Genomic DNA, 144,179 nt, shown 5'->3' on the forward strand with positions numbered 1-144,179 from the left:
TAATAAAGATTGCCTGAAGTATCAGAAAGCAAAGCCAGCCACATTAGTTAGCTGCAGAAGCTAGGCAGTGGTGGTACACACCTTTAATCCCAGGACTCAGGAAAGAGGAAGATGGATCTCTCTGAGTTCAAGGCCATCCTGGCCTACACAAGAGTGAAGAGTAACAGAGCTCACACCTTTGATCACAGCACTTGGGAGGTGGACACAGGAGGATATGGCTGGCAGAGGAAGAAATATAAAGAGAAGGAGACAGGAGCTCAGGGCTTTTGCCTCTGAGGATTGGTGGAGACGGGATTGCCATTTCTGCTGGGCAGAGGTAACATCTACTGGTTTGGCTGCTTTGCTTCTCTGATCTTCAGCTTGAAGCTTGAACCCCAATATCTGCCTCTGGGTCTTTTGTTTTTTTTTTCTTTATTTTTTGTATATTTGAATTACAAACAAGATTGAATTACATGACAATCCCAGTTCCCTTCTCCCTCCCTTCCTCCCCTACCACCGCCCAACTAAAATCCTACCTATCACATATCCTTGCTTCTAATCTATACCTGACTCAACCTTTCTGCTCCCTCATGACCTCTGCATCCTTCCTTTTCTTCCTTCTCATTCTCATAGCTTCCTCCCCCCTCTTCCCGTGTTCTCAATTTGCTCAGGGGATGGTGACCCTTTCCCCTTCTCCAGGGGACAACGTTTGTCTCTTTTAGGATCCTCCTTGTTTACTAGTTTCTCTGGCAGTGTGGATTGTAGGCTGGTAATCCCTTACTCTATGTCTAAAATACACATATGAATGAGTACATATCATGTTGGTCTTTTTGTGATTGGGTTACCTTGCTCAGAATGGTTTCTTAGAGTTCCATCCATTTTCCTGCAAATTTCAAGATTCCGTTGTTTTTTTCTACTGAGTAGTACTCCATTGTGTAAATGTACCACATTTTCTCCATCCATTCTTCTACTGAGGGGCATCTAGGCTGCTTCCAGTTTCGGCTATTACAAATAGTGCTGCTATGAACATCATTGAACTGATGTCTTTGTTGTATGAATGTGCTTCTTTTGGGTATATGCCTAGGAGTGGAATTACTGAATCTTGTGGTACTGATTCCCATTTTCTTGAGGAGTTGCCATACTGATTTCCAAAGTGGCTGTATTGAGTTTGCACTCCCACCAGCAGTGAAGAAGTGTTCCTCTTTCTCCACATCCTCTCCAGCATAAACTGTCATTGATGTTTTTGATTTTAGCCATTCTGACAGGAGTAAGATGGTATCTCAGAGTTGTTTTGATTTGCATTTCCCTGATGGCTAAGGATGTTGAACACTTTCTTATGTGTCTTTCAGCCATTTTAGATTCCTCTATTGAGAATTGTCTATTTAGTTCTGTACCCCATTTTTAATTGGGTTGTTTGGTGTTTGGGGGACTAGCTTCTTGAGTTCTTTGTATATTTTGGAGATCAGCCCTCTGTCAGATGTGGGGTTGGTGAATATCTTTTCCCAGTCTGTGGGCTGTCGTTTTGTCTTGCTGACTCTGTCCTTTGCCTTACAGAAGCTTCTCAGTTTCAGGAGGTCCCATTTATTAGTTGTTGATTTCAGTGTCTGTGCTACTGGTGTAATGTTCAGGAAGCTGTCTCCTGTACCATTAATTCAAGGATACTTCCCACTTTCTCTTCTAAGAGGTTCAGTGTGGCTGGATTTATGTTGAGGTCATTCATCCATTTGGACTTAAGTTTTGTGTACGGTGATAGATATGGATCTATCTGCAGTCCCCTACATGCCAGCATCCAGTTATGCCAGCACCATTTGTTGAAGATGCTTTCTTTATTCCATTGTATATCTTTAGGTTCTTTGTCAAAAATCAGGTGTTCGTAAGTATTTGGGTTAATGTCGGGGTTTTCAATTTGATTCCATTGGTCGACCTGTCTATTTTTGTGCCAATACCAAGCTGTTTTCAGGACTATAGCTCCTATAATAGAGCTTGAAGTCAGGGATGGTGATGCCTCCAGAAGTTCCTCTATTGTACAGGGTTGTTTTGGCTATCCTGGGTCTTTTGTTTCTCCATATAAAGTTGAAAATTGTTCTTTCAAGGTCAGTGAAGAATTGTGTTGGGATTTTGATGGGGATTGCATTGAATCTGTAGATTCCTTTTGGCAAGCTTGCCATTTTTACTATGTTGATCCTGCCTATCCACGAGCATGGGAGATCTTTCCATTTTCTGGTATCTTCTTTAATTTCTTTCTTTAAAGACTCAAAATTCTTATGGTACAGGTTTTTCACTTTTTTGGTTAGTGTTACCCCAAAGAATTTTATGTTGTTTGTGGCTATTGTAAATGGTGATGTTTCTCTGATTTCTTTCTCCACCAATGTGGAGTATATAGTAGGGCTATATTCGTATATAGTAGGGCTACAGATTTTTTTGAGTTTATCTTGTATCCTGCCACTTTGCTGAAGGTGATGATCAGCTGTAGGAGTTCCCTGGTAGAGTTTTTCAGGTCACGTATGTAGACTATCATATCATCTGCAAATAGTGAGAGTTTGACTTCATCCTTTTTGATTTGTATTCCCTTGATCTCCTTTTGTTGTCTTATTGCTCTAGATAGAACTTCAAGGACAATATTGAAGAGGTATGGAGAGAGTGGACAGCCTTGTCTTGTTCCTGATTTTAGAGGAATTGCATTGAGTTTCTCTCCATTTAATTTGATGTTGGCTGTCGGCTTGCTATATATTGCTTTTTTTATGTTGAGGTATGTTCCTGTTATCCCTGATTTCTCCAGGACCTTTATCATGAAGGGGTATTGGATTTTGCCTTTATCATGAAGGCTTATTCGGCATCTAGTGAGATGATCATGTAGTTTTTTTTCCTCAGTCTGTTTATATGGTGGATTACATTGATGGATTTTCTTATGTTGAATCATCCTTGCATCCCTGGGATGAAGCCTACTTGATTGGGATGGATGATTTCTCTGATGTGTCTTGGATTGATTTACCAGTATTTTATTGAGAATTTTTGCATCAATGTTTATGAGGGATATTGGTCTATAGTTCTCTTTCTTAGTTGTGTATTTGTGTGGCTTGGGTATCAAGGTTATTGAAGCCTCGTAAAAAGAGTTTGGTAATGACCCTTCTGCTTCTATTGTGTGGAATACTTTGAGAAGAATTGGTATTAGCTGTACTTTGAATTTCTGGTAGAATTCTACACTGAAGCCATCTGGCTCTTGGGTTTTTTTTGGTTGGGAGACTTCTAATGACTGCTTCAATTTCATTAGGGGTCTTAGGTCTATTTAAGTTGCTTATATGTTCTTGATTTAATTTTGGTAAGTGAAAACTGTCCAGAAAATTGCCCATTTCCTTTAGATTTTCGAATTTTGAGGAATATAGGTTTTCAAAGTATGACCTGATGATTCTCTGGATTTTCTTTGTATCTGTTATTATGTCCCCCTTTTCATTACTGATTTTACTAATTTGCATGTTCACTCTTTGTTGTTTGGTAAGTTTGGATAAAGGTTTGTCTATCTTGTTGATTTTCTCAAAGAACCAACTCTTTGTTACATTGATTCTTTGTATTGTTCTCCTGGTTTCCATTTATTGATTTCAGCCCTCAATTTGATTATTTCCTGGCATCTGCTCCTCCAGGGTGTATTGGCTTCTTTGTTTTCTAAAGCTTTCAGTTGTGCTGTTAATTCTCTAGTGTGATTATTCTGTTTCTTCATGTGGGCATTTAGCACTATGAACTTTCCTCTTAGCACTACTTTCAAAGTATCCCATAGGTTTGGAAATGTTGTGTCTGCATTCTCATTGAATTCTAGGAAATCTTTTATTTCTTTTTTTATTTCTTCCTGGACCCATGAATTGTGCAATTGGGTGTTACTTAATTTCCATGAGCTTGTAGGTTTTCTGTAGTTTGTGTTGTTGTCGAATTCTAATTTTAAAGCATGGTGGTCTGATAAGACAGGGGGTTATTTCAATTTTTTTGTACCTGTTGAGGTTTGCTATGTTGCCAAGTATGTGGTCGATTTTAGAGAAGGTTCCATGTGGCGCTGAGAAGAAGGTAAATTGTTTTGTTTTTGGATGGAATGTTCTATAGATATCTGTTAAGTCCAATTGTGCCATAACTTCTATTAGTTCTTTTGTTTCTTTGTTAAATTTCTGTCTGGTGTTCTTGTCCAGTGGTGAGAGTGGGATGTTGAAATCTCCCACTATAAGCGTGTGTGGTTTTATATGTGACTTGAGTTTTAGTAATGTTTCTTTTACAAACATGGATGCCTTTGTATTTGGGGCATAAATGTTCAGAATTGAGACTTCATCCTGATGGATTTCTCCTGTGATGAGTAGGAAGTGACCTTCTTCATCTATTTTGACTGATTTTAGTTTAACACCCAATTTATTGGATATTAGGATTGCTACCCCCGCTTGTTTCTTGGGTCCATTTGATTGGAGGATCTTTCCCCAACCTTTAATTCTTAGGTACCGTCTGTCTTTGAGGTTGAGGTGTATTTCTTGTATGCAGCAGAAGGAAGGATTCTGTCTTCTTATCCATTCTGCTGATCTGTGTCTTTTTATAGGGGAGTTAAGACCATTAATGTTGATGGATATTAATGACCATTGATTATGGTTCATTCTTGTTTGTTTTTGATTTGGTGATGGTGGCGAGATTATGTGTGGGATTCTATCCCTTTTTCCTTTTGGTTGTTGGTAAAGTGGGATTATCTATTGCCTATATTTTTCTGGTTGTAGTTAACTTCCTTGGGTTGCAGTTTTCCTTCCAGTACTTTCTGTAGGGCTGGATTGTTGGATATGTATTGTTTGAATCTGGTTTTGTCATGGAATATCTTGTTTTCTCCATCTGTAATGATTGAAAGCTTTGCTGGGTATAGTAGTCTGTGCTGGCATCCATGGTCTCTTAGTGTAGGTAGAATATCTATTCAGGACCTTCTGGCTTTCAGAGTTTCCATGGAAAAATCAGGTTCGATTCTGATAGGTTTGCTTTTATAGGTTACTTGACCTTTTTCCTTTGCTGCTCTTAATATTTTCTCTTTGTTGTGTATGCTTGGTGTTCTGATTATTATGTGGTGAGGTGACCTTTTTTTTTGGTCCAGTCTATTTGGTGTTTTGTAGGCTTCTTGTATTTTCATTGGCATGTCTTTCTTTAGGTTCAGAAAGTTTTCTTCTATGATTTTGTTGAATATGTTTTCTGTGCCTTTGAGTTGGATTTCTTCACCTTCTTCTATACCTATTATTCTTAGGTTTGGTCTTTTCACAGTATCCCATATTTTCTGAATATTTTGTGTTAGGGATTTGTTAGACATAAGATTTTCTTTGGTTGATGAATCTATTTCCACTAGTGTGTCTTCAACTCCTGAGATTCTCTCTTCCATCTCTTGTATTCTGTTGGTTATGCTTGCGTCTGTAGTTCCTTATCATTTACCCAGCTTTTCTATTTCCAGCATTCCCTCAGATTGTGCTTTCTTTATTGTCTTTATTTCAGTTTTTAGGTCTTGAACTGTTTCCTGAGAGTTTTGCTGATATCTTGTATTTTTTGGTTTGTTTTTTTCTTCCATTTCTTTAAGGGATTTTCTCATGTCCTCTTTGAGGTCCTCTATCATTTTCATGAAGATGCTTTTAAGGTCATTCTGTTCTGGTTCATCTGCATTGTGATGTTCAGGTCTTGCTGGTGTATGGTTCCTAGTCTCCGGTGGTGTCATATTGGGTTTTCTGTTGTTGAATGTGCTTTTACCTTGTCCTCTTCTCATCCTTTCTTCTGGTGGGTGTAGCAGGAGTTTCTTGTCTCCTGGTGGGTGTGGGACCAAGGGTTTCTTCTGGTAGATGCAAACAGATCCAATACTCTGATGTCTGTCCTCTTCTTGTGGATCGAGGTGTCACTGTTACCTGGGTGTCGGCAGTGTTTGGGCTTGCCGGGTCCACCGGGCCTGCAGTTGGAGGCAGAACTGTCACCGGGCCTTGGTGTGTTGGATCCCGTAGCCGAACTCGGGCCAGTACACAGGTCGCTGGTGTCAGATGGCTCTGAGCAGTGATGAACGGGAACCAGAAACAGCTCCCTGCCTACCTGGCCTGGCAGATGGAGGCAGGACTGCCTCTGGGTGCTTGGTGTTTCAGATCCCGCTGATGAATTCGGTCCAGCGCACAAGTCGCTGGTGTCAGATGACTCTGAGCAGTGATGAACTGTCTTTTGTTTTTTCATGCTACAAGCTCCAGGGGACCTGACACCCTTTTCTAGGCTTCAGGGACATTTGTAGTCACATGTACATACCTACGGAAACTCAAATATATACATAACTAAAATGACAATCTACAAAACAAATAAACTCAATGTATCAACAAAGAACTCACAACACAAAACATAAAACTTTTAAAAGAGTTCTTTTCTATTTAATTATGTACGTGAATGTGTGGGTATGGGCACATAAATGCGGGTTCCCTTAGAGACTAGAATGGGCTAGAATGCTGAGCCTCCTGGGTGGGTGCTGGGAATCAAACCTGGGTCCTCTGCAAGGGCATCATAAGCTCCCAGAGGCTGATCCGTCTCTCCATCCTCAAAACATACCCACTTTGCAGATATATAACGAGCAAGCATGTTTGAAATGAAAACAGTCTTAAAAAAGAATACATATGAATAGATCGCCAAGCAGCCTCAAAATACACACAATAGGCTCAGTGAACTGTTACTTAGGGATGTCCATGCTGTAAACAAAGCTGAACATCACTCTGTGCCTCTGGAGTGACTGAAATAAGCGATAACAGTGTCAAATAGTTGTGAGGGAAGCTCCTCATACTTGCTGACAAGACACTAAATGGCTGCACCCACTTTCTGGTCTTGGCACTGTCTACAGCACTGAACATTTCATACCCAATGACTCAGAAATCCCTCACTGATGGTGATGCTCACATCTTCACAAGGCCGGAATGCCCCCAGGAGCAGGACATTTGGGCCAGCTTACAGATTTCAGCAGCAGTAGGCGTGATGCACGGATGGCGGTATGTTTTCACAGTGAAGTGACATACAAGAAGGGATGATCGGACAAACTACTGGAACACACAAGGAAATAAGTCCACTTCAAAGACATCATTTCAGCTTTGAGAGAAAAGAAATGAGAGAAAATAAGGTCATACTGTTGGTTCCTTTATAGGGGGTTTTAAATGCCTGATTGTTCCTTGCAACAAGTTGTGCTAGAACAACTGGGTACTGGAAGCCACAAATTTGAAGACAATATTTGAAAAGAGTAAGCATGATAAAGTACTTTTACCCAAAATACACAAGGAACCTTCAACTCGATAATAAGGGGAAAAACATTAAACTAAATTAAGGGTTTAACCAAACACTTCATGTAATAAGATCTGTGGAGAGAAAATAAGTACATGAACAGAGGCTGCTAATATTAGTCACTGGAAAAGCAAGTAAAAGCAGGAACAACATCCCAACCTATGGAAAAGCCTAAAATTAAAAATACCAACTATACAAATGATGTGACAGACTTTGAAGATCCCCATGGAAGGCCTCAATGATTCCTGGGGAGCAGAAAGGGGATGGAATGGGGGTCAGAGGATGGGAGGGAGAGGGAACTGGGATTGACATGGAAAACAAGGCTGTTTCTAATTTAAATTTAAGAAAAGAGAGGAAAGAAAGAAAAAAATACCAACTATAACAAGGGATTTAAAAAAAACTGGAGAATGTTAGGAATGATATTACAAATATTTTTAAAAGTGTGACAACTTAGGAAGGGTCTGTGTTAATATCCATGGCACCTGTTGCCATTGAAGACCAAATGGTTGCCTGGGGCCTAGACTACCACCTGGGGCCATGTTCATGTCCAAGGGCCACCCTGCAGCCGGGGTGATTGGCGATGCTGATCTGAGTGGCCGGCATTGCCACCCAGGTCCATAGTGACATCAGGAGCCAAGCTGCTGCTCTTGGCCATGTCTAGTCCTGTTGCAGCCATGTGTTGAATCATGTGTTGAACCATGTGTTTAAGTACAAGGTTCATACAGGCCCACCTACACACACACTAGAGAGTTGACCCCTGCTGACCCTGGGATAGCGTGAAGAAACTAGCACTACAGAACCATAGCCATAGGATATCCATGACTTGGGGCAACAACAGGATATCCAGGAGGAGTTTTAGTGAGGGTACAGTATTGATAGTGTACCAGAAGAGGTATTGAATCTGACCAACAACACTCTACACAATGAGCGTTTGCAAGGAAAGCTGTTGGGACAAAAGAATACACTGCATGACACACCAAAGCTCTCGGTGCCACCAAGAAGAATGAAGAGGCGATGGAGAGACAGGAAAGACAGAGGAGCCAAGTGGGGCTTTGTTTGCTTGCTTGATTTTTTTGGGGGGGGAATTTTTTTATGTCCTTTAAGTTAACATTTTGTATTCTTTCTTATTTTTATTTTATTCTTACCATTTCTTTTTAAGTTTTCCTTTAGGGGGAAATGCTACAAGGGTAAAGGGCAGATACCAGGGCACTGGGAAATGGGTGGCATTTTGGGTACATGATGTGAAATTCCCAAAGAATCAATTAAAAAAATGTTTAAAAAAAGTTTGGCAATTTCATTTAAAAAATAATAAACATAGTATGTAATCAAGGCTTCATTCTCCTAGACATTCACCCACAAGAACTAACAACATACAACATGCTCACTGCAGGCTGATTTGTAAGAGCCCCAAAGTGAAGCAACTCAAATATCACCAATGTGTCTATTAAATCCGTGTATTTATTACAATGTCAGATAGCCATACTATGAATCTTACTCAAGAGAAGCAATAGAAGGAACGAAGTATTAAAATACAGTGGATCATGGATGGGTAAGAAAATGACTGTGTGGAATAAAAGAAGTGAGAAAATGAAAGTTGTATTTCTATAATTCAATCGCACATTAATCTGGACAGTGCGGTTGAGCCTTACCTGAAATTGAGGATAAGAATGTGGAAAAGAAAAAGAGGCATAGCATGATGGGTTTCTTATCTTAACATGGTGATGCTTTTTCACAGCTGTGTGCCTGTCAAAACTTAGAAAATTGTTATTTTTGAAGTATACCATCTATCCTGGAGTAATGGTTCTCTAAAAACTGTCATTAGGGATAAAAATTAATCTATAGTGTAACAATTCTTCAAAAGGACATGAAGGATGCTTATCTATCATTTCACAAAGGTTCACACACAGGTCTACTATATTAGTCCTGACAGAAATGCCCTAGACAAGACAGAGAGAGCTCTTACCTCAAGCTTCTGGTATTGTTTGGGTCAGTAGGGAGAAGAGGAGATGCAAGAGAGACCATGGATAGAACGAAGTACAGGAGGATCTGAGAATGAATCATGAGAAAGAATGTCTAGCCAGGAGCCCATGGATTTATTTAAGAAGATATTGGAATAATGTGGAAGAAACCAACAACACACAATGGGGGATTACAAACTACTATGGTCAAAGAGGACAAGAAGCAGGAACATTCAACACAGTCTCAGAAGAAACTCACTCATTTTGGAAACACACAGTACAGGATTTTGACGTGTGAACCCCACAAATAAGGAAATTGTTGAAGGAATCACTATATTGTAACGACTGACCAAAAGTATAGACATTTCATTCCACTCGATGTGACTTTCCAGCACAAAATGAAGAGAAGTAGCCTTGCGTCTTTGAACCTTGTTTTCAGTGTGCTGATCTGTGCTAGGGGTACCCATACAGGCACCGAGCCAAGGAACATAAACAAAAAAAAAAAGAGATAATAGGGTCTAGACACAGACACATTGAGGAGGACAAAGAGGTACTAAGAAGAAAGCCAATATTTGAAAATCAAAAAGCACAAAGCAAGTGGATACTGTGGTTTACAGCAACCAACCTGCAAATGAAGAGAATGCACGAAGGGCCTCTAGTGCTGGAACGTTGGGTGGCCATGGAGAGAACCTCCTAAGTGAGCAGTGTCATGGCATCCAGGTGGCCTGCCCACTGAAGCCCCTCAGACCCTGCATCCACAGATCCAGATGCAGGCACAGGTGCAGGGAAGGCATTGGCTGCCAAGGGGGGTGGTGGTGAAGAATCATGGAAAACTGTTACACTATTGCATACATTTCCTTCTTGGACACCTTCCAATCTAAACCAGCAGCCTGCCAGTGATGAGCGAAGTGACGGGATATTACTTAAGGCGGCAAAGCTACTAAGGTTAAAGAATCATCACCATGCTAAATTGAAGAGGATCTGTGGTGGCCTGCTCCAGGGGTAGAGATCCATGTGTAAATATCACCAGGCTGTAACTCAACTTAGCCCAACATTTCAAAGAACTGTGATTAAGTACCAATATTATACACACATATTTGCATACATTATACATATTCACATATATGTTTATCAAGTATGCTGGTAAGTCTACTACTTCCCTTACTATAAAATGAAGACCTAAAAAAGAAAAACATGAAGCTGCGGTGGATAAAATGGGATGGAAAATAAAAAAAGTTATAGTTGAGATAGCAAAGTTGACAAAACACTCTCTGGTACCTTAATAAAAGTGAACCTACTCCTTGGGTAATCCTTCCCCTTGACCCTGAGCAGACCATGTGACTCATTTGTGACCCATGGGTTATGGTGGCAATAGATGTCTAGTAGGGCTAGGTCATAGGAAGTCTTGTAGCTTTGTTATGTTTCTCTTAAAACTCACTCCTTTGACAGGAGAGCTTCCCTGGGAACCCAGCCTGCACATGAGAGCCCCAGGTCAAGAGCTGTCCGCTGCCCAACAGCAAACAGCCAGTGTGGACTGCCAGCCCGTGAATGAGCCAGCATAGACATTCCAGTCTAGTCTCTCTTCCACACAGCATCAACAGTCAGAATCAGGTACAGCAGCAGAACTGGCCAGCTGAGCCCAGTCAACCTAGAGACTTGGGAGCAATAACTAAATGACTGCTGTATAAGCCAGTGAGATTCTCCATTGGTTTTGTAAGAATAAACAAAATACTTTCTTAATCCCTCACAGTGATAATGTGCCAGTTAGACATTACTATGTGGCAAATCACCCCAAATTCAGCCATTTAAGACAATATTTCATCAAACATTTTTTAAAGGGCTAGATAGCAAGTATTTCAATCTTTGTGAACCATGAAGTTTCCTTCTCAGCTACTCAACTCTTCTGGTTCTGTAGAATGAGAGTAGTCATGGATTGCACAAAGACAAATGGCCATGGCTGTGTGCCAATAAAACTTTATTTATAAAAAAATAAAACTGGCAGGTGGTTCATGGGCCATGATTGTCAACCTCTCTTTTGAAAGTATAACTGGGTACTATTGGTCACTCTCCTGTAGGTCAGATGGATCGCTCTGTGCATGCAGGCAGGTTTAGCTGATCTCAGCTTGGCTCTTTCATGCACCTGCCATCCGCTGGCAGGTTAACAAGGGGCTGGCTGGCCTCCGTGGCCTCCCTTACATCTGCTGTCTTTCTGGCTGCCAGCTGGAGTGATAGGGGTGGCTGGGCCACACGTCTCTCGTCATCCATCAGGCCAGCCCAGGGTTTTTCACTGAATGATGGCACAGATCCAAAAGAAGAAGCAAAACTATGGAGACCTTTGAGGCCTCCATCAGAATTGGCACATTCTCACTCCGTTCCATTCTGTTGGCTAAAGTAAGCCACAAGATCAGTTCATATTTAGGGTATGAAGGAACTATGCTTATCCCTTTGATGAGAGAGTGACAGTCACCACTCAAAAAGGGTGGGGGCCTGGGAAAAAGAAATAGGGTCATGTGGAAATTATTAGACCATGAATACAAGTCTTTGCACTAGGATTCCAAATGGAAATTCTTCTTTGTTTGTTTGTTTATCTATTTATTTAGGCACTGAGGATCAAACTTAAGGCCCATGGCTAGACAATTGCTTTATCACTGAACTCTACCCCTAACTCTGTCTTTGTTTTGTAAATGAAGAAAATGCAATTATGGAAAGGGCTGGTGAACCCAAGTTATTACTATCAGCTAGGACAGCTTTGAGAAATGGAAAGCATCTCATGAACTGTGGAGCTATGGGTGGCAGTTTTCCCTGGTCATCTTCATAGTCCATGTGGAACCATCAGGGACTCCTCCACACCCAACACCATCAGGTATCCTTCCAATGCTCAGCTCCATGAAGGTACAGCTGGCGTGAGAAACACTAATCATATACTTGGGTCACCAAAACAACATCTTCTAACCAGAATCCTCTCATTAATACACTCTAAGGATCTTAATTCTTAACTTAACATATCTTAAAGCTAAAACATCTCCAGACATCTGAAGCCCTTGGTCACGTGCCATGTAAATATGGTGTGGCCTGGTGATAATGGGTCCAGGGAGAACAGCTCTGACCCAAACCCTGGAGCCAAAGATTTGCCGTAAACACTTAGAGGGAGGTGGCTACAGGCTACAAATTACTCACCAGCTGCCACAGTTACAGGCAACATCCCACTCATTGGTTCTGAGTCCAGAGGTACTTATGAGGATGCCTGGGCCAAAACTTTCCTATTCACAGTTGCTACGGTGCTGGAAAACTGGTTGAAACATCTTCCCACCCTGATTTAACAGCTTCTCACAATGCTACAGCCCTGTATTCATTTCATTCTCCTATTTGCAGCTTAATAGCTTACAGAAATAAGGGTTTCCACTCTACATTTCCCGATGGATAGGACCGACTTGGCCAGAGCATATGTTACAGGAAGCTCATCACTGGAAGACTTGACTCCAGCCTGTCCTGGAATTTGCTCTCTACCCAACTTGGCTGCCCTTCATTCAGCTTACAAGTTTTCCTAATGTTTTGCTTATTTTCCATGTTTGTTGTTTTTTAAAGCAACTCTAAGATGCCTTTGTGACTGATTCAGAAAGCTGTGCCCTACTGCTTCTACTCTTACACAGCTCAAAACCTTCAGGAGGCAACTCTATATCCAGTGCAAGGCACCAATGCTGCTCCCAGATGTACCTGAGGTCAACTCTCCCGCCCTGTCAATAAACAGGGTCAGGTGGCTCTAACACACATAACCACCTGAAATGAGGCTTCCCATTCATTTCTGTGCCTACAAGTCTTCATATGTCAACAATGAGACGTTTTCCTTCTGTTCCCACCACCCACCTACATATTGCAGTCCACCTCCCTCCCATCCCAGCAGCCCCTTGCTCCACCTGAGGTAAACCCCTTATCTCCACAGTCCCGTGCCTCACTCATGCGGCACCTTGTAACAAATGTCTACCACCACCTTTGTATTCTATAACCTTGGGTTTCTCTGGCCAAAGATGGCTTCATTTATGAAATTTCGCCTTTTACTCCCTTTTAAGAAATAAAATTACTATCTACCATGTTTCAGCATTATCTATACCTGTTGTATCATGTCCCCTTTTCTCTACAGGAACCCAAGTTTCTCCCCAACATAAAGCATACCTTTAGCATATTCTGTCATTACTCTTTCATTTTCTAGGGCAAGGTCTATGAAGGACCTCTGTAATCCCTAATGTTTTCTGCTGACATAGCAGCAGCTGTACCAATCATGGGAATAAGAGTCTGGGGAGAAAGTAGAGCCTACATGCCTGTAACCGTGTGGGAGGTGTAAAAGCAAAATTGTTAATAACCTCCCCAGGGTTTCAGCTCTTGTCCTGATGCTGGTGTGATTTCACTGTGGTGAAATATTTCAGTTCAGGCTTCAAAGCATAAAATAAATAGCAAGGAGGTTTAAGTCATCTCATCAGAGTCTAGTTTTGTCACTGAGATCTGCAGGCTTCTTCCTGGATAGGAGAGCACGGTAGGAGACATGCCCAAGTGAGGAGGTCTTACCACATGGTGTTGGAACATTTTAAAATGCAGTCTTGTCCCAAATGACAACCACAATAGATGTTGCTTCACACCTCATTTCTCCTTTGTAAGATAAGCCTCTTTCTTTGTGACCAAGTCACCACCGTCTTTAGCAGATAAGCCTACTTAAGTGGGCCGGATTCCCAAGCATTTCTATCAGTTTCTGGAACTTTTATGTGTGCAGAGGAGAGGGGAAGGAGATATTTAGACTTTTATGTGTGCAGAGGAGAGGGGAAGAGGGTATTTAGAGGCCCCATCATGTGTTCAAAGCAGACGACCTGTGACGAAGGCCATCGTTTCATTGATCAAGAGTATCAAAACAGATCTTCCACAGCATCTGTGCGCATACACGGACACATCTTCGTGTGTTTCTCTAAGATTTTTTTGGTTCTTCAAACAGCAGCTATAATCAAGTTCATGCATCTGTTGCTCACACTCATTAATGAGCTTCTAACAGCCACAGAGGCTTCCAGTGAGACTGCTATAGGTTGGAATTAAGTGTCCCCAAAGGCCTTGGTCTCCAGCAGGAGACTCTTTGGATCTGGTCAAAATGTAAAGAGATGAAGCCTGGGGAGCCCAGGAGATGCCCCTGTAGCTTAAAGAGCTTGCCACACAGTATGGACCTGAGTTCGTATCTCTGGTATCCATGTAAAACCAGGCACAGTGATGTGTAAACCCAGCATGAGGAATATGAAGACAGCAAAATACCCTGGAAATCACAATCTAGCAAAATCAGGGAGCTTTTTTAATAACACACCTTGTCTAAAAAAATGATGGAGAGTGACAGAGGGAAATATCCAGTGTTGAGTTCTGGCCTACAAACACATGTGTACACACACACACACACACACACACACACACACACACACACACACACACACACACACACACACAAACACACTACACATGCTCACATACATACAATCACAAAATCAAATATACACATACACAAGAGGTCAAACCCACAGGGAGGTCTTTAGGTCATTGGGTCTGTGATTCTAAAAGAAACGGTGGGACCCTTACCCCTTCTCTCACCTCTTGTGCTTTGTGAGATGAGGTAGGTAGACTTGCTCTGCCATGCCTTCCTCCCACAATGCTGTGCCTCATTCACCCAGGAAGTGACTGACCTACACTCCTGAAACTGGAATCCTTCTAGGTTGATCCCTGGGTTATCTGTAATGATGGAAAACTGATAGCCACAATGACCTAATCTTGGCCAGTCACTGTGACACACACCTTAAAACGACCATAGCTGGACTCTCCTAGAGTGTCCCTTCTCTGGGAAAGCTTCACCCTCTATCTTGTTGGGCAAGAAAGACCTCTGTTGTTGACTCTGTCATAACGCTAAAGTCTAATTCACAAAAGTTCTGTTCATTGTACCTCTGAAGCACACAAGAGTCAGAATGCATTTCCTGTCCCACTGCCATGCCCCTATTTCAAACTGAAATCATCCTAACCCCAAGCTATTGAAAGAGGCACCTCACGCATCCTCCTGGGTTTCTTCTGCCTCCTCATGCTCACCCTCTACTCTCAAGGGTCTGTCTGTTTTCATTTTAAGAGGGTAGCTTGTCCTTTTTATTGTTTCAGTTGAGCAGCTCTTTATGCTCTGGATATAAATGTCCTTTTCAAAGCGTACCACGTTCTGAATATGCCTTCTCAGTAAAAATATTGCTGCCATTTATGACTGAAGAACTGGCTTCTCAGAGAGGCTGTGTTCTCTGTTCAGGGTCACCCAATGAATGAATCACAGATCTAAGGTTTGGAACTACTTCTATCTGCTTAAGAACGTGAGCTATTCCCAGTGTGCCCTTCTGTGCCCATTTCTCCACACCGAACCATGCCCTTACATTTGCTGAAACAACTTGTAAATATGTGTGTTTACTCCTGGTGACTCTTCTGACTCTGCCATTCTTCCAAGAATTCTCCTAGTCTGAATCTCCCCCAATATCTCCTGCCCAGGTATAGACCAGTCATCTTTTTGGTAACCAATGAGAGCAATGTATATTTACAGTGTACAAAGATTTTTCTACAGCAAGTCATAGAAAAATAAATAGTTTAAAAATAATAAAGTCTTTAAAGAGACAGTAATAAAATATATAAAAGAAACCACATAAGGATGAGAAATACTTAGGGCATCTGGACCCTGTTTGGTGCTTTGTTGATTTTGAATTTTTTGAATGCTTATGACTGAATGACACCTGCTGAGAGACATGGATTATGGAAGTGACTGCTTATATACTTTAGAGATGTCTTAGATTCAGAATGGAAGTTGAGAAATATGTTGCCCTGGGGGAGAGGTTGTGCCTTTGTTTCCATAGGAAATGAAAAGTTCTTGATTCCTTCAAAGTTAATAGAGGTCATATGTGACCAGGGGAGAACTCCCGAGGATCTTAGCTATACACATGAGGGAAAAGGCAAAAAAAAAAAAAAAAAAAAGTTACTGGACAAGTGATATGTATGTGATCACTCTTCATGGGAACAGATCTGAGATCAGATCAGATGAAACATGATAAATCTTTTGGCTATTGAATCCCCATGACTTATTATTATTATATGCCATCCTTTTGTATGGCATGAATAGAGGTCTGGTTATACAGTCCACAAAGACTTTATAAAGTTACCAGATGCCTTTTACCTGCTCATACAAAACAAAAATCATCTCTAACTGACTTGTGCACACTCCACACCCCATACTTGTGTTAATGCAGATTTATATGCTACCTTTAAAAAGTTGTATGTTTTCAGAAAAAAAGGGGCCAGACACCAATGAAAACAAGTAGCCCAGGTCATCCTGCCTCTCAGAATCCTTCTACTTCAGTTTCCTCAAAATTTTGCATCCAAAGAAACTCACTAAGATAGGATTGATAACACAATATTACTCCAAATATGCCAAATACAAATTAACTGGACATTGTGAATATAATTCTTAGCTGATAATTGTTTTAGTGTGTTAGAGTTAAAAACATTTCCTCTTCAATTAGATTAAAAGGGGAAATGTTATAGAATATTTGTTTTTACTATGTAAAGATGTGTCGCTGTGGTTGGTTTGATAATGAGCTGTTGGCCAATAGCTAGGTAGGAAAGAATGGGAGGGACTTCCAGGTAAAGAGAGGAACTGCAGATGAATCTCGGAATGCAAGAGACTGACCAGCCAGATTCGGAGGAAGCAGGGAGGGCAGAACAGAAGTGAGGTAATAAGCCACCTGCCAGAATGTAGGTTTTAAAATATTGGCTAATTTAAGTTATAAGAACTAGTTAGGAACAAGCCTAAGCTAAGGCTGAGCTTTCATAATTAGTAAGTCTCTGTGTCATTATTGGAGAGCTGGTGGAACAGAGAAAGACTTGCTACAGTTCTGGAACTTTTTTTCTGGTTACTTTTGGGAAAACCTTGTGTTTAAAAAAAACATGTGAATTTTTAGTGCTCAACAAAAGAAGCCTACCAAATTGTACATATTTAATAATATTTTCGGTATAAATACTATTTCTATCAGCCAGAAGTTTTCTTCAAGTCCCCATCAGTGAAGCCCGCCTATTTTGAAGGCCAACGTCTGTTTGTCTCTTTTCTTTCTTTCTTTTCCTTCTTCCCGCTCTCTCTCCCCATCTCTCCATCCATTCTTCTTCCCTTACTTCCGCATAGTCTACCTCACTTCATTCCAGAACCTGATACTAATGGATGTGTTGCATTTTTACCTCTCCTGTGTCTTCTTTCTCTTGGCACAAGGCCCCCGAGATACATCCCATTGTCACCATTGTCAGCAGTGCCTTACCTTTTATGAATAAGTAATATATTATTTCATACAATGCTTTAAGGTAGCTATACCAAAACCCTCTGTTCAGCATGACTTAAACAGGCATTTGCGCTGTTTCTGGTGTGGGAACAAGTCCGAGGACACATTCTGAATAGCTGCTCTTTCGGATCACATGTTTCTCATTTCTTTTAGCATAAGGCTTAGGGATGGAATGCCGGGTCATATGCTCAGCCTGTGTTTACCTTTATAGAAATTTGCAAGACTCACTGATGACTTGTTGTGCCATTTTTATGGCCTCTTGTAACATATAAGAATTCTAGTTGTGAGGCTGGAGAGATAGCTCAGTGATAAGGCCTCCCACTATTCTTGCATGGGGCCTGGGGTTGGTTCACAGCACCCACACGGCAGCTCACACCTGTCTTTAACATCAATTCCAGGGGATCAGATGCCCCTTTTCAGCCTCTGTTGGCTAGTGTATGTATTAGTGAACAAAAACTCACAAACATACACATAAAAGGAGATAAATAAAATTTTTAAATGTTCTGGTTTCCCCATATTTAGTCAATTTTTAGTGGCATTGGTATTTTCAAATTTAACTATTCTAGGGGTGTAATATAGACTCTCCCTGAGTATTTACTTTGCATTTCCCAGATGATTAAGGATGCTGGGAGCCTTCTCATGCTTAGTTGCTGCTTGACTGTCTTCCCTTTATGGTTTTCACTATTTTCAGATCATGTATTCTTTAGGAGAACCATCTTTATTTCATATGTTCTGAATAGAAATCTTTTAGTATTCTGGGACTCATCTAATCTTTTTTTTGTGAGCTGATGTCAGTTTTAATTGTTAATTCCTTAGCTGTGAGATTATTGCTTCATATGTGTAGTCTATTTTCTGTTTTACTTATTTGTTGCAATTTTATGGTGGGGTGGTGTATATAATGTGTTTCTCTAAGTCAAGGTACATACGTGCCACAGCGTGTGTGTGGAGTCAGGGGGTCATTTTTACTTCCCACCATCTGTCCTTCCACCCTATGTAACAATAAGTCTTTCTGCCAAAGCCTGAGCCCTGCTGCCATGTGGGCGCTTTCTGCCAGGCCCCCCAAGTTCTGCTCGCCACCACATTAAGGTCCCAAATAACACAGAGAGACTTATATTAGGTACAAATGCTGCTTTGCCAATGACTAGGATTTCTCATCTGCTAGCTCAGTCTTAATTATCAACTATTATCATAAGACTTATCTTAATTATCAACTATAATCATAAGACTTATCAGGCCTTTCGTCCTGTCTTCCTGGTGGTTACATGGTGGCGACTCCACAGTGAGGAGGAGGAAGAGCAAGAGAAAAAGGGAATGACTTCCTTCTTGTCCTTGCTTATATATGAGTCTGCCTGCTATGTCACTTCCTGCCTGGATCTCTACTACATTTCACAGAATCCTTGATTCCTAGTCCCGCCTAACTTGCTTCTTCATTGGCCAACAGTACTTTATTCAACAACCAATAAGATAAACATATACACTGAGGGACCTCTCTATCAACCCTAAGTTCCATGGCTCAAACTCTGATCATCAGGCTTACATAACAAGCACTTTTGCTTTCTGAGCTACCTCACTGGCTCCCTGTGTCTCACCTATGAAATCTTGGCTCATGACAAGGTTCTGGAAATAGTCCCCTATCTTTCTTCCAGGATCTTTAAATTTTTCTATCTTCAACTGTAACTCCCTTGGGTACCTGGGTTACTTCTGTGATACCAGGGCATATAAATGAAAGCCAGTTTTCATGCAGTTCTAAGTTCAGCAATGGTGTTAAAATGATTTTTCCTGCTTCCTTCACTTAGGTACCTTTGTCAAAAGGAAATCTGTTCCATCCATGGACTTTTCATTCTGCTTTACAAATATGCTTCAGGTATAAAGTGACACACTACCCAAATGGTTTAGCTTTACAGTAATGCTTTTAATCAAGTAATGCAATTACCCCACATCTATTTTTTGAGTTTTCTGGAAGGAACCTTTCCAGTTCCATATTTAGATTATAATAATCATTTCCACTTTTATTTAAAAGCTTGTTGGTACTGAATTGACTCTATAGTTCCATTACAGAAGAGTGAAAAGCTTAACATTTTATTGAGGGCTTCAACTAATTAGGCAATCCATCTCTCCTTGTAGATTTCTAAGCAGAAAAAGCAATGCTAGGGACATCATGTTAACTGATCTCAAACTGTGCTACAGAACCATAGTAACAAAAGAAAGCATGGTACAAGAATACAAACAGACATAGACACATATGGGGTGCAACAGAAGACCCAGAAATTCTACCACACTGTAAAACAAAGGGTCAAAAGCAAACATTGGAAAACAATAGAGCATCTTCAAATATAGTACTTAAAAAAGTTATATATCCTCATGCAAAAGAATGAGATTTAATCCTTATCTCCCATCCTGTACAAAAAAGCAATTCAAAATGTACCCAAGACCTTAATGTAAATTTTTAAACCTTAAAACTGCTAGAAAAGAATTACTTAAAGACATAGGCTTAAATAAAGACTCTCTGTAAAACACTATGGTACCACAGAAAATGAAGTTACCCAATTTTAGCAGTTTTCCTAAATACAAGTGTAGTCTGTCAATGGACTTCTGTTTGTATGTTTATTTTCTTATTTTGGTCATTTTCATTGCTATTTAGTAAGGTATAAATGTGTAATTAAATTTCAAAATATTTCAAGAAAATCATTTAAAATTACAATTTTCTGTTCCCATGTCACTTTAATTATGTATCACATGATTCAATAGCTTATATTTTTACACTTTTTACAATGTTAAGATTTCTAACTTCCATGTGCCATTTCCTTTTTGACCTATGTTTTGTTTACCCATGCAGCAATTGATTTCCAATTACTTTGGACTTTAATTGATACTTAATAGTAATGTCTAGTTTGTGATAGCTCAAATGTTTAAATCTGTTAAAATACATTGGCAATTGTTTTTATAACTCAGAATAAAATATATACTATTGAACAGTCTTTGTGCTATAGAAATGAATATAAATCTATTCTTGTTGAATTAACTATTATGTAAATGCCAATTAAGGTAATGTGGTTGACAATGCTTTTGGGTTTTTCTTACTGGTGTGTGTGTGTGCATTCATGCATACATGTGTGCATGGATGTGTGTGTGCTTGAGTGCTTACATGTGTGTGTATAAGCATGTGTGTGTGCATGAGTGCTTACGTGTGTATATAAGCATGTGTATGTGTGTTGTGAACTTATCAGTTATTGGGAGCAAAGTACTAAAATTTTCAATTATGATGTAATTTCTTCCTGTTTCTTCCTTTCATAGTCTAAGTACAGATTTCATATTGTTTGATACTATATTGTGACCATAAATACATAAGATTGTTGTGTCTTCTCAATGAATTGAAAGTTACCTTTTAGTTGTTCTAAGTCATCTTTCATGTGTTTGGAGGTCTGGTCATTGTTACGGATTTGTGTCCCTTCCACGCCTCATATGAGATAATTCACAACCACTGACCTTCACATTCAATGACTTTTGTTGCCACTTTGAATGACTGTTAAGCTGATGCAGTGGTCTCTCAATGCTGTTTTATTGTAGATGCTTAAGGAATACAGTACATTTTGATATACATGGTGACAGTTAAAATATATAACCATCATCTTGTACAGTTGCCTGTTTTGTGTGTAGTAAGAGAATCTAAAAATGGATCCCAAGGGAAACATGAAGACAATTTTACTAAAGTTGGAGAGGAAAAACAATAGGCCAGGCAAGCTGAAAAATATCCAAAGCTACTAAGAGGAAGAGGGGATGAATTAAAAAAAAATTAATGTTTTCAAATTTAGGAACTGAAATCTGAGAAACAGTGAGAAAGCCCATGTCTGGAAAAGCATGTCTTTAAATGGTATCAGAGGCTCTGATATCACAGGTCAAAGATTACAACAGGGACACACGATTAGAGATTGGAACAGAGACAGCTTAATAAGAAAAGGAAAGAAATCCAAAGAATGGGAGTGGTCTAGAGAGCTCAAGGGAGAATCAAAAGGTAATGAATCACGAGGTATATAGCCTTTATAAGACTCTGCCATGCATAGCACTGGGGCTTTTGGAGCATGCTCTGTTCCCTAAATAAAGCCCAGGTGAAGAAGAACTTCTTACATACATTAGTCTTGATGTTTCAGCCTCTAACTCCCATTCTCCTGCCACTATGGAAGTAGAAGGCTATTAGAGCAAGCATGGCCCTGTCTCCTGCAAGCTGGAACACAAGCAACAGATGCTATGTGATTAAAAAAAAAAAAAGACTCTAGATGATGGTAGGTAGTACAAGGGAAAGAAACAGTTCTGAGAGAGGAGACAGCTACTGATAAAAGTCTTCTATTGTTTCTTGCCATCTTTCTAATGACACTTGGTAGATGAAGGGGATAGTGACAAGATACTAATTGTCACCAAGAAGATGAAATGCCCTGCACACAATTCCTTGGGCCTCAAGAACTCAAAGGCAACCACTCCCCGAAACCCCACTCCCTTAACACAAAAGGAACAGAGAGACCTCAGATCACACAGGGCTAAGCCCACAAAGTGACAAGTTCTGGCTGAGCTAAAATTTAAAATATGTTACTCTCCCATTTTCAGTCAACTCTTCCTACTTTTGTTTCATGCACTGGGGATTTGAAATTGTATCCTCATGCTTATACTAACTCACTGAGCCATCTCCCTAGCAACAACAACAACAACAACAAAGATGTCTTGAGAATCAGGATGCTGGTTCAAAGACTCTTTCTTGCCTATGTCACTTTGTAGCAACAACGCCAACTCAAGCATAGATGCAACCCTGGGTTGACAGCCCAGAATATTCTGCAGGTTCATATGGTGTTTGCCATGAGTTAAAGGAAGACATGAGCAACAAGCATTTCTTCACACAAGATAGGGCACTAACAATAGACTAAACAAGTTATTTCACTCAAGACTTCCTTGGTGAGCCAATGAGTTTATTGGAGTTAACTCTAGGAACATAGGGCAGGGGTTGCTAACAAGAGCATAAATGGAAACAGCTGCATCACAATAAAACTCCACCACATTGTGGATGGCAGCCTCATGGAAGTTTCATCATGGAGTCCTGACTTCAGTTAAACTTTCACCTCTTATATTTTCTAGTGACCACAAAGACCACACGTAGCTGGGGATAGGGATGTGTGGAGTGCCTCTGCTGTCATTCCTCCATCTTCTCTAGTAATAGTTGACACCAGCTCAATACCGTAATTCTGTCCATCTGTATCTTATCCTGTTGCCATGACGATGGACCAAGCATTCTTCAGGTCTTCCCAAGTTCAATTCCATTATGGCTGCTGATCAAGTCATGCTGGGAAGAAATACCTATTCCTCAACACAAGGCCTAGACAGAGCTACAGGTCCAGGATGGGGATGGGATCTAATTTGCAACAGACAGGCACTGGGTAATGATTCCCCCTGCAAATATAAAGCCTGTAAGAGTTCAGCTTTGCTTGATAAAAGGCTAATGGAAAAGCAGAATGAAAGTATGATAAGACAAGTCCTGCTGCCCATGGAGACTGTGACTGGGTAGGCGGCATTGTGAGGTGATGAAGTAAATTAAAAGAGCTGAGGGACAAAATGCAGTTAATACAAGAATGACAGTCAAGGGAAAAGGAATGTCCCCCACAATCCCCTTTAACATTACTATTGAACACACAGGAAACAGCAAGGCTGTGGAGACCACCATATCCACTTAGATAGTAACCAACGACAGGCAAGGATGAGGGCAAGAAGGTAGGAGCACTAATTATGTGCTAGGCACTGCTGCCAGACTCCAGAAGTGAAATAAACATGACCAAGCCCTCAAAAAGGAGATGAAAGCTATTGAGCAATAATGAAGACAATTCAGAAACACAAACTCTGATATGAAGAACCCAACAATCCAAAGCACTGGGTGGCTTTGGGCATGTTAATCTCTAAGAATTATAATCTCCTTCGTTGGTTTGTTCTTGCCATGGTAATTAAATAAGACAATGTATGTGAACGTCTTAACATGCCTGTGTCTCATCATAGACTTAGTCAACACTGGGAAGAATTAGGAGAGGTCGGGAGTTGTCCAGACCGTGGCTGACCTAGAGGCCCCATCCTAAGAAACCTCCTCATTTTTGTCTGTGGAAATGCAGCTTGCACAAGTATTAAGGGATCCAGCTACAGGCTCACATTTCCTGGCAGGTACCTCATCCTTCCCTTAACCTAGTGCAACACTAGGAAATGGGTGCACGCCCAGATCTGTGGACAGCGCTGGGGATTTCAGAGCTTGTCAAAGTAACCGAGTGAACTTTAATAAGGACAACTTCTGCTCCGAGCCACCCCCCACACCCAGGCGTACAAGGACTGTTAGCACACTGTACACTCACTTCCTGAAAGTGTTCCGACTCGAAAAATTAGCTTACGGGAACAAGGTATTTAAAAGCACATTGAAAGCAAATGCTGAAGGGCCTTTAAGATCCAGTAAGGGTTTTCCAACATACCTTATTTGGTAAATGGAAAATTGTCAACACTTCTCAGTGTCTCATGGGAAACCCTTCCACTGAATATGACGCCGGTCACTTCGTGTTAAATAAATGAAATAAGCTCTATACTTCCGTAAGTGTACATTATATCTAAACACATGTGGCTTCCTTGACCTGGCTAGCTTTAGCCTCTCTTCAAATACAAATCACAGAAAGTGTAATGTGGCTACAATGTGTCAATCATAGCGCATTGCCTCTGAGGGTCCAGCCAGCTTCTAGAATCCGCACCAGAGACGTAGCACAAGTATTTCCACAAAAGAAATTTAGCATTAACAATCAAAGTAGATAACAAATTATTGTGGGGAAAATAGGCCAAAGCCTGAAGTACTAACCATTACTGAATAAATGCAGAACCTACTACAAGGTTTGACACGATGGGTACGTCTCTTGGTAGATCTCAGTATTAGTTACTCTGGTCCCTGCTGTGAGAACAGCGGTTAAATAGAGGAAGGGAAGGGTCTATTCTGGTTCACTGTTTGAGGGTGCAGTTTCCTGAGGTAAGAAAGGCATGGTAGAAGTTGACTGTAACTGTGGCAAAAGGCACATGAAGCGACTGCTCATGTTATAGCCACAGTCAGGTAGCAGAGAGTGATAGGGGTTGGTCTTCAACTGCCACCCTCCACTTTCTCTATGATTCTTTCTGGGACCCCTGCCTCTATGGGATGGTGCTTCTCCACTCCTGTGTTTACCCTCTATGCAGCAGCCCTCACAGACGAAACCAAGGGTGTGTGACCTAGGTGAGTCAAGTCTAGTCAGCTTGGCAAAAAGGAGACAACATCCATCGCAGGCCAGGCTATTCCTGTGTTAAGCAATTCTCTGTCCTTGTGCAAACTGATTGAAAACCATCAACCAAAAACAGCTTTATTTTCTTGTGGCTTCAGAGATTTCTCCCCACAGTGCCCCCATTCTGTTATCTTGAGTCTTGTAATAAGAGTGAACACCATGGCAACAGACGCATGGGATGCAGGAGACTGTTTACTTCAAGGCACCTGTGAAGAGAGGAGGTGAGGGGCTGGGACAAGGTAAGTCAGCAACCTATTCCCTTCAACCAGGCCCTCCTTACTAACAGACTAATCAGCTACGAGTGTACCCATGAATCTCTGTGAAGTTAGAGTCCTCATGCTCAAGCTCTGAACAGTGCTGCATTGAAAATCACATTTCAATACCTGTGTCTTGAGGGAACGTTTCATATCCTCAAATGACTAACACCCTGGTCACACATCCAAATGTCACAATTGCTGTGTTGTTTAGATTATGTGGATAGCTTTGCTAAACACTTGTCCTCATATGGCTGGATTCTCCAGGGAATAAAAAGCATTCCTTTGAAATCAGAAGTTTTTGGAGAAAATAGTTTTTTAAACCCAAAAGGATAGCCCCATTCAAACCTTTCTTTGTGGGAAGCTGTCCCTACAAATAGCTTCACACTGTGGCGCCTTTCTTGGGGACCAGGAACTCTGACAACCTCTTCTTTGTTATACAGATGTGGAAATTTTTTTTCCTGAAATTCCCTTTGGATTCAAAGTTCTGTACAATAACTGACTATAAAGTAAACCATTGAGTCCATGGGAAAGGATTGCATAGAGTAGGCTGTGTCCAGATATGTGCAGAGTAGTCTCTGTGTCAGGATGTGTGCAGAGTAGTCTCTGTGTTGGGATGTGTGCAGAGCAGTCTTTGTGTCTGGATGTGTGTAGAGCATGTTCGGCATCTGGATATTTGCACATGATGCTCTGTGTTGGGATGTGTGCAGACGAGACTTGGTGTTAGGATAGGCTCACTGTGTGGAGAGAAGAGGAACATGGCTTTCTTATTGCTTGGAAAGGCAAGAAACAATGTCTACCTATCCTCTCCTTTCTTCTATTTAGTGAACAATTAAAATCATTCACTGACTAATTTCCTGAGGTTGACTATTTATGGACATTTATTAATGGGTAATTTATCTGGTTAATAGAATATTCTGTAAACTGAGTACCATGTTTGGCCAATAAATGAAAGAATCAGTACAGCCAGAAAGCGCAAACTGCATGAAGTCACAGACTTCCTCTAAACTCTCCAGAAGAAAGAGCCAATTCTTTTTATTTTCTTTGACAACATAAAAGAATGAAAGAAAAAGAGAGAAGGGCACCCAAAAAACAATTGTATTAAAAATTCTTCCCTCCAACAAATCTATCTGAGGCACACAAGTTAGGTAGCTTGAAAGGCTGTTTGATTTTGTTCATATTTATATCATTAATAATAAATGTGGCTATGAAAATCAGGTGGGCTTTTCCTTTCTCAGAACTCTGGTTACTTGGGGGCTCTGCACAGAACACAAGAAGATATTTGGCTTTCCCTCTAGTTGAATGGCAGCTGAGCTTTCAGCCACGTTTTGTGAAGGGAGCATTTGCACAAAGGGATTACCAGGTCAAGCTGACACTTGGCCCTAGTTGAACAGCTCAGCACACTGCAGTGGGAGATTTGAAAATCTCCATATTTTCTTCAGAAAAGGTCCCATGGATATAAACTCCCTCAAAGCATGCTATGAGGGGCTGATTCTCAAAAGCTCTCTGGTTGTGAAGAGAATAGGATGAGTAACGGAGCCCCAAGCTTGTCTCTCTGTGTTCCATACATACGGTAAGATCTCAGAGAAACTCTGGTGTAGACAAATCGACTCCGGTTCTGAAGATCTGCTTTTATTCTTAGTCCAGCTTTTCTGTCAAACTCCACCATTGGTGGAAATGAACTGCTGCTGGCCAGGGCTGAACATAAAATTCCATTATGGAAGTGGCAAAGAGTTGGTAAGTCAAGTCTGCGAGGCCTGTGGCAGTAACTTACTTTGTCTGTGGTTTCTACTTTGTCAGACTCTGTGGAGCCATGAATCTATCTTGTCCTTAAAAAACTGAAAGAGGGGGCTTTTAAAATAAATGTAATGCTAAATTTATGTGCCCCGGGAGCCGCGTATCAAGGCCCCAGGCTGATTAGACACAGATGTGCCTAACAATGTCCATGTTATGGACCAGCTGCAGGTGTGGGAATAGATCCTTCTCCGGGACCCTCAGCAATCAGCACAGCGGTTTCCCCTGGCCCTCAGTTTGGAGTTTTCAATTAACACTACAATGGTATTGTTGTTCTCCTGTATTAGATCATATGTCATGTAAATGAACTTGAGTATACAGTTAAACCTGACAAGGTGATTTAGGCCAAGGATACATGTGTTCAGTATTATAACTTGATTGAGGTTAAATAATAATAATAAAAAAAGCCCTGACATGCTTTAACATTTTTACTATTTGGCTTATCAGTGGATTTTCACATTATGCTTTCATAAAACAAAATGTCATTTATAGTAGGGCGAGACACTTATGAAAATCGAGACACACGCCGACTCATAAATGACTGATATGATTAATCCCAGATTGGACGCTGTGATATGGGCAGCCCAGCACCTGGAAGCTCTCTCTGTTGCTTCTTTTTTTTAATTTTGTTTTTAACTTGCTTCCTTCTATTTTGCAAATTTCCTGATCTTTCATCTTCTCCCGTCACATACGGAAGCTGTATCCACATAATCGCCCCCATTGGTAAGCACAGCGGCCGTATCTGGGATCACTCTAAAATATCACTGGCTTTCAAACCATGAATCTAGGCCCTCAGTAGCTAGGACCACCTTCCACTGTCCTCGGGGTGTCGTGATGTGTGGGAGAGTAGCCGGCTTACTAAAACATCACCTGACAGCTGCCATCTCTCTGAATTAGACTCCGAGCTTATCAGGACAGGACACTTATCCATAGCGTATAAGTGCCACAGGCAGTGACTGTCCCATGAATAAAGACCAATAAAAACACGTTGTGCCTCACCCCCAGAACACTCGCAACCCTCATTAATGCTGGTGGACCGCGCAGAACTTGCCACGTTAGTTACACCTCTGTTTGTTGCCTCCATCTCTCAGAGAGCAGACCACACTGTTAAGTCAGTTCAGCAAAATGTACTCTAGGATGCTGGCGTCTAGGGAGAGCTTTATATCCGGTGAGCGTGTGCATTGCCAACACAAGGGAAGACAGGGCCTGTTTGTCCTGAGAGCATTAATGAGCTGCATTGCACGGATTAACAACCTTCACACCGACTGCGGCGATGGCTCACAGGAACTTGTGTGGATGAAGGAGAGAAATCATGGGGAAGATGAAGTCAGTCCTGAGATTTCCACCTGAGCCTCTGTAAAAACTCAGGCCCAGCAAATGGCCTGAGAGCTCTGGCAGATGGGCGTGTGGTGGTGAGTGTTTGAACATATGAAAATTTCATCGTAGCTACAAACGTCGATGCCGGGTATAATTACAACACTATGATGAACGACTAGGGAGGCCCAATGGAACCTTCTGTAAAACAACCACAAAGGGAGGCGGAGCAAACGAGCTCCTGAGCTCCCAGGAATAAGCATAGGCAGATCCGTGCCGCAATGAGGCCACAGGTTTTGTGTTTTCTGATGCCAAGGCAGCCATGCTGAGCCTCTCTGGGGCACCAACCAGACCCTGTAAGGCCAGCTGGGGGCAAGCACACAGTCAGTTCTTTTCCCAAAAGATAATGGTGCCCAAATCTGAGTTCCAGAAACAGATTCACAAGTCCATGGAATACATCAGAGGAAATGCACCACGATCGCTCTTCGTGTAAAGAAGCCCCCGGCCAAACCTGGCAAGTTAGCTTGGTCCTGAGAACTCACACCATGGAGGGAAAGAACAAAGACCCTAAGAAGATGTCTTGTAACCCTCACACAAGTGCGGTGGCAGGTACATGCACACGCGCACGCACACACACACACTTTAAAAAAATAATAATGATACTGTTTTTACAAGAGAAAAGAAAGTGCAACATTCGCAAAATCATAGAGCAAATTAAATACCTATCGGCATAGCTTCAAAACTGCCTCGTATATTCTTAATGCGGAGGAAGCGGCAAGCTACAGCGCTTAACTGTGAGAAATAAAAACATGGAGGTCACTGTCGCCACAAAGAAAATGAGTGAAAATACAGGTCCCACAAACTGAGGACATAAAACAACCACCACAAAATACGTGTCTTCTCCCTTACTTTTACAGGATGCTCTGAGCGTGTTAACATTAATTTTTAAACCTAATTTTTATTTGGATATACCCATGCAGCTCTTCCTAGGATCATATCACATGCTTATGGCCTATGGAACAGGATGTAACTTTCTCCCCCCCCCCCTACAAGGACAAAATGCAGCCCTTTTTTTTTTTGCCAAGTATGTAGCAGCATTATGAATACAATTATTCCACACTATATGACCACCCAACCCCACGTTACTGTAAGGTACTCTCCTCCAACCAAAGGTGTCTAAGAACTTGAAGAAAATGAAAAGTAATGATGATATCCATGTGAATTACCATTCTAAACTCAATCCACTTGTCATTTACCTTCCCAGTCAGTTTCTATAATCTGGTTGCTGTATGAACAGTGGAAGTGTAACAACAAAATTGCATTTGTAATTTTTGAGACAGAATCTTCCCATGTATCCCCGGCTAGCCTGCAACTTACTGTTCAGACCATGTCAGCCTCAATTCACAGAGATCCACTGGCTTCTATCTCCCAAGGGCTAGGATTAAAAGCATGTGCCACCACGCCTGATGCAATTTTTGTGTTATAAGAAATCAAAGGGCAAGTTGGCTATGACTAGTGGTACCTCCGTATTTGAACAACAGATGTCAGAAGTTGGTCCCAGGACCTTCATAGATACCCACACCTACAGATACCCAAATCTGTTATTTAACAAAATGGATATTCTTCTGTGTTCTCTGAATGGCATCTGGGTTTCATACCTAACATAGAGTCAATTCGATGTGGGTAGTTTATAGAAAATGATGCTGTTTTACACTCAGAACCCACACATTTTTGATCCACAGCCTTTTGAATCTGAAGATACACCACCTTTGGATGGAAGTTCCTGACAGCACTTGCAAGGCAAAAGGTAGAGGTGTTTGCCTCTGTTCCCCACTAAGGAACATCACGTACAGAAGACATATCCTTAGAGTCACAATTTAGTTACATTGCATACAAACCATCCCAACATTGCACCCATGAAAGAGGCTCTATCCATTCTGTGTCCCTGATACTACAACTAGGGACTAACTAGAAGTGTCACTTAATTATTGCCATGTGGATCTTTACCTAAGAAACACTCTCAATCTGTATTTAATTCTTCAGGAAGTCTTCTAAGCAGCAAATGGATCTATCCAAGTAAGGCATTATGTGTCCTGTGGAGCAGGACAGAAATGAGAACTAACTTTGTCTGTTCTCAGAGCTCAGATAAGATCTATGTCTACATGGATGAGTGACAGAAAGACTTACAGGACTTTGGGGGGGGTCCATAAGGCAGCATCTCCTCCTTGGGCTGTTTCCACAATAGCAATCTCTACCAATGCCACACCCAGTGACTACACAGCATTCCTCAGGGTTCAAGCACTCTACCTGGAGGTGGGAATCTTCCATCAGTCCAACCAATGATTCCGATGAGGAGCTCAGGCTGCCCAGTCAGTGGTTAGAAGAGGACTCTTGCCTATAACCACAAACCAAATACTGGTTTCAGAAAAAGCAAGTTATTGTTTGGGCTAATTATTACCACAAATAAAACATTGGATCCCGTGACAGAATTCAAATGCAAATATCTTTGCCTTAATTTGCATGTAAAGGCAGTTACTTTGTAATCTAAAACATCAAGATGCATAAACAAGCAAACACATTTCACTAGAGGGATTTTCAGGGGTTATTTGATCTTCTCTGGGATAGAAAGAGAAAGGTGGGGACATGTATACTTTGTATCCTACATAAAGGAGAGTCAGATCACTCCACACTAGCCACATCTTTGCCCGGACGAAAATTTTACTACATGGGTAGGGTTTAGGGCCCTGAATATTGTGTTAGTTAGGCTTCTGTTGCTATAGAAAACTCCAGGACCAAAAGCAACCTGGGGAGGAAAAGGTTGATTTTGTTTACAATTCCACATCACTGTTTATTACAGAGGAGTCAATGCTTGGAGGCAGGAGCTAATACACAGGCCATGGAGGGATGCTGCTTACGGCCTGCTCCCCACAGCTTTCTCAGCCTGCCCAGAAGTGATACCATCTGCAATGGATTGGGCCCTTCTACGTCAATCATCCATCAAAAAGAACAATAGGCTTGCCCACAGGCATTTTCTCAGTGGAAGTTCCAACTTCCCAAAAGACTTGAGCTTGTGACAATTGACAAAAAGCTAACCAATACAGACACTATGAAGAAATTTCCTGGAGAGCCTCTAAGAAACAAGAGGTTTATTATCACAATTAAACATTGATCGAGTCTCCTACTTTTTAACAAGAATGTCACATCTCACATAAATGCTTAGGAATCTTCTCAACTCTACCACCCCTTGTAGACCTTGGAAGCTGAAGGAAGAGCCACCACAGCCAAAGGGTCTGCTGCTCTTCTGCAGTGGCAAATACATGATCAGTGCCAGGTAGACCACCCACCAACTGGTGGCCCATAGATCTTTGGAGATGCAAAAACGGACCCAGGGCAAAAGAAAAATAGAGAGTGTATAGCAATTAGAAATAAGCAAATTAAAGTCAAGAAGCATTGGCTTCTTCGGGATGACACAGAACTCTCTACACCCACAGCGGGAGGGGGCAGTGGGGGTGGCTCTCTACTCTTGGATATTGGAGGTCACGGAAGTGCAACATGGTTCTCACACACTGGTGGTAAGTCAACACTGAGGATGTTAAGATGTTAACTGAAGGACTGAGAAGATGTTTCCAGTTAAGGGCACCTGCTGGGTTTACAGAGGACTGGAATTCAATTCCCAGTGCCTATATCAGGTGGCGAACAACCTGTGAACCCAGCTCCAGGGAACCGAGTTCTTCTTCTGGCCTCCACAGGTACACATACACACGCATATATGTGCACACACAAAGCATTCACTGACATCAATAAAAATTAAATTTTTTAAAATGTTGTATAAACCTCTGAGTCTCTGATACTCTCTATGTCTCTCTCTCTCTCTCCTCTCTCTCTCTCTCTCTCTCTCTCTCTCTCTCTCTCTCTCTCTCTGTGTGTGTGTGTGTGTGTGTGTGTGTGTGTGTGTGTGTGTGTGCTCCCACACAAACACGTGCACTATGTCAAAATACAAAGGATTACATGTCTGGGAGAAGATACGAGATGATGTTACTTTGGGAAATGAGATTAAACAAATGGGCTTTATGAGTAAAACGTGTTTGCTTAAGACAATGCCAGTGCTAGTTGGACTTGTAATAATTATGTTTATACATTCTAAAATCATGATTACAAGAGTTAGTTGTGGCCAACTGTGTACGTAAGACACAGTAAAATGAGACCCAACACGAGGAAGTATAACAGCTATCTTTGAGTCTCAAAACTTGCTTTAACTAGGGCACTAGGCGAATGAAATTGTTGAGCCACAAAATAAGAGAGCATGTATCTCATAAAATGAGAAAATATGCAAGATTTTCCCTTGTATTAGCTTCCATTCTCCTCTATGTGCAAGAAAAAATTTCTGATAATCATTCAGATTCAGTATTATAAGTGGTTTGGATTAAACCAAAGCCACAGTTTGCAAAAGCAATTCCCACCAGAAGTTGTCTTTAATATCCTTTGTGTTGACTTCTTCTTCTGGCCTAGTTGCCCTGTCTTCTTCTGTCTCATGCCTTTAAGCTCTTGTTTGCATCCTTTGATGCCTCTTTTCCAGGTACACACCCCTTCATAGGCAATCTGGCTCATTCAGTATCTAAATGCTAGACAGAAACACATCAATGCTGAAGCCTGTAGTTCTCACCCAAAATGCTCTCCTGAAGTCAGGAAGCAACCATGCCTGTCACATGACCCTCTCACCTCTGCCTTCCTGCTTCAAATGATCTATTAGCATGTCTAACAGCTGTGAGGTGAGCATGTGCTCAGGAGAGTTGAATTACCCTTTTCAGTCTATTCCATGAATACCATATATCCTGGTCAAAGGCCCTCAGTGTGTTATGTCATCCTTTTGCTGTGTGTGACCCTTTATATATGAGGCTGTCATTACAGCCTCAGAAAAACAAAGCCCTTCCTTTGTAACCGCCATAGTCCTGTTTCCCGATTCACTGCAACAAACACTGTAGCTTTCATCCCTTAACCTTTTTGTTCTCAGTGCCATCAGATACTGAAGCTCTGCTAACCACACCTTCCAAGGCTCCCACATTCTTTTTTCTCCATTGTTTAAATTAGAAACAAGATTGTTTTACATGTCAATCCCAGTTCCCTCTCCCTCCCCTTCTCCCCTGTCCCCCACTAACACCCTACCTATCTGCTCCCCAGGGAGAGTGAGGTCTTCCATGGGGCGTCTTCAGAGTTTGCCATATCCTTTGGGATAGGGCCTAGGCCCTCCCCCATGTGTCTAGGCTGAGGGAGTATCCCTCTATGTGAAATGGGCTCCCAAAGTCCATTCCTATGCTAGGGATAAGTACTGATCTACTACAAGAGGCCCCATAGATTTCTGAGGCCTCCACACTGACACCCACATTCATGGGGTCTGGATCAGTTCCATGCTGATTTCCCAGTCATCAGTCTGGGGGCCAAGAGCTGCCCCTTGTTCAGGTCAGCTGTTTCTGAGGGTTTCACCAGCCTGGTCTTGACCCCTTTGCTCATCACTCCTCCTTCTCTGCAACTGAACTGGATTCCAGTTCAGTTCAGTGTTTAGCTGTGGGTATCTGCTTCTACTTCCATCAGCTGCTGTATGAAGGCTCTAGGATGGCATATAAGGTATTCATCAATCTCATTATCAGGGGAGGGCATTTAAGGTAGCCTCTCCACTGTCACTTAGATGGTTAGTTGGTGTCATCCTTGTAGATCTCTGGAGATTTCCCTAGTGCCTGATTTCTCTTTAAACCTATACTGGCTCCCTCTCTGATGGTATCTCTTATCTTGCTCTCCTCTATTCTTCCCCCTACACAACCTTCCTGCTCCCTTATGTCCTCCTCACCCCTCCTCTTCTTCCCTTCTCATTTTCCTAGCTCCCTCTCCCCTTCCCCATGCTCCCAATTTGTTCAGGAGATCTTGTCCCTTTCCCCTTTGAAAGGGGACCATGTATGTCTCTCTTAGAGTCCTCCTTGTTTCCTGGCTTTTCTAGTAGTATGGATTGTAGGGCTGGTAATCCTTTGCTCTGTGTGTAAAATCCATATATGAGTGAGTACATACCATGTTTGTCTTTTGTGAGTGGGTTACCTTGCTCAGGATGGTTTCTTCTAGTTCCACCCATTTGCCTGCGAATTTCAAGATTCCATTGTTTTGTTTTGTTTGTTTTTTCTGCTGAGTAGTACTCCATTGTGTAATTGTACCACATTTTCTGTATCCACTCTTCAGTTGAGGGGCATCTAGGATGCTTCCAGGTTCTGGCTATTACAAATAATGCTTCTGTGAACATAGTTGAACAGATGTCCTTGTTGTAGGAATGTGCTTCTTTTGGGTATATGCCTAAGAGTGGAATTGCTGGATTTTGTGGTAGACTGATTCCCATTTTCCTGAGGAATAATCATACTGATTTCCAAAGTGGCTGTACTGAGTTTGCACTCCCACCAATAATAGAGGAGTGTTCCCCTTTCTCCACATCCTCTCCAGCATAAGTTATCACTGGTGTTTTTGATTTTAGCCATTCTTACAGGAGAAAGATAGTATCTCAGAGTTGTTTTGATTTGCATTTCTCTGATGACTAATGATATTGAACACTTATGTGTCTTTCAGCCATTTTAGATTCCTCTATTAAGAATTGTCTATTTAGTTCTGTACCCCACTTTTAAATTGGATTATTTGTTGTTTTTTAGTTCTTTGTAAATTTTGGAGATCAGCCCTCTGTTGGATATGGGGTTGGTGAATATCTTTTCCCAGTCTGTGGGCTGCCGTTTTGTCTTGCTGACTGTGTCCTTTGCCTTACAGAAGCTTCTCAGTTTCAGGAGGTCCCATTTATTAGTTGTTGATTTCAGTGTCTGTGCTACTGGTGTAATGTTCAGGAAGCTGTCTCCTGTACCAATTAATTCAAGGGTACTTCCCACTTTCTCTTCTAAGAGGTTCAGTGTGGCTGGATTTATGTTGAGGTCATTCATCCATTTGGACTTAAGTTTTGTGTATGGTGATAGATATGGATCTATCTGCAGTCTCCTACATGCCAGCATCCAGTTATGCCAGCACCATTTGTTGAAGATGCTTTCTTTATTCCATTGTATATCTTTAGCTTCTTTGTCAATAATCAGGTGTTCGTAAATATGTAGGTTAATGTCAGGGTTTTCAATTTGATTCCATTGGTCGACCTGTCTATTTTTGTGCCAATACCAAGCTGTTTTCAGGACTATAGCTCCTATAATAGAGCTTGAAGTCAGGGATGGTGATGCCTCCAGAAGTTCCTCTATTGTACAGGGTTGTTTTGGCTATCCTGGGTCTTTTGTTTCTCCATATAAAGTTGAGAATTGTTCTTTCAAAGTCTGTGAAGAATGGTGTCGGTATTTTGATGAGGATTGCATTGTATCGATAGATTGCTTTTGGCAAGCTTGCCATTTTTACTATATTGATCCTGCCTATCCAAGAGCATGGGAAATCTTTCCATTTTCTGGTATCTGCTTTCTTTCTTTAAAGACTCAAAGTTCTTGCTATACAGGTCTTTCACTTGTTTGGTTAGTGTTACCCCAAGATATTTTATGTTGTTTGTGGCTATTGTAAAGGGTGATGTTTCTCTGATTTCTTTCTCAGCCCTCTTATCGTCTGTATATAGTAGGGCTACTGATTCTTTTGAGTTAATCTTGTATTAACATTCTTAGGACCAGCCAGCATCCCTCCTCCCTCCGCTGGTTTTCCCCATCATTCTGTATTTCTGCCAAAGAAAACTGCTGGCTTTTCCCTTAGCCTGTGTCATGTACTCCATGCCTTCACATCTTTCATCTCCAGCTACCCCCGCCAGAAATCTGTCAGGTTCTGCAGGGTCACAAGGGGTGGTAAGATTTCTAGGCTTCACCTTCTTCCCCCACCTGGTGGCAGTGCTGTGGTGCAAGTGGGGGGCAAGAGCCAAGACAGTGCAGAGGAAGACCTCTGTGCCAAATCACAGCCACCTATTGCTTCCTCAAGCAACGCCTGGAAGCCTTGGCCACCGTGATGACTGTGAGTCAACGAGGTTCCCTGAAAGTCACGGGTGTTTCTGAGGATGATCCAGTGGAGCCGAGAGGAAGACACAAAACTGGAAAGAAAAAGCTGCCATTTCTTTCTTCTTGCCTCTGGAAGCCAAGTTAAAAGTGGGAGCCATCTGGATGATTCGGAAGACACTGTACACTCTCCCCCAGGCACGTTTCTACGCATACCTGGCTTATCCATCGCTCCCTGCTGCAGCTCTGCTCACAGAAGCTTTCCTTCCCCTTATCACACCTGCCTCTCCAAGTTCAAGACCTCACAGCAGCAATGTCCTTAATGGCTGGAAAGCAGCTCAGGATGGAAGGCTGACCGAAAAATGCCCTTCTGACTTCCCAGATGCCTAGCCACCACGACTTTGACACTAGTGTTTTAGTTTGTCCTGGGTCAGCAAGTTCTCTCAGCAAATGGGCATAGCTATTGTCTACTTCCATGGAACAGAGAGTAGTAACCACCACCACCACTCAGGGGTACAAAATGATGACCTTCAACTTAGCCCCTGAGTCAGGCTTGCTGATGGTGCCTGTATTTTTCACAAGCCTGAGCCTGAGCGTGGGCAGCTAGATGGAGTCATCTGCACTCTGCACAGATCCCACCTTCCAGAAGACCAGCTCAGCTATGTTGTCATGGCGGTAGTGCCTTTTGAGGAAGAACCCACACACCAGAGCACTTATAGCCTGAGTTCTGAAATAAAATGTCATTGACTGTCAAGATCAACAAGGGTAGAGTAGCATCAAAGGCTGGAGACAAGACTGGTCCCTCTTAAGGAGGGTTGAACACTGCAAAGAGTAGCGATGGGTAACAGATGTGTGCGTCTGCTGAGAAATGCTAGACTGAATCCACCCATGGGTCCTCACTCATATGGACCTGTGTCTGCTAAATGGAGCCTCAGTATCAAAACCCCAGGAGCAACTGGGCTGTGTACACCAGACATAAATCCATGGATCCACAACTCCGTCACAGGCAGAGAAGGCTGAGATGGGAAGTGAACATAGATGTCAAGACATGAGTTAAAGGAAGGAGCCACAAACATGAGACCAGACAGAACAAAATGATGACCCAGATGAGAGTCCTCATCTGCAATCCAAATGCTCTATCCAAACAGCTGCAATCAACGACATCAGCAGTAAAGCCTCCAATAAAAAGGGGGTGGTCTAAGAAAGGACCTCAGAGGTAGTGAGGCAGGCTGAAACTATTTGTTCATATATGAATGACTGGATCACAGTTAATTGAGAATTAGACGTACATATTGACGAACTGAGCAGGGTATGCACTGTCATGAAGTGATGGGTGCAGAAGATTCACAGGTTCGTTTGTTGGATGCCAGTCTGTAGTGGGCATTCACTCCACCCATGACCTAGCGCTATCTGGCCTAAGAGAGGCTGTGTTTCTCACCTGCCTACCTGACCTCTTAAAAAGAAGGAGGGGGGGCATGCTGTCTTGGGTGATGGAGCCCAGGTCAGGTGGCACGAATAGGGTGTCATCAGTCCCCAGTTTTCCAAGGACTCTACAAGTGGATTTACCATATCCTGTATTCGTGAGTATATTTTCCCCCTTTTCATATCTTACTAAACCTTGATTACGCCTTAAACAGATGCAGGCAGATTTCTCACTACAGCAGTCCTTGCAGCTCAGCAGCTAGAAAAGGCGTGTAGGGAGACACTCTAGCCCCGCCCCAGTTAACCCAGACAGGTGTGACGGAACACGCCCATGAGGGCACGGTGAGGGGAAATCTAAGGCTTCTTAAGGGACCGTGGACACGTGGACCCTCTCTTCTTCTGGCCCTTCTGCCGGCTCCATCCTCCTCGCTTTGGCCTGCGCTTGGCTGGTGTATCCAAATAAAGAAACCTTGCCCAATTGCCTGCTGAGTGATCACTTAACACAGGTGTCTGTGTTCTGATGCTCTAAAGACTCAACAGGTTTACTCACTGACGGATGGGATGAATGAATGCCTCCAGTAAGCGTCTGTCTTAAAGCCAGACCACTCCATCCCTGGTGCTGGTTGGAAGGCAATGGAGAAGTCTGCTCCACAAGGACAATTAATAGCATAGAGCATTTGGATGGCAAACTCATGAGACTCGAGTTTTTTATAACCACTGACTTTATCAGCCTCACCTTCAATCTCTGGGATTTCATGTAACAGTCACTTAATAGTGTTTAAGTATTAAATTTCTCCATCAAATGGCCAGGAACAATGTCAATTAATGTAAAAGAATTGTACAGTCAAACCTGTACATTCACAGGGGCTCCATGGACATGACAAAGGGTAAATACGTCTGCTCAAGGCACCCTTATGCAAAGGCCAGGAAGGCTGCATCTGTGGTCCTGAGAGGGTGACCAGCAAGCCACCCCTGATTAGCACTAGTGCAAGGTCCACACCGATCTCCTTGGCATCAGATGCAGGATGTGTGATGCTTCTTGTCTGATTTCTCTGACTTTCTGTGCAACCAGAGATAAGGAGACTTCACCCTGATGCTTTCCAGGGTTGTGGGAGTTCTGTGGGTTTGTGTTGTGTCTTTTTCAGTGACAAATAACAGAATCAAGGGACTGGCGGGATGGCTCAGTGGTTAAGGGCACTGGCTGCTCTTGCAGGAGCCCGGGATTCGGTTCCCAGCACCCACATTGGCAGCCCCTAACTGTCTGTAATTCCAGTTCCAGGGCCCCTATGCCATCTTCTGGCTTCTGCAGGCAGGGCACACATATGACACAGACAAGCAGGCAAAGGCTCCCACATGGAAATCAATAAATATTTTAAAGAAAAGCAGTCAAGGTTTTAAAAGGGTAGATTTCAAATACAATGGCAGTATTTCTAAACAGATGACCCTGGTGCTGATCCAAGCACCTGTCACTTTGTCTCCTGTTTTCTGCCACCTCCAGAATCATTCATTGTGTTGGAGCAGGCTGGTTCCCTGGCACTGTGACAAGGAGAAAGGGGAACAGCAAACAGCCTGGAGTATTAAAAACATCTCTCTTCTCTCTCTCTAGAGGACCACTAGAAGGTAAGCCAATCCCAACAGAGGTCACTGCTGTTTATCACCTGGTATGAAAATGTCTAAAGCGCTAAGCTCCCACAAGGGGATGCTCTATTCTGCAGGGACTCTCAATAGGGAACTCCAGCTGGCTCTCCCAGCCGTTTCTCTTGGGTGTCACAGACCTGCACTTGATGCTGTTTTGTTATTGATCTGTTGCTTGGTGTTTATTCTTCTACTTTAGCTTGGTACATACTTAATAAACTCTCTTGACATTGAAAGTACAGCAATCTATCACAGATATTTCTCTATACAGTACCATATGCAGCACCTTCAACAAGTCTCTAGAAGGTTTGATGTATAGAAGCATAATATTGGCTTTATAGTCATTACCTAGTATCAAAATAATAAGTTACTATGAGTTTAGGTACCCATTTTTCATTAGTTGAAGAAATCGTTAGTGTGCACTCTTTCCTGTAGCAAGAGAGGGTATGAGCCTGGGTGGTTATATCTTACAATCTCACACATAAGACATTCAGTAGCTCTTTATAACAATCTCACATTGCTAAATGACATTCTTGTAGATGTTACAAAAAAGTCTTTTTCCCATTCTCTTTGTACTTCGATATTATTCAGCAGAGATCAAAAGCTTGAGTAGACTCCACTGCTAACATGTTTTCATAAGTGAAGTTCTATCAGAATGCTTTGCCTTTTCAAGACTGGACTGAAAATCTGTTGAAAATCTCATTCTTCCCATATTTGGTTAATTGTTCCCAGCTCACAACCCAAAGCATAAAAATCACACTAAATGGTAGAAAGTTAACACGAGTATAGTTATATATCTATGTGGGTGTTTCTCAAACTTTTGATTCATGTTAGGAAATCTGAAAATTGTTTCATCAGATTTTCACAAAAAGCAAATAATTCTGCCAAAATCACAGCATTATGATATAAATACGGATATTGACAACTTGAGGGAGACTGTCCGAGCATCAATCTAATTAATGACTTCTCTTCCTGACATGGTGATCATTTACAGTTAGGTGCTCTAAGACGAGACCACTGGGAGGGTTGGACAGCAGAGAAAGCTAACAGTCAGACAATCAAACGGAGTGTGAATTTATAGAGATACCCGATCAAGCTTAACTGCACCTAGCCCCCAACATGTGAAATATTCTGAGCCACAGAGACTGGTCTAATTATAGAACTGACTTTGAACCTAACCAGACAGTGACAGAGATGGTGACAGAAAGATGAGAGAGTGCTGAGGAGTGGGAGAGAAACATATGGGCACGTTAGATCCACAGATAAGAAAATGATGGTCCATTCCTATAGTCCTAACACTTGGGAAGCTGAAGCAGAGGAACTGTGATGAGTTCAAGGCCAGCTTGCCTACATAAAGGAGTTTCAGGACTGTCTCAATAAAGATTAATTAGTTAATTAATTAATAACAAATATAGGAAGCCACAAAGCTGAACAAGCAGACATTTGCCCCCAAATTAATAGCAGAAATAGCAGTGCTGATTTCCTATTTTAACGGTGTATTAGTTAAGAATTCTCCAGAAAAAAATGGTAATAGCAGATACAGATATGACTACACAAGAAGGCATTTATTTTAAGAACTAGTTCATGGGATTATTGAGGTACTGGAGTCCCATGAGATGTTGTCTCTACACTGGAGAACTAAGGAACCCAGAGTCACAGCTCAGGGTCTAGAGGCCTGAGAACTAGGGGAGCTAGTGGGGAGGCAATACAGCCTGTGGGACCTCTGTTGTAACTTTCAGAGTCTAAAGCCTGAGAACCTGGAGTTCTCGTGCCTGGGGACAAGAGAACAACAATGCCTCAGTTCAACAGACATTAGAAGGCAAATATGCCTCACTCCTCTTGTCCTGTCAGATGTTCAAGGGACTAGATGGTGGTGGCCAGATTGGCAATAGTGGATGTTCTAGTGATTCTATTGACTCCATTGATTACAGAATTAGCCTCCTGGAAACAGTGATCGTCCACCTATCTAAATATCCTTTAACCCAGCCACGCTGACTCATAAAATGAACCACCACACCAGCCACTCCTCCATGGAGGGCCACTTGTGTTATGTATTGATGATTCAGACCACGTTGAACATGCAGAGGGCGAATAAACTGTCAGAGCAAGAAGCTTCCGCACCTGTTAGACACTGTTTAGTTCACTACGTACTTATTAGAGCCTATCTTACATCTAATGCTGTGCTCAGTGTCCCAGACTCAAAAACAAATGCATTAGAATCCTTGACTTTAGCATTTATAGCCTCCAGGGACATATCTATTTGGGTAACGAAGGTTAGCAGAATACAGACAGTATCAGGATCACAGCAATAAACAGATAAGCAGTGGCCCATGCTGTCTAGGAGGAGTGAAAGGAGGAAGGGTCTCAAGCAAGGCTTTGAAGGATGAATGCAAAGGTCAAGTGTGAAATGTAAAGGGACTTACAGACGGATGAAGCACCGCGTGTAAACACACAGCAGACACAGGAAGCAAGCAGGGTGTCCGTTTTGACTCAGATACATAAGCACTGATGCAACTAGAGTCTCAAATTCTGTGCCTCAGAGTGTGTGTGTGTGTGTGTGTGTGTGTGTGTGTGTGTGTGTGTGTGTGTAAGAAGAGTGCTTCACTTGCCTTTCAAACGGAGAACCTGAGTTCATCCCTAGAAGTTACTAAGTAAAAACACCAAACATGGTGGTGTGTGATTGCCATCCCCATGCTGGGAAGGTGGAGACAGAAGGGTCCTTATGTCTCGTCTCACTGGTTGGCCAGCCACGCCTTCATATATATGTGCACACACATGCATGCACACATACACACACACACACACACACACACACACACACACACACACACACTTAAACACACAAGCAAAAACAAAACAAAAACTGCTTTAATCAAAAAAAGATACTGATCCTGAAGCCAATGGGGTCAGATTAACATTCTGGAAGTGAAGCCCAGGGGATTCTGGGTGGAAAATGTGTGACAGTGGGAACACAGAAACTGGAAAGCCCCGCCCACCCAGAACACATCTCCATCCCATTTCAGCGCGGTGATCACCGAGACTGAGAACCCTTGCTTTCCCCGAGGCAGGGAGGCATTACAAAGCAACTCCCAACCTTAGACGCCCCACACGCCTGTCAGAGAAGGAAAATGGTTGCTTTATGTCCAACTGACGGGCCAATCAGAGGCACCATGACACACAGTATTACCAACACTAAGTCAGCCATGAGTACTCACTAAATAAATGGAAAGTTAATAATTGTAATTGCCCTTACATCCATGCCCTTGTTTCATGGTATTTACAAATCATTCTCACTAATTTATCACTTTTAATAGGAAACAGTTAACTTAAAACACTGTAAAGTAATCAAAGTGAGTTTATTTAAATCTTTTTCTATAAATCAGACTTTTATTTGGTCGTGTTGCCCTTTACCCCAATTAATACAAATCAGTGGGCTTTTACAGTAATTGGGAGTTCTGCATACTTGCCATTTTCTCTGACCCTCTGAGAGCCTGAGGTGACACTTGGAACATCGCCAAGCAAGGGTACCTTTAGTTTCTCCTCTACTCTTCCTACATACAATAGAAGTTTACATTGTCAAGTTCAAAGCATCTCTGCAAACACCCCCTCTTGTCTTTGACATCTGCATTCAAAGTCTTGCCCTTTCCTAACACACACTTTACCTAACAAATCCTTAAAGAGAAATGGAGCAAATATTTTCTAGTCCGAGTCTTTATTCATTTCAAACACCAGCCTCTCATTCATCTTGTTCAACAGACTACAAAATCCCTGCCCAAACTACTACTTCTATTCTGCCTCTCTACCACACCCAGACCACCAGCTCTTACTGCTACTGGTGCACACTGATGTGAAGGGCCACTCTCAACATCTCCCATCTCTAAGTTTACCTGCTTAAACTTTTTCCACCCATCACTGCTTTCCTACTAAGAAAGTTTTATGTCACCCCCAAATACAAAGGTATACAAGCTAAGTATTCCATCAAACATTTACTGATAATAGAGCACAAATAAATGTATTTTAAAAGTAATTAACTGGTATGCATAATATATATGATTTATTGAACATGAAGGCAAATCTGCATGCTAATGGGATGGGTGTCCTTGTTGGCCTAAATTCTATATGATTCGAAGGTATAGCAATTGGGGCTGGACAGGTGGCTGAGTGGTTGGGAACACTGGCTGTTCTTCCAGGGGACCTGGGCTTGGTTCCCAGCACCCACATGGCTGCTCACAACCACCTGTAATTTCAGTTCCAGAAGATCCATACCTTCTTCTGGTCTCCAGAGGTCCTGGATGCACATGGTTGACAAGTATATTGACCGTCAAAACACTCACAAACATAAAATAAAAATTTTTAAAAATCTTCTAAAAATTGTTAAAGGTGTGGTAATTGGGTAATGACAGGGTGAGAAGTGACCATAGAAAAATATTAGAAGTCTTTGTTTTGTCTAATCAAGCCATGTGTTTTCTGTAAGAGCAGAACACCATGTGTAAGGCAGAACACTGAGACGCAGAACATAGCATTGAGTTTGAGCTGAGGGGTCCAGGGAGTGTTCATTGGTGGTGTGTGGTGTGATGGCAGGCACAGTTTGACATGTATTATGTGTTGAGAACCAAGGCTACAGGGAGCCCCATGACGCAACATGGGTGAGTTCTGCCAGAAACACCTCAGACTCATTACATGTTTGCTTTGGAATTGAATTTTGATCATTGCTCATTCAGAAAACTTTTTACTCTTGTCACATTTCACGACCTCCACACTGAGTCATAAAACCCCACGTGGGATCACAACCCACAATTTGCAAATCCATCTTGTATTTGATGGGCTTTTTTATTCTCTTAAACGTAAATTTGCCTAGGTGATTTCTCTCGGTGGCTCGAAAACCACTCAGAGGTTTGATATTCTTTAGGAGACCAAATACAAACTCTTCCTCGTGATCCAACGAGCCTTTCATCATATGGTCCCAAATCCCTTTTCAGACATGTTCACACCTCTGCTCTTCTGCATGTATTTACCCCTCTACCTGGAATTCTCTTCAACTCACAGACATCCCCCACCTTAAACATGGTGGATGGAGGTGTCTGCAGCCAGAAGCTTGGGCTTCAGTGTGCTGCAAACTACCTGTGAGGCCAACAGAGTTACACATGCCTCCCATCTCTGACTCTCCTTGCTTCTGACCTCAATGTCTTCTGTATACAGAAAGGTATTTTAAATGCCATTGTCGTAAGGCTTACATGATGGTATTGTTGAGGTCCCCAGTCCAGTCCTTACGGTGCAGTTGCCATCTGTAAATACTGGTCTAAGCGTCATTCATCCCTAACATTTCATTCCATTCAACCAAATCTCTTTACAAAATAATTGTCACAGTCACCTCCTCACGCTCAAAGGCTGTTGCGTATAAACTTCTGCAACTCTTCCTTATGGCAGGGTGCTTCTCTCTCTAATAAAAATCCAGTGAACCAAGTGTTTAGCATTGACTCCACACTCACTTTTTAAGGACTCTTTCACATAGCCACATATTATTTCACTTAAAGCTAGGAAGCTCCACCAGGAAGGAGTGACAGGTGCCCCTGTAAGAGTGAATAGGAAACTGAAACCAAAAAAGCTAAGCACCTTGCCCAGTGTCACTCTGGAACCAGGCTTTGAAACCAGGCAACTTTCCTTGAAATGCAGTCTATGCACCACTGTAGAGCCCCACTGGGACATGTGTCCCTTGAGCATGGAAACTCTCTCTCTCATCTTCCTTTCTCTCTCCCTCTGTGGCTTGCTCTCAGCCTCTTCTCTCTCTCTCTCTCTCTCTCTCTCTCTCTCTCTCTCTCTCTCTCTCTGCACCCCCTCTCTCTCGCTTTCTTTCATCTCCACGATATTGAAACAAATATACTTCCTGAAGATAAGATGGATTTACCCACAAGCCCCCAAAGACACTCTTGGAAGTCAAGGACTGAGCACCCACTGAACCTGAAGGCATACCGAAGATGGCAGTGTAGAAGTCGCCCATCTCCACCCCACACATCCCTCTCTTGCAATCTGTGTGCTCAATGCCACTGGTCCAAGGGAAGCACTGGTAAAGGACCCTCATTGGAGTAAATGTGGCCCAGCATTCCACCTGCTCTGCAGAAAGACACCTCTGCAGATTGAGAAATCACATCAAGAGGCATAGATGACATCCTGTGTGTATTCCAGCCTTATACATGTGAAATGCCTCCCACAGTATTTTAATTGCAATCGACATGCTAGTTCTTTTGCTGGTAGGCAACTTAGCAAGTTTTTAGAAATTCTGGAGGAAGCACACATCACAGTTTATATTCAAAGACATGGCAATAAAGAAGTAACCATTTAAAAAAAAAAAGTCTTTAGTGGGAAACAGTGTACTTGTGACTTTTGCAAGTGAGTACCACTGTGAACTTGCACATAGGTGGCATTAGAAAGAAAAGCCCCAGACATGCGTTCCTGCCTAGTTCAGCCACCTGTTCGCTTATGTATCTATAAAGTAGGTAAAAGTAAATTTGCTAAGAACGGCTTTGTACAGTTTAAATCACTCTGAACCTGAGCATTTTGGATAAAATGTATATCTGTTATTAACATCGCTCTGTAAATGTCTAATTCAAGGCACAATGGCTTCGTACTGCCTGCACTCTGCCTGGGTCTGAGGTCATATCCGCAGCCTGTGCATGTGCAGAGCATTTTATGAACTATATGATGTGGGCAGGTCATTAATAAAAACTGAAAAAGCAAAAGAGGCCCATAATTAGCTCCTAAGGTAACTTTGAATGTAACATTTTCACCTCAGACGCAACACCATTAAACCAAATGACGGTGGTGTGCTCTCTAATGCAGCCTGAGCAGCATCCCACTGTAGTTAAACCTTGGCAAATGGAAAGACACTCAAACTGCCGTGTGTTGTGATTCATGGAACCAAAGGGCAGAGACGAATCAATAGAGATAGTTAGTTATTGCATTAAAAAATGATAATGAACAACTACAACAATATCACCAAGGTTACCTTGAGAAGAGCCAAGGGGGTTTAAAACCATCATTGAAAACAGGGTCAATGGGTCAGGCTTGAGTTGAAAGCTCATTAATTCTTTTTAGCAGATTTTGGAAAAACTAAAATAAAGCCAATAGGTAATCACAGAGAGAAAATTATTTCTGAAGGTATAACGTAAGGGTCTTTTAATACTACAAGCAACCAGAGATGTGATGACTCCACTAAAGACATGCTAAGTAGGGCTCAGTCCAGCAGGTATAAGGGTAAATGCTGATGCTGTAGTTGGAATCCAAGTGTTACTGTTGGAGTATAAAATGCCTTCTGTAGGCTCATGCATTTTAATGCTTGTTTCCTAGCTGACGGTGTTGTCTTAAGAAGATTGTTTACGTCAAGATTTGCAGGAAGAAGTGGGTCAGCCTTGATTGTTTATAAATCCACCCTGCTTTCTATCCACTTTCTGCTTCCTGATCTGTGGAGATGGAGACATGAGAAATTGAGGGATCGCAGGGTACCTACCATGTAGCCATCTAATCCGTGCTCCCTCTACTATGAGTGACTGTATCCCTTCAAAACGTGAGCCCTTCCTCCCTTAGGTTGCTTTTCTTGATTTTTTGCCAGAGTAAAATCAGTATATACTTTTTCAAATGTTGGGGGGAAGTGTATTAGTGCAATGACACAGTAATAAAGATGTAAGTTAGCCCTACTCTTTTCATATTTTAACTGTACTTGATAACTTATCTTTGAACAAATATAATTTGTAGAGGAAATTATCATGTTTATTTCAACCCTCCAGCAGTTCTTTGGATAATATATTAGCATAAAGAATGCAAGTTATAAATAATAACCCTCATTCATTCAGACACAACATATTGATGTAACCATAAAATGCTGCTCTACACAAGAGGAAATACCCTTCATATATTTTCAATGATAAAAGTCTAGAATCACACAGATAAATGATGTCTTTAAGATTATTTCATAAAGTCATTTCTTTCCTAGTACTCTTCCCTCAACATATTAATGAAGAAGTAACATTTTGTTTGCTTTTTGCATTGACCATTACTAGCACTTTTAATGTATTATTTCAACATTGGCCAATTTTGTACAATGGTCAAACAGCATGTAAGGAGTCAAAAGAGTTTGATAAATGTTATGGTCTAGATGGCCATTCAAGCAATGACCACAGTAGATGTGGCTTCTCATTACCACCACCAAACCAGGCTTTCCTTTGCGTCCCCACATCAACAGAGACAGTCATTTCTGAATTACTGTCTTCAGCATATGCCAATCGAGAAGGGATGTCCTTTCACTGGAGTTTCTGTTTACATAGAAGAAGCAGGCTCTTTGTTGCAGCACAAAAAAGTAAGGGCGTATTCGTGTTGCTCTAATCAGGGCAACCTGGGTACACAGTTTGTTTAAGTTATTGAATTTCTTTCCTGGGGTGAATACTTTTAGAAAATGGACTCTTCAATTCCTATTGTGGAGGTTTACAAGCTGAAATTACTTGACAGCAGTGATTCTCAATTGTTGAGAATGCCATAGTCTCCCATGACTATCCAATCCAATCAGAGCTGCAGACTCATTATCCCTTTGACTATCCAATCAGAGCTGCAGACTCATTGTCCCTTTGACTATCCAATCAGAGCTGCAGACTCATTGTCCCTTTGACTATCCAATCAGAGCTGCAGACTCATTATCCCTTTGACTATCCAATCAGAGCTGCAGACTCATTGTCCCTTTGACTATCCAATCAGAGCTGCAGACTCATTGTCCCTTTGACTATCCAATCAGAGCTGCAGACTCATACACCCAAGCATGAAAATACAAAGGTTTGAATGCTGTTCCCATGGCTGAGGACAACTCCATGGAATCATGGTGGACTCTTGACCTAGGATGAGTTGGTATAATTTGAAAACTTTCTTTTCGAAGTCAAAACCTTGAAATTTGAAATATGTGCTTCCCCCCCCCCACTTTCCTTCCTTCCACTTGATTTGCTAACATACAAACGATCACGGTGAGCGTTTTGGTCGAGCCTCAATATATGAGAGCCAGTCCTAGAGGGGTAGACTTTATGCTTTCTCTTGCATTGTAAAACTACAATCTTGTTGACATTTGGACACATGAGAAGAGGCAAAAAGTCGAATTTAACAGATTCTCCTTCACACAAGGTCTTATCAGTTTTAAATTATAACTAAGCTACTTAAATATATTAGCCTGGATAGGTAGGGAGTAATTTCCATAATGTTACCAAACTCTTGTATTGATATGGATGCTGCCACAAACAAGTGCTTCCTGAGTTTCTGACTTTCCTAAGCAAATGTTGCATATTTGTAAGTTTACATCTGTTTACAGTAAACTTGAGTATGCTTTGCTGTAACTTGCAAATCGAAGCATCTTCAAAGAAAATGCATTTAGAAAGCACCCCATGCCCACTTCAGCCTGTTGGAATATTTGATGAGTACAAGTGGTATCTACCCAATTTCTAAACCCCTTGGCCCATGTTCTAATAGTAAATCATCTCCTTTGTGGAGGCATTCATTCTAACAACCAACCAACAGCTTTCATTGAGAGCACCTGAGCCAAATGTTATACTCCAACGAATACAAAGCTAAACGGTTTACGGTAATAAAGTATTGATAAAAATTATTTTAAAGCAGTTCATTATGGTCTGGAGAGATGGCTCAGTGGTTAAGAGCACTGGCTGCTCTTCCAGAGGACTTGGGTTCAATTCCCAGAATCCACATGGTAGCTCAAAACCATCTATAACTCCAATTCCAGGGGATCCTATGCCTTTTTGGTCTTCTGTGGGTACCAGGCACACAGACATTCATACAGACAAAACATCTGCATACACAAAAATAAATTAAATAAGTAAATCGTTTAAAAATGTCTTTGTATATGTTTCATTTTATCACATATTAAAGAAACAAATTGCACACTGGTGAGACAGATGTGCTTGTGTAAACATAGTCTTTTAAAGGTAAACTAATTTGATGATTTACACACCAAGGAATGACCAGAAGAAAACATTAAGTTTTCTGTAACAAAGCACCGTTTACATAGGATCAGAAAACCTCCCCACAGTGAGATCTCTGAGGCACTGCATGAGGAGGCAGGATGCACACTGCAGAGTTTGTGAGGCAGGGTGTGTGCAGAACCAAGGATGCAGGGAAGCTTCACAATGCACCGAAGGTTAATTACATGTTTCCAGTTCATTCTGATTCACTGTCCAGTCAAGAACCGCTTACTCCTTCCAATACTTCTTATTTCATTATTCTGCACAACATAAGGTCGTTTTCTGTATGTGTACAGGGTACCTCGAGCCCACACCTCATACCTCACCCCTCTCCACTTCACAGAGCGCTCCTTCTCACCTCACACCCACTCCCCTCCCGTCTCAAACCCCTCTCTTCCCCTCACACCCTGTTTCCATCCCCACCTCACAAGCCTTCCTCCCTGCTCCCTCTACCCCTTCCCCTTGGTCCCCTTTGTTCTGCTAGATGGTTTTACTACTTTCAAGTCATCTCTGCATATATGTCTTTAGATATTCACATTAAACCTAGGACCTGTAAACGAGAGACAACATAGTATGTTGTCCTTCTGGAATTGACTCAACTTGCTTAATATTTTAGCCAGGGTGCATTGATTTTCCTGCAATTAATGTAATTTCCTTTTTCTTTACGGCTGAAAAAATTCCACTGTGTGTATACACCCCATTTTTTTATCCGTTCCTCAGGTGATGGGCCCTTAGGTTAGCTCCATAGCCCAGCTATTGTGAACAGTGCTGTGGTAAACATTGATGGACAGGTCTCTCTGTGGTTTGTTCACATGGCGGTCTCCGGGTAAATGTGTAGGTGTGATACAGTAGACCTAGGTTTAGGCTTTTCATGAGCCTCCATTCTGACTCCCCTCATGACTGGACTGGTTCACATTTCCCCCTGCAGAATACAGTGATTTACAGGACTCACAGTAAGGTACAGGACCCCATTTGGGGACATGGCCCACAGTTTAAGAAACAATGAAGCCGTGAGGCATTGAAATAGAATGTGACAAGATGATGTCAGCAGGGTGTGAGGATGCCGCAGGAGTCAAGGGAGGGCCTATACATTGCAGTCCTGCTGAGCCAGGGCTGTGTTTCCTTGGGAGAAATCCAGCAATGCTTATCTAAGTAATTCACGCGTTCATATTCTCAGTATTTCAAACCCTAATAAACCATTATGGTTGGAGGGAACAAGGCATGTGCACATTCTGACAGAGATTAGTCCCCCACAAAAAGGGGCCAATTACACTGGCCTGCTAGGTACTCGCTAAGAAGACATTTAAGAGCCCTCACAGAGTGGAGTCTGCCTATTAGCCTTTGATTCACGCAGTCAGCCTTTGGGAGGTTTTGTTTTTCTGACCAGAAAAAAAAAAAAAAAGAGGGTGAATTCATCCTGATTTGTTTTATTTTGTTTTTTGCAAATAATCCCATTGTTCTTATGTCAAAATGAAAAAAAGAAATGAATGGAAAGTTAAAGTGTTTTTGCTTTGCAGTAGCCAAATGTCAGCACTCGGAGCCATTTGTGGGGCTTTTGAACCGTACATTTAGTGTATCTGTAGGTCCAGTAAACCATCAATTTGGACTTGGGCCCTTTGTTTCACAGGCACATGAGAAACAGCCTGGATTCCAAAACTCTCACCTAGCTCCTTCCAAATCATGATCAAAATTTGTTTGCAGGCCCATTTATAATCTGCATAGGATATTTGTCTGTTGTTGTTTGGAAAAGCAAAGAAAAAAACTTCACAAATTATTGCTCAATCATTAACACAGCCAGGTACCACTTGAGCAGTTTATAGTCAATCAGCCACTCAGATCATCTCGTCAGTTACCTTGTGATTTTCCAATTTTGCAGTCACATCAGTTGGAGATGTAAGCAATTAATACATCTAAATTATCCCAAGTTGCAGGGTTGCATCGAGTCACAAGGAAGTCCTAATTCTGACTGACAGTCATAAAATTTAACTTTTCTTTCTGAGACTTGATATTTCTGCTATTTTCTTGAAATTAAGAGGGCTGCTTATCAGTTTCATCACCCCCTTAATCGGAGTACAGGAAACCTGATGAGACAGCTACAAATATACCCGGCCTTCCCTCCTGTATGGTTTCCCTTGACTGAAAAATAGAGCCAGACAACTCAAGCCAAAAAAAAAGCTGCTATGATTTGCAGCAGGAGAGTTTGAGGAAAAGATACTAAGGAAAACAGCAGAAGAAAGAAGAGAGGAGGGAGAGGGGGGAGGGGGAAAAGCAGAACAAATCAGAAATGTTAAAAGCAAATTAACAGGATATGTGGCAACTGCCTCCTTTTTACCCGATAGCTATAGGTAATATTCCCTGCTCCCCACCTGCTCTTGTTTGGTTCCCACTCTAACCTCACCCTCTAATTTTCCACTCTGGGCACTGGGAGGACACAATCCAAAGGTCAAAGTCTTGCCACGATTTCTTCCCTACCCCATCTTTTAATTACAGTTTCAAAATCCTTGAGGCCAAACCAAGTCTTTCATCTCAGTTCCCCCACCCCATTGTCCTTGTATTCTAGAACATTCCTCCAGGACATCTCAGCCCCCCATTGTCCTTGTATTCTATAACATTCCTCCAGGACATCCCCCCCCATTGTCCTTGTATTCTAGAACATTCCTCCAGGACATCCCATCCCCCCCCATTGTCCTTGTATTCTAGAACATTCCTCCAGGACATCCCACCCCCCCATTGTCCTTGTATTCTAGAACATTCCTCCAGGACATCTCAGCCCCCCCATTGTCCTTGTATTCTAGAACATTTTTGCCGCACATGCTTTGTTTTCTTCACTTGGCTGGCTGCCAACCCTTCCAACTAGGGCTTGTTTAAAATCCCTGTCTTTCTAAAGACTGTCATCACAACTCTAATCTAAATATAAATGCTATACCATAAGTCCTTTATCTCAGAAATGTCACCAATCCTCTGTTTTATTTAATTCCACCACGTTCTGTCTTGATTTATATTGAATTATCAGTGGACAAAATCCAAGCCCAGCTTGGCCTATTTCAAATGGCTACTTGTCTGCACTCACGTGGCTTCCACAGAGCTGGACTGGGTTCTAATTCCCCTAGGCTTGTCTATCAGAGTCACCCTGTGCTTTTTTACAGAAGTTAGAACTTACGTCTGAGCCAGCAGGGAGCAAGCTCCTGGAAGCTGCTCTCCCCACAACTCTGAGATGATGGACATGAACATGAAGGTTCCTATCCCCAGCCAACCCTCTAGCTATGCCTGGCTTGTTGTTTAAGTAAGTGTGGTCCAGGCTTTCTTTCTCTCCTCTATGTGACTCCTGACCAAGCAAACAGCTTTAGAAGAGAAGCAGTCCACAGTCCTGCTGGCCTTGGCTGGCTACTTCTGGTGTTCCCAAGGAAACACTGCACAGTTGTTCACCCACAGGCCAAAGACAGAAAACTTGCCCTTTAGCAATCTGTATGAACCGACTGGTCTAGTAATCTAGGACGTGTCCCATACATCTTTTGCTGAGCCTGAGTCTGTCTATGTCCTGCCTTCCCCTCCTCCTCCCTCTACCCTAACCAGCCCTGCCCTTTAAGAACTCACTTGCCTAATCAAAGATCATATATGCTTCATTGATGGGAGATGTTCTTCTGGATATATGTTTCTCTTCTTGTTTGATGAACAAAACACTGATCATCCAGTAGCCAGGCAGGGAGTATAGGTGAGACTACCAGACAAGGAGAAGGCTGGGTAGAGGAAAGAGAGAAGCTGCCAGAGGGAGATACCATGTTGCTGTTGGGAAGATAGGATGCCAGAAGTTCTCTGGTAAGATAAAACCATGTAGAAATACATAGATTAGTAGGTATGGGTTAATAATTGAGAGAGCTAGCCAGTAAGAAGACTGAGCCATCAGCCAACAGGTTATAAATAATAGACGCCTCTGTGTTCATTTGGGGCTAAAAGGCTGCAGAAACAGGTGGGAAAGGAACTCTGTCTACACTTCATCTCCACTGAGCCATTTCATGTTCTCCAAATTCTTCCAATACAACAACAATTACTTTAGTTCTCATTAAATGAGTATAAAATGAATACATAAAAATCTTACAATGTTTTATGTTTGAAATATGGATCATCTGTGGAAATACAAATTTAAACAAGAGACAGTACCATACTGGGGTGCAGTCCTTGTAGGAATAGGGGGCAGGCCAGCAAGGAGGCAGCACATGGAACTGAATGGACAGGAAATGGCATGGTATCCTTCGGCTGAGACCTCAGGCAAAGTTCTGAGTGAATCTGAAGGAAACGGGTTTCTGAGACTCCAGCCAGACCTAAAGTGTTCTGACTTTTCCTCTCCTTACTATGCTTCCCCATCTTGGTGTCCTTCTGTCTAACCAGGTGCCAAAATACCTGGAGAGAAACCAGCATCTGCACATGGCTGCATTTGGATGGGCTTAGGATGTGTAGGGACCAAAGGTCTCCACCTCTGCTTCACATCAGCTGTGCAGAGCAATGAATGAAAATGGCAGCCTTGTGTCAAAACTGTGAGATGATAATATGTCAAAGAATGAGCTTTTGTATTGACAACAGTCTGAAGAACCATGGCCACACAAAACCCAAATAAGGACCACCTCCCAGATATCAAAGTAGAGCATGAAGAACCAAGGCCACACAAAACCCAGATAAAGATCGCACTCACGATGTCAGAGCACAGCATGAAGAACCAGTGCAAAGTAAAGCTTTGAAGGAAAAAAGGAATTCAGTTTTTAAAAATCAATTATTAAATATCAATACATGCACTTAATGGGTTTCAATAAATCATCCCCCTTCCTTCGACACTAATTCCTCTTTCTATCCTCCCTACCGCTTTTCCCACCCAACTCCATGTGTCCTTTTAAAAACCCACTAGTTCTCCACCTAGTGGTGCCCTGATGTGCATGAGTGTTAGGACTATAGGTAGCCTCTCAGGGTCATATCCCTAAAGGATGTAACTCTCTTCATCCATGCCCAGATTTTTAACTGGTTTGATCTGGTTTAATGCTTGTGCATAAAGTCACAGCTACTATGAGTAGTTCATGTGTGCAATGGCCTTGTCGTGTCCAGCAAACACTGTTTCAGTGTAGGCATTCATTACCTCTGGCTCTCACAGTCTCTCTGCCCACTCTTCTACTGACAGAGAACCTTAGATGGAGATGATAGAGATAACCCATTCAGGGCTGAGCACTTCACACTCTTACTCGTTACGCACACACTGACCAGCTGATAGTACTAAAAACAGCGTGGGCCTGGCATAAGAACAGAGACAGTAATCAATGAAATAGTATCGAAGACCCACATAAAAACCCACACTGCTATAACCACCTGATTTTTGCCAGATGCCAAAAATACACACTGGAGAGAAGACAGCACCTTTTAACAAACATTCACACTGGGTACCTACATGTAACAGAATGAAACTTGACCCTTATCTCTCACTCTCTGTAAAACTCAGCTCCAAATGGATCAAGGACCTCGACAAAGATGGGAAACCTGAGGTTTTCATAGAGACAATATGGAATACACATCAACTAAGGAAGTGTGTGTGCAGCAGAAACACACCAGATACAGAGTAAATACTCAGCCTACATAGTGGGGGAACTATTTACCCCAGTTACGTATCTGGCAGGTGGTTATTGTCTGGAGCAATGGTTCTCAACCTTCCTAACGCCATGACCCTTCAATACAGCTCCTCATGTTGTGGTGACCCCCAGCCATGAAATCATCTTTGTTGCTAATTCATAACTGTAATTTTGCTACTGTTTTGAATCATAATGCAAATATCTATGTTTTCCAATGGTCTAAACAATCCTTGTGAAAAGGTCATACAGAGTCTAGAATAAAGAGGCGAGAAACTAGAGGCTATGGGCAGGGGCAAGGAGTGGAGAGTCAAATGAAGATGGAGTGAAATGGGAAAAGGAAATAATGGAAGAGCAAGGGTTAACTTGGGAGATAGCAGGGGAGAGTAGGGGAGAGAGCAGGGGAGAGTAGGGGAAAAGGAACAAACAAACACAAAACAATTAAACACCAAGAAAGTAACTCAAAATTAAAAATTGGGGTATGGAACTAAAGAAACTCCTCACAAGAAGAAATACAAATGGTTGAGAAACATTTTTAAATGTCTAGCATCCTTATCCATCGTGGAAATGCAAATTAAAAGTACTTTAAATTTTCTCTTACCCGAGTCAGAATGAGTAAGATTTAAAAAAAAAAAAATGACAGCAAAGGCAGGCACGGATGTGAGGAAAGAGGGACAGTTATTCACTGTTGGTGGGAGTGAAAACTGGTGCAGCCACTGTGTAAATCAGTGTGGAGTTTCCGCAAAAGCTGGAAATAAATCTACCATATGATCCAGCTATATCACTCCTGAGCATACTCCTAAGTACGCTATTCCTACTACAGAGATACTTGCTTATTCATAGATTAGACAGATAGATGGATGGATGGATGGATGGATGGATGGATGGATGGATGGACGGACGGATGGATAGATGGGTAGATAGATATAGATATAGATCCAAGAATAAAGCAGCTTGTTCACTATGGCTCCATTCACAATAACAAAGAAAGCGGAACAGCCTAGATGCCTACCAACTAATGAGTGAATAATGAAAACGTGGAACATGTACATACCGGAACATTAGGAAGCTGTGATAAGGAGAGAGGTTACAAAATTTGGAGGTAAACGGATGACACCTGAAAGAATCATAAGGTACCCCTACCAAAAAAAAAATAATAAAACAACATGTTCTCTTTCATAAGTGGGTGCTAGCTTTGAATCTCTTGATCCGTGTGTCTAAATGGGCATACCCACAGAGGGCGAGAAACTAGAGGCTATGGGCAGGGGCAAGGAGTGGAGAGTCAAATGAAGATGGAGTGAAATGGGAAAAGGAAATAATGGAAGAGCAAGGGTTAACTTGGGAGATAGCAGGGGAGAGTAGGGGAGAGAGCAGGGGAGAGTAGGGGAGAGAGCAGGGGAGAGTAGGGGAGAGAGCAGGGGAGAGTAGGGGAGAGAGCAGGGGAGAGAGCAGGGGAGAGTAGGGGAGAGAGCAGGGGAGAGTAGGGGAGAGAGCAGGGGAGAGTAGGGCGTATTGGGAGAGATAATCAACACTAAAGATCTTTAAGGCCATATGGAAACCTACTACTGTGGAAGCTTCCTGAAATATATACACAAACGCATATGAAAGGAATTTTAGTGGCGTTACCCTGTATCAGGAGGACAGTGACTCCCCCAGGAACCAAAGGCTATCAAATAAAGGGCCCTGTGTCAGGTACGTGTCATAGATTTTTGAGTTGTTGGCAGGTGCTTAAGTTTGCAAAGCGAAGTATTTTAGCTTCTTGCCACACTCTCACCTGCTGTCTTTCTGTTCTGTCCCTCCACCAACTTCAGCTGTAGCAGCTAGCTAGCTAGCTCCTTAATATCAGAGGATGCTGAGCAGATGGCTCCTCTTCTACTGTGGAGGATCCCTCTTGTGTGAGTACCACTTATTTCAATACACCTAAGAGAGTGTAGAAGGAAAGGAGGGACTGGGGAAGGAAACTGAAATGCCAGTTAAGGGGAGAAAGAGGAGTGGTGGGAGCAGGGGGAAGGGGGCATCCTGAGCTCCTGCACTGTGTCAGAATCATTCCCTCTCTTTTATTATGGATGGAAGAGCTTTTCAAACCATCATCATTTTCAAATAGTCTGTCCTCTGCTGTCAAGCTTCGTACTGACATCAGTAAGTCATCTGTCTTGTGATCTGGGAGTTATTCCAGATGAATCTGTAGTCGACGGATAAATCATAGGACATCTTGTTACATTTTAATTTCAGACTAACAGAAAATGTTTGGTTAGTGTAAGTAATGTTTGGGACAAACTTATATTTTTTTTCAAACTCTATTGATTGCTTATCTTTTCAGTTAGCTAGGCATGTTGTGTTTTTATTGTCCGTATCCAGAAACACTGCTCTAGCAATCTGTAGATTTGGGGCATCCCAGCTCAACATAGACATAATAAGAGAATTCCTGCTGGCCCCAGGATATTTCATTTATGTAAGTCTGGTGTCTACTGGGCCATTTATCAGTACCCTGGCTCGTATGTGATAAATATTTATTACCATGGTTCATGCCAAGGACAGTCATTGATAGCATTCAGCTTTGAAGTTAGAGGTACAACATGCCCCTGACCTGAAGGGACACTGGGACAGGAACATCATGGCTGGTGACAGTAACTCTAAACATGGAATTGGGAATCTTGGCTGATTCTGTATCTCTGGTAGAGTTCTAACAAGAACTGAGAAGAGTGTACAGAGAGCAAACCCCAAACATGCATTTGGCAAGTCACATCCCTCCAAATGCTAACCCCGTTCCCTCAGAAGCCAGTGCGGGCAGGCAGGCACATGCCAACAGGCTGCCTCCAATAAACCAGTGAGGGAGGGAATGGGGAAGCGGGTTAGCAAGAGCCCTGCACTCTGGTTTTAGAACAGGCAAGGGTGGTGAGCAGAAGACAGCTGCACAGTTACTGCAAGTTTCTACAGCCAGATAAAGAGAGTGGCCTCTTCCACTTCCCACAGTTCCAGGCAGCCCTTGATAGCATTAAGCTATCAATGGATCGGTGAGACTGAGCCCCTAAAAGGAGAAGGGGGAGACCAAAGAGCAAGGGGTGGGGAGGCAGGACTGACTGCGCTCAGCAGTGGGCAATCTGGGGTCTATGGAGGACTGTGCCCAGGGAGACCATGTTGTAGAATGTCCTCTGTGTCTTCTTAGGGTGACAGTAACAGCAGAAGTGGCCTGGGTCCAAGATGAACTCTGCCATCTTTAGGCATTATGCGAATGTCTGTCTGTCATGGGCTGAAAACCACTTTCAAGACAGCTATGCCCTTTCATCTAGAGCAGCCGCCTTGCCAGGCCTTCATAGACCAGAGATGCTCACATATTTGAGGATGAACTCAAACCTCTTCCTAGATCAGGGCTTCTGGAAACTTCTACTCCCAATACCTTTCCAGAAAAAAAAAGTATACTCTAGGCAAACAAGTAGATAAGATGGGTATAAAAATCAAACACTCATCTATAAAAGCTCACAAGTTTATTTTAAAATAATTCCTTGGCACATACAGAGCTTTGTCATTTGTGATAGATAAAAACCAAATCTGCATATTGATGCGATGGCTGTGCTTGTTTGTCTAGCAAATACAATCCAAATGTATATTAATTGGACACTTACACACTGGTTAAGGAAAATACTGAAGGCCTCTGTCTCTGTTTTCTATAACCAAACCATTATGTTTCTGTAAGAGCAGAAACTCTATATGTACAATAAACACCATAATGTATGACGTACAATAGTCTCGAGTCTGAGCTGAGGGTCTGGGGCTGAACACTACTCATGTTGTCTGCTCAAAACCAAGGCTACAGTGACGAATTCACATGATTCAGTACAGGCAATCCTGGCAAGGAACACCTTGGATTCACTGTACGTTTGGATTTCAAGTAATCGCTGGCCATTGCTCATCCAAAAACCTTTTGCTTATTGTCAAACAACACAAAAAAGTTTACCACTTCCACATTCAGTCAAACAAACCCGTTAAGAAGCTTTGTCACAGATGATTAATTCTTCAGTCTCAGCCCTGACTAAGTCCTGTTTCCTAAGACTTGCAGTATGGAGGTAAATCCCTAGCAGATACACAGCCTTAGCGGAGGCTAAGATGCGGTTGTGAGATGGCCCCGACAGACCCTCACAGCCTGCATCAGCAGCTCAGCACCCTCTTTTGAGGACCTGCTCTGCCACTTCCCTACAGTGTTATCTGCAGTCCACCAGTTAGCCTCCTTGAACCTCAGTTTCTCAACTCAAAGACAAAAGCACAACCATTAATGAAAGATACATGGGTAGCGTAGCAGATATGAAGCCCTGGGTTCGGACCCCAACTCTGCGTACACACTGGGCATGCTAGCACAAACCTGTACTACCAGCACATAGAAGGTAGAGGCAGAAAGGTCAAAAGTTCAAGGGCATCTTCAGCTACGTTGAGGGCTTGAGGACAACGTGCATGGGCTACACGAGTTCCTATCTCTAACACACACATGCAACTTGCCTTTGAGCATCCCTTAGTAAACCCTCCTCCTAAGAAACAGTGACTTCCAGTAGCTTCTAAGACAATGACCGATGCCTATAGCTTCCAGTCCAAAAAAATACTGACAAAGGCCCACCAGAAGAAGCCTCAAGGAAACCAACCTGCCAGAAGATGATTGAGTGGAAGACTTGCTTAGGACTTTATACGACGCCCCTGTGGCTGGTATGTTTGCCCTGGGCCATTGATGTCACAGGAATGACTTCACATACAGCAGGTATGACCTCATATTCTTTATGTCAATAAAGTAAAGAAAAGTAACATTCTATTCCACTTATATTTTATTAAGCTTTGGCTTTAAAAACAGTTTTAGTGCTGGGGAGGTAGCTTAGTGGGTGGTGCTCACCCAGCATGCAGGAAGCCCTGAGTTCCATCACCTAATCAGCGTAAACTGGGCATGGTGGTTCATACCTGAAATCCTAACACTCAGGAGGTGGAGGCCGGAGGATAAGAAGTTCAAAGTCATGCTCAGCTATGTAGCAAGTTTGAGACCAGCCTGGGATGAGGGTACACGAGACTGTATCTCAAAAGTGAAAAAAAAACCTTAAAAACGTCTTTAAATTATATTTTTGCAATGTTTGTTTTTCTTATTCACCCTGTTTTATCTTTTATCCTAAAGAGATACAATTAATTTTAGTAAAAATATGATATTAATATCTTATTTCTGTTTTATCTAATTACCATTTCTTTTTTTAATAGATCAAATGCTACTCTTGTAGTCCCTTGTCTTTCTTTTCCGTATGTATATATAAGTGCCTGCATGTATGGATGGATGCCTTTAGGTATGTGTGTACAGCACATGTGTGCCTGGTGCTGCAGAGGTCAGAAGAGGGCACCGGAACCCATGTGGCTGAAGTCACCGTCAGTCCTGATCTCCTGACATGAACAACGGGAACTGAATCTGGGTCCTCTGTGAGTATCTTAACCACTGATCCATCCTCAAGTCCAATAGACTACCCTTTTCTTAACTGCCCCTGAAATCCTCACTTTTGTTACTTGTCACTGTGTTGTTTATATTGTCACATGTCCTTTGCTTCTAATTCCCAGGAATCCCTATACCCAAAGGTTGATTATAGATATTTTCCATGATTTTTTCACCTGAATTTTAATAGCATAAGAAAAACTAAACAAAGCTTTCTTCTTCTTCTTCTTCTTCTTCTTCTTCTTCTTCTTCTTCTTCTTCTTCTTCTTCTTCTTCTTCTTCTTCTCCTCCTCCTCCTCCTCCTCCTCCTCCTCCTCCTCCTCCTCATTCTCTTTCTCCTCCTTCCCCTTCTCCTTCTTCCCTCCTCCCCCTTCTTCATTTCCAAGCAAATAAACAGGAGGACCTTTCTAAGCCCCCTCATTGACTTTTATTATTATTCTTTCCAGAACCTAAATTCTCCCAGGTGACAAATCTTCCCCTGAGGCCACAGAGCTGACTTCCCAGAAGGGTGACTTCTTCTCTGATGTGCTTCTCAGGGCCTCCGGGATACATCTCCACCCAGGGAGAAATCCTGCAACCAGTGAATCAATGATTCTCCCTTTCAGGACACTTAGGTCAAAACCTTTTGCCAACAGAAGCTGGCAAGCCCAGCCCTGTAAAATGTCTGCACCCAGGAGAAAAAATAAGAAGTCAATGATCTGTATCTTAAATATAAATTTATCTGGTTAACCTAAGGACCTGGCCCTGGCTTGAGGTCAAATGAAACTGTTTAAGCACAGGGCTTGCAGAGTGGAGGACAGTGGGGGACTGAGCAGACTTATGGGGATGGCCTGTGGGGTCTCCCGTTTCCTTGTCATCTGTTGACCACCAGGCTGTGGGGCAAAGGGACCAGGGGCAGCAGGCAGGGCTGAGCCATCTGTGATGACCTTCTGGGAGTCAGCTTCAGTGAGACAGGGCAGCTTTATTTCAGAGCGAGGGAAATGTGTAGGACAGGGACAGCAGCTGGGACATCAGCCAATAGATGCTCCCGTAGCATGCTTTGTTTGCGTTTAGCAGCACAGTCCCATCATACAGACAGGAGCACAACACCTAATGTCATAGGTGCAGGGGGAGAGCATTTGCAGGGAAGTGTACAAAAAGTCACACTTACATCAGGCATCCCAGCTCAGAAGCAGCTTCCAAATAAGGTCAGGCAGAGAGGCTGGGGGAAGGGAGTCTTCCATTTTGTGCTGAGCTCAGAGAGCTGTCTGGACATAGTGGACTTCCACCTTAAGCAGCAGGGTCTTCCAACAATGGCCCTCCCCAAGTTTCTCTTTGTTTTGTGGTAGTGCTTGGCCCTCATCTACTGTTAGTCACGGCCAAACCACAGCAAGCAGTCATGGACATGCCCGGCTTCAGACAACAGTCCTTGAACTTGGGGACTCAAATCTAATTATTGCATGGCAATGCCCATAGCCAAGAGTCACAGCACACAATCCTCATGACTTCTCTTTTACCTTGGATCTGAAATCACATTTTTCAACATACGATTTAAACTCTCTAATCACTATCTAGACCCAGGAAGGGTTTTCTGCTTGTTTCGTTTTTGTTTTGTTTTTAATCTTAAATCATTTTGAAGTCTTTTATGAGGCTGCCGATGACCTCATCACTATGAGCTCTGCATATGGCCCCAGGAACCCCAAGGAAGGGTGTAACACGCGTAGTAGGACTATTCAGTGTCACAACTCATGCAAAAAGTCATGACCCTTCCAACACTTCCCACTGGAAGTAGCTATGTTAGAGTGTCCAGTTGAGCTACTGCATTATTTTATATCATCCTGATTCTAGCATAACCTTAAAAATTATTATTTTGAATAATGTGGCAATTTCTTCCCTCCCTCTTCTTGTCATAAGAGATAAGAGAAATTTCACAAAACTAAAGATAACCCTTAAGAAGACACTAGGAGCAGTGGGAATGCCTCAGTAGGTAAAGCACTGGCCACACAAGTGTGAGGACCTAAATTAAGATCTCAGAATCCACATAAGGTCAGATGCCTGTTCACCCCCGGAATCCCTGAGCTCGGTGGGAAGTGAAGACAGACAAATTCAAGTACCTGGAGGGTTAGCTAGCCTGGCATGCCTGTGAAACAAGTGACACTGTCTCAGATAAGACAGAAGGCAAGGACCTGAACAGGAGGTTGTCTTCTTTCCATGGAATACGTGTGCTCACACTTAGATGAACACAGACACACAGACACAGACATACAGAGAGACAGGGAGACAGAGAAAGGAGGAGGAGGAAGAGGAAGAGGAGGAGGAGGGAGGGAAGGAAGGAAGGAAGGAAGGAAGGAAGGAAGGAAGGAAGGAAGGAAGGAAAGAAGGACAGAAAAAGAAAACATTAGGAACTTGGGGGGAAACTCCTATCAGAACACTTATTTGATAACTGACACTATAAATCCCAGATAGTGTAGGAACTGTGAACATCAGGTGCATTGATCTTATGATCTCAGCATCTGTGTAGTGAATCTGCAAACAACTGGCAAACAGGTTCTGTCCTGAAACTATTTGCTCACCTAGAATTGTGCCCCCCAAAGGCCAAGTCCTCACCCCCGGGACCTATGAATGTGTTGTTATCTGCTAGGATTTTTGCAAATTTAGTCAAATTAAAAGGAGGTCCTTAGGGTAGACCTAATCCAATGTGGCAGGTGCCCTTACAAAAAAAGAGACAGACACAGGGAACACAGTGGTGGCCGAGGTAGGGAACTGAAACAAGGCCGCTGACCCTGAGACACAAATGAAGCTGGCCCTGCTGACACCTTGAGTGGACTTCTCAGCTCCAAAGCTGAAGAACTGAACATTGCGGTTGTCAAGTCAGACCGTTTGTGGCATTTTAATAACAGCTCCCCTGAAAGATGAACCAAAAAAAAAAAAGAATTCTAGAGTGGATTATTGTTCCTCCTCAGGAAGTGACATACAAGAATAAACTTTTACAGATATTGTTGACAACATTTAAAATTATCTCAACTCCCATTCACTCTGTCCAGAGAGTTACCACGGTTAGAACCGGCTTGCCTTGCAGCTTCAATGTTTGCCCAACTGCCCCTTGTGAGGAAGTACAGTTAGTCTGCACGCCCTGTTCTAATCTGTCCTTGGTGTAACCATTTGAAATAGGCACTCATTTTTTCTTGTCTTGTAGATGAAAAGAGAGAGTGCTGGAGACCAGGTCACAAAGCCACTAAGTACAGAACTCTGATTTAAAACAGGCCTGTATGGTATTCATCTCTAGGCTCTTAACCATAATGCTTATTGATTTTACTTCACAGTTTGTCCAGCGATGTTTAACCTCTTCAAAAGTTCTTTTCTGCTCATGGAATAGCTCATTGCTTCACTCCCGGGGGTGGGGGTGGAGGGGTGCAGGAAACACCCTGTGGAGCACTTTTCTCCCACCGTGTGACTCCTTGGAGAAGCAATAGAAGAGACCGACACTCTCACTCAGACTTGCACACATTCTCTTTCGATGTCTGTCTGTCTGTCTCACGTTGCCCATATGACTTCTTTCTCTTCTCAAGCCTGCCCTGCCTATCTGCCCTTCTAGTATCATTTTGAGTGTCATTTATTCATGTGATCGCTCCTCAGTGCCATGGTCTAGTTGGCTACACTATAGCCCCACAGCTGCCTGCATTTCTCCTTTGAGGCGCACATCACAATCAAAATTGAACAATGATTTGAGTAGCAGAATAAACTCACTAATGGGTCTAAGGACCTGAGAACCTGACTCACAGAGAGACTCAGCTCACTGCGCTGAGATTGAGATCATAGATAGACCAGGCTGCATCACCTGGGCAGCTAAGAGAGATCAGCAGATGAGCGTAGGTTGCAGCCATGTGGGAGTGTGCCACCAGGCCACTGTCCATCACACTACGCATCTATAACCATGAAGGGCTCTATCGAAGGATCTCAGCTGAATCCAGATCCAACCATGCTCTTGCTTGGAGTAAAGAGTCTTCAAGGCTTTGCCAGGAGGGGAGGCTCTAGAAAAGGCACTGTTACCCTCTCTCATCCAACCGAAACCCCCCAGCTGGGGCCCCACAAGCTGACAGCTCAGCAATGAGAGATTACCATCACACTCATCTCTCTGCTGTATGTCATCCTCTGCTCATCTCCTCCTGGGTTCCACAGAGAAATAAATCTCCTTTAATTCCCCAGATGATATTTGCTCTGTAAAATGAATTGCCGCACTCCCTGAGACCGGGGAGGCATGAGATATGCCTTCCAATAATTAAGACTGGTCTTTCCCAGTTAAGGAGGGGAAAGTGTGAAAAATGAAACCCAATCAAAGTTTATTTTTTCCCAGGGATGAAATGCTAAATATGAAAGCTCATCTTCCAAGTGTTCTCGGGAAATCATGGAAACTTTGACTGTCACACACACGGATGACGGAAAGCAAATTCCTTCTCTAAGGATTAGGACTACCTGTGTAAAAACAACAACAACAAAAAAAAATGCTGACATGGGAAGACTGAACCCTGGAATATCAACAAACAAGGAGGACAAGCTCCCAGCCCACTCTTGTCTTTAATGACAGGCGTTCCTTTATACATCTCCCTGGGCAAGAGAGCAGAGATTATTGATGTGTTGATCCATAAAATAGCAGCCTTTTGTTTTGAATATCCATCCAACATCTGGCGTAGCTTTTCTTCCCAGCCATCTGAATGCCTTCTTCTTCAGAAACCACAGGCTAGTAGCCCACCAGTTGCATCCATTCCACAAATATGTTTCATTTAAACAGCAATGATTTTTTAATGCTTTAAGCTGTTAAGTTTTGCTGAGATGTTATGACACAATAACTACACCCCAAACCTCAACGTCTTATCAGCGGCAACATTTGTTTCCTACTCATGGGTCTGCCTGTTGGCTGAGGCTCCTCAGAACTCTGCAGGAATCCACTGGCCTCTGCTGGGATTGGCTGCGCTTGGATCCAAACTGCAGGTAAGGCTGCAGTCTGTTCCACCTGTCTCCACAGCCTGGGTCTGCACAATGAGCCTTCCCCCCTGGAAGAGGCAATACAAGAGGAGTGGAGAGGGAGGTACACTCCTTAAAGACACAGCTTACTTTTTCCCCATGTGTCTTTGGAGAAAGGGAGGGAGGAAGGGAGGGAGGGAGGGAGGGAGGAAAGGGATGAGCAAACAGCCAGAACCAAAACCAATGAGGTACTTAAAAACAATAGTCAAACTGATAGAGTCAAATTAGATGATGTCTACAAGAGCAGGGCTTTGCAGTTTTCTTGTAAACTAGGGGAATTTAATTTAGAGGATTTACATAAACTCACACTTCAAAATCTGCAGGTTAGAATTCTCTATGCAGAACAATAGGATACAACCCTAGGTATCTGTCTTCTATCTATCTATCTATCTATCTATCTATCTATCTATCTATCTATCATCTATTAGAAAAAGGATCTATCTGTCGTCTGTCTGTCTATCATGAATCATCTATTAGAAAAAGGGAGGGAGGGAGGGAGGATGTCCATCTCACGGAGACAGAGAGCCCCCATGATCTGACACCTCTAAGCTACTGAACCATTAAGACAGGCGTATAATGAAGCCTGAGTCTAGATGCCTGACTGCTGTGGGACAATCTCGTTGTACACTGTGAAGATGCGTCTCTGACAAGGCACCTTCTGATTGCTTTAATGAAGAATGGAACAGTCAATAGCTAGGCAGGAGAGGATAGACAGGACTTCTGGGAACAGAGAGGAACTCTGGGAGGAGGAGAGGCTAGATTCACCATGAAGGAAATGGGACACATGACACAGTACAGAGCAGAGGTAACAAGCCACATCGCAGAATGTGGATGACTATAAACAGGTTAATTTAAGCTTTAATAGCTAGTTGGGAACAAGCCCTAACCTAAGGACCAGCTTTTATAATTAATAAGAAGACTCTGTGTCATTATTTGGGAGCTGGTGCTACAAATGTCTGGCTACATCTGGTGTCCAGTGTGGAGGCCCAAGTATTTCCACATACGGCCTGAAAATGCTGGAAAAAAAACTTTTGAACATGGAGCCTGACACAGCTTCCTAGAAGCCATAGTTTCTCAGGCAGTCCCGGTGCTTGCTGCATACAGAGGCAGGGGCTCCTTTAGGAGACCCTGCTTGCAGCCAAGGACTTGAGTAGCCACCATGCTACCCAGCACTAAATAGAAATCCTGCAGCAGCAGCAGCATGGGCCAGGACAGGTAAGCACAGATCCCTGCCTATAGCCATAGACATGAGACGAAGCTTTCATGGAAGTCCAAACAGCAGCTGCAGCCTAGAACCAGTGGGGTAGCCAGCTGGACCAACACAAGGGAGGCAGAGCCAGCTGCCAGCACCACGTGAAAAGCGAGCCATGCAGCAGATGACCTGGTGGTTTAAGGTTTGACTCACATGGTCAGACAAGGCTGCAGGAGTGCATAAAGTCAGGTCAAGACCAAAAACAAACAAACAAACAAACAAATAAGCAAACGACAACAAAAAACTCTGAACAGGCACAGTATGCTTGAGAATGTGTTTAGATGTTAAAGAAAGAAAAACATGGATATAGACTGTGATATAAAAATAGTTTGAAAATAACAAAGTAAAGTCTTTAGAGTAAAATAATATAAAAAGAATAAACCACATTAGGATGGGAAGTACACAGGGTGTCTGGACCCTATATAGTGCTTTATTAACTTTAAACATTTTAAATGCTAATGAGCAAACAGACATTGGATTATGGAAAACAATTAAACCAGCCTATATATTTTAAGGATGTCTTCACTTCTGAATGGAAGTCAGGAAATACGTTGTATTGGGAGAGAGATTATACTTTTGTCTCCACAGGAATGGATTTCTTCACAATTAAAGATCAAATTTGACTGGGGGAGACCTAAAGGAAGAAACAAAAGAAAAACTACAAGACGGGTAGCTTATATGCTGATCCCTCTACTATGGGACCAGCTCTGGGACTGGATGAGACATGGTAAATCTACTTGGTTACAGAGTCCTAATGATTTATTATTACATGCCATCCTTTCATATGGATGGAGATTTATATTACAGTTTGGTTATGCAGTCCAAACAGAGCTATAAAGTTGACAGATGTCTTTTAGGTAAAAGACATAAAGCCAAGAATCATCTTCAGCTGGTGTGAGCACACCACACACTCCATACTTGTGTCAATGCAGGTATGTATGCTACCTTTAAAAGTTTGTGTGTTTTCAGAACAAAAGGACCAGACACCAAGAGAGGCATGTGTCCCAGGTGAGCCAGCCTCTCAGAATGCCTGTTACAGTTTCCCCAATAATCTTTCTCCGCAGCAATTTCAAAGAGGCTTAGCTAAAATGGTTCATCCTCACAGACTATTCCAGCCAGGACTTCAGATAAGCTCTACACTTTTCCATCACACAGAGATTGGACAACAAATGATACAGCTAGCTCTCCCAGGATTTGACCATCACCTCAATTTTCTTGGGGTCCTGTGAAGGTGTTGTTGTCCCTGGACAGAATGAAGCAGTCTAGAGAACAAAACACCCACATTCCCAAGAGGTGAGGAAGGTGGGTTTGGGTCATTCAATGGATTGTGGGTGTTTACCATGATTTAGGGGATTGGTTACAAGTTGTTATTGGTCATGGTCAGGGAAGAAACTAAGCAAAGGAGGTTAGATCCAGGGATCTCTTTCTGAAAAGAAAAAGGAGGGGAGAGATACAGCAATGATAGGATTAAAAAGGTAGATTATTGAATCTATATTCAATATTTCAAATAGGTATGGGTTTTTGAATACTAATGCAAATTTAAGGTTATTTTTATTATAACATTATAAAGTATTGTACCTATGCAACTCATCTAAAATTGTACTATAAAGTCCCAATGCATAAAAGCTACTATTATAAACTGTTTATGATAATTAAGATAACAATCAAACTTGTAGCAAGGGTTTAGATGTAGACAAAAATAAGCTTTATTTAGCCTCATGTATTTTAGAGAGATGGGTGGTTTTCAAATACTTCAGAGATATACAACATAACATTTAAGAGATTTTAATAACCCAAGACTTTTTGTGACAGTGAGACATGTCTGCTCCTGGCAGCACCAATCTGCTTCAGAGGAGACGATGGGCATTTAAGAACCTCCATATGGAGTTTGATTTCTATGTGGCAAAGCTAGCCATTTGGACAAGAAACTGCCCTTGTCTTGACTGTTGACAATACGATGTCTACATTGGACAAGCACAACACAAAATATGGCAACTGCCAAACTTTGCCAAGACAAAGTAGGACAGTCATTCAAACTTCCTGCTTCACAGAAAAGACTGTCAGAAATTCTATGCCTGTAGGCCAAAGACAGATTCCCCCAACACTATAGAGGAACTTTGGGTGACTGTCTAGGCACCCAGGTTTAGGAAGTTGCTAGCTCTGTACTTCCTTTTTACTCAGGTAATATTTTATCCTTCTTGGCAATCTTATGAAGGTTGAAGACTAGATAGTTATACCATTCCTTTGTTACCAAATTCAGAAAAGTAAAGTATAAAAGACATAAAGTTTATAAAGGCTGAGAGACATAAAAGCTCAAGTTGTTTATCTAAGAAAATATTAGGTCTAAAAAGATATTTTTAGATTAGTAATAAAGTTATGATAGTTATTTAGGTACAAAACTTTGGACTCATCAATGTAGGATAGATAATAAAATACTGTCTTCATAGTTGTCAAATACAAAGGCACTGGAAGTGGTGAAAGTAATTTTTGCCTGGTAATTGTTCTCATTGTATACAGTTTTATCATGTTAGAGTTAAAACCTCCCTTTTTATTTAGACAAAAAGGGGGAATTGTTGCGAGATAATATTTTTTGCAAACTGTGAAGAAGTATCTTTGACCAGGCACCTTCTGATTGCTTTAGGAAAGGACTGAAGGACAAATAGCTAGGCAGGTGAGGCTAGGCAGGACTTTCAGGAAGACAGAGGAACTCTGGGAGGAAGAAAGGCAAGATTTGCCCACCAAACACAGAGGACGTGGGACACACGGTACTGAGCAGAGGTAACAAGCCTCATGGCAGAACACAGGTGAATATTAAAGGGTTGATTTAAAACCCTTTTAATAGTTGGGAACACGCCTAAGCTAAGGTCAAGCTTTCATAATCACTATGAAGTCTCTGTGTCATTATTTGGGATCTGGCAGTACGAAGAAAGTCCAACTACACCTGATAATAGGGTGACCGATTGCATGAGTCCTGGTCCGTGCCCACAATACCCAGAAGCAAAATACCACAGTCTCAGAGAGGAACATAAGCACTACTTTAAGAAAAGAGAGCAAAAGAAAAAAGAAAGGACATGAACTAAGATAATAAGTTTGCTGCCCCTGTGCATTTTTGGTCTCATCAGAACCTTGGTGCATTGAGTGATGTCCACCTACATGATGGGACATTTGTCTGTATAAAACTGCTTTATCAACCACCCGAGTGTACTTATCATTCAATCAAGATGACTCATAAAGTTAGCAGGAGCTAATCATCTACCAAATTGACATGCATATTCACTTCTTGGAGCCATACTCAGTCCCCAAATTAACACACACACACACACACACACACACACACACACACACACACACACACAGTGCTGGTTGGAATGAGAAATGTTTCCTAGAGGCTCAAGCATTTGAACATTTAGTCCCCCGTTGGTGGCACTGTTTGGGGTGGTTATGGAACCTTTAGTAGACTACCCTTGTTGGAGGAAGAAGGTCGCTGTAGGATCTACACAAGTGTATAGCTTCCTTTACTTCCATTTCCTTCTCTTGGCTTCCTTTATGAGAAGCTTCCAGCTTCCTGCTCTGACTACCATGCCCTCCTCATGCTATGTACTCTCCCCTGTAACCAGAAACCAGGACCAACCTTTCCCTCTGTAAGCTTGCCTTTGATCCTGAGGTCTTAACCAGGAACAGAAAATAGCTAACATGCACATATCAAGGTCAGGAGTGAACTAAATGCATTCAACACCTCTGCATCCAAACGAGACTCTAAGTCCTTCCTCAGAGATGAAGGTAAAACTCTAGAATGGTGTTTTCTCTTTTGATCTCCTCTTCTGTCATTCTGGTAGAAAATTAACACTGCTTAGATATGGAAATATCGTCAGTGTATCTGAGTCAGTTGTAACAAAGTAAAAATAGCAATGATATTTCCTTAGTGTACTGTATCTATTAGACGCATTTTCATTAAATACTGAGGATAAAGTCCTGAGAAGTGACAGGCCTCATTCCCATAGCTGATCATGTGACCATAACCTTGACAGAGCATCCATCTCCTGCTACGACCTCTTCAGTACTCCATTTGCCTACAGAGAGTCTCTCAGCTGGTCCCACTGTCCTGGTTTCAAACGTAATAACCCCAATGAGGAAGACAAAGAAGCTTGTGTCCTGCGAGTTGAGATCTATGAATGAATAATTGTCTACACTACAGCTACTTGTAGTAGAATGGAAAGCCCACTGTGCCTCTGTGTCTGGGTTCAAATCCCAGCTCACCACTTACAACCCGTGTAATGTTGAAAAAGTCACCTATTCTCTTTGAACTTGGCATTTCTTCATCTCTCGGGATTTCACTGAACTAATTGTACATAAAAGCATCCTGTGAACTGAAACATGTTACATGGGTGTTGGCTGTCATTATGAGCAGGACTCACCCAGGGGGACTCAAATTACCTTACCGGTTAAGGAAATGACCAATTTGCATAGCCACCTGGATTTTCACTGTCAATGACTTTGACTGGGACTCAAATGCTTCCCTAGTGGGGCCATTCCATTCACTGAAGACCCAGCTGGTGCAGCCGTTTGGGATACACACTGAAATGTGCTTGGAAATGCCTGCTGGTCTTTCAGCCATTGTGTTACAAAACCAGGTAGGGGAATCCTTTTATCATTTCTGCCGCTGAATATGCTTTAAACCCCCTGACGGAGCCAAAATTGTCAGACCGAATTCCACTTGTGATGATCCAACCAGGCTAACATGTCGTCTCCTTGTTAACCACTGAGGCTTTTCGGGATGAATCCCGCAGGTCCTAAAACAGGCAAAACTTGACTTAACTTCAAGGAAAGTTTTGGATTTCAATGGACCTTTGAAGTTCCTTCAAAAGCAATGAGGACTTCAATGAGAGGTTTGCCTGTACAGAGGCCCACGGAGGCCGGCCATTTGTAGACATTCAGTTCATCTACGAGAAGTTGTCTGGTGAAAATTGGTTCAGTTAGGAGGGGGTTGAGTGAGGAATGCCAGTTCAAACTCAGTAGGATGAAAATGAGCTAGCTGGTTTTAGATAATCAAACCTCGACACTTTGTTCTTAAGTTTATAAAGGTGTGTGTTCTATTTTCATTGCCGTGAAGGCTGATCGGTGTAATAACTGTAGTAAATTAGAGCCAACACACTATTTAAAATTTAGGAAAAGCTTACCCCATAAGTTGTGTATATATATATATATATATATATATATATATATATATATATTGTGTAATTAACAAACAACTATTTTGAAGTGAAATTCAGAGTTCTACAGATGAAGGGGAATCTTCCATGTATGTCAAGTGCACTCTGTAAGTGCACTCTATGTCAAAATAAGCTAAAACAACAATTCTTCAAATAGTTCTTAATCACACAATACTTTGCAAATCAAGCTAATAGAAATTGCATATTGGGAATCTTTATCTAAAGCATTTCTAGTAGAGTGCATCATGCTACAACTAAATCATTTTTACTGTGAAAGTTATTGTTTTCTAATCTGCAGGAAGTGTCAAATGATGCCACTGGAAGTTAATTATAGTGAATGTACTTAACCAGGGCTTACTGCAGAGTAGATTCCATCATATATATATATATATATATATATATATATATATATATATATATAATCTGTCATCTTCTCTTAATTAAAAATGTAAATACATAAAGCCTCCAAGCCTCCATCTTAAAAATATTTACTTTGCACATTATAGTAGCCCAAGATTTTTTTTAATCTCGTTTATAGATAGAATACTGGTATTCTATAATAGGAATTTTGTTTCTGAATATAAGTAATTCCTACACTGATTCTGGAGCTCTGGAGTTCTTTCAACTGGAAATACAGAGCCAGGTACACACCAAAGCATGACCATTCTAACCAAGGGCAGTGCCATCATGGCAAGGCACCTCCACTATGGATTATTACACTGTTCTGAGCTAGACATTTTATGAAGACTCATCTAAAATGCAATATTTTTTCCAGAAAAACAAACAAACATTGTAATGCATCCCAATACTTCCTAGGAACCTAAGAGTTTTATGTAGTCCACAGATTAAGATCTTGGAGTAAATATAATAAATATGCTTTAAAGGTTATGTATCAATGAGGTGTCAGTGTGCAAAAGGATGGTGTATTCTAGTCATAATTAAATTTCCAACCTAATTATAATTTGAGGCTTCCTTTTAATTACTTTGCAATATTTCCTTTCCTAAGAAGATGATTCGTATACCATCTTTTATCTGTAATTTTCATTTAATTAAAAATATAAATAAATCAAGCTTTCCTGCTTGAAAATATTTACTTTGCACATTAAAAGGAGGATTTATAAAGTTGGGTTATATCTAGTTAATCATATTTACTTGGAGCCTTAGACATGATGAATAAATACATAGGAGTTGAGGTCTAAATTTCCCTAACTGTCATAAAGACAAAGGGTACATGTTGCAAGTAATTATCTTTCTTACCAATGACAATTCTTCTGTCACCCCTGGAAAAGTTCTACTAATTCTTCAAAGCCAAATGCAAATGCCATCTCCTTTGTGTGAAGCCTTGCCTAACTCCTAAGGCCAAACTTAAGAGGAGTCAAGGGGGCAGTGGCTAGCAACTTAAATCCATAGAAACATCAGGATAGACTGGATTCTCCACAACACAGGAGGCAAGGGCTTCACTACAATTCCCCCAGAGAAGAATGAATGTGGCAAGAAGGGAATATGAGGTGCCTGATGTAGGAAGAAACCCACCCCTCTCCACGACCACCACCGCCCAACTGGCACAGATGCAGCCCCATGGCAAGCTTAAGTCCTTGGGACATACAAGCTACAGAAAAGGATTCTAGGCAAACAATGAGAAGCCAGGGCAGGCTTGACATGGTAGCACAACTCCTTATCCTGTGCTCAGGACTGCATGTGAGGAGCTAGCTAAATATGTAGGTTGAAATTATATATACACACATACATACATACATAATATATGTACATATAATATGTATGTATGTATATATACATATGTATATATATTAACAGTGAAACTTTTCTGAATGCATTGCATAGTTGAAAGCTAATTCAAAACCAAGCGCTTAATGAATCCATGCTTGGGCTGGCAGCACTCACCCACGCTCCAAAGCTGACTTCGCTCTCACACTGATGCCCAGCCCCCACATGGCGCCCAGCTCACAATTAACTGACATGCAGTTCTAGGGTATCCAGTGCCCTCCGATGGCCTCCTAGGCACAAGTACGGTGTACAGGTGTGTATTCATGCAAAACACCCATACACACAAAATAAAAAGAAATCTCAAAAAACAATTTTGGAGTACCTCCCGGTGTTTTCTTCTTACAGCATGTCTGATATCAGTCCACAGAATGTAAACGAGTTAGAAAAAAAAAAAAAAAAAGCTGGAAGCCACAAAATGGCAGAGCATAGTGAAGATATGGTATGATCAAAGACAGGTGGGGCCCAGGCGGTGCGGAAGGGGAGAGAGTGTGTAGGAGCATGACATAAAATGACAGGCACACTGACATTGGTAAAGGGAGACTTTCTGCCGTCAGCAAAGTAACCAGTGGCTGGGAGTGGAGGAGACTAGCGGGAACAAGGGGTGCAAGGTATGCTAGGGAGATGGTGACACCAACTCCTGGGAACAGCCAACCAATAGTTGATGTGACTTAAGGCCCACTCCACGAGATAAGACATCATTGCTTGAGTGACCAAGAATCAGAGACTGGCTAGCCCAGGGACCTAAAATAAAACCAAATAGTACTGAAAATGGGAGGGGTGTCGTGATGAAATGGCTGCTGGAGATAGTCTGCTACACTCATGGATGAGTGCCTCACTCGGGGAGCATCTGAGAAACCTCCTCCTGCAGCAGATCGGAACAGAGACCCACCGTTAGACATTACGTGGAGTGAGAGACCTTGGAACACTCAGCCCCGAATGGGATCAAATCCATCAAATCCCTCCCCTCAGAGCTCAGGGGAACCCACAGAAGAGGAAGTGGAAAGAGTGTGCTAGCCAGAGGGGGTGGAGGGCACCGGGAGAACAGGCCCTCTAAAGAACAAGATCAAAGCTCACATGAGCTCACAGAGACTGAGGCAGTCAGCATGGGGCCTGCACTGGGCCTCTGCACTCATATAATGGCTTCCACTTTAGTGGTTAGGGGACTCCTGAGCGTGGGAACCAGTCGGTCCCCGATTCTTGAGCCTTCTCCTGCGCTCTTTTCCTTTTGTTGGTTTCTCTTGTCCAAATTCAATGTGATAGTCTTTGGTTTATTTTATTATGCTATATTTTTAAAAACTGAATGAATGAATGAAAACCTAGCCAGTAGGGTAAAGGTTAAACAACTAAGCTGTCATTTTTATCTTCAGGGTGCAGGGGAAAACCATTTTCTCCAATAGAGTAACACTGGGTTTATCAACCGTTCCAGGGAAGGCCTCATGTTCAAGAATAGTTGACCAATATAATGGACTTCACAATTTCTTGTGTGTGTGCTTTTATTTGGTTATACTCGGTGAGTTTTTCTTCTGGTTTCTTTTGCTTGGGGGAGAGGTTGTTTTAGTTTGTTTTCTTGGTTTTAGGGTGTTTTGCTACTGTATTGAGTGTTTGTTTGTTCGTTCATTTGTTTGTTTTGAGGAAAATGGTAAAGTTGGGTGGGTAGGAATGGGGAGAGGATCTGGAAGGACTTACAGAAATGGAGAGCCCTCACAGACACATCATCTACCTGTGCTCCTCACAGACTCCCAGACCAATCCAATTTGTTGTTTATAAAATAAAATTCCCACTTCGACCAGGTAGTGGTGGCGCACGCCTTTAATCCCAACACTCGGGAAGCAGAGGCAGGCGGATCTCTGAGTTTGAAGCCAGCCTGGTCTACAGAACAAGTTCCAGGACCAAGAGCACCAGCTGCTCTTGAAGAGAGACCATGTGTAGTTCCCAGCACCCACATGGTGGCTCACAACCAGCTGTAACTCCTGTTCCAGGGGCTCCAATACTTTCTTCTGACCCCTGCAGATACCAGGTACACATGTGATGTTCATACGGACTTACAGCAAAACACTCAAACAAATAAAATGTAAGTCAAAAAAATTATCCAGCTCAAGATATTTTGCTATAGAAACTAAATAAATGAAGACCCAGGTCCATATCCTAATCCCAAGAACTTGTAACCCTGATACTCTGCATCACAAAAGAAGCCTGGCAGATAGGGCCTGGGACAGATGTTTCAATGGTGAAACACTGCAAATATTAAGATCAGAGAGTTTGGATCCCCAGGGCCCAGAATAATCCCCATGGGTACAGCAAACCCCCTGCAATGGCAAGAACTGAGAGGGGAGTCAAATGATCCCTGGTGACATGGCTAGTTATCAGTAGACTAGCTAAATCAGCACGCTCCAGGCTTGTGCCTGAGACCCTGGTGGTTCTGGATGCTTATGCTGTCCTTAGTGTGTAGTCTTGCTCAGCACTACGCTGATGGTTTTTTTCTTCTCTTGTGCTTGCTCCCTCTCAGTAAGCGACAGAACAGCCCCTACAGAAGTGGGAAGACGGGATAGAAGGGGAGGAGTAGATGTTGCCAGGTAACAAAAATACAGAAAGAAAACATACCCAGAACTTTCCTAGTTAGAACAAACAAACAGCGGCCTACACCACCTCTCAGACTGTGAGAGAGAAAATGAGAGGAACTGGTAAGTTCTTACCGTGAAGGAAGATCCACTCTCTCCAGGCCCCCTCTTTGCTCCTCTAAATTAATCTGTCTAGATTATAACTCCAATCACTCTATGGTTCTCCCCGTCACAGAGGAGGTCCTGGTGTAGGGTAGAGTGGTCTGCAGGAAGCCTGGGCTGTGGCATGGCCCCGCACGTACATAGTATCTGTCCTGGGCATGCACTGAGACTGTTGACAGAAATTCAATCCAGTATCAGCCCAGTCTGGCTAAAAGAACTGGAAGGATTGTTCAGAATGACAGATCTGGGCAGAACTCAGGTGAGGCAGGCATTTGAAAAGAGAAAAAGGTCAAGGTTGTTTTTATAATAACACAGCATCTATAGTCTCTGTCGTATCAGATCAGAGCTTAGAAACAGCTTCCGGCTGGCCCGAGGGCTCTGCCCAGTGCTAAAGCAGACCATATGAATGAGGGACTCATCTCAACACAAGCCACCAGCATCCCTGAGCGACCCATTCAGGCCACCCCAAAACTGAAACTCCTTCCACATATGATACACTGAAAGTGACCCCCACCTGAAAGATTCTGCACCTGGTGGCCACTCTCTCAGAAGTGTCCCCCAACTATTGTCACACCGCAAGGCTCTTTCCTTTCTTCTTGCCTTGGGAAGGCCACTCCTTATAGCGCCCATTGCTCTTCTTGGTCTCAGTCAACACAGGGACCTGGTTGTCATCTGACACTCCAAGCACCATACTAGACCAGGAGAAGGCAAAGGTAATCAAAAGCCATATCACATGCCAATACCATGCATCCCCCATTCCAATGTACACCTTCCCTACACACGTCTGCATCCCAGACAGCCTTCCTTCCCTCAACGGGGGTGCAGGGAGCTGTCCTAGACCTCCTGCAGTCTTCATTCCATGACTTATCCATAAGATCATCTTCTCTGAGGTCTACAAAGCCTCATGAATAAATTGCTTTCATTGAGGTTTCACTATCAGAGGATGGCAGGAAGTAACTGTGTGTGCCCCGTGCCTCAACCAGAAACCACTGTAACAGTCACTTTTGTGCCCCCTGAAACACTCAGATATTCTCTATCTCTAAGGACAGCCACACAAGGGCTTAGGACAAGGTCCTGGTACGTATAACAAAACAAAATGTTGTTTGCATTTTTATTCTCAGTGTATGTGGGAGGGAAGTTACTGTGTGTGTGGGGGGGTGCATGTATGGAGGTCAGAGGATAACTCTGGGGAGTTAGCTCTCTCCTGACACAAGTCAGAAAGACTACACAAGCTCCCTGCCCACTGAGCCATCTACCACTCCAAATCATTTTGTTTGTTCGTTTGTTTATGGGAAAGACTTGGATTTTTGTTGTCATTGTTGTTGTTATAATCTGTAGACCAGCATAGTCTTCAGTCGGGGAAGAGAATATTAGCCGTCATTGGTGCAGGGCTCAGACAGCTCCCTGGAGGGTTCAAAGCAAAAACATACCCTTGCAGAAACAAAACAAAACAAAACAAAACAAAAGCGACTTTTCACCAAACAAGCAGGTATATAAAGGAAAGCACTTACAACTCCCTGGAATCATCTTAAAATAGCTTTAAGTCCTTGCCACTACAGACCAGCGTCTCCTGTCCTGTTTCAGCCTCCAAGCTTTGCAGATAGATACCCTCTGCCTATGCCCTCACCTACGCCTCGGTTTTGAAGACCTCTGATGTATACTTCCTTCTCTTGGCACCTTTCTCTGCCACATGAAGGGCCCTGGATGAGGGACGCCATGATGGAAGGGCTCAGTGCTGGTGCTCAGGAAACAGACATGGTCCAGGATGCTTCTCCTGTCTGGGTCTGATAGCATCCTCCAGGCCTCCACTAGGGACTCAGGACTTCCCTGCACTGATCTTCTCCCAGCCAGGAGCTGCTTGCTGCCTTTTCTGCAGACCATGCCAGACTTGGCTGCAGTCTGTGACTATTTTCCATTCCAGCTCGGCTGCCAAGGCATTCCACGAGCCTGTCTAGATGAGTTTCCGTCTCCGTGAAGTAGTGATTCAAATAAGGCTTCAAGGCGTCACAAGCAGCCTTGGAGAACCCACTACAGAACACTATGCAGAGCCACCATAGCTGTGTGAGTAAGAATATCCCCCATAGGTTCCAGATGTCTGAACACTGGGTCCCTAATTGGTGGCACCATTTGGGTGGAGGGAGCAATACGAAGTGAGGCCTTGTTGGAGGAAGTTCGTCTCCAGAGGTGGGCTTTGAGCGTTTAGAGAATGTGCATTTCCAGTTAGCTCTCACTTCCTGCTCTTCGTTCAAGATTCGAACTCACAACAATCCACTTGGGCTGCCTGCTGCCACATTGTCATGGTCATTAAGGACTCTAACCCTCTGGAATGGTAAGCCAACATAAACCCTTTCTTCTAAAAGTTGCCTTGGTCGTGGTGCCTTATCACAGCAACATAAAAGTAACTAGTATAGACACACATTTCCCAACAAAAAGGTAAATTTTACTCCAGGGAACAACAATAATTTCCATAAGAGCCGTTCATCTGCTAATTTAAATATTGTTTTGGACACACAAATAGCAGCCTTTCATTATATAGTCATCAAGCCATCGCTGCCACTTACCCATAGTCTATCAGGTCTCATGGTTCCCACACCCCTCACACTTAGTGAAAAGGTGTCCTGCTTCCAGGCACCTCTGTTTATAACCACTCTTTTATTAAAAACCAAGGGAAGAGCTCATTTTATATTAGAACAACTCAGAAATGCACCTTGACCTTGACAATGATGCCACATGAACCCTGTGGTCCATTAACAGATCAGCACAGGCCAAGCATCCACAAGCTGAACATGCTCCCAAGCCTGAATCCCCGAAGTCTGTTATCTAATCCTCCACGCCTAGTCCAGACTGGGATGTGCTTATCCAATAAAATGACTCAATGAAGGAGCTGCCCACTTTCCCAGAGCTGCTAAGTTCCCATTCATCCTCAGCCCTGCTTCCTGAAGCTACTTCAGTTCCTTGGATCACAAGTTCCCTGTGTTGGCTACTCTTAGGCAAGCATTTTAAATCTATGTTTAAAAACCTGTTGAGTTTTTTCTTTCTGCTTAAATCATATTGTTCTGTGTGCTTTCCCTAAGTAGATACACAGAAAGAGCTTCCAGAAAACAAACCTGGCAGAATTCAAGACATTGGAGTCTCCAAACTCCAGCAATGGAGGCTTTACAGTTACAAGAAAAAGAGCGTGGTGCCCCCGCTGACTCTAATAGCTGCTTTGAGAAGCTTGTGTGGGTACCCTTCTCCTACCCCCTTCCCCTCTTTACCCCCCACCCCTGCCTTGAAGTAGTCCTTCTTAAATTCCTGTGCTTACCACCAGCCTCGTGGAACCCTCACTCTTCTTCAGCTGTAGATTCAGTCAGGCAATCGGTAGTAATCGTTGTTGGGATATTCAGCTACTGAGTGGATTGTGAAGTCCAGCATGTTCTCAGTTAGCATCTGGATGGGTGCGTTCAGGCATGCATGTGTGCGTGGAAGGATCGGTGGGTGCGTGGCGCGCATGGCAAGATGAAGCATACGATTCAGTGTTCCTGCTACGTTTGTTTATGAGGCTGGGGAGTATCTGGAAGGCTGGAGAGTAGGGCACTACATTCCTCTCTGTTGTCTGGGAAGAATGTCCATCCACAGATGAGAAGATTCCTTCTCATGGTTTTGATTGTCAACTTTCTTTTCTTGTCCTGTGTGTGTGTGTGTGTGTGTGTGTGAGAGAGAGAGAGAGAGAGAGAGAGAGAGAGAGAGAGAGAGAGAGAGAGAGAGAGTTGCAACAAGGCTATAAGCTTTTCAGGGGATCCTGGCCATCCCTGTCAACCCTACAGAAGCTGGCCCAGGGCCACAGACTGTCAGTTCCTCAGTGCTTTGCCAGACAGCTTGCCTCTTGAAGGACATTTCAAGAGCTTCTCCGAGAATGCTCTTTCAACCCCACCCTCTCTTCCTGTCAGTTCTACTTGCGCAGCACACAGCAGGGGCTTGGGATAGCCTTGCTGCCCTCCTGAGCTTCAGGCTAAGATGAGCTTTACCATTCCATGTCAGCCTGGACTCCACCTGAATTTCTGCTGATCTCCATCCTGGCCCCTTTGTTTTGTCCTCTGTCTACCATGTCACTGTATTCCCTGAAAAGCCTTTGATGTGTGTCCTAGATGAAGGTGGAGCCACCCCTTTCTGGTCCTCAGAGTTCATCCACCCAAAGGATATGACAGCTGCCATGAGTTAAAGCAGAGTGTGTGTCCCGTGAGCTCATTTGGGAGTTCTTAAACAACAGTCGCAGAACGCGCGAAGCCAATCAGGGCAACACGGAATCTGAAAACACTGCAGAAAGTCTGTGCTGTGGGGACCGGAAGCTCCAAATAGGAATCAGCCATCCAGCTGGACAAGAAGTCCTACAAAAGGTATGAGGAGCAGCTACGGGGTAGAGCCGCCAGCGCCTGCAATAGTCATTCTTGGCTTCCACCAAGTACATTTGTATTTGTTTCCTATCTAGAAAGACCGGACAGCATATGGGTTTGAATTTTCTACTCTATACCTCCTCTTTCTGTCTCTGCCTCAGTTCTTCTGAAGCTAATTATAGTACTTACACCAGAAAGTCCCCTGAGCATCATGGGAGGTGGTATCAGTTAAGCACAGGGTGGGGGGACGCCAGTTCAGCTGAAAAGTGCTCAACGAAGAGTAGGAGCTGTTCCTATCAAGAAGAGGTTTTTTTGTTTTGTTTTGTTTTTTGTTTTTTCTGTACAAAGGATGGAGCTTGTGGACAAAGGGGTAAAACTTCAGATCCCCAGAGTTAAAATTAAGGGAGCCAGTAAAGATAGCTTTGAGACAGGAAAACTAGTGCTTGGTTATTTTTGTTACTGATATTTATGTCTTCAACAGGCATCAAATGAACTCCATATTTACACGGTATAACTTGACAAATTTTGATGCCTGCATACATCTATCACTACAACTAAGATAGCAGACAGGTGCCAACAGCCACTGAGCTCCAGTTTGTGTCACCTCCGTCCAGGTGTCCTGCACATTTGTCTCATCACCTCTTCACAATAAACCTGTCCCCTAGATTTCTCAGGTGAGGAAGAATGAATCTACTCAGAAAAGTGATGGGATGTCCTTGGGATAGGCAGGCAACTGGATCATCTCAAAGCAGGACCAGGAACAACCGGTCTGCCACAAGAACCCCAGATCTTAGGGAAGGGGGACAGGGCGGGGAAGAGAGTAGACCTTGGTGATTCTTAATTTGTTGGCTTCTGTGTGAAGACGTGTGAAGGTTACTTAGCCAGTCCTGGTGGTAGGCATCTAACCTCCCACCATTTGGGATACTAAGACTGAAGGATCATCACCTAACATTCACGTCCCAAAGGACAAAAGGGCCTCTTTGGAAGTCCTCTGGAACAAGGAGTGGCGTTGCTGGAGAAAGAGGGTGATTCCTACTCTAGCCTACATGTGAGCACAGACGCATGCCAGGGAGACATCAGCTGCAGGCCCAACAGCTCTCTCTGCTCCTCCAAATCCTTCTTTGTGTGGAAACTTGACCACTGTGACTGGGGCTGGAGAGTGAAGTCTGTGGATCCCACCAGAACATGAAGATCAGGCCTGGGGACTAACGTCCTTATCAAGACAGCTGCTTAGTCCCTTCCACAGTGTAAGTGCACAGTGAGAAGCTTTTTTCTGTCACACTCCAGCCAACACTCCATCTGCAAAAGGCTCTATCTTTGAGTTCCCCGTCCCCAAACTGTCATCAACAATTTTCTGTTGTTTCTACTGTCATTCCAACGCATTTTGTTTGAATAGACCAAAGCAACTAGTCTGAATCAAGACCTATCTGCTGGGGAGGACATGGGATGAAATACATTATTGTCTTTAAAGACACCAGTCTGTCACTTAGCAACAGACCAGCAAACAGGCAAACAAGGGTATGTCCCTGAGATAGGCTGACAGGGAAAAGGAGAAGGGCTCTGCACAGTAGCCATGACAATGTGTGAGCTCAGCCAAGGCCAGAACTACCTGAGACTACTCTGAGCCAAAGGCAGAAGCATCACAGTTCTGTTCCTCTTCAGCAGAGAGAGTCAGGGACTCCGAGGGGATCTGAATCTCCGTGTGGCTTTGGCTTGCTTTGGGGCCTACAGGGAAATCTGCTTGTAGCATTGAAGTTTCTCCAGCCTCTTTTCTGATGAGACGCAAGAAGGAAACCAGCGAATAGGCTCAGGGTCCCGGGACTGAGTCCTGTCCCTGACGTCCGTGACACTTGCGCTCATGTCCCTGCTCTTGTTGGGATGGCTCCTGTCTCTCTTCTTTGCAGCTGGTGTCAACCCAGTTATGACGATACAGTTAAACACCGCCTCAGAAAAGCCTGGTGATAGCTCCTTAGTGCCCCCACTGTCCCCAGCCACAGGTTTCCAGCCAGCTCCTCTAATGAGGGAGTGTGTGAATTGTTCTCCACCCTTTCCACATGGGAGGCAGAGGGTTTCCTTCAGCTCACCTCTACCACAGCTCACCTCTCCACAATACACCAGGACTTCTCCACAATACTACATGGATTTTTCTTAGAATGAAGGCAGCAGAGGGCTCTTCAGCAAGGAAATCTGACTTCCAGGAACTGAAGGCTCCTCTCATTTTCCAGCTTCCCCAGGCCAGAATCCCTCCTAACTTCAGGGCTTGGGGAACTTGGTAATCACATCTGACAGTTGCACAGGGTCCTCAGAGGATCTTCTGTAAGCCACGGGCCTCAGAAGCACCCAACTGACAGTTCCCCTGATGGATGAGATTGCTCAGAAAGGCGGGGCTGGACAGAGATGCCAGGGTTGAGACTGAGGCAAAGGGGCCAGGGCAAATGGGAGATTGAGTTATGTCTGACCCGGACTTGTCAATTGGGTCTACATCCCTGACTAATACACCACAAAGGAAGCCAGAGCCGTGTGCAGCAGTGCCAGTGTTTGAGACACAAAAGAAGACGCTCTTGAAGATACCAAGCATTACCAACACCCCTCAAACCTGGTCAGGCTTCTGACATGGACACATATGCTTCAAACATAACCATTGCAATGGCATGGTGAGCCGCGCCTTTAATCCCAGCACTCAGAGGCAGAGGCAGAGGCAGAGGCAGAGGCAGAGGCAGAGGCAGAGGCAGAGGCAGAGGCAGGCGGATTATGGGACTCCCACTCCAGTCAGGTCTAGGTGATGAGTTCCAGATGAGCCAGGGCTACATAGTGAGACCCTCTGGAAAGAGAAAGAGAAGAGAGAGACAGAGACAGAGACAGAGAGAGAGAGAGAGAGAGAGAGAGAGAGAGAGAGAGAGAGAGAGAGAGAGAGAGAGAATGGGAAGAAGAAGGAAGGAAAGAAGGAAGGAACAAATGAAGGAACGAATGAAGGAAGGAACAAAGGAACGAAGGAACGAACGACAGATTTTCTCCACCTCTTTGGGGCAGGAACAAGAGGATTTGTTCTAGAACATCTATACTGTTGTGTTTTTACATTTTTATTCTCTCTGCTGTACCAGAATCTCGTCCATGATAACAAGGGCTGTACCCTCCTCGTCATTCTATTCTCAGCCTTTCAAAGCACTGGCTGCCTGGATGGCTCCTAGCTTTTAAAACACATACTAAAAGGGTTCTATTTTAATACAGAAAATAAAAAATGCAGTAAAAACTAAAATAATTTTTATTGCAAGTGAGGAGGACATTGTTGTTGTTTGGTCTGGTTTGGTAAAGATATAAGCTTTTCTAAGGTTTAATTATACCTGAAAAGATTTTGTTGTTGGGGTTGAGGAAATGCTAATTTACTATATGGATTCCTCTGAGATATCCCTTAGCTACAAATTGACATTAATTATTCATGGCCCTGATAGGTCCTATATTAAGAGAAATTTTGTTCCCATTAGGATGTAATTCACTAGCTCAACACTTTCAAAACACAGAACGTGGATTATCAGAGGGAGAAATGTATCCTGGACACAGAAGCATTGGGGGAGCATAGAAAGCCTGCCCCGATGAGGGGGAAGAGGATGCAACAGGCTGGGAGGAAAGAAACAAATCGACTTCAAAAAAAAAAATCTCTAAATCAGCAGCAGCAGCACCATCGCCACAAAAAAGACCCTGGCGGAACCCGAGACCTTCATCCCCAATAATCAAAGATTCAGCCCCCTTCTTAGACATCTTTTGTGCCCACCCTTCCCGCCTGTGTTAGTTCCCTACTGAGACAAACGTGGTCACAAAAATGTCCCTCAATCTGGCTCCTCCCTAGGGAATAGACCCAGGTCAAGGACAGGGAGGGGAGTAATGACAGACCAAATTATCATCCAATTAAACAAGAACTAATAACAAGCAAAAGGGACTAGCTAACTAGCTACAGAGCCACAGAAGCATAGGTCCATCAGCAAGTTCCGCCTTGGAATATTTAATTCTTTATTTAACATGGCTGTGGTAGTGTTCTCAGCCCATGACCTGAGTTCCAATCCTGCAGATGGCAGAGAGCTGAGGACCGCTGTTCTGGGTGTGTTCATTTCATGCAGAAATGAAACTCTGAATGAATGGAGCAAAAACATCAGATCCCCCGCCCCAAGCATCTTTAACAACGACAGCAAACCAACCACCCACATACTGAAGGCTGCTAGGTCTCAAGTACGTGGAGGTGCTGAGTTTGTACATCTATTAAATGTGCCCTATCAAAGGGGAAGAAGCCAGGCACTGGCCTCCCAACTGGCTTTTCTATGATGTTAGCCAAATCTAGGTGATATTACCTTTTTAAAATAAAATGCCATTCAAACTCTGTGTAGGGTGTACATCAGAGACCCTCACATGACTTTGAGAGGAGATGAAATTCCTCAGCAGAAAGAAGACTGGATGCCATTGACAGAGGTAATCCTGCTAGAGAATGCTGCTAAGTAGCCCACCTCATGGAATGGAAAGTCAGCTGCTGGGATGGAAATTCACATCCACAGGCCTGCCTGGCAGTCTGTGTCTGCTTTCATTCGGTCTTTCGAGGGCTGGTAGAGTTGCCTATTTGCCAACGTGGTGTGTGGCCCTGTGGGTGTGGCAGTGGGAATGAGCGGATGCCCACTTCAACAGGATGGCTCAACTATGTGGGAATTGCCAATGCCACCTCATCACCCTAATTCCAGAGCCAGTCATATAGAAGGAAGAAGTGACACCCATCCAGGATACACAATGAAGCCTGACCTACCCCCAGAAAAGTTTGGAGGTGCCTAGTTTCAGGGTGCCAATCATATAGAGTCTAAGATAATTTCATTAAACAAGGTTTACATTTAAAAAAAAAATCACACCCAAGGTGGGACTGTGAAATGGTACAGCCACTTTGGAAAGCAGTTTGGCAGGCCCTCAAAATGTTAAACATAGAATTCCGGTCTGATCCAGAAATTCTACTTCTAGGTATACACCCAAGATAACATAAAAGACGGCTCCATTTAAAGCACGTGCAGGGATGTTAACTCCAAAGAACATAAGCAAGCCCCATTGTCCGTCAGCTGATGACTAGAGGCATGAGACCCAGTACTGCCTCACACGGAAAACTTATCCAGCCATTAAAAAGCAATAAAGGACTCATACACAACATAACACAGAAAAGTATCAAAGATCAGCGAGGGAAGTCTGACACAAAAGACCACGTGTTGTGCAACTTTGTCATATGACGTGTCAGATATAACTAATCCATTGAAACTAAAAGATTAGTGGCTTCCAGGGGTTGGGACAAGGCACACAGATAAGGGACTTCCAGAGAGTGTAGAATCTTTTTCTAAGACAAGACATGTTCTAAATGAATTAGGCGATGATTTCATCTCAGTGAAGACACTAAAAACACTGAATCCTGTTCTTGAAGAGAGTGAAAAATCATTGTGAGTTACACGTGCATTTACACCTTAATCCCCTCTATAAAGTGAACCAATAAAGCTGAGGTTTGTTTTAAGAGATAAGTGTGAATCCTTCTCTAAATAAGGAAGAAGAGGAGCACACAAACATGGCACATGGGGCCAGAAGGTGCTGGACAAGCACACACCATCTGCATAGCAAACATTCATACACATTCACACATACATACTCTCACACACACACACACTCACACACTCACACACTCACACACTCACATATATACACACACATACACATTCATGCACACATACATACACTCACATATACACACTCACACACATACACACACATTCATATACACATGCACACTTATACACACATACAAACACATACACATTCACACACATACACACACTCACATATACACTGATACACACACACACACATTCATGCACACACACATACACACACACATAATAGCTCTGGATCTTAATGTTTTCTCAGGAGATAAATAATTGAAGCCACATTCTAATTCCTTTGCGTTCTGTTTTGTTTTACCACATAAGATCCAAAGATTATTCTCTTTTTTTTCCATTGAAATACCCAAGGCACAGAGAGATAGAGGTTATCCAGGTTATCCAGCCACTTGGATAGAGGAAACAGAGCCTCAGTTTCCCCCAATGACAGTTCCTACTGCATGGGATGTCTGTGAGAATGGAATGGATGAGCAGAAGAAACGTACAGCTCAGTCAGCCCTCTCCTCAGAAAACACTAAGCTCCGCCAGCAGCAGTTGACCTTGGTGACAGCACCAGGAATGAAACCTGTCTGCCACCGAGCTTCTATTGTGCACTTACGAACAAATTTGTGACTCCTTGTCCTTGGGAATAGTAAATTCTGGGGCCTGTGGGTGGCTCGATAGGTGAAGGCCTTGCTGACAAAGCTGCTGGCTTGAGTTCAATCCCCAGAATCTGCAGGGTAGGAGACAACTGAGCACACACATGTACAGTGGCCGACATGAGGCGGACACACATGCAATAAACCATGAAGAAGGAGGAGACAGTAGGTGCCACTCGGGCTGACTGCAGATAGAGATTTATAAAAAACAATCTATTTCCTTTCCCAAAATCACAGCCCTAGGAAATATTGTTACCTATCAAAATCCAGTCTCGACTAAATGGGGAAATCGGTTCTTTTAAAAATCCCTCTTGGAGTGGGGGAGTTCTGGGGCTTTATTATATAAGAATCTTCATTCTGCTTTTCCTGGGTGACAGATCTTAATATCCATGGAAGAAACATGCCATGTTTTGTCCCTAGAAAGGAGAGAGGGGATTGGTCTTGTTGAAGACAGCACCCATCACCAATGCAAGCTTCACACCTCACATGCTCTCCTGTTTGTCAATAACGAGAGAGAGAGGGATATGGTGTGAGTGTGACTGACTCATGCTGTCTTCCTGAAAGGATTGCACTCTGTCCTTCCTGCCATTCCTAGGCCCTCGGGGAACAGGGCTCAGACTCTGCCCTGCCCATGCATCCACCCCATCCACCATACTCTTAAATACAACACTGCTTGTTTGCACTGTACGGCTGAGAAAATGGGCTCAGAAAACATTAGGTTCCTTCCCCCAAGGCCTTGTGTCATGGACAGTCGCAAAGCACAGACCTGAAAAAGTGCTCAAGCCCTGGATCCCTATCCTACCCCTGCAATGCGTCACAGTGTCCAGGATTGGGAGTTTAAACTCACCTAGAGTGTCTATAAAAGCGTACAAGAATATCCAATCTATAGCCCTTAGGCACACTTGCCCCAAATAACAATAAATTTGGCTTAATACAAAATCACCAACTTACTTAAAATATTGTGAGATTTTTTTTTGTAGCTGGATTACATGGTTCTTCAGCCCAAACTCTGCAAATGACAATGTCATGATGCTATGTCAAGAGGCTGGCCACCCTGTGCTACCCTCCATCAAGCTCACTCTTCACTCTAAACGTTCCGTCTACATCTCGTGCAGGTTAGCCAGCCGATTCTCTTGCAAGCTATTTTTGATGAACTAATTTGAGTTTTACACTCTCCTCACCCTCCCATCTGTGTAGCATATGTTCGTTCAGTCACTGAACATTTATTGAACAATATCATGTGAAAACACCCTTGCTAGGTATCGACAGGATAGAGGAAGAGGCAGCTGAAGTCAGGTCCCTGACTGAAAGGCATTTACAATCTGGTAAGAAAGACGAAGAACAGAGATGATAGCAGCAGAGTGGAGAGTGCTGAGCATCGAAGGAGCGTGACGCAGAAGAGCGTGGGAACGGAGCCCTTCCCTCACGTGCCCGAGACAGTCCCAGGCCCTGTCAAAAGGGTCGTCGTGTGCCAACGAGGTAGAGTGAGGCACGGAAAGTCACTGTCGCACAGGGCTGCAGGGCCAAACTCTTTTCAAACAAGGAGATTTTGTAAAAGGAAAAACAAACCTACAAACAAACACAAAAAGAGCTGGCTATCGATCTAGCCACACAGCATCCAGGCACAGCGGGTCATCTCGGTCCAAAAAAATCGATAGTGAGATCAATTCCTGATTGAGAAGTTTTTAGACTGCCACAGTATACTAAGCAACTCATTTTCTCTTATTTCATTTTTAGGGATGTCAGCTCTAAATGTCCAAGGCTAAACAGAGAAGAAACTGCCTGGGATGGGATTTGAATGGGTCTGAAGTACCCCATGACCCCCACCACCCCCGCTGACACCACTTCAGACAACCTACCACACTTGAAAGGTCTGCAAAAATGTGAAGTGATGAAGTCTTGCTTGTTGGTGGTGGTTTAAGGCTCATTAAGGGAAACTGATAAAGGACATTAAATACAATGACACCCATGAGATCACTAAGTCAAAGAAGGCCTCCTCCACCTGCTAGCATGCCTGCTGACAAGCCAGGGTTCTCTAGGTGTGAACTTTTTCTAGATCCCAGTCACTCACCATAAACAAAGGCAAGGGAAGTATGGTCATTCAATGGGACTCATTTGAACAGGGGGTGGGAACGGCGTCCATGTATTCCCGGACTTGCAAGCAAAGCACAACTAAATTTAGCAGCCAGTGATATTGATTTGATTAAAAATGGTTGAAGACTTGTAAATGTCACTGGAACTTAGCAAAATGAATATTATTAAATCCTTCTGGTGACGGGGGAAACTAACACAGGGATTTTCTGCGGTCTCTGTAATTAATTGCTCTGTCATGATTTATATTAACTTACAGTACAACTCCATTAGCTCAGACCTGTCATCTCTGCTCAAGGAACCACCAAGTAATCACTACCACATTAAAGAATAAATTAGTTTTTGGCTTGGAGCCTAGTTGTAGACTGTTTCATTCGTGTCTGCTGTAGACATATGTACCTAATAAAGTTGGGACGAATGAGTTAAAGGACATATACATCAATGTCAGTGGCTTAGATGGTGGAGACAATACGTTCAGCGCTGTTCATTAGGCCTAATGAATTTCCCTCAGCTGCACCACCTTGTGTTTATCAAATGCCTTCAGGTCAACTGCACCGTGAATGATTCCCTAAAACTAGGTAGGTCTTCGGAGAGTTTATGCTCTTAGCAGTCTGAGGCCTGTGGTTGTCATAATAGCTCCGTGTGGTTTTTGTTAACACTTCATTACCCTAAAGTCGGATAAATTATCCTCTTGCCTCTCCTGCTATGTGCAAACACAGACACAGAGTCCTAGCTACTGCTTACCATAGATTATGGGGATTTGTAAGGGTCTATCAAAGTCATCTTTCACTTTGATAGCTGGATGATGCCCTAAGCAGTGCTTGATAGAAGACTGCTTTACATTTCAAAGAAGGCTCCAGTTGCCTCCGGGGTCTGTAAGCTAAAACTTGAACCACTTCCTCTTCATTTCAGGCCAAGGAAAGCTAAATTGGCACCGGGCTGGCCAGAAGGGTAGCTGGATAGAATCTGTGGCACGGTATCTTAGGCAGCCTTGGGTGAGGAGAAAGCCTGTGGCCCCTAGGAGTTCCCCAAATCTGAGAGGCTCCAAGGACAAAGTCATTTCGGCTCAGATCTTCGGGCACTGCCCAGACATTCATAATTTGTCCTGGATCATTTCTGCAATTTGAATCATCAGCTGTCAGCAATTCCTTCACAGATGCTATGCCCGCAGTGCAAGGAGACTGCGACGCAGGGGCTTCTCCTGCTTGGCTGAATGGAGTGACAAATGCCCAGATCACAGAGGGGCTGAGGCCGTAGCCAGCTGGAAAATGCACACATTACTGAGGACAAAATATGAGGAGCCTGAGTCAGTCTGCGAAATACGAGGAATCTGCTCTTCTACATACACTAAGTGACTAGATTTTATATTTACAGCAGTCAGTACTGGAGGCTTATGAGGAAAGGCATCCATTGTCACCAAATCTGTTTCCTGCATGTTATGTGCATACCCCTGACTCCATTTAAAATAAGTCATACGTAAACAGAAAAAAATTTCTCCTTGCCATAAAACAAATTTTTAGAGAGAAAATGGTGTTATAAAAGAAAACTAAAAGGCATTGGAAGGAGAATGGTGAATATCAGAACAAAAAAAATGGTGAAGGTGGAAATACAGAAAATACAGGCTTCTGTAAAGTAGGAATTCTTTCTAGATATTTCTCATTACTGGCTTTCGCTAGATAACAGACTGAGAAGAGAAGGTGTATTGAGCTAGTGTTTCTCTGTGAACTTTCACTCATCCCTGTGCCCTCGTAAAAGCACCCTGAGTATACAGTTGTGGTTCAAAATAATGTCTGAAAAAGTCATTTCTCAGCTAAGCAGTCTCGTTTTTTTTTATGTGGAATTTTAATATGTTCTACCTTGGATGGTAACATATCAGCAACTTCATTTAAAAACATGTCCCCAAACTAGCCTTTGACAGTAGCCACCATCAGCATGGTTCACTCTATAGTAGTGAAATATTTCATCAGAACAAGAATAAAGTAAAAAACGGGAGAGTAGGGGGGTTGGGCGAGGTGCTATTGCAGCCACTCTGTCAGCCAAAATGATGAGTGTGGCTGAAGACTGCCTTTTTCTGAAGAAACTGCTCTCTTATTTTTCCATCTCTCCTGTTTTCAGTCACTCTGGGAACAAAACTCACGCTCTCACAGGGGATGCGGACCAGTGGGGACCGAGTTGAGAGTCACTAAGCAGATCACAGAGACTCTTTCCCCAGGCAGCACTTTGTGGTTCCTGCCCTTTGTTTAGGTTCCCCCGTGGGATTTAGAAATATCAAATATGGATTCTCAATCTGTTAGAAAGCAGATTCCCTTTGCACCAGAGAGCTGGGCCTACAGATCAAACACCCAGTGTTTCTAATCCTTCCTTGATGGGGAACCCGGAAGCAACTATATCGCCTGAAGAGTTACAAAAATTGGGGTGATTCAGAAAGAATGGGCAAGTCCCTCTTTTGTTTGGCTTGATGAATAAATTAAAAAAATAAAATGTTTCTCACATGTTGGCGCACGTGTGTGTGTGTGTGTGTGTGTGTGTGTGTGTGTGTGTGTGTGTGTGTGTGAGCGTGTTCGTGCATGTGTACATACAAGCATGTGTACATACAAGCACGTGTATATGCATATGCTTAACTTCAAACAAATCTTGTACCTTTCTCCCTTTCTCCCTACCCCTTTTGTGCCCTGAGTCCTTCAGTAAAGCAAATGGTTCATTTTCAGCAGCACCCACTTTTCCCATTCAGACCTGTCTCTTTAGCTCCTAGATATAAAAGACAGCTGTGTTCCCTAGTTGCTAAAGAAGAGCCTGTGTACGAAGTTAACAAAACACCGTTTGGACAATGGATTTGATCTTGACAGCAGGGAGACTGGACTTTTCTAATTCATCTCCTCCTGGCTCCAGCAAATTACAGGTCCCTGTAAAGACCAGGCGACCCTCCTTCAGTGTGCTTATTGAGCAGGCTCAGGGGTGACCATATGATTTAGTACAGCAGCTTCGTGTCTCCGCATGCTCCATGGTCCAGCAAGGACTATCTATGGAGTACAGGCTCCCTCAGATGGCGGCCTGTGGGGTCCATTAACTGTGCATAAGCTATTTATTCAACTTCGCCTTTGCGCAGACAGTGTAGGAAGCCGATAAATGGGTACCTTTCCCCAGCCAAACAAAAATGATTTTCTATTATTTTATAGGATTGGGGGTAGAGGGAACAGCATGCTTATGTTAATAAACTCATATAGCCCTGTATTTGAATACTAGGAGATGCGACCAAGCACTTTGAATATAAAGAATAGATGGGTTGCAGCTCTGGGAGAGCACCAGGTAGCGAAGATTTTCCTGTAACCTCAGATGAGGGGCAGGTTTAAGCTCAGAGTTATAGTCATGCAATCTGAACATGTATGTTGTGGGGGTTTCAACAAAGGTGTCAAGTCTAGAAAACGTGTCCTGTGAGTACTGAGCAAGATTACACTCATTTGTGCTGGCTTTTTCTAATTAAAGAACATATAGGAGAATACAAGCTGAAGAGTGTTGGGTGTCTGCTGGAGGGCACAGCTTGCTTAGCGAGACTCTTAAATTTTTATTAGCTAACTAAGTTAGGTAACTAAGTCCTTGATTCTCCTCTCTCTTCCTGTCTTCTAAGTTGACTAGAATTGCTTGTCTTTCATGGAAGACCTCTCCTGACCAAAACAAAAAAATTGTTTCTTCCTCCTGAAGATACAAGCCCTGGCTGGACGTGGCTCAACAGTTAAGTGCTCAGGCTGCTCTTGCAGAGGACTTGAGTTCTATTTCTAGTGCCCACATGAGGTGGCTCATGAACACCTGTTATTGCAGCTACAGGGCAATCCAGTGCCCTCTTCTGGCATCTACAGGTACCTGCACTCATTGTGCATATACTCACATGCAGAGACACCCATAATTAAAAGTAAATTGTGTTTAAAAACAAATGATCTCTACAATACTTTCAGACACATTGTGATGTTTTTATGCTCTTTCTACATTCACAATGATGGCATAGCACATCTCTCTCTTCTCCCTGTACCTGGAATTTCATATAAAGACCCTCTGAGTATGAAATGAAGATTAAGTGAAATGATCATTTAATGAAACTACATTTGAATATTGTAACAAACAAAATGTCTCATCTCAACTTTCAGTATCCACTACACTCACACTCCATGGGTTTCATGCCTAGGTTTGCTGGTATGATAATTATATGCTGGTGAGATGAACACTCTAAAAATGGAATCTAGTTGACATTACACACGACCCAGGTGGTGTCATGCCAGGGAAAATGTTTGATGTCTTTTAAGGTGCAAAAATAAAGTCCTATTCATGAGACATATTTATATTCTGCACAATGGAAAATTAGTGCACTTTGTCTCGAGTTAATAGTGATTTGATAGCATGAGACTCCTAAAATGTCAAACCATTCAGGAGCTGTTTCAAAATACCGATTCATGAAGGTGAGTAATAGATTTACTTACATAGTGAGAGAATAAAATTCAGAAAAGATTCTAAATTATCTATCATTAACTAATTAATCCTATAGGGAGCTTGGCATAAATCAAAAGGAAAAAGAGTAGACTTTTAATTTTTAATAGACACAATAGATATTCTCTCTCTCTTTCTCTTTCTTCTATAAATAACCTTAACTGAAAATTATAATAATTTTGTTACCTGTGTTTATTTGGATAAGACACTGAGAGGAAATGGCACAAGCTTAAAATTCATGTAAGTCAACTTCCTTCCTATGGTTGACTAGATGCCATGGTCCAGGGAATCAACTCAGGATTTCTGGTGAGATGTGAATGACAATAGAGGAACATGGCTGAGCCAACAGATTGGTGTTTTGACTCCTGAATTTTACCTTTATTGAAATGCTTTATTGAGCTCATGACTAAGAGAAGCAAAACTTCCTGAATGCATTACATATCCACGTGGTCATTAAGTCCCATGCTAAATACAGAGGTAACAGATATGCAGGGCTAAGCTTGGTCCAGAGCTTGGTGCAAATGATGGACACTACTTGACCTAAAACTAAAGTAATATTATTGGTCAAGTTATAATTTCCCAAAGACAAATGGAAGAACCCCATGGTGCTGTTTCAATAATTATAATGTAAACGGGAATTATAAATGTAGATTTAAATTTTATTCTTTGAAACCCACCCCCAGTATGCATTAGGTACACTTCCGTGTCTATCTTTGCCATTCTTTAGCTGTGGTGGTTCTGCTCTTAGACACCAACATGATTCCTGGCTGTCCATCATTTCACCTCGTGTGTGGGAGGGTTGTCTTCCTCAGCACAACTTGAAGGGCAGAAGACGTGAATTATAGGTTCTCACACTCAGAGATTCATTGTCCGAACCTGAGTTTGCCTCAGAGCTAAAAGAGCAGTGTTGAGCAGTCTAGCTCTGCCAGACCACAGAGAAAGGCCAGTTGGTTGAATTTTGGTCAAGTGTATCCTAGCTTATCACTGCCCTTCTTAACTTACCCGTTATAGATGAAATGTCATATTATATATTCAAAGCCACAATGAAAATAAAATATTCTATTCACTAAACATTTATTAAGCATCTAGGGGATAGAAGGCACCAGTGCAAGTGCTGGGCAGACAACAGAAAATGAGACAAAACTCTGTGCTGTCACCGGCCCCACCATGTGGGGTCTTTGGAACTGAACCCAGGTCCTCTGCAACAGCCATCCCTACAGCCTTGCTTGGGCTTCTGAATCCTTTGAGAAGAACTTGGGGAGGGGGGATGTCTTCCAACTGAGAGTTTGGAAATATTTCACATATAAATTCAGGATCATGTGAGTCCTTCAAGGGTTGCCATCCTCTGTGGACCTGTCTGGGGCCTCATCTTACCATGTCTGATCTCATCAGGCATGGGCCCCACCTCAGGCTGTGCCTGCTCTGTATGAATCTTTCTCCTGCTAACAGTGTGTATGGCCAGGGCTGAGAACCAGCAACTCTACAGTAAGTTCATAGCTTCTCAAAGAAGAAGCAAGAGACCCTTCCCCCTCTGTCCCATAGCAATGTTCCCATTTCCCCAGCCTGAGTCCCAGGTTGCTGGGTCTGCTGTTCAGTTTGCATTAGCAGACTCTGCCTTCCTAGGAGGTGGCCCACACAGTGGGGCTGCCAGGGGCAGCTGCCATCTCTCTGGGAAGTTGAAAGAACTGGATGGCAGACCTAGAGAAAACCAGATGACAGTGCAGCATATATACCAAAAACACAGCAGTACAAAATGGAGGTGTTTTCATCTCTGAATACCCGAAGATGTCATTTTGTAGTATTTGTTGGACAAGGGAATAACTCAAGCAACTTTATGTGCTAGTCTGTTTCTTGTGCTGCATATGTAAAAGCCTCATGCATTACCTAATACTTCCTTTTTTATATTTATTTATTTATTTATTTATTTATTTATTTATTTGTATTGAGGAGCATGTAGGACGGCGTTTCCCTGTCTTGTCCTAGAACTTGCTATGCAGACCAGGCTGGCCTCCAACACATGGAGATCCTCACGCCTCTACTTCCAGTAATATCTGCCCTCTGAAGGTTTTTTATTTTTCTTGCTGCTGATTCTTTGATGGATTTGTAGGGCTTTTTTAATGGGATTTAGTTATTTGGGTTTATGATACAGGGTCTCAACATTTCATCTCCGGCTGTCCTAAACTTACTAGTAGCCCTAGCTATCCTTAAACTCTAGGAAATCCTCCCAGCCTTGGCCTCCACACACACAAACCACCACCACTGCAGGCCACAAGAAACAAAACAGAATATGCTCAACAAAAGCCTGTGATCCAAAGATGAGGAGGAAGGTGCTCACTACAAAAATAGCCCACAAAGGTCACGGGCCATGCATGGTAGGGGACCACCGGAACTTCTCACAACCCCCAGCTCTCACACTCCCTTCCATGGCTCTATTTCTACCACTACTCAGGTGTCCCTGGTTCAAGTCCTTGCTCTAAGGGGCCGCAACCTAGAAATGCCAGTGGGTGTTCCCTGGACTCTGACCCATGTTTAAAACAGTATCATCACCTCACCTCTGAAAATTAGGATTAAGGAAAGTGTAGCAGATGGCACAGTTTCGGCCTTAATGTGGGGTTCTCCTAGAACCCAAAATACAACTAAGTTTTCCTGATCCTTACTCCAAGTTGGTTACTTTGCAATTCCTCTGACGGTGGCTTCTTTGATTCTTCCAGATTGCCCTCATCGTCCTGGGGCCCTAAGAACTCAGCGCATCAAATGGTGTGATTAAAGTTGGTTGTTAAAAGTTGAGATCAGAGATTTCTCTTCCTGCATTCTCTCCCGCTTCGGGAGCTTCTTGGCTTTACAGGAGGCTCATTAATAGACCAGCTTGCGCAGTTTGTCATCTGTTTCATTATGCAAAATATATACTTTTCAATTACTTTTCCTGTGTGAGAATCTCTTAACTCTAACCAGATATAATGATTTCTTTGGGTTTCCTCTCAACCTCTGAATATCGTAGCTTTCCTAAAATCTCAACTGGGGGTAGAATATTGGACATCCCGGTGAGAATTAATTTTAATGTAATGATCTTTATGTGCCCATTAAAACAGGAGTGAGATAGCTTGCGAAGCTGACCACCAGGCAAACCTAGTATTGACCTCAAAGGAGAGCTTTCTGATCATTTTGTTTAATCTATTTCACATAGGATGTAAAGAAGCCATCCCTAAAATAAAGCTTTGGTTTGCAACACTAATTTTATTTCAGTTCTTCGAATAAAAGAGGAAAAAGTTAGAATGGGAGTCCTCTCATCTCCTGATGGTCTGATCTAAAGTTAAATTTTTCACAGCAGAAGCAATGAGAGGTGGGCACACACGTACACACACACACACACACACACACACACACACACACACACACACACACACACGGGAGCCCTTAAACATTTGGAGAGCAACTTTACTCTCATATTTACCTTCAGCCCCAGCCCTGGGTATCAATAAGAGACATGCATGGTATCCAGGTGTGGGACTGCATGTCTGTAATCCCACTGCTCCAGAATCAGAGGCAAGAGGATCAGAAGTTCAAAGGCATCCTTGACTACATAAGGAGTTTGAGGTTAGCCTAGGGTAGAAACCTTGTCTCAAAACAAAACTAAGAGATGTTGTCTGGGCTGGGAATGTAATTCAGTCACAGAGTGCTGGCCTACTATGCAGAGGTCCCTAGGTTTGATTGATAAGAACAAGGAAGGAAGGAAGGAAGGAAGGAAGGAAGGAAGGAAGGAAGGAAGGAAGGAAAGTACCGGACCATCCGGACAGAACAGGATAGGACAGAACACAGCCAGAGAGCACTCCACATGATTGCTATGGTTTGCCTGCAAAACACAAACCTTTGTAGTTCCTGTGTTTGAGCAGTTGGTCTCCAGAAGATAACACATTTTGGGAAGAACCCTTTGGAGGTAGCGCCTTGCTGCAGGAAGTGAATCACTTGGAAAAAGGTCTTGAGCTTTGATAACCCAGCCCCAGATCCTGTCCTCCCTGTTTCTTGACCTTGGATGCAATGTGACCAGTGGCCTCAGGCTCCAGCTGCTGTGCTTTCCCCAGCATGACAGAGTGTATCTTCAAATTCTAAACCAAAATAAGCTCACCCTTCCTCTAGATGCTTCTTGGTCACAGAAGTGACAAAAAATAAGTAATAAAACTCTAGGTTTTGTCTGTTGATGCCATGATATCTACGCAGCAACAAAAACAGCTAACAACCCATTTCTCAATGTTCCTCCCTGTTGTTAGGCAATGTGAGGCTCTATGTGGCTTCATTAGGAATTTAGGTTTCTGGATCTAGTACAAATGGTGCCAGCGGTCTTGGGAACATTTAATGTAGTCCTTTTCAAGAAAATAGAAAAATCCAACCTCACAGTGCACAATTATCTGAATTGAAACTGTGTGCTGGTTAGGTGTTTTTGTCAACCCAAGCTAGTGTCATCTGAGAAGAAGGAACCACAATTGAGAAAATGTCTCCCTAAGATAGGCCTTGAGGCAAGAGTGTTGGGTATTTTCTTGATGGATTATTGGTGTAGAAGGGCCTAGCCCAGGGTGGTGTCACTCCTGAATATATAAGGGTAATCATGGGATATATAAGAAAGGAGGCAGTGTTCTTCCATGGACTCTGTTTCAGCTCCTGTATCCAGGTTCCTGGCCTGACTTCCTTCAGTGACAGACCATGACCTGAAAGTCGTAAGATGAAATAAACCCTTTCCTCCCCAAGAACCTCTTGGTCGTGTTGCTTTATCACAGCAGCAGAAATCCTAACACAAACTCTATTAAGAGAGATTCATAATCTGTGAGGTTAAGATATCTTTAATTAGATAAACTCCAGCCAAACGCTAGCCAGAGCATGCCAGGGGCAGCAAGGCAGGGAGGCCAGAGCGAAGGGGCTCCCATGAGCCTTGTCTGTCCCTTTAAACCCTATCGCTAATCATCCTGACCTCCCCTTAACCACTCCCTGACAGGTGTGGTCAGGCACACATGTAGCCAGCTTCTAGCAGGCGTGGCTTACACTGTCCCCTACAAAACTCCATTGAGAGATGAACTAAGGGGGACTCAAATAACAGAAAAGAGGCAGGGAGGGAAGGGAGACTCAACTTGGATGGATCCAGCAGTAAATGCCTGAGGAGCTTCAGGTTGGAGGGTGTGGTCCAACGATAGCCCATAAAAAGTCCAAAGAGGGTTTGGGGTATCCAGGGCAGCATGTGCTGGAAGCCCTATCTCAGAAACTTATAAAATGGAAGAATGGAAGAGTGGCATAGTGAAGAGCTATGATGACACATCCCGAGTTCAAATCCCACACCTGCTTCTTACTTACTGTGATGTTTAATCTTAGTGGTTAGCTTGAATCAAGTAAAAGGCAAGCCACTGGATACTCTTGTGGGAGACTTTCTTAATTAGATAATTAAAAGCGGGAAACCCCACCCTAAACCCAGGTAGCATCTTCTAATGGCAGCCCAGATAAAAGGGAGATGGGAGTTTTGCTATTTGCCTGCTTGCCTTTGCTCTTGCTGGCAAAGTGACATACCCTGTAACTGCTACATTCCTCTGCTGGCTTTAGACCAACGTGTTTAGGTGTCAAAAGTAAAGTGAAAACTAGCAACTGTTTAAGAATCTTCCATGCCAGATTAGGACCGCTGAGACTTCCAGACTCATGGACTGAGAGACGACTAGACTCCAGGACTGCCCCCTATAAGACCACCATTGTAAGCCAATCTAATGAATTCCCTTTTAATAGAATCATCCTATCCATTCTTTTCCTCCAGAGAATCCCAATACACACCGAATAACTGTGAAAAAAATTCATTTCTATGATATGAGTTTCTCCTTTAAAACATAAAATTATTTACTTTCCAGGGTTGGTTTACTCTTCTAGGCCGGGTATTACATCCAAGTACCCATTTCCCCTTAAACATGAAATATAGCAATCATAAACAGAACTAATGTTTGTGTTTGTTCATTTGATATTATAATTAAGCTAGAGGCATCATCTTCATTGAAAGTGGATGTGTGTTATTAAGCCGACTTCAGCCTAAGTTACAAGCCTCCTCCTCATCACTCACTCACTTGACATGAGCTACTTTTCACATATGGAAGAGTGTTTGATAAAAACATGATGAAGTGCACAATTGAAATTTTCTCCAGTAGCTTATTGTGTTTCAAATTGAAACATGCCTATTTAGTGGTCCACCTGTCACAATAGCCCAAGACATAAAGTCCCCATGGCCTTAAAGAAGTGAGGGCATCTTCAATGTCCCAGAATTGCCAGCGATGAAGCAGGCAATGTCTGGAAATGCAGATGCTGTGAGTGTCCTGTCCATCACCAGAGGCAGCTGGCACTGAGGAGAATGTTGGGACTTCATTCTGACTGACCATGACACAACAGTGCTGCCAGCCTCGAAAGTTACCTCTAGATTAACCCTGTGTTCTCCCACCAGACTCCTGATGGCACCTCTGAGCATGTTCCTTGTTTCCTTTTTGGCTGAGTGATCCAGATGACATTAGCTGGGACAAATTTGAGGAAGAAAGGGGAAACATTTTATCAAAATCATTCTACATTTTATCTGGGTAACTGGCACGGAAAGACTATGTGAAAGATGCCGGATCTAACAGAAATCAGCAGAATTTATCCAGCTGAGAGACAGAAGTTCCATTGCTGTGACCCAAATACTCCTAACTGTACAGGTGCCACGAACAATGAACAAACAAATATCTCCCAAAACCATTGATTAAAAGAGGCATCTTGCTGGGATAACTAACCATACAATTTGAAATACTCAAAGCTTTGCTGTCCGACATTTTATTTTTATATAGAGCAAAGCAAAATTTAGATGTACTCCAAAGGAAAGATGGTTGGGGTGTAGTCATGCTGTTTGACCTTGCAAAAACCCTGGCAGGAAGTTATTTTGTTGACCAACAAAGTAAACAGGAAGGTGTAATAGTTAACTACAGCTGTGTAACACCTCAAGCGTCAATAGCTGAAGACAAGTTACTCATCATTATGCAGAACCCCATGAACTAGCTAGGTGTTACTGACAAGCATCCAGGCTAGACCTGGATAACCTTTGGTGAGGTTGCTCATAGTCTGAGACAATGGGTCAGCTAAGAACTTGGCAGTCCAGGCTAGCCCAATATATTGATCAGGCAGATTCATGTCTGTCCTATGTGATTCTTCATCACCCAGCAGATTATTGCGTGTGTGTGTGTGTGTGTGTGTGTGTGTGTGTGTGTGTGTGTGTGTGTGTAGAAGAGGATGCATGGAGTCCTTTTCAAACAGATGCTTGGTGTTGGCTTAGAGACAGATCTACCACATTCTACTGCTGAAGCAAGACACAAGGCCAGATTTATAGGTGGAGAAGGCAACACTTACAAAGGTGTGCTACAAAAATGAATAAAGCCAGGGAGAGTGAAGAATCTGAAACACTTTCATAATCACAGCCTGACCTCTCCAGAGTAATTCACATTTATTCCCTATATTAAACATACTCTTTCCTTCCTATTGATAAAATACCTGCTCACTGAGTGGTCTATTAACTAACACTAAGATCAAGTTTACAGTCATTCCTCAGATTCAGTTTCTACCCATCCCGTTTTTTGTTTGTTTGGTTGGTTTTGTTTTGTTTTGCTTTGCTTTGCCTTGTTTTGTTTTTAGAAGAGGGTCTCTAACACAGCCTACAAATTGCCAAGATTGGCCCGTCAGGGAGCCTCAGAGACCTGCCTGCTCCCACCTCCTCAAAATCAATACTACAGGCAAGTGCCACCACACCCATGGCTTTTTAAAAACATGGCTTCTGGGCACTGAACTCAGGCCCTTGTGCCAGTGCAGCAAACACTTAAAAGATGGGTCACTTCTCCAGCCCCTAAGATGTTCTCTGAGATTACGTTTTAAACAGAACATCTGGCCCAGCTAGTCAGCTGGTTTAAGAACAATCCTGGGCACAGATGGAGCTGAACACTCAGAGCCTCTAAGACCGAGCCGACAGCGCATAATACTTGCCAAAGGACTAAGGAAGGAGATGGAAATGAAACACAAACCGTGGCTGGAGAGCCACAGCTCTGCTTACAGAGGCACAAGCTTCAGAGCAGGATCCATGCTTTATACACACGTGAATCTACAGTCTGTATTTCCTGGTGGAGTCACTAGGCAACACCTTGGGAGCACCTAGGGCACAAAGCTCTAAACAAACCTTGCCTCTCTGTCCTCTCATGTCACTCAAAGGCATGGCAAATGAGGAAATGATTTTACAGCAGTTGAAAGACCAGGTTGAAATCTGAGACGTGAGAAAGTGCCTAGTTTGCAAGAGTTCTTCTTGTGCCCAGGCCTCTGCCCCCAGCGGCATGAAATAAAAGTCATTTGAAGCTGTTTCTGCAAGAGTGTTTACTCCCTTCAGTTGTACAGTTTGTGGGCCCGTTGGTCCACAGTCCTAGTTTGGATGTCAACCCACACTATACCGGTTGCTAAGCAAAAAGGTAAACAGTGCCAAAATACATTGTAGGTATTTGAACAGATTAGATGATAAAGCGTCAAAATTTAACAATGAGCAATTAGAAGGCCACATTGAATATTTAATAGGCCGATGTTTTATCTCTATCTATCATCCCAGCATATGTTTGGAGAGTGGGCAACTGATTTAAATCTAGACATATGAACCAACAAGGCTGAGTCACACTGAACCAGGTCTCCTTCTTGCCTCTTGCGGCTCATTGCTCAGTCAGCCATAGTGCTCACAGAGACCCCACACAAATTTATGGTTAGTAACATTAAACATCTGGAAGCATTTATGGGAAGACAGTTTGAAGAGGCTGTCTATGGGGTAATCTCTTAACTAAATTTTTAATTATCACTAATCGTAGTTCTTCACAGAAGTAAAAGCAACAAATAGTCCAAGTGCTATCAAGCAACACAGAGGCCGCTGGGAGCTGTTATGATGCAGGGTTATGAGTCACAACTCTGATGGGGGATGTCCTTCTGTATATATGTCTCTCTTGTTGGTTGATGAATAAAACACTGATTGTCCAGTAGCCAGGCGGGAAGTATAGGCAGGGCAACCAGATGAGGAGAATTCTGGTGAGAGGATGCAGAGAGAAGCTACTAGAGACCCCATGTAGCTGTTGGGAAGATAGGATGCTGGGCCCTTCTCTGGTAAGATAAGACCACGTAGAAATACTTAGATTAATAGAAATGGGTTAATAATTAAGAGAGAGCTACCCAATAAAAATCTGGAGCCATCAACCAAATAGTTTCTAATTAATATACGTCTCAGTGTGTTTATTTGGGGCTAAAGTGGCTGGGGCACGAGGAGGGACAGAAACTTTATCTACAATATTTGTATCATTCCAGCCCATGTTGATCCTGGGCTTGCTTGGGGCTTGCCTGGTCCAAGAAACAGTCAAATAACACTCAAAGTCCCATGCACCCGAACCTTGCCCTCTAGAAATTTACAACATCCTGTGAAAAGGCCAGAGTTACCTTGCTATAGCTGTGTGGATTAGCCCGTTATCAGCAACAACAGCTGAACATCTGAGACATTAATAAATCACTTTGAAATAATCCTTCTAGACACTGTAAATATTTCTTACTCTCACTGGTTAATAAAGAAGCTGATTGGCCTATAGCGAGGCAGGGTAAAGTTAGGCAGGATAATCAAACTGAGGATGCTGGGTGAAGGGTAGAGTCGGGAAGACACCAGCCAGACATTGAGGAAGTAGAATGTGTAGAACATGAGGTAGCAAGCCATGAGCCACGTGGTAAAGCGTAGATGAGGTATATGGGCTAATTTAAGTGTAACAGTGAGTTAGCAACAAGCCTGGGCTATTGGCTGAGCATTTAGAGTGTATGTATCAAGCCTCCGAGTCAATCATTTGGGAAGCAGCTTCCCAGTATTTGGGAACAGGAAAACTCCACCTACAACAAGTGCCAGAGACCACACAGAACATCCAGCCCCAGAAGCTTCCAGATGGTTACAGTCATTTGGATGAGCCCAGTAAGTGCTACAGAAGAACTGACTGGCTAAGCCCAGCCGAAGTTATCAACCCCCTTAGTTATCAGTGCCTGTAATGGCTGTCACACATCTATGTTTAGGAACAGATAATACACACAGCATAAGTACCATGCCTGCTGTCTTTGCTCCTGTGAAATGACTTTGCTCATGGGCTGTCCGTTTCCTCTGCTTCCCAGGTTGTTTGGACCGTCCTCTGTTACGTCTGTCCTTTGCTCTCAAGTCCTCTATGAAGCAACAAGGATGTGGTCAGCTAACCGTTCACTCGGGGGACTTATCTTCTAGCCTAGCGTGCTTATGCAACTATGCATGCATTGCAGAGTTAGGGTAGAAGGGGAATGTAGGGGACACTGTAACCCCGCCTGCTAGGGGCTGGCTACAGGTGTGTCTGACCACGCCCACAGGGGAACAACTGATATTCTTAACAGGGAGTTCTAGTCTGTAACAGGGAGGGGCCTACCGTGGAGGGCATGCTGGGAAAGGAGAAGCTCGGTGAGTCCATGAATGTGTAACTATGGACAGTGTGACAGAGGGCAGGATGGGTGAAAGGTGCAAGAACCATGGCTGAAGAACCAAGGACTCAGTGCCAGCCAGGGCCAGGCCTGCGCTTCACATCTCGAGCCATCCCCTCTCCAGACTCCATCCCTTCTGTCTGTTGCCCTTCCTCTCCCTGCCCTGTTCTAAACACACAAATCCTCAGTACAGGCAGAAAACTCAGAAAAACCACGTTTGCCTTTCTTGAGCTGCCCACAGGGAAAAGCACAGTGGTCCACGGCTGCCTCCCTTGTCATGAATGTTTATACCATTAGCCACAAAATCTGGTTGAAAGAGCAACAAAAGCAAAGTGGTGGGTGACGATGGGCCACATGGCTGGATGGGCTTGCAAGAGCGGACATCTGGCTGCCCATGGCAGCAAATGTGGTCCACATGGCACAGAGCTGTGGAATAGGCGGTCCATGAAGTACGGAGACAGAAAGAGCCCTTCCTTTCTCAATCCAGGCAGTCCTTCTCATGCCTGCCGTGCTTTGTTAATGAACTCTGCCTTAGCACCTCGTTCCAGGTGGACTCACAGCCCCTTTCTGCCTCAGAAAAGGAAATTTCAGCTTCTTTGATTTAATATTGCCCTTTCTGTTGAACTGGCCATGCCTACCTAGAAGGATGCTTTCTCTAGACTGAACCGGACCTCTGGGAAGTTTGGGAACACACCCCAATAACTCAGAATGTACATTTAGATATGAAGTGTGAAATCATTTCATGTCATCAAATTTTATCAGATTTTCATATATCCAAGCAAGGAAAGCCACAATAACCCCCAACTGGTATGGGCATGTTAGATGACATCAGCACAGCAAATGAACCTTTAATTTATAAATTCGCAAGTGAGAAAAGCCAAATAGCAGCTCAAACTGAGCACCTGAGCGATCACACCTGCTTGCCTTGATGGTCACACTCTTGAGTGATCACACCTGCTTGCCTTGATGGTCACACTCTTGAGTGATCACACCTGCTTGCCTTGATGGTCACACTCTTGAGTGATCACACCTGCTTGCCTTGATGGCCACACTCTTGGGTGATCACACCTGCTTGCCTTGATGGTCACACTCTTGAGTGATCACACCTGCTTGCCGTGGTGGTCACACTCTTGAGTGATCACACCTGTTTGCCTTGGTGGTCACACTCTTGAATGATCACACCTGCTTGCCTTGGTGGTCACACTCTTGAGTGATCACACCTGTTTGCCTTGGTGGTCACACTCTTGAATGATCACACCTGCTTGCCTTGGTGGTCACACTCTTGAGTGATCACACCTGCTTGCCTTAGTGATCACACTCTTGAGTGATCACACCTGCTTGCCGTGGTGGTCACACTCTTGAGTGATCACACCTGCTTGCCTTGGTGGTCACACTCTTGAGTGATCACACCTGCTTGCCTTGGTGGTCACACTCTTGAGTGATCACACCTGCTTGCCTTGGTCACACTGAGAAATCACACCTGCTTGACTTGATAATCATACTCTAGGGAGAGCTTTTGTGGAAAAGCATGTAAATACTTTCAAGGAATTCCCTTTTTAATGCAGGAAAAAGAACTCATTTTGCTGAACGAGCTCTATGTGTAAACCTTTCATGGAACTACATACATCATCATGCTGTTTCTAAAATAATGAAATATTCACCTGTGTGCCTACAAACCAAAATGACTTTAAAATTAACTTTATGTGCTTTCTCTTCCTTAATTCTGTCATCGTTCACTTCACCTTCTCAATGCTCCATTACTATAATTAAATGTTTTTCTACCATGACTTTTTTGTACTTTATAGTTATTGCAGCAAGTTTTTATTTTTTATTTTGACAGTCTCACTGTGCATCCATGGACTAGCCTAAAACTCCTTATGTCACCAAGATGACCTCAAACTCAAGGGTTCCAACTGCGTCTGTCTTCCAGCATGCTGGGAATGAAAGTGTGTGCCACCACATTCAGGCATACACAAGCCATTTCTGAAGTATGTTCTCATTTGATGCACACGGACCTGTTAGCGGGGCCTTTTCCAGAGGAGGAGACTGTGGTCTGTGGATTTTCGTGGGTCTGCCATGTCCAATGAGGAAGTTTTGGCTAAAGCCAACCCAGGATACATTTTATTTCTTCTCTACACAGAGCTAATTCCCTACCCTTACACAGACAGGATTCCAAAACCACTTCTAGTAAGAGCTGGGCGGTGCTTGCTGGAAAGGCTAGTTTTTCACCTGCTTTTACATCATTTTAGCTTGTTCATTTGTGTTTTTTGGTCACTTTTTAAAATATCTACATTTGCTACGAATGTTTTCTCTACTTTTTAGAAAGATAAGTTATATTTGAAACGTTCAGGTATGGAAAGTTCCAAGTATGGGGATATTCAGGTAAGGAACAAATACAGAGATGTTTTAGTATGGCATACATATTGGGGCTTTCAGGCATGGGAACTTTTTCAGTGTCGTTTGTGTCCTGTCAAATTTAAAATATAAAATTACATAAAATGATGGAGCTAGACAGATTGCTCAGTGGTTAAGAGCCATACTGCTCTTTGAAAGCGGTTTCGCTCAGTTCCTAGTGCCCACATTAGCTGGCTCACAATTGCCTGTAACTCCAGCTCTAGTTATCCAGCTCCCTCTATTGGCCTCCCTGGCCATACACACACACACACACACACACACACACCACACACACACACAACACACACACATATATATATATATATATATATATATATATATATATAATTAAAAATACATCTTCTCATCTTATTTTTACTTTAGTAGTTATAGTTCTGGACCCTAGTAGGCCAGCAATTCTGTTGATTAAAAGAAATATTACCCAGCACTCAGGAGGCAGAGACGAGTGGATCTCTGTGAGTTTGAGGCTAGCCTGGTCTACAAAGCAAGTTCCAGGACAGGCTCTAAAGCTACACAGAGAAGCCCTGTCTTAAAAAACCAAACATGTATGTATGTATGTATGTATGTATGTATGTATGTATGTATTCTTTACTATTATTTACCTTTATAACAATACAAAAAGTCCCAGAATGGAAACTTAAATAAATAAACAAACAAACATTGCATGGGACTATATATTTAAATTACATCAGCATGTAAAAAATAAAATAAATGCTATAATGTTATTTTACCTTTAATTCCAAAAATATTATTCTTGCAGTAAAACCAACAGATTTTATAACCCAATCGTAAATTTAAGAAAAATGATATGGCTGTAGTAAAAGTAAGCTGCCAAAAAATAAAACAAATTTTTAAAAAAGTTTTTTAAATCCTTCCTATACTACAAAATAAAAAGAAATATTATTTATCTTTAAAAAACATTTGTGTCTGTCAATTAATTAATATGGAAGCAAAGTATGATTTTTCCAATTAAAGTTATTATGTAACTAGAGCCATTGGCTATGTTATGTCCAACATACACAGCCTTTGTTGCTTTGTTCTGTTTTATCTTATAAAGATACTTGAAATCCATATAGTGCTGAAATCAAGCTGGAGGTATCAGAGCTGCTTGTCAAATATTTTACATGAATCGACAATTTAAGACCTACATAGATTTTCAAGACCCTAAGTGGTAATGTGAACATATGTTTTGATACAAACTCAAGCTGAACTGTGCCATGTGAGGCCCCGTTAACCAACCATAACATGTGACATTCCTGCAGAACTTTATCACTTCGAAAGCACCGATTCAAGGAGCTTTTTATAATTTAAAATAAAAGCAGACTGTTAAACTTGAATTTTTTTATTGAAACATCCAAATATATTTGCTATGTCTTCAGCAGAGAAGGGGGCTTCAATGGAGACAGCAAAGGGGGAAAAAGAAGTCAGAGATCATAAAAGAGAGAAAGAAAGGACTTTTGAAAGAGAAATACGCCATGTAGGTGTGCTAAATTGTGTCGATTGAATGCATGCATACAGGGTGTGCGTGAAAGCACAGGGGAAGATGTAAGGGTCTAGAAAGAGCCAGTCCTTGCCATGTAACCTCTGGGGCAAGCTGAAATTATTTCCTAAGTAACAGACTACCAGTCTTTCTGAGTTAGTGTGCAATGGAGGCAGTAGCTACCCATGACTTTGGCTCATCAGAAAAACCAACTTTGGAACACTAGTGTAGATAACAACTCTCCAAGCGGGTGAAGGTTGGGGAGGGACAGTCATATTTCTGATGGTGGTTGGTCACAATTTTGTTGTGGGCCTGTCATCCTGACCAAGTCTTCAAATGTGAACAGATATTTTTCAGAACCTCTTTTATGAGACAAATTGAACTCTGATGTCACTGAAAAGTTTCTTGTGGTTTAATTGGCTTCCCAAGTAACACTTAAATCTCCCAACAATGCCATATGGCAATTTTACAACGCACTCCCCATAATTTGAGTAATGAGTAGGAGGTAACAAATTTACCTTGACTTTTATAATCACTTATTCAAAGAAACTATTTTTAAAATGTTTTCTCAAAATCACAAGAGGGAGCGTGGACATATGCTTCAACACAAACGTGAGCTGAACTATGGCTTGTAAGCTGGTTGACCAACGTGATCTATATGAGAAATGTATCACCTGACTCAGACACAGAACTTTTGCAACAGAGCCTGTATTACTTTTCAGTGCCTTTGATAAAACTCCATGAAGGAGTCATCTTACAAAAGAGTTTGTTTGGGTTTAGGATTCCAGGAGGAGAGTCCCTCATGGCAGGGGAGGCGTGGCAGCCAGAGCAGGAAGCTGACATCTTCAACCATGAGCATGAAGCAGAAAGAGAAAACAAAATGGGGTGAGGTCATGACCTCTCAAAGCCCACACCGTATGGCATACCTCCTCCAGCAAGGCTGCACCACCAAAGCATGCCCAAACAGGACCACCAACTGGGGACAAAGTATCCAAATGCCTGAGCCTATGGCTCATTCAAACCACCACAGACCTCTGTCCCCACTTTGAAATTTATACAATTTCAAATTGTGGTGTGATGTGCTAATATAGCTCTACAACTGCTGGCAGTTGGTTGAAACCCTGTCATTCTTATATGAAAGTAAGGTAAATATAGTTTAAGGTAAGCTAAGGATAACTATAAGTAAAAAATACATTAATTAATTAATTGATCCATACTGGGGTTTTTCCCTCTATAAGGATAACAACTTGTTTGATATCTCCATACTTGTACATTTAATTAAAATCATATTCCTAAAACTGAGAAATCACAGAGTCAAAGATTAGATTTAGATCATATGTTTCATGAGTTAATAGTAAAGAAATGAGAGTTGTTTAATCCAGGGAAAAGTTTCCGATTTAGGTAAATAAGAGCACCTCCGTTTTATAAAACCCTGGATAAATGTTAGAACTTTAGTCTTCCCACCTCTTATTCTAGTTTGATGAGTTGAACTACGCATGCCCCACAAGGAAATGCAGCAGAACACAGACAAATTACAGAAGAAGTGTAAAGGTCTAGGAAAATGGCTCAGTCATACAGTGCGTACTGTGGGAACATGAGGACTTGAGTTTGATCCCCAGAACCCATACAAAAAAATACAAGTACAGCGGTGTGTGTTTGTCTAGGGAGGCGGGGACTGTTGGGTTCATGGTCTCCCTGGCCAGCTGCGTGTTCAAGTAGGGTATCAGCCCTTAAAGTAATTACATTTCTTCTGAAATCTGTACAGCCTTTTGCCTGCCCACTGGCTGCCTTCTCATACCAAAGTGGGGGGTGATTCATAAGTCTACTCATACCAAAGGGGGGCTTCCTAAGTCTGCTCATACCAAAGGGGGCTTCCGAAGTACGCAGATATAGCTGCACTCCACTTACATATTAATGGGACATAGGGGCAAGATCTGGAGAGGGAACCGCAGAGATGTTCAAATCTTTCTATATGTAGTCTTTCTTTTAAAATAAGACACAAAGAGAATCAGTAACCTGGAAGACAACTAAAATGAGCAGAAAACCCCGCAGAGTAAACTCAAAGAATGGAAAAAACTTTAAATAGCTAACAAACACTGAAGGAGATTTAAACATGGGTCATATCTGAGAATATGAATTGCCTGTAATAGTGTTTATTAGTTTATACTGGTGAGGTTGCTCAGTAGGCAATGACACCCACTGCAAGCCTGCCCACGTGAGTGTGAGCCCCAGAACTCGGGCAGTAGACAGAGAGAACTGGGGCTACTAATTACAGCCTGTGTCTACAACAAATTTTCCTTAGTGTCCAACCTACTGAATTATCAAAAAGTCCACCCCACATTTTTTGAGGAATTTGAGTAGCCAATGAAGAAAGATAACAATTCTAAAGCTTTGTTGGATGACAACAATTAACTACACAAGAAGAAACATTGTTTAAGCCTCAAAATCTCCACTAGTGGCAAAGGAAGGTAGAAGGCAAGCGGGGGCCTCACAAATGACAAAAGAAAAAGTATCTCCAACCCCGGAATTCCATACCTAGCTAAACAATCCCACGGGAAAAGCAGAACATATAAACATCTACATAGATGCATGGGCCCCCGAAAATATACACCTCATCTTCCTGGGAATATTATCTAAAGATATATACTACAAAACTTAGAGGATAAACTCTAGACCCATTCCAGCAAAGTAGGCAAATCCTGAGGAATGCAAGACCACCAAGGTTAAAAAGAACCAGGCCAGAAAGGGAGAGAGGGTAGGCTTCAGGAAATATAAAGAATTCTAGAACAGAAAGAATGGGTATGAACCAACAAGCTAAAATGTGTACATTATTGGGACATAAGAAAAGCCTCTCTCTCACTAGTACCTTACCGCTGACCCAGGCTAGAGACACTGAACCTCATAGAAACAAGCAGATGTCAGGAAGGACCACCATTTACCTGGTTGCTACATTAGATAGACACACGGCATCCCAGTTCTTTCGCTGCTGAGACAAAACCCTGAATAAAACCACTTAGAAGAGCAGAGGGTTTATTTCACCTTACACTTTCAGGACACAAACCACCATTGAGGGAAATAAATGCAAGAACTGGAAGCAGGAACCAGGGAAGAACACTGCTTGCTGGATCTCTCTGGCTCATGCTTGGTTAGCTTCCTTATGCAGCCTAGGACCACCTGCCTAGGGAATGGAGTTGCCTACAGTGGGCTGAATCCTCCAACATCAATAACCAAGAGAATCCCCTACAGACATGTCTTCGGGTCCTCCATTGAGACTCCCTTTTCAAATGATGATAGACTGTGACAAGTTGATGATTAAAGATAGCCAGGACTAATGGGCAGACAGATGATAAATGATGACACTCGATAGATAAACGGTAGATTGACATCGTTAATTATGTATATATTTATACACGTAAGTAATCAATAACTATGTAATTGTTGGTGGTAAAATAAGGTGAACAGAAAAAAAAAAGCCTAGAAGTCTTTTCTTCTCTTTTTTTTATTTAGAAACAATCTTATTTTACAATCCCGGTTCCCTCTCCCTCCCATTCTTAATGATGCTTACACAAACAAGAAATGTAAATATGACCTGTCCTGAGGAGGTAAAGGTGTATTAAGGGCCTGTAGACTATAGTAAGTGGGGACAAAGTCATTCTCATCTTTCAGTTTGTGGGGAGTGAAAAAAAATGTTATCGAGAGGCCACAAGATGAGAAGTAAACGTTTTAACATATTTTAAATAATAAATGTAATTGATAATAGAACATAAGCACAAAACAATACAGACTGAAAATAGAACTATCAAATTATTGAGACTAAGAATCAAATGCAGTAAGCTGAACACAGCTCTTCCAGGGTCCTCAATGAGTAGGGCCATTGTCTCAATATATGCAGACATTAGTGAATGTATGTTACCCAGAGACGTGAAGATATACAACAGAAAGAAAGATTAATTCCAGAGACATGAAGATATACAACAGAAAGAAAGCTTAACTCAGACTGCCTAAAACTATCATAAACAGTCTCTCTAGGTAGGCTTCGACTCAGACATGCTCCAATTTATCCCAGCAGCTGAAGTCCACTCAACCTTCCCAATCAACCAGTTGGAACTAGAATTGACATGGGTGAGCAGAAAGTCTCTGCATAGCAGTTAAGAGCAAGGACTAAAATCCTAGCTAGGAGACCTGGATGTGGAACTCTCCATACAGTCACACTGTACCTGTGTGTGTAACACAGTTGCTGGAGTTTACTGGCTGAAATGTCTTACTTGGCCCTGCAACATCACTGTATGAAAAAAAAAAAATCACACTGCTACAGGATAACAGAAAAATCAAACAAACAACAACAACAAAAAATGTGAAAGGGTTCCCTTATCAAAGCTTGGTTTATATTTATTTTAAGGGTGTTCAAAAATCCACTCCACACGGTTCGGTTTTACAGCTCTTGAAGATGAGCTCCAAAATCACAGATATTTGAGCATTCCTATCAGCATACGAGAGCCGCCCTCACAGCTGGCACCCAGCATCCTTTCCTCTGCCTCTCTAAATCGGTGGGAAGCTCCTCAGATCTCCTTCTACGAACAGAACATTTTCTCTCCTGGCAGTGGGGAGCCACAAAGGGGAACGGGCACGATGGATGTGCCGCTGGTGTGGAAATTTCCACACAAGATAGCTAACTAACACAAGCACAAGTTCAGGCAAGAAACCTAAGAGTCTATTAATTATTGCAAGATGGATGGTTATTTTTTTTTTTTAGGAAACTGAGCTGATAGCTAAAATACAGAATGCATGTGGAAGGTTTTTTGATGTGAGGGGGGAGAAAGGAAGAGAGAGGAAAGGGAAAGGAAGCAGGACAAGAGGTGGGAATGAATGCCTTGCCGTGGACACCCCACCAGCACTCACCAGAGGAAATCAAGTTGCCGCCAGTTTGGCTGGGGTTCAGCGCCATCTGCATAGTATTTAAAAGTGTGAGCCAAACTCTGAGCTATTTCACTGGAGTTAGGAAGGAAGGGCTCCAATCTATATCTGAAACTCAACCGCTCCCACTCCTGGGCATGACTGGGAAGAGCTTACAGAGGTCAAGAAACCGCCACAGCACAAGGAGCCTTTTGCAGTCCTGTACAACCAGGAAGCCGGGGCCATGAACTTGAAAGGTCCGCTTCCTGGCTCCCGAGCGATGGGGGAATCCTTCCCGGACATGAGAGGGAAAGGTATAAGATAAAGAAAGTAATGTTCATAGACAAGCAGACAGGGAGCTTGCTGCGTAGAGGTTTTGACAATCATTAATTCATTCCTCCATGCAGGAGCCACCTGTCATATTGTCACGGTGCGTATCTAGCAAGACACTCCTAGGATGAGATTCCAGATGAGGAATTCTTGTCAAATGTGGTTTTCCCTTCAGAATCCAGTTATTTGTTCTCACCTAAGTCACTATTCAAACTTGAATCTCACTTTCTTTCAATATCCATGAAACATTTAGCAAAAGGAAAAAAAAAAAACAGAATTAAATAAGCTAACATGATATATGGGAAAACATGGTTACTAGAGAACACAGCTAAACGTTTATTGAATGTTTGTTGTTGCCAAGCTCTACTTTTCATATAACAAGTTTAATTGACCTCCTCACAAGCCCGTAAAGGGAGGTCCTGTTATGCCACTCATTTGCAGATGAGAACACTAAATCAGAAGGTACTTATTACACCCTACTGGGAGCAGACCCCAAAGCAGGAGCCAGAGCTGAGCAAATCAACCCTAGGTGTTGGGCTCTTGAGTCTTTGCACTCCTTGTATTGATTGCTGCCATCCGTGTTCATGTCAAAACCAACTTATTGCTACTTCTCACAGTTCTTCAGAGTAGCAGGGCTCAGCAGGTACCACTTGGGGAGTCACAAGCCGCTCTAGTTGGCAGCTAGAGCAAGAGTCAAACGGATAGTCCAGGCAGGATATCTAAATATCTATCTAAACTGACTTTTCTTTGAGCACTTATTAAAGATAGCTAGGGACTGATGCACATGTTCTCTCTCTCTCTCTCTCTCTCTCTCTCTCTCTCTCTCTCTCTCTCTCTCTCTCTCTCTCTCTCTCCATAGGCATTGTGAGGAGCATAGTGGCATCAGCTGCGAGTCCTGTTATTGTTGTCATCATCATCACCAACATCATCACCATCACCATCCAGTATCTCAAGCCCAGGAGTTCCTGAAGTTTTGGTTTTACTACATTCTACTGGTCAAAAAGTCACAGCATCAAGGCAGACAGACACGCGGGGAGGAGAGCACTAAGAGTTGAAAGTTGCAGAAACCTGGCTCACCAGCATGGGAGAAGACCAGACACTGGAGAAGGTTACATCAGGGTTGCTGTGAAAGAGGTTAGTTGGCAGAGAACGACGGAAGTCTTCCCTACATGCAGCACATAGAGCATACTGAAGAAAAGCCCAGGAATATACAGGTGTGAGATGGGTGGGTGCTGTGCAAATGTCCTGTGAAAAAAGTCATGAGCCTTCGAATAGCCTACTCCTACTCTCAGGTTTTCCCTTTCTTAACAAGCTGTCTCTATTCCTAAATTTTTAAATATAAACACATTTATTTATTTTGTTTTTAACTTTTATTCTTCTCCCATACATTGCATTCTGGCAGCAGTTTCCCCTCCCTCCACTCCTTAGCCCCTACCCCCACCTCTCCTTCCCCACAGATACAGTACTCCTCCCAGAGATATCCACTGAACATGACTTAACATGATACAATAAGACTGGGCACAAGTCGTCATGTCATATCAAGAATAGATGAGGCAACCCAGTAGTAGGAAAAGGACCCTAAGATCAGGTAAAAGAGTCAGAGATGCCCCCACTCCCATTGCTGGGGATCCTAGAAGAAAACCACACTACACAACAATAAGATATGTACAGACGACCTAGCTCAGACCCATACAAGAACCATGTCTGTGGCGTCAGTCCCTGTGAGCCCCTATAAGGCCTGCTTAGTTGGTTCTGTGGGCCATGTTTGTGGTATCCTTGACCCTTCTGTCTCCTACAATCCTACCTGTCCCTCCTTGGCCCTGCCTACTGTTTGGCTGTGGGTATCTGCATCTGCTCCGATCAGTTGCTGGATAATGCCCCTCTGATGACAATTGGACTAGGCACTGATCTATAAACATAGCAGGATGTCATTAGGGATCATATAAGACCTTGAAAGGAAATCCTCAACTTCATATGGAAAAAGAAAAACAAAAACCGGGACAGATAAAACAATCCTGTACAATAAAGGAATAACTGGAGGTATCACCACCCCTGATTTCAAGCTACACTACAGAGCTATAGTCATAAAAGTCGCATAGTATTGGCATAAAAACAGACCGGTTGATCAATGGAATTGAATTGAAGACACAGACATAAATCTGCACACCTATGGACACCTGGTTTTTGATAAAGAAGCCAGAAATACACAATGGAAAAAGAAACCATCTTCCACAAATGGTGCTGGTTTAACTGGATGTCAACATGTGTAGCAATGCAATCAGATCCATATCTATCACCCTGCATGAAACTCAAGTCCAAGTGGATCAAAGACCTCAACATAAAACCAAAAACACTGAACCTAAAGAAAAAATAAAAGAGAGAAAATGAGGAATAGCTTTGAACTCACTGGCACAAGAGACAGCATCCTGAACAGAACACCAATAGTACAGCCACTAAGAATGACAATCAATAAATGGGACCTCATGAAACGAAAATTTTTCTGTAAGGCAAAGGACAACATCAATAGGACAAAGTTCAGCCCAAAGAATGAGAAAAGATTTTTTTACCAACTCCACATGTGAAAGAGGGCTAATATGCAAAACATAAAAAGAACTCAAACTAGACATCAACAAGCCAAATAATTCAATTAAAAATTGGGGCACAGACCTAAACAGAGAATTATCAACAGGAATCGCAAATGGCTGAGAAACACTTAAATATTCAACATCCTTAGCCATCAGGGAAATGCAAATCAAAATTACTTTGAGATTCCATCCTACACCCATCAGAATAGCTAAGATTAAAATCACAAGTGACAGCTTATGCTGAAGAGGATATGGAGAAAGGGGAACACTTCTCCACTGCTGGTGGGAGTGCAAACTTGTACAGCCAATATAGAAATCAGTATGGTGGTTCCTTAGAAAATTGGGACTCAACCTACCTCCAGACACAGCTATACCACTCCTGGGCATTTACTCAAAGAATGCTTCATCATACCACAAAGACACTTTGCTCAACAACGTTCATTGCAGGTTTATTCGTAATAGCCAGAATCTGGAAACAACTAGATGCCCCTCAACTGAAGAATAGATGAGGAAAACGTGGTGCATTTATACAATAGGGTATTACTCAGCTGTTAAAAAGTGATGTCATGAAATTTGCAGGCAAATGATTGGAACTAGAAAAGATCATCCTGAGTGAGGTAACCCAGACCCAAACAGACAAAAATGGTTGCACTCACTATAAATCGATACTAGCTGTTAAGTAAAAGATAAACATGTTACAATCCACAGACTCAGAGAAACTAAGTAAAAAGGAGAGGTGGGCGGGGCAGGGAGCAGATCTCCTTCAAAAGAAGAAATAGAATAGATTTTTGTGGGTGGGCTGGGGGTGGGTGGGGATGGGAGAGGAGGGATCTGGTGGGGGAAATGATAGAGACAGAGAGAGTACTGGGAGAGATGACTGGTATTGGGGGACATTTGGGAGGCAAAGCAGAAACCTAGTACAGTGGAAACTACCTAGAATCTACTTGAGTGACCCTAACCAAGGTCTCCCAGTAACAAAAGATACAGAGCCTAAACCTGCTGTGTTCTGTAACCTGACAAGGCTCCTAGCAGTGGAAATAGATAATAACCCATCCACAAAACCTTCAACCTGCAATCTGTCCTGCCTGCAAGATGAGCTGGGGCAATGGAGGTGCAGAACTAGTGGGCGTGGCCAACCAATGACCGATCCAACTGGAACCTGTTGTTGTGAATTGAAGCCCACACCTCCACCCCTGACCCTGCCTGGTGCCTGGATGGCCAAGAACCAGAGGCAGGAAGGTCCAGAGACCGGGGTAGGAATAAACATTACTGGCAGAAGAGAAAGAAAGAAAGAAAGAAAGGAAGGAAGGAAGGAAGGAAGGAAAGAAAGAAAGAAAGAAAGAAAGAAAGAAAGAAAGAAAGAAAGAGATCCTGGGCCTCCTCAGCAGGTGTTCTCCAGACTCAGACCCACATCTGTAACCTTAGCAGCTAGTCATTAGACAATATCACCAACATCTTAGTCATAGTACACTGAGGCTAAGAACATGAACTAAATGGCTGGAATTCTGAGTTCAGTCTTAACAAAGCAAAGCAATGCTACTGAAAATAAGCTGGCAGGAAATTCTTTCCCAAACAGCTCTCTCTTCTGCAACAGAAACCAACAGAAGCAGAACTAAGTCTAGTCCTGAGACTCACAGCGAAGATTCTGCTGACAGGAACTCCAAAATGTCTGGAAAAACATTAAACCTCATTAAGTAAAATTTAAAAAAAAAAAAATGCCTTTTCGTAAATGACCGCACTCCTTAGAACCAAGTTCAGTCTCTCTAGAATGCAAACACTTTCCTAATTGAATTCTTGCCTTGGCTCAGTTGCTAATTAGCCTTGACCAAGTCACTTCTTAGCAACACTTTTCCCTTCCTGGAAAGAGAAACACGTTCTCTGCTCCCTAGACAATCAATGGGATGGCACACAAAGATAAGGGGAGACCTGCAATGCAGGCTCCGCCCCAAGGCTCGCTCCGAAGGCTCCGCCCATCAGCATCCGCCCCTGCAGGCTCCGCCCCGAAGGCTCCGCCCCGAAGGCTCCGCCCATCCGCATCCACCCCGAAGGCTCCTCCCAGTCAGCCTCCCCCTCAGGATCATGGGCTTAGCAGAAGATGCCTCCTCCTCTGGACTAAAAGCGCCACTCAACTCTTCTGCATGGTAGTAGCTTCCTCATCTCCTAAAACAGGGTGCAGCCTACAGATAAGGTGGACACACGCTTCATCTTCCAAGAAGAAGCCTATGTTTTAAGTACAAAATGGAATTTCTAACTACTGCGCTGTGGAACAAAACATCCAGGTCAGCTGTCTGCTCCTAAGCTACCCTGGCAGATGGTCCAGAGTTGATTGCTGAATGTAACCATTATTGCTATCACTGTGATTTGCTCCCATCTCACTGCAAACTACCCTCTCCCCATCCCTACCTCACTCCCAAAAGAATTGGTTTGAATTTTCAAAGCCAGGACTCAAGTCTGTCCCATGTCTAATGAGGAGGTAGCACTGTCACCAACAGACTTCTACTCTGAATGTCATTCTCCCTCCCAGGAACTGGGATGACATTCCATTATTCTGTAATTCTGTATTCTATATTCTATAATTCTACATCCTATAATGACTTAGCGCCTCTAAGAGAGCAAGCTCCGCCTTAGACGGGGGGGCGGGGGACGACCATCATAAGCAAAAAAATAAAACAAAAATCAATTCAGTTGAAGAGAGGGAGGAGGGATTGTCTGAGCAAGCGTGAGGGGAAGGTCATGGCGGGAAAACCACAGAGACAGCTGACGGGAGCTGGTGGGAGCTCATGGACTACTGTCTGTCTGTCAGCGGGGGAACCTGCGTGGGACCCAACTAGGCCCACTGAATGTGGATGACAGTTAAGTGGCTTGATCTGTTTGGGGGCCCCTGGCAGTGGGACCAGGACTTATCCCAGGGGCCTGAACTGGCTCTTTGGAGCCCATCCCCTATGCCAGGATAGATGCAGGGGAAGGGGTTTGATCCCACCTCAACTTGGTATGCCAGACTTGTTGACTCCCCAAGGGAGGCCTTACCCCCTGAGGAGATGATTGGATGGGGGAGGTACTGGGTGGGAGAAGGGGAGAAAGGGGGAACTGAGAGTGGTATTAAAATGAAAGAAATAATAAAAATATAATAATAAAATAAAATAAATACACACCTTCAGAGAAGGTATCTTCTTACAGGCAAACAGAAAACACCTGCACAGGTAAAGCAGGCTCTTACTGTGTTAAGTGTAGTAAAGGATCTAAAACAGTAAGATCTGAAGGGTGACATTTTCACCTGAACTCCTGGTCCCCAGCTGGTGGCAATGTTCTGGGAGTTTGGGGGAACCTTTAAGAGGTGGAGCCCTTCTGGTGAAAGTGGTGACTGTGGGTGGGACTTGAGGTTCACATTGGCCCTGCTTCCTATCTGCTCTCTGCTTCTTGACCCACCCGAATGCGAGCAAGCAGCCTTATACCCCTGCCGCCATGATCTGAGCTGTTTCCACCACCCTGCCTTCCCTACCTTGCTACCTTCAAGCTAGGAGCCAAGGCCAAGGGACCCTTCATCCTTTAAGTTGCTTCTGGCATACATGTGGCAGGTGTTTAATAACAGCAATGAGAAAAATACCTAATGTGGCAAGTCAGTGAAGAAGGGTTTTGGAGAAGGCACGCAGGAAAAGAACCATTTGACCTGAAACTAGAACAGGCGAACACTACAGGCACAGGAAGGACTGGGGATGGTGCCCTGGGCAAGGAGATCAAGAAATACAAAAGTCTAAATGATGATGACCCCCAGAGTGCAGGGTAGAGAAATAGAGTTTATATGGCAGGAGCCTAAGACACAAAGGAGAGACGCGCTGTGGCCCTTGGGGACACAGGCTCTGGAATCGCACTGACCAACCTACAGCAGTCACTTGTGCCAGGTGGCTGGCATTTCTGCCAGGAGCGCATCTGTCCAAGCAGTGTCATATTGCAGAGCTGCTCACGCACGCCTTAAACCACATGGAAACATCTGCGCCACTCTGCGCGTGGTAGACGCAATTCGAGGAAGCAGGTCACTGTGAGTGCCTCAAGCAAAGGCTGCGAGGTGAATAATGAAGGGTGGCGCTCATGAAGTCCTAGCCTAAGGGTGGACATCAAAGTTAAAACTGAAAGCATCTCTAGGAACTTTTTGTGCTTTACATCTCTCTGGGTAGTCCCCCAAATTTCACAGATTCATCTATCTAAATACAAATCGACAGGGCAGGGATTGGGACGAAGCAGGTTTATTTCTAGAAACTCAGGCCCAGCGCCTTTACCCGTGACCCCACTCACTGGTCTCCGTGCCTCTTACACATCACTATTAGTTTTCATCAAATACAAGCAGTGTTCAGGCACCGAGCTCCCTTCCCTCCTCACAGCCCTCGGCACATCTGACTTTATGCCTTTCATAGAGTAAAATACTGCTGTTCATAAAGAAAGTTCAAGCTAGCAGGTCCATGCTGGAAGGGGTTAAGCCTTCTAGATAAGCCCTGGCCTTTCTGCGCTTGTCCTGGGCAGCCCCCGCCATGCGAAGTCTGTCCCAGCTGTTCTCCTGAAATGGACAGTGTATGAAGTCCTTTGTGCAGCTCCGCAGGTATGTTAATTATAGACTACACAGATACATCTAGAACCCTTGGCAGTGGCAAGGCTGTAGTTAATGCCTTGTCTAACAATGCCTCCAATGGTGGGCATTGTGAGGGCTGTAAGGGACTGTCCTGTCATGGCTTCAGATAATCCCCGAGTCCTTTGATCACTCTGGTTACGTCTCCTACACAATTTCATTGCAAAATAGATCTTTTTTTTATTTCCTTTTATAATCATCCTTCCAAATTGATAATAGGGATGAGCCCCGGAATAAGGTGCGAGAGAATTACATTGACTGCCATGACAATAATTTCCAGTCAGTAAAATCCATTGCCATTACAGAAATGCAGCCGCTGGCCCGGCCCAAGTATAACCGAGTCCTCTGAGAAGTGAGGAATCCCAGTAGCATTTCCTAACTTTGATTTCAAATGGAAAAAAATTCTGTTTTGCCAAAGATCGCATTTTGAAAAAAAAAATAGGTGAATCCGATAATTTTTTTAAATGCCAAATGAATAAGAAACTAAAGCAATTTGAATGACCTGCCATAGAAATCAAAAGGCACTCCTGCAGAAGAACCAGCATGTGGGGCTCTCATTTGAAAAATAATAAAGGTAATTAAATCACCCCTTTTACTGAGCCCAAGGAAATCCCACCAAGATAAAACCAGTTTGCCAGCTCATTAGGTAAAGTACAGAGAGGCAGATAGAGTCAGCTTAGTCCCTTGGGGCACAGGGAACTGCCCACAAGGAAACATCAGTCAGGGGCCTGGATGTCTGTGCCACAGGAAGCATCTTCCAGCTCCATAGCCCAGCTTTTATGTAGCTAAGGAAGCGCTCCTGAGGGCCACCCTTTGACTTGAGGAGAAAGAAGCCGAGGTGACAACCTGAAACAGAGACAACAAGTCTCACTGTCAGGGTTCCCCAGGTCCAGAGCAATCACACTATGGTTTTCCGAGTTCTATCCACTTTGAATACACAATGAAGAGATACAGAAGTAGGACCCACACAGGAAGGCTACTTATTTGTGGCCACATTTTAGTGGCCCTTTGAGTTCCATCACCGGGCTAGTGGTAACTAATGAAAGCAACCTTGTTGAGTCTGAGGAGGGGCAGTCTTTAAAAACAAGGAGATGGTCACAACTACAACAGCAATACCCCCGCTTCTGAAGACATCATTCACCTTTATGGATAATCTGATTTAAATCAGGTCATGGGCACTGAATCCTACTAAGAATATGACATCGAAAACCAAATAGGAGAGCAGCCCTAGCTCCCAGGGACTCAGAGTGAGGTGGGGGTGCTCACCTCTCCATATTTGACCGGCCTAGTTAGATTATAAAACTTAAGGAAAGAAACTATGTCCCCTATTCCCTTTGTGTGCAGCAGACAAAAGCAAGTGTTACCGGTAGGAAACGGGCTTGGAGAATCTTTGTCCGTGCCGGGCCATCATGTTAAGACAAAGTTCCTTGTAAGTCAGAACTTCAGTATAGAAGAATGTAGCTTTAGGGGGCATTGTTAGTTACTAAGTGGGGAGCTGGAGGGAGGAGCCTAAGTCCGGGCCAAGTAGCAGGAGAAATGGAAATTCATAACATGCATGGCTCCCAGCTTACTAGGAAGTAGAAAACAGCATCAAACACTCTATGACGGCCCCATCGCCTATTCCATCAGCCACGGCAAGCCAGAAACAATAGATTAGTGCTCCGATGTGAAGATCTGCTAAAATCATCAGCCTGAGACATTCTGTTCTTTTTTTTATCTTTTCCTATAACAATATTTCACAGTTCAAGTTTTGTCATCGCTTGTCCTTTTTACAATCTTTTTCACGATTTTGAAACATGCAGCGTGCATTCTGCAGAAAGGGGGAACGGGATAACACCAGATTTACTCTGACCTTTTTGAGGTTCCAAATTTAGTTAGCCATTTCTATCCTCCTAGCTTTTCAGAGGCTCATGTGCTCAAACTAAAAACGGCAAGCCCCTCTCAAATTACCAGCACTTAAAAGGTTAAACTGTTTATTTTTACCCTACTAGCAGAGAGTTAAACTGCAGTGGGTTGCACCTCACTTTGACAAAGATCATAGCAAAGAATCCAGAAATTATCCATCTTTAGTTCTTTCTGTGTTCACTGCTCAGATCTGTCTGGGAGTCTCCATCGCAACTTTTGCCAGCTGCTAGAACTGCTTGGCTAGCGTAGGTAGAAAGAACCCTGTTAGTACCTTTCTTCCCTCAAGCTATCTTCTTGGCCCACTAAAGCCTCCAGTGCAGAGTTCAGACTCCCAGGAGAAAGGATGGAGATTTCAGTGGCAGCAGAGTGAGCCCTCAGGCCTCCCATCAGGAAGAAAGAAACTCTCATGTTTCTACACAGAGCAGCTCACATTTGGCTTCGTACACTGCATCTGTGGCCAGAAATACTCAGCAAAGAAAGGTCCAGGTCACCAGCCTTTGTATAAAGAGACAGGTGTAAAACAGGAACTGTGGCGGTAAAACTTCCATCTACTGTGTGTCTTGTTTTATCTTTCCCCTTCTCTCACAGGCTCTCTGAAGATTAATTTTTATCATTCCTTTTCTCAATGCCCCATTTTGGGAGCACACATACAAAACCTGAGCATCACCAGGCAGCCAGCAGCAGACTGGTTCTGTCACCTCTGTTGAAAAAAAAAGACAAAAAACTTCTTTTTGAAGACAAATGGCATCACCAGGGGGAAGTGGGCTCTCGGGGGAGGGGGGACACCAAGTACTTCCCAGCCTCATTCACTTTCTTCCCCACCCCTGGAGTACTCTCCACTTTCTGCCCAAATAGCTTATCTTTTCTTGCCCGTTCCAAAACCTGCTTTGAGAACACATAAATGGCTGGCATAGTTTCCTAGCATCAGAAAAGTGAACTGGCCACTCTCACAAAACAAAGAAAGCCTGCTGAGCCGTTGAAAATGAAAGCATCAGAAACACGGGTTTTTGTTTCTTAGAGGAGAATGCTTGGCTTGGCCTTTGGTGGCCTGGTTTAGATTTTTGTCACCTGCACCGTGAGTACAAACCTAGAAAGAACAAGAAGGTAGTGTAGTTAAAATATGGACTAGAGATGGCTCAGCAGTTAAGAACGCTCACTGCTCTTCCAGAGCGCCTGAGTTCAGTTCCCAGAACCCACATGGGACAGCTCTGACCACATGTAGCTCCAGGTCCAGGGGATCAGACCGCCTCTCTCTCTCTCTCTCTCTCTCTCTCTCTCTCTCTCTCTCTCTCTCTCTCTCATGCACGGAGTCTTAAAAAGAATGTATATGAGCGTTAGATGGAGAAAGTCAGTACTCATGAAAAGCTGATTGTCTATGAGATCCCAACACCTCCACTCTTAGGAAACCACTATGTGATAACAAGTGGAATATTATATGAACGTGTCACCCTCTCAAGCCTCTGCTGGCCTAGGTTTCATAAATGTGTTGGCATCCAAGGAATTTTCACTGCATAAAAGGTCTGTCTCCCTCTTGCCAAATATACCACACAAGATCCCGAAGACACACATGAGTCAAATCTCATGAGAAGTTAAATTCCTAATTCAATATGTGAGGTAAAAATTGTACAGTCAAAATTACTCTTGAAAATACAGCAGATTATCAGCAGACTACACATGTGTTTGTATGTACAGCATCATACAGCAGTCATTAGGCTAAATTGTGGTGCCCAGTGCTGACTTCATGGGAAAATGAGGAGAATCTATACAGTTCTTCAGCATCCAAAATCTTCTGTAAGAAGAAATAAAGCTGTCAGTCTTTTTGCTAGCTTGGTTTGCTCTAGTCCCTGATAATATTTGATCTAGAGAGTCCTAACACGTATCAACAGGTCTGTGTGTGAGACAGCATTCAACTAAGTAGCGTCATCAGTATGCGGACCTGATACGACAACTTGTGGTCTGTGACTTTATAACCCTAATAACTTTATGAAGCATACTCAAATCCCTTACATTATCTGACTCTTACCATGTAGGACTTGCATGAGCATCTCAAATGCAAATGAAGAAAGGAAGGCTTGAAATTCAAATGGATGGCTCTAGTTCACTGTAGTCAGTGAGGCAGAATTGGGAGATCAAATCAGATTCACTTATGTCTGGCTCAGTGTCTCTCTCAAGGAAGCTCACTGCTCGCAGGTGACAGAAATCCATTTCCTCAGGGCAGGCGGGTGGGAGAGCATGCCACAAAATAAAGATGGACACACATCTTCCAGAGGACAGTAAGATTTGTGAATGAACAACAAAACCACGATTTTAAAAGTGCAGAAAAATCTTAGTAATATGCTAATATTAGGAACTTCACTTACTGTTGCTAACCACACCCGAAATCCGTGTTATGCTCGCCCTTAAACTTCACAGAGTATATCAGAAGAGGGGGAATATGAAGAGGAAAACCACAGAGAGGGCTAGAGGGATAGCTTAATAGGTAAAGTGCTTGCCTGGGGAACAAGATGACCTGAGTTCAATCCCCAAAGAATAAAAACCAGGTGTAGAAAAATATGTTTGCTATCTCAGCACTAGGGAAATGGAGACTGGCAGATCACTGGGGCTCCCACCAACCAGCCTCACCCACCCTTTGAGCTCCAGGCCAGTGAGAAACCTTGTCTCAAAAAAGGAGGCTAAGCAGGATTGGTACCCAAGGTTGTCCTCTGACCTCCACATATATACACACAAATGATGTGCACGCACGCGCGCGCGCACACACACACACACACACACACACACACACACACAAACACACACACACACACGCTCACTCACACCTCACACCCATGCACTCACAGTGCATGTGCACGCACGCACAGACTCGCTCACACACATATACCACAAACATACACACAGAAACACACACACACACACACACACACACACACACACACACAGGACAGAATGAGGGAGGAGAAAAATCAAAGAATAATTTCAAAAAAGGACAAAGCCAGTGGAACTCAGCAAGGCAATTCTTTTTGAAGAAAGAGTTTGTCATACCTAAGTGGGCTACCAAGCAAATCGAGCCCAAAGCAGCCAGCAATACCAAAGCTATAGTATAGCCACATGCTGGATGCCTTGAAGCTCTTCTGCTAGATGAATTAATCCACCACTACTAAACTGTCTCCCATGGGGTCTTAGAACAGGAACAAACGATGGCAAAGCCTTTTCCAGAAGTGCCACAAGCGACCTCTAGTCCAATTCCAGAAATCTTTATTTCTGCCTATGACCACATGAACACCATCATTACTGCAACGTCCCTGCCAGCATTCTCGTCCTCTGAAATCGCAGCTCTGCTTACAGCACCCATGACAGGAGGCACTCATGACCTCACTGCAGCTGTGGTTACCCACCCAAGAACAGACCCCACACCATTGCATCATGGGTAGGTAGGAGCTCATGAGACCCCCCCCCCCCCGTGGGTCTGCAGACAGCTACTACTTTCTGAAGAAGGCACTGCCATTTTCTTCAGGGCTGTAGCCACTAGGAAGTTGCTCATGCTTTGGTAAATAACCTCCCACCCTGCCCATGCAGGCAACCCTGATCTTGGCAGGTCACACACAAGATGAAAAGCCAAAAGGAAGAGGGGACATGGTGAGAAGAGAGAAGGAGTGTTGGGAGATGACACAGGCAGTGGAAATGACTAAAACTCATTATACTCATATATGAAACTGTCAAAGAGTAAAAATCAGTACATTTGAAAACATTAAACTATGATGACAGAAGCATCTAGAGGCCAGCGAGACGGCTCAGCAGGTAAAGAGCTTGATTACAAACGTGGTGATCTGGGTTCAATCCTTGGAAACTACCTAATGGTAGAAGGAGAATCAACCCCACAAAGCCAGTCTCTGGCTTCCACGTGAACGTCACGGCAGATACAGCCACACACGCATGATACGGGAGGTCTTTCTGTATGCTGCCAATATGTGTTGCTTTTATTGGTTGATGGTTTGGGCCTATGACAGGGCAGGATATAGCTATGTGGGAAATCCAAGCAGAGACAGAAAAAGAAAGAAGGGAAAGTCAGGGAGAAACCATGTAGCTGCTGGGGGAAAACAAGATGTGAGGTAAAAGGCCATGAACTTTTTGGTAAAATATAAAGTAATATAAATGGATTAATTTAATTGTGAGAGTTAGTAATATTGCTAAGCTACTGGTCAAACAATTGAAATTAATGTTAAGCCTTAGAGTGATTATTTGGGAACTGGTGGGCTGGACAAGAAAAACCTCCAACTATATGCACACACACAAATAATATAACTAAATACCCTACTTAAAACAGTGACTATAAACCAGCACTCTCCTAAGCTGAGATGAAGTCAGAAAACTGTGCTGTGTCTTGACCTCAGCAATATTATAAAGTTCATGTAACACAGAACTCACTTGCAATTGTGCCTCAGTAACTGCACATAAATCTATCTCAAAGGAGTTCAATTAGAATAAAAAATATATAACAATACAAAAAGGTTTAAAATGATGTATAAGAACAATACGTGAGTGGGTATAACAGAATAGAGGACAAAAATAAGCATTAATAGTGTTTATAGTCTTTAAGAAGAAATATTAGAACTAAAATTTGGGTTCTGTAAAATAAAACGGTGGGCAAACCAAGATTTTTAAATCTGTTCCCAAAATATAAAGCAAAAATTGGTGGGGCTACATTGGAAAATAGGAAAACCCACCTTCATAGTAGGACATTTCAACACATCCTTCTCTCAACAACTGACAGATCAAAGAAAACATTCAGTACTTTTATATGAGCTATGAATCGTAAAATTAATAACTTTGATCTAATTGGCAGATCTTTAAAAAACATACATCTAAACTACTCTTGGTTCAAAAAGGAATTAAAAACAGAAGTGAGATGATGATCAAAAGAGTGTTTCGCTGTCAATCAGAGAAAAGAGATGGCACAGTTGATTTGGGAAGTTTGTGGGGCAGGCGGAGGTTTTTGCTTTCTGTGAGATGCAGGGTACAACAGTATGCTCCCATAATGATGGAGAAGGTCCACGGGGTGCAGGGGGAAAGACGCTGGGAGAGGCAGGAGCGTGCAATTGAAGAGGCAGAGTCCTTAGGAGGGCAAGATGAAGGAAAAGCCAGCCCACAGGAAACAGGTGTCCCTGCTGTCCCTGGTATAATGGGGAGCAAGATGGTGGTAGCAGGAACACACTCAGGCAGACTGGGAAAGGTGAGGTAAGGAGAACTGGAGTTACCCTCTGACTGTCTAAACTTTCTCAGTAAAATAATCACCTGAACAATCAGGTGTCAGGAGGAGTAGGGAGCAGATACTGGAAGTTTGTGGAGAACGGACAGCAGGCTCAGCCTTTCCCTTGAAACCGGGTAAGAATTTAACCATGGGAACAATGAGAACATTCCCAAATGACCCTAAGCCCCTACACTCCCAAACTCTATTTACTCCAAAGGTTAATGGGCGACCTGTCATCTAGGTAGTCTGTGCTTTCTCGTGCCATTGTGACTGCCGTCTTCCTTCACTTAGCAAGTGGTTTGAGGGTCTGGCTCCTACTTCCTAGCCAGCCCATAATACAGGCAGAGAAATGCATGCTCCACACCCTCTAGAATAAGCAGCTGAAGTTAACTGGTTTTAAATAACTCATTTCACTGAGCTCCCACTGTCAAGCAGCAGTGGACACACCACCAGCAACTCCTCACTGGCGGTTCTCTCTGCAAATCTCTCTCTGCGAGCTGTCTCTAGCCTACAAACCAACCAAATCACAAGGGACACTCCATCGATGTGTTCTGAGGGACCATAGATCAAATAAAAGGTAGGAACAAGAGCCAGGACTGTGCAAGAAGATAAGTGAACATCTCGTTCACTACAGTGATGGGGAAAGCGGGAAACACGCCACTGAGACCACTCAAGAAACAGCTTCTCACCCTTCCTTGCGCCCCAGTTTATGTGGGATTAGCACGCAGACTTAACACCGATTTTACCCTAAGCCTCAAGTTTATAAAGGCCATTCGAAACATCTTCACTTTTAAAAAACCTTTATTCTCCTTGGCCCCTCCACTGTGCGGTTACCCTAGAACAGAGTCACACTTACAGTAGCCAGGAAGCTCAGGCCACAAAGGTATCACTGTTTGCAGAGACAAATATGTCACCTGTAAGAACATACTGTGGCCCGTGATTGTATGCACATTCCTCCTCGGTAAAATGACAGCGATGCAAAGCAGGGTCTCTCAATAAGTGCAACAGAGTGTGAGCCACCGCTAACCCAACGTGAGGGAAGAGAAGCCCTGTCTGCCTCCTTTCACCGCTCCCTAGGGTTGCCACAACCTGGGAGCCTCTAGCATTGCCAGCTTTGGCAAGGCAGCTTCCCCTAAAGGTCCCTGAAACGCAAAGTTGAACAACTGCTAACAAGGAGCAACTGTGGCCATGAGATAGCAGTGACCACAGAGTCGCCTGGAGGAAGCTTTGAGATGCTCATTAGAAGCCAGTCATGGGTTGGAACTCCGAAGAAACTAGTCCCGCTTTTGAACCAGCAACTTCAGGGAGCACAGAAAGGTGACTTAAGGACGCTTCTTCGGAACTGATTTTAAACAATGAAAACCAAGTTTAGCGTCTCCATATGGATAGCCAAGGATTTAATTGGAAAAGTACTGGCCATTGTCTGGTGCCTTGGAGGCGTCCCCCGTTGCTGGGTGTTTTTATTATTTTTAACAACTCTCTTTGTGTAATCCTGCCCTGTGTTTACCCCACAATTCCCCCTTTGTTTCCTTGTCAACACACTGACTATAGACAGAAGATCCTATTATGTGAGCTTATTCAGCGGCTCTGAGATTGTTTGAGAAGAAGATCCCATCCCATCTCAACACAGATGTTGGCAACACGTCATGCCAAAAATAAACAGATTTCATTTCTTCACTAGAGTTCAACTTCACCAGCAAACACAAAAGCCCCTAAAAAGGAGACACGGTTATACCGACCGAGGACATCTTTTTTAGGACTTGGGGAAGCGTCACGGAAAGCCATGTCCAACTATTTACATAGACAGCCAGGTTTTTTCAAATGCCTTTCATGTCCCATCATTGGGTTCTCTCTGTGGAAACCCATCCCACAGGCAAGAACCTTGAGGCTCTTCCAATGCAGCCCTTATTTCAGGTGTGAATGGAGTGAACAACCTAGCCATTCGTAGGGCTCATGGCTTCTCAGTATTTTTGCTGACATGGTTAGGAAAGGAAAATTCTTTTCTTTCTCCTTTTTTTCTTGGACACAGAAAGCACTAGTGAGTCTACATATTCCAGGTACCTTCCTTACAGATAGATGCTCAGGGCCCAAGAATAGATGGGAGTCTTCTTGGAAAAGCATAACTAGGGCTGGCACTGCAGAGCCACACATAGCTCTTCACCCCGGGATGGGACTCTGCTTGGGGCCGGGTGAAGGTTTTAAATCCCCATCTTTGTATTTGGGGATTTCTGCCACTCAAAATAGCTCTTAGAAATATTATAGACAGGAAAGAAAAAGAAAAAAAAAAAACCTGGATTGCTGCTTTTGTCATGTTTGTTCTGGGCACCTCAGTGGAAGCTACTTGAGAGAGGAAGGATTTGATTTTGCTTAACAGGTGAGAAGATGCAGTCCACCAGGGCAGCTGACAGGACCATGAAGCAAGTGGGTCTATAACCAACACATCAGCAATCAAAAAGAGAGCGCACAAGAAGTTGAGCCAGGCTATATCCCTGCAGCCCAGCCCCCAGTAGATCCCTTCCTCCCACCACCCATCCCCAGTAGACCTCTTCCTCGAGGCACCTGCCCTAGTAGGCCACTTTGTCCAGCAACCTTCCATGAGTAGGGCCCTTCTTCCAGCCAAGTCATGCCTGTTAAAAGTCCCACGACTGAGAGTCATCTGACACAAGTGACCTGCGTGCCAGACTGAATTCAGCGGCAGGATCTGACACACCGAGGCCCAGTGACAGCTCTGCCTCCAACTGCTGGCCCGGTGGGAACTGGCATGCCCAAACACTGCAGACGCCTGGGTAACAGTGACACATCCATCCTCAAGAAGAGGACTGTTTGCATCTACCAGAAGAGAACCTTGATCCCACACCCACCAGAAGAACAAGAAACTCCTGCTACACCCACCAGAAGAAAGGATGAGAAGAGGACAAGGTAAAAGCACAAAAATCCAACAACAGAAAACCCAATATGACACCACCAAAGACTAGGAGCCATACACCAGCAAGACCTGAACATCACAATGCAGATGAAGCAGAACAGAATGACCTTAAAAGCATCTTCATGAAAATGATAGAGGACCTCAAAGAAGACATGAGAAAATCCCTTAAAGAAATGGAAGAAAAAAAACAAACCAAAAAATACAAGATATCAGCAAAACTCTCAGGAAACAGTTCAAGACCTAAAAACTGAAATAAAGACAATAAAGAAAGCACAATCTGAGGGAATGCTGGAAATAGAAAAGCTTGGCAAACGATCAGGAACCACAGATGTAAGCATAACCAACAGAATACAAGAGATGGAAGAGAGAATCTCAGGAGTTGAAGACACACTAGCAGAAATAGACTCATCAACCAAAGAAAATCTTAAGTCCAACAAATCCCTATCACAAAATATCCAGGAAATATGAAATACTGTGAAAAAAGCAAACCTAAGAATATTAGATATAGAAGAAGATGAAGAAATCCAACTGAAAGGCATGGAAAACAGATTCAACAAAATCATAGAAGAAAACTTCCCCAACCTAAAGAAAGACATGCCAATGAAAATACAAGAAGCCTACAGAACACCAAATAGATTGAACCAAAAAAAAAAAAAGGGTCTCCTCGCTACATAATAATCAAAACACCAAATATACAGAACAAAGAGAAAATATTAAGAGCAGCAAAGGAAAAAGGTCAAGTAACCTAAAGGCAAACGTATCAGAATCACACCTGAGTTTTCCATGGAAACTCTGAAAGCCAGAAGGTCCTGGATAGATATTCTACCTACACTAACAGACCATGGATGCCAGCCCAGACTACTATACCCAGCAAAGCTTTCAATCATTATAAATGAAGAAAACAAGATATTCCATGACAAAACCAGATTCAAACAATACATATCCACCAATCCAGCCCTACAGAAAGTACTGGAAGGAAAACTGCAACCAGAAAAACATAGGCAATAGATAATCCCAAATTACCAACAACCAAAAGGAAAAAGGGATAGAATCCCACACATAATCTCGCCACCATCACCAAATCAAAAACAAACAAGAATGAACAATAATCAATGGTCATTAATATCCATCAACATTAGTGGTCTTAACTCCCCTATAAAAAGACACAGATTAGCAGAATGGATAAGAAGACAGAATCCTTCCTTCTGCTGCATACAAGAAACTCACCTCAACCTCAAAGACAGACGGTACCTAAGAATTAAAGGTTGGGGAAAGATCCTCCAATCAAATGGACCCAAGAAACAAGCGGGGTAGCAATCCTAATATCCAACAAATTGGACTTTAAACTAAAATCAGTCAAAAGAGATGAAGAAGGTCATTTCCTACTCATCACAGGAGAAATCCATCAGGATGAAGTCTCAATTCTGAACATTTATGCCCCAAATACAAAGGCATGCACGTTTGTAAAAGAAACATTACTAAAACTCAAATCACACATAAAACCACACACGCTTATAGTGAGAGATTTCAACACCCCACTCTCACCACTGGACAGGAACACCAGACAGAAACTTATCAAAGAAACAAAAGAACTAATAGAAGTTATGGCGCAATTGGACTTAACAGATATCTATAGAACATTCCACCCAAATAAAAAACAATTTACCTTCTTCTCAGCGCCACATGGAACCTTCTCTAAAAATCGACCACATACTTGGCAACATAGAAAACCTCAACAGGCACAAAAAAAAAAAATTGAAATAACCCCCTGTGTTTTATCAGACCACCATGCTTTAAAATTAGAATTCAACAACAACATGAACTTCAGAAAACCTACAAACTCATGGAAATTAAGTAACACCCAATTGCACAATTCATGGGTCCAGGAAGAAATAAAAAAAGAAATTAAAGATTTCCTAGAATTCAATGAGAATGCGAACACAACATTTCCAAACCTATGGGATACTTTGAAAGCAGTGCTCAGAGGAAAGTTCATAGCGCTAAATGCCCACATGAAGAAACAGAATAATCACACTAGAGAGAATTAACAGCACAACTGAAAGCTTTAGAAAACAAAGAAGCCAATACACCCCGGAGGAGTAGACACCAGGAAATAATCAAATTGAGGACTGAAATCAATAAAATGGAAACTAGGAGAACAATACAAAGAATCAATATAACAAAAAGTTGGTTCTTCGAGAAAATAAACAAGATAGACAAACTTTTATTCAAACTTAACAAACAACAAAGAGTGAACAAGCAAATTAATAAAATCAGGAATGAAAAGGGGGACATAACAACAGACACAGAGGAAATCCAGAGAATCATCAGGTCATACTTTGAAAACCTATATTCCTCAAAATTTGAAAATCTAAAGGAAATAGACAATTTTCTGGACAGGTTTTACTTACCAAAATTAAATCAAGAACAGATAAGGAACTTAAATAGACCTATAACCTCTAATGAAATTGAAGCAGTCATTAGAAGTCTCCCAACCAAAAAAAGCCCAGGGCCAGATGGCTTCAGTGCAGAATTCTACCAGAAATTCAAAGTACAGCTAATACCAATTCTCCCCAAAGTATTCCACACAATAGAAGCAGAAGGGTCATTACCAAACTCTTTTTATGAGGCCACAATAACCTTGATACCCAAGCCACACAAAGACACAACTAAGAAAGAGAACTACAGACCAATATCACTCATGAACATTGATGCGAAAATTCTCAATAAAATACTGGTAAATCGAATCCAAGAACACATCAGAGAAATCATCCATCCCAATCAAGTAGGCTTCATCCCAGGGATGCAAGGATGGTTCAACATACAAAAATCCATCAATGAAATCCACCATATAAACAGACTGAGGAAAAAAATCACATAATTGTTACGATAAATATTTCTGCCAAAAGCCGCCTGAGTCCCATTGCAACTTGTGAGCTTTACGCCAGCTGCCCGTCCGAGTTAGGCCCAAATTAATACACAGAAACTTGTATTAGGTTTAAAGCTGCTTGGCCAATGACTAGGATTCCTCATCTGTTAGTGCAGTCTCAATTATCATAAATCTATATATTTTATAAGACTTATCTTATCGGACACCTTATTGGCATCCCTCCTTGCTGGGATCACATCTTGCCACAGGAGCAGGAGTGGAGGGGAAAAAAGGGCCCTTCCTGTTTCTCCTTTGCTTAAATATGAGTCTCCTTGCTAAGTCACTTCCTGCCTGGATCAGCACTTCTCTACTACATTTCCCAGAATCCTCTTTGACTCCTAGTCCCGTGTACTTGATGTCTTATTGGCCAAACAGTATTTTATTTAACAATCAATAAGATAAACATACACAGAAGTATTTCCCCCATCACATGATCATCTCACTAGATGCCGAAAAAGCCTTTGACAAACTCCAACACCCCTTCATGATAAAGGTCCTGGAGAAATTAGGGATAACAGGAATATACCTCAACATAATAAAAGCAATATACAGCAAGCCAACAGCCAACATCAAATTAAATGGAGAGAAACTCAATGCAATTCCTCTAAAATCAGGAACAAGACAAGGCTGTCCACTCTCTCCATACCTCTTCAATATTGTCCTTGAAGTTCTAGCTAGAGCAATAAGACAACAAAAGGAGATCAAGGGAATACAAATCGGAAAGGAAGAAGTCAAACTCTCACTATTTGCAGAGATATGATAGTCTACATAAGTGACCTGAAAAACTCTACCAGGGAACTCCTACAGCTGATAAACACCTTCAGCAAAGTGGCAGGATACAAGATTAAGTCAAAAAAATCTGTAACCCTACTATTGGTGGAGAAAGAAATCAGAGAAGCATCACCATTTACAATTGCCACAAACAACATAAAATACCTTGGAGTAACATTAACTAAAAAAGTGAAAGATCTGTACCATAAGAATTTTGACTCTCAAAAGAAGGAAACTAAAGAAGATACCCGAAAATGGAAAGATCCCCCATGCTCTTGGATAGGCAGGATCAACATAGTAAAAATGGCAAGCTTGCCAAAAGCAATCTACAGATTCAATGCAATCCCCATCAAAATCCCAACACAATTCTCCACTGACCTTGAAAGAACAATTCTCAACTTTATATGGAGAAACAAAAGACCCAGGATAGCCAAAACAACCCTGTACAATAGAGGAACTTCTGGAGGCATCACCATCCCAGACTTCAAGCTCTATTACAGAGCTATAGTCCTGAAAACAGCTTGGTATTGGCACAAAAATAGACAGATAGACCAATGGAATAGAGTTGAAAACCCTAATATTAACCCACACACATACAAACACCTGATTTTTGACAAACAATCCAAACATTTCCACTGGAACAAAGAGAACATCTTCAACAAATGCTGGCATAACTGAATGCAAACATGTAGAAGACTACAGATAGACCCAAGTCTTTTACCCAGCATAAAACTTAAGTCAAAATGGATCAAATACCTCAACATAAACCCAGCCACACTGAACCTATTAGAAGAGAAAGTGGGAAATACCCTTGAATTAATCAGTACAGGAGACCACTTCCTGAACATAACACCAGTAGGACAGACACTGAGATCAACAACTAATAAATGGGACCTCCTGAAACTGAGAAGCTTCTGTAAGGCAAAGGACACAGTCAGCAAGACAAAAACGACAGCCCACAGACTGGGAAAAGATATTTACCAACCCTACATCTGACAGAGGGCTGATCTCCAAAATATACAAAGAACTCAAGAAGCTATTCTCCAAAACACCAAACAATCCAATTAAAACATGGGGTGCAGAACTAAATAGACAGTTCTCAATAGAGGAATCTAAAATGTCTGAAAGGCACATAAGAAAGTGTTCAACATCTTTAGCCATCAGGGAAATGCAAATCAAAACAACTCTGAGATACCATCTTACTCCTGTCAGAATGGCTAAAATCAAAAATACCAATGACAGTTTATGCTGGAGAGGATGTGGAGAAAGAGGAACACTCCTCCACTGCTGGTGGGAGTGCCAACTTGTACAGCCACTTTGGAAATCAGTATGGCAACTCCTCAAGAAAATGGGAATGAGTCTACCACAAGATCCAGAAATTCCACTCCTAGGCATATACCCAAAAGAAGCACATTCATACAACAAGGACATCTGTTCAATGATGTTCATAGCAGCATTATTTGTAATAGCCAGAAACTGGAAGCTGCCTAGATGCCCCTCAACCGAAGAATGGATGGAGAAAATGTGGTACATTTACACAATAGAGTACTACTCAGCAGAAAAAAACAATGGAATCTTGAAATTTGCAGGAAAATGGATGGAACTCTAAGAAACCATTCTGAGCAAGGTAACCCAATCAGAAAAAGACAAACATGATATGTACTCACTCATATGTGGATTTTAGACATAGAGTAAGGGATTATCTTACCAGCCTACAATCCACACTGCCAGAGAAACTAGTAAACAAGGAGGCCCCTAAGAGAGACAAACGTTGTCCCCTGGAGAAGGGGAAAGGGTCACCATCCCCTGAGCAAATTGAGAACATGGGAAGAGGGGGGAGGAAGCTATGAGAATGAGAAGGGAAGAAAAGGAAGGATGCAGAGGTCATGAGGGAGCAGAAAGGTTGAGTCAGGTGTAGATTAGAAGAAAGGCTATGTGATAGGTAGGGTTTTAGTTGGGGGGTGGTAGGGGAGGAAGGGAGGGAGAAGGGAACTGGGATTGTCATGTAATTCAATCTTGTTTGTAATTCAAATATATAAAAAATTAAATAATAATAATAACAATGGTAATAAAGTATAAGGTTAATTATTATAAGTATTGTCTATGAATGACCAAATACAATGTGAAACTTTGTCTTTTCAATTTTATTATAGTCAGAGTAAAACAAATAAAGGAAATGTGTTGCTCTCAAAAAAAAAAAAAAAAATCTCACGACCTCACAAAAGAGCAGCAAAAGGCATGGACCAAATGTTCAAAATCAGAGCTTGTGGGAGACACTTCACTGCCGTATGATGGCAATAATGTGAACCCAGTCTTTTTGCACCCACAGTCTTGTTGGCATCATTTCACCTACTTGTGAGCATCCTCTCAGCCCCCTACCCCTAATTCACCACGTTCCACTTTCTCATTTCTCAAATCATAATCTGATCATCTCTATATCTTAAAGTATATTTCCCAACAGGACAATTCTCATGAGGATTTGCTTGTTGCTGCTGAAACTCCCACCCAGTCCAGGGCAAGAAATGTCAAGTCATATTCACCTCTTTTACCGTCTGCATCTTCACCCACTTCTCACCACATCAGAACTTTTGAAACTATTATATTTTCTTCTCAAATTCCCGTCCTATCTCATTCAATTGCTTGCCATTCGAAACCTAGATCCTTTCTGCAGATTCCTGGCTAACCCTCCTGTTGCCACAGATTGTCGGTCACTGTTTCACTGTGTCACATTAGCAGTGCCCTCCTCAGTCACACAGACTGCAAATATGGAAGAGGTAACCACACCTTTCCATATTCCTTGTGTTAAGATAGACATCAGGTCAGGCGTTACTACGCAGTGTCATCTCTAAATATCTACCTGAAGGGGCAAAAGGTGAGCCAATGAAAAGAAGAAATGCAAATTGGTTTTGCTATACGCTGTTATTTGTCCAAACATTAGCCTCATTACTCACTAAATTTACACCTAAGACTTAAGTGGTGCTTTCAATGAGAATGTCCCCCATAGGTTCGGGCATGTAAACACTTGGTCTGAGTTGGTGGCCCTGCTGAGGGAGGTTCTGGAGATGTGGCTGCCTTGATGTTTGAGCTGTAAAAGCTCCTAGGCTCACCCTACTTTCATTTTTCTCTCAGTGAGCATGTCTGTGGCTGAAGACACGATGTCTCAACTTCCAGCCCGGCTGCCTGAGACATGCTTTCCTTGATGAGGTGAGCTCAAATCTTCTGGAAGTATAAGGCAAAGTAAGTTGTCTTGGTCGAAGCCTTCTGTCACATTAAAGTAATGCATAAAACTTACCTGAGTGGTTATGTTAAATGCACAGAGAAACAGAGATTGACCAAAGTACAGGATTTAGAACCCCAGTGCAGCCTTTGGGGAAAACAATTTGGCTGTTTCTCAAAGACCGGAGTGTTAACTATTCTGAACTCTTGAGTTCCACTCCTTGGGGGTACACAAATAAGGTGCTCACACATTTGTACACCAATACTCATTGGGACATTAAGCAAAGCAGAATAGCCAAAAGGGAGAAACAACCCAAGTGTTTATCAGCAGATAAATGTTCAAAGAAATGTGAAGTGAAGATGGGTATCTGTGACGTTATCCGTGAATATCAGTGACAGTCTCATAAATGCCGCAATGGAGATGAACATTGTGTGTAAACTAAGTCACAGAATGACACCTGGTGACTGCTTCCACGGTCATGAAAATGGCCAGAGATGCCCAGGCCAGGTCGAGATGGAGGGAACTTCAGAGTGTGGCTTAATGACTCAAGCGTTTCTGCTTTCAGAGATGAAGAAAACCTGGAAGCAGATGGTGTCATTGTTACTCACCACTGTTAATATAATCACCACCTGTAAGCTGCATCTTTAAATGGATAAAATGGCATCATCTACGTTCTGTGCATTTTTCATGACAATATTTTATTGCAATGTAATATCTCTAGTATATTGACGAAGGTCTAACAGTTGGACTGTCTATTTTTGTCATTGAGGACACAGAGACATGTATGATCAATTTAATACTTGTAGAGATACAAAAACATTACAACCCCTACAAAGTGAAAACTAGGAATGTCTCAAAAATACTAGGTATACCTGAAGTGGTTATTTCAGTGCTATTTATTTTTTGTTTGCTTGTTTGCTTTGAGATAGGGTATCATGTAGCTCAGGGTGGCCTTGAACTAGACATAAAACTCTAGATAACCTTGAATTCCTGATCCTCTTGCCTCCACTTCCCTGTATTGGGGTTGCAGGCATGTGCCACTGTACCCAGGTGTCAGCAACTCTTGTAAGAGGGGGTGCTGGAAACTTCAAGTAGTTGACTTGGGGTCCCAGACTTTCTTCATGAGCTAGCGACTCTGTTTCCTTCTCCATAGAATACCAAAAGAAATATTTTTACAGTTTACTAAGTACTGGGGCCCAAACAACATATTGAATGCTTAATCCCTGACATTCTAGCAACCATAAGAAACATGTATGCTGAAATAGAAGATAGTGCTTTCTGTTTCATTCTTAAACAAACACAATTACTTAGTAAGTGACTATGTGTTCCTATTGGACACTGCACATTCTCACAAACCTTGAAGTCAGAAAGAATCTGTAACATGAATTCTAATGGGTCTTAATAATATAAACCCGGAGTCAGACATAGGGGAAATGCTGAGAGACCAGAGAGATGAAGCAGCAAAACCACAGCCACTTTCCCTACTCAGCTTCCCAGCCGGAAAGAGACTGAGCTCTTGTTTCCTCCTGCCACCTTATCACTTCCTCTCTCCACCCAGCCATATCACTTCCTGTCTGTCTGTACAGACCTCCAGACCACTATGGTTAAGGAGTGGCTAGCTCCGCCCTCTGATCTTCAGGCAAGCTTTATTAGAGTACAAACAAGATACCTCTACAAGGATCCTTTGGTTTTTCAGATGTCATTGCTTTCCGTTGTGTCTATACCACACACCCAGCTTGGCAAAGCTCTTACATTCTCAAGGGGAATATAACACAACCCAGTAGATATACCACTCTTGGGCATATATCCAAAGGATGCTCAAACACACCACAGGGACAGGTGCTAAACTGTGCTCACAGAAGCTTTATTTGTAATAGCCAGAACCTGGAAACAACCTAGATGTCTCTCAACTGAAGGATAGATTAAAAAAAAAAAATGTGGTAAATCTACAGAGTGGCGTATTACTCAGCTGTTAAAAATAATGATATGAACTTTGAAGGCAAATGGATGGAACTAGAAAAGATCATCCTGAGTGAGGTAACCCAGACACAGAAAGACACACATGGTATGTATTCACTTATAAGTTGACATTAGCTGTAAAGTAAAGGATAAACATGCTACAATCCACAGACACAAAGAGGCTAGGTAGTAAGAAGGGCCCAAGAGGGATACTTGGATCTCCCTGAAAGGGGGAAATAGAAGATATTCTTTGGGTAGACTGTGGGCATATTGGCATGGGAACATGAGGAATCAGGTTTGGGGTGGAAAGGGAGAACACTGAAAGAGTCAAATGGGAAGGGGGGCATTTCAAGGTTATGTAGAAACCTTGTGCAAGGGAGATAAATGCCCAGGAATCTACAAGAATGACCCCAGCTAAGACTCCTAACAATTGCAGATATGTAGCCTATACTGGCCATCTCCTGTGACCAGGCAAAACTTCCAGTGGAGGGATTAGGACAACACCACAGCCACACACATATCTGATGGGGGATGCCCTTCTGTATATATGTTTCTCTTATTGGTTGATGAATAAAACAGTTTGGCCAATAGAGGCAGGAAGATAGACAGGACTAGGAGATGAGGAGGATTCTGGGAAAGGTAGGCATAGACAGACCATGGGAGGGCGCCATGTAGACTACAAAGGAGTAACAGGTCCAGGCATTCTCTGGTAATCCAAGACCACATGGAAATACATAGATTTATAGAAATGGGTTAATAATTAAGACAGAGCTAGCCAATAAGAAGCCATAGTCATCGACCAATAGTTTAATAATAGTATCTGTGGGTTAATTTGGGGCTGAAGGGTGGCAGTACCTGGAAGGACAAGAAAACTCCCGCAACACATATCCTTTGACCTACAGTCTGTCCTGCCTATGGGATGTAAGGATAGAGCAGAGAATGTGGGAGTGGCCAGCCAATGACCCATGCCATGAGAGTGAGCTTACCGCTGACACCACTGGACTGCCAGGACCCAGAGGCTGAATTAACCAAAGACCTAGGATAGAACCAAACATGACTGAGGGGAACATGTCAATGTATTGATGCCTAACGATATTCTGCTATACTTATAGATTGGTATGCAGCCCAACAGTCATCAGAGAAGCTTCATTCAGCAACACAGGAAACAGATGCAGAGACCCACAGTCAAACATTAGGCAAAGCTCAGGAATCATGCTGGGAAGAGGAAGGAAGAGTTGTAGAAGCCAGAGGGGTCAAAAACATCACAACAAAACCCACAGAACCAACTAACCTGGGATCAAAGGGACTCATAGATACGGAACTGACAACTAGGGAGCCTGCGTGGGACTGACATAGGCCCTCTGCATATATATGACAATTGTGTAGCTTGGTCTTCTTATGGGACTCCTAACAGTGGGAACGGGGTGGTCTCTGACTCTTACTGGCTTTTGGGAACACACGTCTCATGCTGGATCACCCTGTCCAGCCTTAATACAAGGGGAGGTGCTTAGTTTTACTGCAACTTGATATGCCATGCTTTGTCAATATCCATGGGAGGCCTGCCCTTTTCTGGACAGAAATAGAGAAGGGGTGGATTGAGGGAACAGAGGGGAGGTGGGGGAGAGACTAGGAGGGGAGTAGGGAGGGGAACCTGTGGTGGGGTGTAAAATTAGTTGATTAATTAATTTTTTTAAATGAAAAAAATAAATGAGAAACTCTGAGCTGTTTACAATACTGACCAGTGGTCCAGACAGGCAGCAGCCTTCAGAGGACTGACATGGAAGCCAGACACTATGTTTTGGAGAATTGACATAGGGGACTTACACATACTTTCCATCACTATCAAACAAATTGTGAAAGGTGTCCTGAAAAAAATACAAAGCTAAATAAAGGAACTCACCTGACTGTTGACTTTGTGGCATAACCATAAAGAGTGAAGATTTCCTGAGACTTCAAAAACGCATGAGTTGAAAAAACAACACCCTGACATGTTATATATTCTACTAGTAGCCCTGTCTACACAGCACTGGGACTCAAACCATTGCTTGGGGAACCTGCAACCCTGACACTCCACCCTCAGGGCTTCATCCCAGCCTTCTCCAGGCTGAAGGAATCATCTAGAATACCCACTATAACCACCTGTTTCTCTCTTTCTCGGTTCTCAGCTGAGAGCATTCAGCATCTCAACCTTATTTACCGCTGCCTTTACTCCAAGTGTCAGCACTCCAGAAATGCCTTGGGACCCATTCCAGGGATATGGGAAGCTGCCCCATATCACACACTTCCTTGTCAGCTCTTCATTCCGCACACTTGGAAGTCCATTCCAAGACACTGTACCTTGATTTCCCTGGAAAACACTACCCGGGTCCTGCAGATTTCAGGTAGCTAAGCCTTTCCCTGCCTTGGAAGGATAGTCGTTGACAAGTGAGGTAAGCCACAGCCAGGCTTGGTTCAGAATAATGTGAGGACGAAAGGCAGACTCTAGGAGGCCAGTCATGCCATACAAAGTTATTGCCTCTATGCAGTCTTGGCATGGTCTCCAGGCCAAGAGAAGAGGGTGGAACCATCCAGAAATGAGGAGTAGCTAAGTGGGTCAGTTTTCTTGGCTCAAAGGATAAATGGAATCTGGAAGTCTGTTCACTTCAACACCCCCATTTTATTTTTAAAGTTATTGCATGGAACTTGGTTGGGACTATAAGAATAGCCCTATTTTTCTCATGCCTGTAACTACCCAGCTATTCTCCAGGCTGTCGTCAATGATGGGGCTGGGATTTGAAGTAATGTACCTGTTTGGGTGTCATACATACTGCGTAAGTAACACCTCACCCATGCTCTACGGGTAAGCCCAAGAAACTCATTCTTTCTAGTAGTAATAGTAGCAATATAATAATAAAGTATTCTCAAGAGTCTGATAGCTGGCATGGGATTGGCCTGAACTTTAATCATTCTGAGCTGTGATTTCATTAAACAGGAAAGCAAGGTAAGAGCAAGCTGGAGCGAGAGCTATCCAGGAGGTGGGCAGGTCACCGCATGCAGAGAGCCTTCACAGAGGTCTGGGCCACTGGGCCTGACCCTTCTTAGGAGCCCAGTGTTTCACTAATGGCAGCTGAAAACACACATGTACTTTCTCAAAAGAAGAGAAAGGCTCCTTCATCACCCAGCCTGCCCCACGCGACACTCTCCACCTGTTTCGCCCAGTGTGACCACGTGATTCATGTCTCTCTTCTTTCTGAGCCTCTCTCTCTATCCTGCACAAGTGCCGCTGTCATGTTTAATAGATGCTCTTGGAAATGTGAAGTGATTCACAGCCATGGTGCTTAGTGTGAGATGACAGTGTGACACTGTGGCTTGTAAAGGGTCCTCGGGAATCAATACACTCGTGAGCTAACTGGAGGCCTCAAACGGAAGAGAATGACAGTCGGCGAAATGTCTCCATCTCAGAGCATGTGGCTTCCTGATGAGGTCAGACTGTCTTCTGAGGCATCTTTACCTGCAGTGTAGTACACTTGAAACTAGTTTTAAAGATGCATTTGTAGGCTTAAAATTTTACCTTTGGAAAAAAAATGGGGCTTGCAGGTAAGCCAGCATGAAAAGTAAAAGAGATGAAAAATTCTGTATTTACTCTTCTTGGGGGAATTCCTGGCCTGAAAAGGAATATGGAAAGACAGTTAACTTCTTTCTAAAGCATCAACATAAAGTGGTAACAGCCTCCAGAAGTCTGTGTGTGGCCTGTTTGATGTGGTTTGGGCCTGAGGAGAAGCTAAAGGCTAAATGTATTTTAAGTTGGCTAAAACTAATATAAACATACCCCAAGGCTGTTACTCCATTAGCTGATAGTGTGCACAATATTAAAAACATTGTAAAAACAACGGACCATTTGCAGGGCTGTGCATTTGAGAGTAGTTTACACAACACCCAGTTTCTAAATACTGACTCAAATAATAAAAAGTCGCTGTTATTTCATGAAGAAAGCCACATTTACACAAACAAGCAAACAAGTAAGATCTTTCTTTTAAGTATCTCTTACAGGGTAACATAATTGTATTTAGCCCATCAAACACGCATAGGAATTTTTAGTGCAATCGTTGATCTTTATAAAATATATCCTACTTTTCCCCATAGAATCTGAGGGGGCAGGCCCACTACTCACTATGAAAAGACAGCCAAGCTTCTAGGTTTTATTCCCTCCATGTCTCAAACTAGTTTGGGTTTGAGAGAATTTTACACTATGAGTTTTAGCATGGTCCTTTAAAAAAGCAGATGCTGGCCAATATGTGAGTAAATTTAATTATGAAAGCTGGTCCTGTGAGCTTCCAGGCTGCAACCCACCATACACAGAAGATTCCTTTGATATCTCTGAGTCAACAAAGACAAGAGAAGTCACTCACGACAACCTATTCCTTTGTGTGGGTTTCCTGCGTCCAGGAATAAATACCCTACATGCGTGTGCTCCTGTACATGGCGAAAGATTTAAGTGACCCTTGACACTAATGGGACACACTAATGAGCGCCATGGGCCCCGTTGTCTCCAAGCAAAGACAAGCCTGTTGATTCTTCTCTCACAGGCATTTCCGCTTGTGTTTTCTTACACTTTGGAGAGGAGTCCATTGATTTTTATGACATTTGTTTCATTTCTAAGATACTTAAGTAGTTCTGTTTGTGACAAACACCCCATTGCTGCAGAAAAATCAAAGGCAACTTTGCCCCCCTAGCTTCTGCCTAGATGTCAGAATCTAAGATAATAAAGATGGTAACAGGATGGGTGGGGAGGACGGGGAGCAGCTGC

Source organism: Cricetulus griseus, chromosome 8 (assembly GCF_003668045.3).
Source record: "Cricetulus griseus strain 17A/GY chromosome 8, alternate assembly CriGri-PICRH-1.0, whole genome shotgun sequence".
Classification (NCBI taxonomy): domain Eukaryota; kingdom Metazoa; phylum Chordata; class Mammalia; order Rodentia; family Cricetidae; genus Cricetulus; species Cricetulus griseus.